This window comes from Pezoporus flaviventris, unplaced genomic scaffold (genome assembly GCF_033815535.1).
Source record: "Pezoporus flaviventris isolate CSIRO_AGI_PZ_B2104156 unplaced genomic scaffold, CSIRO_AGI_Pfla_v1 ptg000071l, whole genome shotgun sequence".
Classification (NCBI taxonomy): Eukaryota; Metazoa; Chordata; class Aves; order Psittaciformes; family Psittacidae; genus Pezoporus; species Pezoporus flaviventris.
In genome coordinates this window covers 2,024,300-2,159,395 of record NW_026892619.1, presented here as the reverse complement: position 1 = coordinate 2,159,395, position 135,096 = coordinate 2,024,300, and the positions used below count along the sequence as shown (strand labels likewise).

Sequence of the window (135,096 nt, the reverse complement as noted above, 5' to 3'; positions counted from 1 at the left end):
AACACTTTGCAGGAGGGGATGTGTGCTCTCTGGGAGCCGGCATTCCCCTGTGTGACCGAGCTGGGGCTGTTCAGCAGGGAGAGGTGAAGCTGTGCGGAGCTTCCAGTGTGTGAAGGGGGCTACAAGGATGCTGGAGAGGGGCTCTGCATCAGGGGCTGTAGGGGTAGGACAAGGGGTGATGGGTTCAGACTGAAACAGGGGGAGTTCAGGTTGGAGATAAGGAAGTTCTTTACTGTGAGGGTGCTGAGGCGCTGGCACAGGGTGCCCAGAGAAGTGAATGCCCCATTCCTGGCAGTGTTCAAGGCCGTGCTGGGTGACACGGTCTAGTGTGAGGTGTCCCTGCCCATGGCAGTGGGGTGGAACTGGATGATCTCCAGGTCCTTTCCAACCCAAACCATTCCATGATTCTGTAAGTCCTCAGGGTCCCTTCTCCTGGGAGCATGGGCTGCTCCATTCACTCACCTCCCCTCCCTGGCAGTGGGATGCGTGGTGGAATGACACCATCAGTCTCACATCCGTGAGCAGGAGATGCCCAATCAGAGCATCCTTTATCCGTGTGTTCCTCCCCAAAAAGCAGAGCTGGGCTATGGCGCTGTGCTTCTCCCAATGAGAGTTAATACCCAGGTCTTTTCACACGCTCTTCTTCTCTCCATCTGTCTGTCTCTCTCCCTGTCCATGCTTTGGTGCATCAGGACCACTGAACAAGTGAAATTTCTCTGTTTTCTGTTGTAAGTACTCTCTTCTCTATTGCTTTCCTCTTCTCCTTGGCTGGTTTTTGTCCTCATTCTCTGGGTGGGTGCTGGCCCCACACGTCTCCACGGCATGCAGGCTCCTTGTGCCCTTTGTCTCATGCTCCGCGCTCTCTGGTCCATGTCCTGCAGCTCTTGGGGTGGCTCGGCCCGGTGAGGTGAGGATGCTGTGCTTGCTCCCGCAGCATGCGGCCCGCAATGCCTTTAGAGCGTTCAAGCCCTCAGACCCAGTGCGTTGGCTAACGGAGGGGAGCAGCTCTGTGTGCAGCCTGGATGGGTAGTCCTGAAGATGAGGGCATCTCCTACCCCATCCCAAAGCCACCTCTATAGAGGGGTAGGGGAAAGCATCATCCGGGAGGTGATGGAGTCAGTGCCTATCTCCTCTGGCTCTGGGACATTGAAGTGGTCCCAAAGGAGCTTTGCCCTCGCAGCCAGCTCCAAACAGGGCTCCTTTGAGCTCTTTGGTGCCTGCCAGAGCCCTCAGAGCATCCCTGCTGTGTCCAAGGCTGGGATGGAGCCCGGCTGCAGGGCCCTGCGTGGGTTGGAAAGCTCGGCTCGAGCACAGCAGCTCCAATCACTGCCCTGCAGCCTGCAGTGCTGCAGCGTGGCTCTGCTGTACCCCTGGCACAGTGGGACCCCAGTGAAATACCCCCTGCCCCTGCTGTGCCCCCAGGGCTTGCAGCTCCCATCCCATAGGATGGGCACACAGCAGGGACCTGCCTCACCGCCATGGGGGATGCTCAGCGTTGTCAGTCGTCCCCTCCCAGGCCCTCTGGGCTCTGCTGTGGTGCAAGGGAGAATGCTGGGCTCAGCTCCCATCTTCTGTCATCATCCCAATGCCCTTCTTGTGTGCTCAGTGCTGCTGCCATATGCACGACCAGCATTGGAGCCGGGCTCCAGCGCTGACATCTGTGTCTTGGCCAAGACCCCATCTGCCTTTCCACTGGCTCACAGTGGGTGTCTGTGTTCACCACGGGCCCTGCAGCACGATTGGGGCTGCCTGTGCCCCAGGCATTGCAGGGCATCATGGGCTGCCTGCTCCCCATTGCCCCATCCCCTTGAATTCCAGTTATCTTGGTGCTGGGGGGGGGATCATTTGGCGCACGTGTGTGATGGGATGGGGAGTGAAGTGGGTGGGAGAGATGCTTTATAGCAAGGAATGGCTCAATGCAATCCTGCTTGAGCCTCTGCCCGTGTCCCTGTGGCAGAGATCCCTCCGCAGTGGGATGCCACACGAGCTGTATCCAGCTTGGCCAGTATCTGCCTTCTGGGGGTTTGGATATGGGAGATGGTGGACATGGAGCGAGAGGGCGGTGAGATGCAGGATTGCTCCTGCTGGGACCATCCCTGTGCTGCCCCCAGCTGATTCAGGATGCTGATGCCCGGCGGGTCGGGATGTGGCTGTGCTGATGGACTCTGGAATGGCACGCCTTGAGGAGCATGGGATGAAGAGCCAGGGAGAGCTTCCTCACTGGAGAGTATCCAGCCACCCAAGAGCAACCTGAGCTCAACCTTCTCCTGTCTGCAAGGCTCTTTTCCCTTTGCATCTGCTGGAGGGAGCATCCGAGGTGCAGCAGTTGCCCTGCAAGCAAAGCAGAGCTCGAACCAGCAATCCGGCCGTGTGGGTCCAACTTGCCCATGGAGATATCCCAGGCAAACCTCCAGGGAATGGGCACGGGACAGCCTGGAGAAGCTTCCATCCCGCAGGAGATCCGTGCGCCCTTTGGGATGCATCCCGCCGGATGAGGGTGCGGCGAGGGGCATCTCTGTGGCAATGGCCTCTCGCGTTGTCAGCATCTCCCCTTCAGCAGGAATAAACTCCTCAGAGACAAACCCCGTTGCTCTGTAGTCCTGTCTTTTGTTCACTTGCTCCTCTGTCCGCCCCAGAGCTTGCTCTGCCTCCGTGTCTCACTGGTGAGTGCGGTGCTGCCGGGTGCAAACGCTGCTGCTGGGGCTGCTTCCCCCTGCTCGGCTCTCACTCGCGGTCCCTGCCTATGCCTGAGCTGCTGCTTCTCTCCCTGCAGGAGCGGCTGCAAGGTGAAGCCATACGAGGCACAGCCCCTGGTCCTGGATGCTGGCGCTCAGGTAGGTGGGATCCCACCAGGGATGCTCGGTGGAGGGCATGGGGAGAGGTGGGGGGTCAGGGTGGGGTATCCCTGAAAGCAGTCAATGTGAGAGCATCTTCCCTATGGGAAGGGGTGGCAGGAGGGCGCTGCTTTGGTGCTCAGCCCTGTCCCTGGCCAGGCTAGGTCCCTGTGGTTCATTGAGGTCTGTGTGCGTGCGGGAGCAGCCCTGTCCCCAGCACAGCTCTGCGGTTGGGTTAATGGGGTTTTGTGTGTTCATCGCTTCTGCCCCCAGCCCCACGCGTTTCCTGCTGCCAAACCCCACTGAGGAGCTGCTGGGTTGCAGCTTGGTGGTGGATGCGAAGCTTCCCTTTGCTTCCCATGCCAGCCGGCTGCCTGATCCCCGTGGATTAGCTCAGTCCTGCTTAACCGCGTGCCTTGGTCCTGCAGGATGAAGCAGCGCTGATCCCAGAAATCCCAGATATTGCCAATCGGGATGGACGAGCCACTGATGAGGAGAAGCTGGCCTGCACCACGGCACAGAAACCTGGGCTGGAGAAGAAGCCTGAGCCCGAAGATGACCTCGAGTACTTTGAGTGCTCCAACGTCCCTGTGCCGGCCGGGAAGCACGGCACGGAGCCAGGTAAGGAGCATCCCTGTATCCTCTGGGATGTGCTGTGTATGGAGCTCTGGCCATGAATTGATGCTGTTGAGGCAGCTTCTATTCACGCTGCCAGGGCTCAAGGCCCTATAATGAAACCTCCGTTGCTTATGGCACCATTTCCATCATGGAAAACCAGCGGCACAGGCTTGTGTTGACTTTGATGCTGTCAGTACAGCACATCCCCATGGTGCTGAGGTGGTTACAGGGTGCCCTGCTCGAAGCTGAGCTCCCAGCACGAGGTCAGTGATTGATGGAGATCTCAGCATCACTGCAGACCTCTGCTGATGCTCCTGCTGGCCCTTTGCTGTCAGTCTCGTATGGAATTAGCCTCGCTGACCACCCCATTACAGCAGAATTAGAGCCAGGTGTCAGAACAAGACATTTAATCAATAGCAAAGCTAAAGGTGCAAGAGGAGGGGGGGTCTGCAGCTCTGCCCTGTGCCCATTCATCATTGCCCCTGGATGCTGTGCAGGCTGCAGGCTCTGGGGAGGGGAAATGGGGAGAAAGAGCAGGAAATCAGCTCTGTTTCCTCCTTCCCTTCATGCTTTTCTCTGCCTGACCAGTGCTGGCTGCAGCTGAGGTCCATAAATCACCTCCTGCTCTATGCCAGAGGGCAGGTTGCAGACAGGAGGGGTTTATCTCCTCTCTGATGCTGTTAAGAATAGCTGGGGCCATGTGGCAGCTCCTTTGGGCCCAGTTGGTGTGGGCTGAGGTTTGTGCTATGCGGAGTGGCCCAAGCAGCTGGGCTTCAGCCCAGGGATGCATCCTGCAGCGTTCCCGTGCAACTCCAATCCTGCTCTGGGCACCACAGGGCTGAGCTGCCACCAGAGGGAAGTGTTGGTTTCCACTCCAGGGTTTGAGGCTGGCAGGGTGCGGGATGCATCCAGGCTGCAAGGGCACGAGCATGGGGCAAAGAAGCCTTTTGGGAAGGGATGCTCGGAGGATGCTGATGCCCTTCTGCATCCCAGCAAATCCTTATGTGCAGCGGGGTCTTGGTCACAAGGGGTTAAAACCTTGTGTTTCATTGTCTTTAGGCCCTGAAAAGGAGATCTCCAAGCAGGTGGAAAAGGACATCTTCCCTGTGAGTGCCTCTTGCTTCCTCTTTGCTCCCTATGGGGAGGCTGGGGGCTGCGGGAGGGTGACCCCATTGTGCCTATGTTGCGCCACCCAAACCTCTCTGAACTGGGTTTCTTTGGGAGCTAAAGTCCATGCAAAGCCCACACAGGGGCTTGGTAAAGCCAGGGGTGATGTCCCACAGGCTGGCATAGGATGGCTCCTTCCGGATGGGCACTGCGGGAGGGAGATGCTGGGAATGATGGGGATCCAGGGCTGCCCCATGGATGCTCAACAAGAGCAAGCACACTGTGTGTGGAGCGGCTGCAGGACAGGGAGAGGGCAGAGGAGGTCCCAAGGAAGGGATGAGCTGCAGGACATGGTCTATGCCTCACATTGAGGTGTTCATGAGCGTTGTAAGGGGCACCCCCAAGGGGCCATTGGGTGACCCCAAGACCCTCGGCTGCAGGGAACCCTGTGCCGGCTCATCCAACCCTGGGCAAAGCTGCTCGGGTGCAAGCAGATGACAATGAGATTACCAACATCAGCAAAAGGAGCTCCTCTGAGACAGATTGACCCACGCTAAGCCCCACAAGGACAAAGCGAAGCCGGGGCTCGGGGCTGGGCAGGCTCTGAGCCGCCAGCATCCCAGAGCCGCTGTGTGGGGCTCCCATGGGATGGGTTGGGGCTCTTGGGTGATGCTGCCAACACCACCCAGGGCTGGGCTGTCTGGACCCAAATGTGCTTGAGCCTGAGCTGCAGTGAAGGAGGAGGGGAGGGAGGGAAGTGCTTTAGTGCTCTGGTTTCCAAAACAGAGCCCAGGCACGGAGCCTCCTCCAAAGCTCTTCTCTATTTATGGCCTGGCAGCCGGTTCCCAAGGAGATGCCTGCACGGGGCTGTCATTTAGAGGGATACAAGGAGGAACAGGCGGTGGTGTCAGCCCTTGCTTGGAAGGAATGCTCTTCTGGAGGCTGCAGCACCCCCAAGGGAAGGGATGGGGCAGCATCCAGGCGGGATTCAGCCTCACAGCGCTGAGCTCATCCCTAGTTTGGTCCCCTGGTGAGGAGGAGCTGGGCTGTGGTTTGGGGAGCAGTGAGGAATGGGGGTACGAGCACCTCAGCTCTTGTAAAAGCACCTATAATAGAAACAGGAGGGTGATGGAGCCCTGTGGGAGCATCTCCCAGGCTGGGGCACGGTGGGATGAGCAGGGCTGCCCATTGGGAAGGGCTGGCTCAGCTGGAGCTGTGCTCTGCAGGGAAGTGATGCCTGTTTCCCCCTTGTGCATTTGGGGTGATCAGTGAGGCCCTGCTGCTGCTGGCAGCAGTTTGGATGCATCAGCTGCATCCACGTCTCCATCTGATGGAGGTGATGGAGAAGGGGGACCTGGTCCCTCACCTGTGGCTCCCGTTTAAACCAGCCATGGGGAAAGTGAAGGGATGTCAGATGTGAGCACAGCTCTGCTTCCGAAATGAGCCCTTCCTGGGTCTCTCCTTTGGGATGATGCTTCCCTGGGTGTCCCATGGCGCAGCCCCAGCTCCCAGCAGGAGACTGGGCATAAAGTGCAATAAATCCCCCCTACGGGCTCTGCCTGGTGCTGGCTCTGGGCTGTCGGCGTGTGCAGGATGTTCAGCGCCTGCACAGAGGCTGGTGCAGGGGGGGGAGCATCCCAAATGGGAGGTGAAAGCCCTGCAGCATCCCGAATGGCTGCTCCCCGCAGGGCAATCCCGGGCTGTGCTCCATGGACAAGTCCCCCTCAGCCACCACCAGGAGCGAGAGTCCCTTGGCCAGCATCTGCCTCAGTGAATGCGAGAAGACGGCCGTGCTCACGCTCATCCGAGAGGAGGTAACGTGGGGACCGGGGCCGTATCCTGCCCGCGTGCACCCCTTGAGCATCACAGCACTGGGGAAGCACCCAGAGCCCGTCCCAAGGCTCCTGTGTCTGCTGCAACCTAGATAATCACAAAGGAGATCGAGGCAAGCGAGTGGAAGAAGAAGTACGAAGAGAGCCGCCAGGAAGTGCTGGAGATGCGGTAGGACCCTTCCCATTGGGATGTGATGGGGTTCCTCGGGGTGGGATGGGTTAGGAGATGCGCTCGTGCTATGGTTTGCTGCTGGGTTCTTAGTCGCAGGCTCAAAATCCCATTCACTGCCAGGGGCATCACCAGGGCCCTGCAGCCTTGCTTGGGCTGTTTGAGGTGTGGGGAAGGAGCAACAGGGCTATAGGTGCGTGCCTGCCTCTTCCCTGGGTTATCCTTCTCCCTTCCTCCTAGGAAAATCGTGGCTGAGTATGAGAAGACCATTGCCCAGATGATAGGTAAGGTGCCATCCCCCGGTAGGGTGCACGGAGCAATGAGGTAGCTGCCAGCCCCACTCAATCCCTGTGTTCCCTTCCTGCTTATTCTCCATCCCAGAGGACGAGCAGAGGACGAACATGACGTCCCAGAAGAACCTGCAGCAGCTCACCCTGGAGAAGGAGCAGGCGCTGGCGGACCTGAACTCGGTGGAGAGGTCCCTATCGGATCTCTTTAGGAGATACGAGAACCTGAAGGGCGTCCTGGAAGGCTTCAAGAAGGTCCTTCCCTCCGTTCCCCCTTTCTCCCTGCATGTAGAGGTCCCATAGCGTCGCCCTCACTTTGTCCCCTGCTCTTTTCCCTTCCCAGAATGAAGAAGCTCTGAAGAAGTGTGCTCAAGATTATTTAACCCGGGTCAAGCAGGAGGAGCAGCGGTACCAAGCCCTGAAAGTCCATGCGGAGGAGAAGCTGGACAAGTAAGGACATGCATGGGATTGATGGGTGCTGAGACCTCGTGGTGGGAGCTTATTGATGTGAAAAGCTGCCTTTCACAACCTCGGGCTCGAGTGGTTTTAAATGGCTGTGAGTGAAGGCAGCACGGATCCCTCCATGGATTCTCCGATCCCTGCTTAGGTTTCCTAATGGAGAAACTGAGGTTTATGGTGGATTTGCAGCCACTTAACCAGCTCTCCGTGCTCCAAGAGGGCTCGTGTCTGTGTTGTGCTCGACACGCAGCAGCCCTGAGTGAAGCGAGTGAGGACCTGGTTGAGCTTCACCCCGGTCCATGGAGGTTTTCCATATGGGAAAACCAGCCCTGATGTACGCGGGCACGCAGGAGCCGGGCTCTGGGATGCTTTGTCTCAGTGACCATTGTCCCCTTGTGTCCGAACCCATCACAGAGCCAACGAGGAGATCGCCCAAGTGCGGGCCAAGGCCAAGGCAGAGAGCACGGCGCTGCACGCGGGGCTGCGCAAGGAGCAGATGAAGGTTGAGTCCTTGGAGAGAGCCCTGCAACAGAAGGTAACACCGCGTTCCCTTTGCTGCCCTGAGCATCCTCTTGGTGCTGGAGGCATCCTTTGGGCTTTGGGCCTAGAGAGTGCTCTGTGGGGTTGGGGTTTGGGGGTATTTCTTCACTTGCTTGCTTGGTTCGTGTCTTGGGATTGGGTTCGGTCGTTGAGATGTACAACTGCATCCTCTCCGTGGAGGGCGTTGAGCTCTGCAGGGGTGTAAGCACGGCTTTGGGCAGTGCTGTGGTCAATTCAGATTGGGTTTGGTTGTTGAGATGTACAACTGCATCCTCTCCATGGAGGGTGTTGAGGTCTGCATGGGTGTAAGCACGGCTTTGGGCAGTGCTGGGGTCAATTCAGATTGGGTTTGGTTGTTGAGATGTACAACTGCATCCTCTCCATGGAGGGCATTGAGCTCTGCATGGGTGTAAGCACAGCCATGGGCAGTGCTGTGGTTGCCAGTTCAGTCTGGCTTCAGTTTGGCTGTCAGAGCCACCAGCGCACCCATGGCAGCACCGGGATGTGTTTGGGGTGAGGATGGGTGAGCTCGGGCTCCCCACAGCCCCTGGATGCCGCACAGAGGAGGTTGGGCAGGAGCATCAGCGGTACCCATAGGGGTGTTATCTCCCATCCACGCCACCACAGGGGCTCTTCATGATCCGTTTTCCTTCCAGAACCAGGAGATTGAGGAGCTGACCAAGATCTGCGATGAGCTGATAGCGAAGCTGGGCAAGACGGACTGAGTCCCACCACCCCTCGCCCAGCACTCTGCACTTGGCCGCTTTCCTCCTAACGTGCAGCACTTTGCCTTACCCCAGGACCCCGGCACAGAGCACAGCATCCTGCTGCCTGCTCCCTGCATCCCAGGGCTCCGGGACCACGATCCCTGCAGTCAGGCTGCGTGTCCCTCTGCGCCGATGCCACCTCTCAAGTGGGAGGTGGGATCCCCCCCCCCTACCCCAGACCCTGTGTCCTTTGTCTGGGTCTGGTTGTGCCCCTACACACTCTTGTCACTTACTGTCCCCTCCTGCTCCAGGTTGACCCTATGAGGCCCTGCCATGGGATGTGGGTGATGCCGATGCCGGAGCCGCTGGTCCTTGCACTAGGGAGGGTGCATGGCTGGGGAGAGGCAGCAAAGGGGAGCCTTTATGTTTGGGGCCACCAGTGTGATCCTTTGGCCAAAGCAGCCTCCCATAGGTTGATTGGTTTTGGGAGAGGTGCTGGGGTTCAGGGAGCTGGTCCCAGTCTCTGGTCCGTGGGTGGAAGGCAGCCCAGAGCATCCTCATCCCTGGCTGTGCCAATGGAACCCAATGTCTCTGCATTCGTGCACTTTATTAGCATTTATGAGCACTGAGGCTCTCTGCTCACTTCTTCCAGGCAGGCACGGTCCTGTTACACATCTCCTTCCCTTGGGAGCACGGATACAGCCGCTTCACCTGCAGTAACTTGAGTCCTCTTAAAGCAGAGCCCTGCCAAGGGGAGGGCAGGAGGCTCCTGCACCGGGAGGTGTTGGAGACATGGGGAGATGCTGGTTCTGCAGAGCTGGGGCTGGTCCATTTGCCTGCCCCACGGTCAGTGCCCTTCACATTGCTAAAGCCAAGCCCCGTGCCCTTGGCTCCCCACGCCACAGCCGCGCTAGCATGGATGTTACAGGAGGAAATTGCTTCATGATCCTGCTGGCTTCAGGCTCTTTCCCCATCAGTGCAGAACAGAGCAGCCCTGCCCGGCTCTTTGCTGCTCTCAGAAATGCCCTTGCAGCACTGAATGTGACGGGAACCAAACAAAAGGCAGCCTTGACAGGCACAGGCAGGTCCGGGCAGCAGGGAAGTACCCTTTGGAATCTATGGATGCAGCCCAACATCTGCTTTTCCACGCAGGCAAGGTGCCCGCTCCGCCTCCGAGGCCATGGCCATGGCCATGCCAACCACTGAGGTTGCCTTTGGATGGGCTGGGAAGCGGGGGGCTCCTCAAGATCTGGGGTTCCATGGGGGGCTGTGGGTCAGTGCAGAAGGCGGATGGATGGGATCAGGCAATAGCTGCAGTGGTAAAGGGAGGACTCTATCGCCTTGAGCGGGGAGTCGTAAAGCATCACGTAAGGGAAGTATTTGCTCTTTGGACTGTTTCCTACCCAGCCTATTGAAGACTTTCACAAACCTTTTTGCTGCTACCTTTTTGTAAGAGAATTGAGCTGGCTTCCTTCTATTTTCTAACCCCAGTGGTGTGCATGCAGTGTTTAACCCAGAGCCATGCACTTGGTTATATTTCAGTAGCTATATGATGTATAGAGAGAGTTTATCACGCACTTAAGCAGACGAAGATGCCAGCAGCCTGCCCTAGCACGCAGAGTCCGGGCCTGTTCCCTGTGCTCCCAGTTATCCCAGTGACCGGGGTGGGGAAGCTGATGGCTGACACCATCCATGGCTTTGTGCTGAATGTTTGCCCCTTTGCACAGCAAGGAAACCCCCCTTTTCTGCTCTTTCCCCCCCTCTTTCCCCTCCCCACACATCCATGGGCTGGCAGGAAAGCCTCTGGCAGACGATGGGCAAGGCTGATTCCTGTTTGGGAAGTCAAAGTGCCAGCCTCAGCCCACTGGAGCATCACTGCCCTTCCCTCTGTATATCATCAGCATTAGGGGTATGCAGACTACAGCACTGCTCTCCCACTCCAGAACAGCATTCCCGCCTGGATGCATGACCCTTTGGACCTCCTGGGGGTCTGTGCAGGTGAATTGACCCCCTTGAGACCAGGAATTACTTAGGGAGCTGGGTTTTGCCCTTTGCAGGAGCATCCTCCCCATCTGCTTCCCAGAGCCTCTCCCGGTCCCACTCGCTGCCTCTGTCACCCCAGTGCTGCTGCATCCCTGCGCCTGTCAGCATGCACTTCCAGTCTGGGCGAAAGAAGATTCCTAAGGAATGATTTATTAACTATAATATGGTTATAGTTACATATATATATATAAGTATATGTATAATGGTTATAGTTCTATATAATAGGAGGCGTGTGTTTGTAGCTGCAAGCAGGCAGGACTGTTGCATCCCGGGTGCTGCTCTTAGGAGCCAGCTGTGGATGGGGCTGGCTTAGCCCTGGAGCTATCATCCCATTTGGATGCCACGTTCCGGTCAGGATGCATCCCGGTTAGGGGAGCACTGCGGGTACCCGTGTTTGGGGTCCCAGCATCGTGGTGTTTGTCATCATCTGCTTGCAGTAGAGGTGAAATCCCTGCATCCAGCGAAGTGCCGATGAGGAACTGCCCTGACGTTAGATGGCTCCCCCCAAGGCAGGCGCTTCCCTGCACTGACCCCAATCGCTTCCCACCACGTGTGTAAGTGCCATGGCCATCGGTTTTATATGTCCACTGAGTTCCCTTTTCTATGTCAGGTAAATATTTGTAAGAGTTATACTCACACAGATTATTCTAACGATTACTAATATATTTTTGTTGCCATGTTTCATTGCCTGAATAAAACCCGTGTTTATCACTCTTGAAACCCTTCCTGCTGTGTGCAAGGATGGAGAAGCTGGGTTTAGGTTGAACACGTTAGGCAGAGGGACTCTGCTTCATCCCCACGCTCCCCCTGATAACCTTCATGGCCATGGGGAAATCCTCTGCTGGGATGGAGACTGCCTCGCGCAGCCCAAGTGAAGCGGGGACGGCTCCTCTGGGCTCTCCAGATGTGTCCAGAGCATCTCCAGATGTTCTCTTTGGAGTGTTCATGCCCAGCTTGGCTGCTGCAAACGGCAGGAGATGGCTTATTCTGTATGGCCACGGTCTGTGAAAGGCACCGGTGTTGGAGATGGAGCCGGTCCCCAAAGCAGAGCCCAGCCTGGCGAGCGCGGGGAGATCCAACCACCTCCAGTGCTCTGCCCATGCCCTTGGCATCCGTGTCCCGTCCTCCCCGGCTAAGATGGCATTAGGCAGGGGCTGCAGTAAGTGCGTTATCCCCAGCCCGGTGATCCGATAGCCCAAGCAGATTAGCTCTAAGACCTTAAGACAAAACAGACGCTGAGCACCCTGCGCCTCGCACAGCCGGGATGTCCGCCCTGAAGACCCTCCTGGCCCTGGCCCTTGTCACATCCTTGGCTGGGTACAGTAAGTGTCCTGCGGCCCAAGGCAGTGCTGGGGTTGGGGTTGGGGGGGGGAATCGCTGTAGAAACACTGCTCTTCTGCTTGCTGGGTGCCCCCATCCCTGCAGAGAACCGGCATTCCAGGGGGATGTTGGTACCCAAAAGAGCATCCTGCTTTTCACATTGCCAGCCAAGGCTGTGGGGCTTCCTGGTCTCCATCTCTGGTGGGCCAAGGAGGTACCCGAGCCAAGGAGCAGCAGCTTCTGCTGTTGCTGGACCAAAATGCGGCTCCTCAAAGGTGGAACCACAAAGAGGCATCTCAAAGGGCAGGAGGGCGGCGATGCTGCTTGAGCTGTGCCATGAGCAATGTCGGGATGGTTGGGACACGAAAAGATGAACCATGACGGTGTTTTGGGCTACGAGCGATGCCGCTGGGGAAGCCAGGGGTCAATAATGTGAGTTAACGGCATCTGAAATCCCTGTTTTCCATGGGTTTTCCCAAGGGATGGAGGTGGGAGCTCCGGCCTCCCGCAAGCCCCTCTTGCCACGAGAGGGCTCTGCTCAGCCAGCAAAGCGCGGCCAGGTTTGACTCAGCCTCAGCGGGAATATCCATCAAAACCAGGAATTCCTCGTTTCAGGCAGGAGCAGGATCTTCAGATCTAGGGCTGGGGGCGGCTTTGCCTGCAGGAATTTAACGCTTATGTTATTGAAAGTGATTAAATGACACCATTAAATGATACCATTGCTTCCACGGCTCCACTGGTTCCTAAACGGAGCAGGGACCTCTTCCTGCTGTGTGCTTCCCTCTCCTAAAGGATCCAAGAGCTCTCACCCCTGTCATCAGCTCTGGCTCACACAGCACTGCAAGCCCAGGGGCCGGCTATTGTCTAACACGCCTGGGGCTTCCTTTGAGGAGCATCCAGAGATGGGTCGGATACGGGGGCTCCGGGATGCCGCTGCTGCTGCTCTCACTCCTCATCCTCCTCTTCCTCCTCCCCATCTTCACGCAGCTCAAGCGCTGAGATGCCACAGATGTGTCGCATCCAACGAGAACGACTGCAACAAGCAGGGCTCCCACAGCTGCCCCCAGTACGCTGATGCCTGCTCCACAATCACTGCGCCCAGTAAGTGCCTGGGCGGGTTGGGGAAGGACCAGAGGGCAAAGAGAAGCAGGGGACGGGGGGGAGCCTGTTTCCTCTTGTCCCAGTGAAGCAGGGATGAGCCATTTGTGTTTCCCAAGTTTTTAGTCCTCAGGAGCATCCTTTTGGTCCGAGGGGACTCACAGCCCCTTGCTGGTGTGAGGAAAGTCCTTTGTGGGACGCTGCTCCCATTCAGAACAGCGTTCCATTTGTTTTCCATGTGGGAACAGACAGGGACTGTTCCCAACCCCAGCCTCCCTCCTTGGGTTCACTCCACAGCCTGGGCTATTCCTACTCTCACACATACCAGGTCCCTATTTCACATCAGGGCTGCGTGACCATGAGCAGGGTGACCACAGGGGCATCCCTTGGCCACCGGACCACTCCTCGGCTCCCCCAGCAGTGCTATGGGTGCTTTGATTCCACATCACTATTGCAACGGTGCTGGGATGCAGCTCTTCCTTCCCTTCCCTGCCCCAGCACAACAGTTAGGGTCGGAAAGGGATATAAGACCACGCAGCAGGGAGGATGCATGGCAGTGCCTGAACCCTGTGCTCCTCTCCTTGCAGACAGCATCATCAAGTCGTGCTCCTACAAAGCCTTCTGTGACCAGGCTCGTGCTGGCGGCTCCAGCGGGGCCACCCTGCGCTGCTGCTTCAGTGATGACTGCAATGGGCAGCGGGGCTCCAAGAATGGGGCCGGGAGCCCCTCTAAGCCCCGCCATGGGCTGCTGGTGGCTGCGCTGGCTGGGATGCTGCTGCTGAGCTGGGTGTGAGCGGCCGCGATGGGGTAGCTGCTTGTTGCCATAGCCTAGGGCCACGGGTCGGGGTTTGGAGTGTGTGAAGGATGGAGAGGCTGAGCTGCCATCGCACCAATAAAAGCTGCAGTTGAAAACCGTGTTTGCAGCCCCTTTGCTCCTCATTTACAGGGATCAGGGAACGGGGTGGGTTGGAAGGGACCTTAAAGCTCATCCAGTTCCACGCCTTCCATTAAGATTGCTCCAAGCCCCATCCGACCCGGCCACAAAGGGATCAAAGTGACACCCCCAGGGAGATCTTCATTCTCTCTTTTCAGCAGGCTTTGCCTCCAAACCCCTCCTGGGTGTGCTCCACAGCTGCCCATCATCATTACCTCCTAAAGTGAGCCCATATAGAAGCCCTCTTGCAGCCCAGAGCCCTCCTAGGGCTGGTCTAATGCAGGCAAAGGGGCCTGGCATGGGAGGAATTGCAGTTTAAGGAGAAGAAAGGCAGTGCTGGTTGGGGTATGGAGGAGGTGAAGCGCTGGGGAGGGTGCAGGATGCTGGGGATTCCCACTGGGATAAGAACAAAGCTCCCAGTGCTCACAGAGAGTAAAGGAGAATGGTGAAAGTGAGGGGACGAGACTGAGGAGGAAAGGAAAGGGGACGATGAAGGGGAAGGATGGAGCATGGAGAGGAGGGCAGGGATGTGAGTGCAAGGAATGCAGCTCAGTGCGAGCAGCAAAGCGCCGCCTGGAAGCCCAGCCAACCTGTGGGAGTTTCCCTTAGTCATAAGACGAGCAAAAAGGGAACAGGTACTGAAACCGAGCAGGGGCAAGTCCGAACAGAGGAGCAGGGATCCGGCACGCTCAGCTCCAACCACGGAGCTCCCTGCTGCGGGATGCTGCCGGGACAGAGCCCTGGGTGAGTGCTTGCTGCAGGGTGGGAAGCCCTGGAGAGCACGGCTATGGAGCCCTGTGAGGGTTAACCCCAAGCAGGAGGGATAACACAAGAGGGGAGGGTAAAGCTGCTCTGTGCCTGCTTCTTCCCCTGGGAGCATGAGGGATGCTGGTGGGATCCGAAGGTTGTGGTGTAGAGGCATGCCCTGCTCCAGGAATGCCCTATGTGTGCTAATGGGGTGTCCCTGTGAGTTCAAGGGGGTTCTTGCACCCCTCTACAGGTTACAGCAGCAAAACCCATTGGGAAAGGTGGGAGGCGAATGGAAAGGCTCCTGGGATGAAGGAGGAGCTGCAGTGTGACTAGCTGCCGTGTGACTGCGTAGGACACGGTGCTGCTGCAGCCCTGGTGCCAGTCACAAGGGCTGCGAGAGATGCCCTGGTATAAAAATACCCTGTGGAACAGTTTAGCAGGCAGGGATGAGGAAGGGGGAGACAGGGCAAGGCTGGGGAGCTCATTCCAGTGTGGAATGCCGGGAGCAGCAGGAACGGGAAGAGGAAGATGCGCTCGGGGTGGGTGATGTGATCTGCTCTAAGTATGACCCAGGTGCTGTGGCCTGTGCTTCCTTAGCGGGTGGTTCTTCATGCTTCAGGTTTTGCTTCCCTTATAGCACCTTCAAAAGCTCTATAGGAGCTCACGCTCCAGCCCCACCAATGTGTGCAGCTGGGTGAGGATGGGCTTTAGGGTATGCATGGGGAGTGCAAGGAACAATGCCCAGCTGCATTGAGGGGTGATCTTTCCCTTAGGAGGTATGCGGGGGGCAAGGCCAAATCCTGCCATCACACACAGCAAAGGAGCATCCAGGCTGGAGCCACCCTGGGTGTCTCGGCTCGGGTTATGTGTGATCCCATTGGGGCTCTTTGGGAGGAGATGCAGAGGGAGCTCAGGGCTGCTTTCCTCCTGATGTAACGGATAAATGATGCCGTTTGGGCTGGGCTGAGGGATTGATGCGGCTCTGCCAGCATCCCGCTGGGAAAAATAACCCCTGTGAACAATCAGAGCTACAGAATGGAAGGGACCTTAAAGCTCATCCAGCTCCAACCCCTGCCACGGGCAGGGACACCTTCCACTAGAGCAGCTTGCTGTCTGCAGCACCATGATTGGTTTCACCCATGCTAGGAGATAGTGCTTTGGGGCCAGATGCAGCTCCAAAGAGAAATCTGGGCCCTTCCTGTGCATGTAAGGGGGGTTTCCTCCTCCCCAAATCCACCCTGAGCTCCAGCAGCAAGCGATGCTCCTGCAGGGCCCCACATTGAGCTGCTCATCCCCATGCAGTGTGCACTGAGAGCCTCTCACAACAGAGCCCTTGTGTCTGTGATGGGCAGGAGGCTGCTCTCTGCTGTGGTTTCATTGCCACGGGCCAGGAGCAGTCACACAGGCATGAACACACATGGTGCCGGCAGCAGCGGTTGGGCAATCTCGTGTGCCATGAGAGGGGAGGGAGGAAAGCTCTGCTCTAAAAGTGACCCAGGCCATAGGAAATGCTGGGGGTTGAGGCAATGCGTTGACAGGAGGTGATGTGCAGCGAGTGCTGAATGCTCATGGGAGAAAACAACCTTCAAATGCATGGAATCTGGTCTTGACATGGAAGGAGAGACCCCCTGATGTGTCAGCAGCGAGGGGCACAGAGCTGGGTGCTGGGGTCGCTTGTATTGCATGGAGAGGAGCAAAGCTGGTGACAGTCTCTAGATGGGGACTCTGCAGAGCTGGTACCCGGAGGGGCATCACTAACGCTCTGTGACTGCATCACCCCATCGGGACCTTTGGGGTGTGGGTGATGGAATTAGATGGTTGACTGACAATGATGGAACTGGATGAGCTTGAAGGTCCCTTCCAACCCCATTCACTCTATGAAAACTGGTGATGATCGCCCCCAGCCCATGGCACATGCTCCCCTGCCCCTATTACCCCAAACGCTGCTGTGTTTGATGTCCATAACATAGTGGCGTTTGTAAACCCATAACGATGCCCCAGAGGCTTTGGAAGCCCCGGGGCTCCGTGTCACGGTGAGGACCGACTCAGCCAGGACCCCAGCGCTGCTCCTGCATGGGAATGCACTCGATGCTGCTCGCTGGGCTGGATCCTGCCCTCAAGGGCTCGGCCGGGAGCGCATCCCGGTGCGGAGCAGGAGGCGTTTGGAGAGCGTTGATTTACGGAGCGATTTTCGGTCGGGTGTGTGGGGGATTTGTATGAAAGGAGAGGGGGACGACGGGGACCCGAACCCAGGGCCGGGCTGACCCCATCCCCGCTCCGCAGCGGGTACCGGGGCCGGGGAGGGCTCGGACCGAGCCGGTGGCTCCCCAGGTGCGGTGAGGGGCGGACGGGACGCGGGCGCGGAGCCGCCCCGCGCCCCGCACTCACATCCGGGGCCGGGTTTGCTCATGGCAGACGTAATTAACCCGGAAAGAAGCGGCGCCGGGAGCCACCCTCCGCCGCCCGGCCCCTCAGCGCAGGGAGCCGCGGGGTGAGTGCGGGCTCCCTCCCGTCCCCAGCGGCGGGGGCCCGGTGCGGCCCCATCCGCACCACAAGGGGCTTCCGAAGGGTTCGGTGCCCGACGGCGGCGGGAGCGGGCGGGGATGCGGCCCCGCGTCGGGCTGGTCCATGGGTGCGGGGATGCGGTCCCGGCGCTGGATGCATCCCGGTTGTCGTGGCTGGGGGACGACGGGGACACCTCCGAGGTGCTTTGGTGGCGTGGAGGATGGCAAGAGCGGGAGGTGGCGAGTTTGGGAGCGGGGTCCTTGCGGGTGCTGCGCCCGCTGATCCCCGCTTTGGGTCGGCAGCAAGCACAGGGAGGATGCGGGAGCTGCAGTTGTTGGGAGCGCGTTCCCCGGGCTGTGTCTCTGTGGTGGGATGAGGAAGCGCATCCCGGCTGCTCCCAGCTTGCCTTCAACAGGTTCGTTACTTGGTTTTAAGGCTGGAGTCGGTGGCTGGGCTCTCTGCCTGCACCGTCTGGCTGTGTCAGCCGCCGGATAGACGTCGGCAGGGCGAGCTCTTTGCAAGACCAGGTAAAAGGAAGTTGTGGTGCAACCGCTGCGGCTCGCAGGCATCGCCCTGCACGGCTGGGGCCGGCTTGGAGCTGTGTGTGGGGCAGCCAGAAGCCCCCATGTAACGGGCGGGGGGGAATCCTGCACAGGTCTGGGAGAGGAGGAGGAGGAGGATGCTTGCAGGTGCTGTGGATGAGGTGCTCAGGAGATGCCTCTGGCATCTCAATGTCAGGTCTCCGGTTCCATTGCTGCTGCAGGGTGTCCCTGGGTCGTGCTCCCATGGCTGTGCTGGGAATGCCGGGAGCAGGGGGTGATGGAGGGGGGGAAGCTTCCTGGAAAGTCTGGCTGTGTGGCTGCACACGAGGTCTTTGAGCCAGCTGGGAAGCCCTTCCCTGTATCTCGGGAGGAGGGTATTTCTGCCATAAGCCTTCTTCCACAGCCTTATTTCTCCCGTCATTCCATTAACAGAGCCTGAAAAGGGTTGTGCTTTTTGGTGGGACAAAGCTGGGAAGTCAGAATTGCTTCCGAGTCCTGCAAGATCCCATTGAATCAGGCATGGACATCATCCATAAATCACTGCTGCCGGTGCAGTGTCCATCATGTGTCACAGGGGATGAAGCTGGTTCATGGGCTGACCTGTTGGGAAAGGGAAGAGGGGAAGGTTGGGACAGTCAGGAGGTGTCCTATGGATCCAGCACTGCTGCCCCAAGGGGCTGGGGACTCCTCGCTCTTCCTTATCCCTCTCAATAGCAGGAATCCCTGGATTCTTATTAGCAGCAGGAAGAGAGAATTTGAGGCATTGGGGAATCTGCTTCTGCGAACTCCCACCCCAAATAATCCCCCCAAAAAGCAGTGAAATGGGAAGTGCCCCCATAACCCTTTGCATCGGGACAAACGGGTTGCTTCGGAGCAGTCTCCTCCACTGCAGCAGCACCATTTCCCTCTTTGCAAAGCCCTGATACCCATCTCTGTCAGGCGGGTGATCAAGGCTGATCCTGCCACCAGGTTGCCTTGTTTGCTGCCACCTCTACCTTCGAGCTGCACCGCAGCTCTTGCACAACGCTCGCCTCTCAGGGCCCCTCTCCACTGCAGCTCAAGAACGCTATTTCCTCCTTTTTCTGCATGACATCTTCTATTTGTGCAGCTTCTGCTCTGGGCACCTGCACGAGCCCCCCCTCTTCTATCAGAGACACCACGCTGGGGTTGGCTCGCTCTTGGTCACCGCTGCCTCCATCCCCACCATGGTGATGGTGCAGAGACCCCATTCCTAGGCAGCCCTATGGCAGGATGCTGTGCCCAGGGGCTCCTGTCCCATGGCTGGGCAGCACTGGTGCACAGAGCCGGTGGCACAGCCCCATGGCGATGGGGCATTGTTTTGCTGCTCACTCAGCATCCCGGCTGCATGGATTTGCTGCCCGGAGCTGCAGATTGCTCCCCATTTCCTGGGCTCTCTCTGGCACTGCATCCACTGGGATTCCGTTATGATTCCCAGGGACCTGGGGTCTCACATCCAACCCTTTGTGGCTGCTTTGTGGGGTGCCCCACGCTGCCGAGCAATCGGAGGGCAGCTCGGTGGGATGCGGACATTGCTGTGATGGGGCTGCAACTTGTCATTGCCCCGGCACATCACAGCAGCTGTGGTGCTGGGATCGAGTCCATCTGCACCTCCCGGTATTCCCAAGGCCTGGAGCTCCTGGCTGGGCTCTTCTGGTCCTGCTCCATGCCCTGGGGCCGGAACGCTGCACCCTCCTTGTCACACTGGGTGACGCTTGTGCTTGGCAGCGTCCCCATGGAGCAGCGTGCAGCGGTAGCAGTTTGGCTTTGCTTCCCGTGTGTTAATCCAGGAGGATGGGGAGAGGCAACCGGAGGTTTGGGCAAGGCTGGGAAGTGGGACCTGCAATGGGATGTGAGGCAGAGGAGGGAAACCCCAGCTCCTCCTTTGAGCCTCGTGTGGGGCTGGGGACTGATGCTCATTTCTATGGGGTTCTGGAGATGCCTCGGTTTTCAGCAAGGGCAGGCAAGTAAGGATAACCCTTGGCAGGTTATCCCTGCCCTCTCCCTCTTGTTAGCTTGGCTGCATCCATCTCATTGCATCAATACCAATTGGGATGGCTCCCTATGGAGCAGAGCACCCACCTCTCGCTGTCCCTGCTCCGCAGGGTGATGTGAGAAGGAGCCCGGAATGCCGTACCTGGACCGGCAGAACCGTATCTGCGGCTTCCTGGACATTGAAGAGAATGAGACCTGTGGCAAGTTCCTGCGCAGGTATTTCATCCTGGACACCCAGGCCAACTGCCTCCTGTGGTACATGGACAACCCCCAGGTACGCACCCGTGCTGCTCCCAGCTCCGCATCCGTGCGTGCTGTGCTTACAAGAAAGGATGCTGTGGTCACAAGAAAGAGAAGGGGTTTTCCTCGTCACCTATGGAAGCGCTGTCGTGCTGCAGGCATCGGACTGGGAGCTGGGTGCTTGGTGGGGATGGAATCAGTGCTTGTTGTGCCCAGCATCTGGAGCTGCCCCAGTGCTTGCCAGGGCTGGCAGCAGCGTTCCTGAGGAGCATCGCGCCGTGGGTTGCTCACTAAAGGGAAGGGGAGATGCCTGCAGGGATGCTGATGGGTAGCCCGCACCCTTGTACCTTCTCCCTGTCATTTAACTCCTGTTGCCTTGCAGAACCTGGCTGTCGGCGCGGGAGCTGTCGGCTCCCTGCAGCTCACCTACATCTCCAAGGTAATGTCCCTGTTGTCCCTGTATCCGTGCGGCTATCCCGGGAGAGGCAGCGGCTCGTCCTGCTCCTGCGATGGGAGCCTGAGTGCTAAAGGGCAGCATCCTGAAGGATGAGTTCCTTTGGGAAGCTCTTTGAGTGTCTTAATGGCATTATCCAGCTTCCACGGGGAGGCAGGTAAAGTGCAATAGGTAAGAACCTATTGGTGACTGAGATGCAGGGATGCGGGCTCAGCTCCCTCCGGAGCCGGATGGAGCATGGGGCAGATCTCCCTGCTCCTGCTGAATCATGCCCTATAAATTAAGCACAGATGAAGCAACGCCAGAGCTGAACCTTCCCCGTTTGGCTCACAAATTCCATACGTTTTGGGCTAAATGGAAGTTGCTGCAGGACAAGGTTTCGGGCACAAACTCGAGGCTGGGTTGTGCTTTAGCTGCCTCAGCTCCTCATTGCACTTCCCCTGGCTCCATGCTCATTGCTGGGGGAATGGGAAGCGTGGCCTGGCTTGGAGCTCGGGGAGCAGCGGCTTCCTCTCCATCCCAGGGATGGGGATGGAAGCACCTGGCTCTCCCATCACGTTCCATCACCTTTAGTGTTTTCCTCCCTGTGCTCTGCTGCAGGTCAGCATCGCCACCCCGAAACAGAAGCCCAAAACCCCGTTCTGCTTTGGTGAGTGAGGGGACCCCGGTGGGTGCTGTGTTATGGGTGCCCCCCCCCCCTCCGGAGCCCTCCCTATGCCCATGGGACCTGCCAGCAATGGTCAGGAAGGGAGGGGGATGCTCCCGTTTGGTCCTGTCACTGTGACCCCCCTGTTCAGTGGGGGAGGCAGGACCCTGAGGGTCCCCCCTTTGCGGTGGTTCCCTGCCTCTGCTGTGCTTCCCAACCCCTTCCATGTGCCCCATGTGCAGTACAGGGTTCTTCTCCTTTCTAATGCCTGCATAAGCTCCTGTTCTTGTTGGTGCATGGGACTGGGGTGTTGTATCCCATCCAACCCTGCGCTGCGTGTATGAGCCGTGAACCTGGGTTTAAAGTACCAGCAACGACAGCACAAGCACCTACTTGTCCCAAGGGAACGGCGTTGCCTTTGCAACACTTCCCCACAAGGGATATAGCCCGAGATGAAGAGTTCCATGCGAGAGCTTGGGACTGATACCTGCAAATGGGAACGGAGCTGGGAGGAGCTCTTTGATTCGCTGTTTGTTGTGTTTAATGATGCAAAGCTCTGGATTCCCTGGCTCCTCTCTCCGTAGTTATCAACGCCTTATCCCAGCGCTACTTCCTGCAAGCCAGTGACCAGCAGGACCTGCAGGACTGGGTGGAGGCTCTGAACAGGGCCAGTAAGATCACGGTGCGTTGGGTTCTGCTCCAGCTGATGCTGCTGGCTCCTGCCTTGATGGGCCCCTGGGTCAGAGCCTGCTGCGGTAACAGCCTCAAGCTGCACCAGGGCAGGGTTAGGTTCTAGGATCCTCATTGTGACCCCCTCTCAAACAGGGGATGTTCCCCCCGCCCCATCCCTAGGGATCCTCCTGGTTGGGGTTTACTTTGCTGCTGCTTGCTCCTGTATTCAGCCTCCCTGCTCAGCTGCTGGGGCAGGGGACAGTGGCTTGTTCCATGGGGAAGGTCCTGCTGGAGCCATCCCCATCCCACCTGCTCCAGGGCCGTTTCCCTCCTGTTGGAGGGATTGTAACCCACTCCAAGGGCATCTTCCTTGCGCTCCACTCGTTTATTTACTCCATTTTCACTCTTTCTGGGTCACGGGAGGTTGTGATGAGCTGCAGCCAATGCCCTGCGCTGCCCGGGCATCACGGTGCCTGCATCCACGCAAGCTCGTCCTCAATCTCCTCTCGTTTACTGCTGTGTTCATAGAACCATGAATTCATGGTCACTGACCCGGTACCAGCGCTCCTCAGCCACCCGCTGCTCCTGGCGATGGGGATCCCATTCCCATGCAGCAGGAGCAGCCCCATCCGAGTGTGATGCTCGGCTGTAGACACTGGGGTATGGAGGGGTTGTTCCTGGGGAAAGATTGGGGTGCTGCAGGCATCTGTGTGACTGCAGTTAGCAGTATTGCCGTGCTTAATGCTAGCAGGGGTTTATGAGACCATGCACTGAAGCGTGGCTTGTAAACTGTAAGGAAAAATCATGGCAAACAATTGAGGATCAGGCCCTATCCTAAACTTCTTTCTTAGTTTAAAATCACTGCGGTGCAGTCGCAGTGGGGAAACCAACGTGCAAGAGCAGACCTGGCTTCTCTTTGCTTCTTTGGTCCTCAAATAACATTAAATGCCACAACCTCAGCACCAAGCTGAGTGCATGGGCTCAGGAAACACAGGATTCAGTGTGTGAACCCCCTGCAGGCGCTGCAGCTCAGCCAGGCTGTAATTAGAGCAGGGCAATTAAAGGAGCAAGTGTCCCACAAAGGCGTTGAGCTGCGCTCATGTGAGGTGATGCTCCCTGGTTCTCACACCTCATCTCCCATCTTTGCCTCCTGCCGACCACACCTGCCCTAATTGGGGTGGCTTGTTCATGGAGTGGGTTTTACTGCTTCACTGGGGAGGATGGAGGTGATGGTCACAGCGGCGCCTTTCACCCCTTTCCTTCTCCAATAGGTGCCAAAGGGTGGTAGCATCCCAGCGGCCACAGAGATCAGGAAGCCTCCTGTGGTGCCGCAGGCGCAGGAGAGGAAGCCGCAGGTCGCCTACAAAACTGAGATCATCGGGGGGGTGGTGGTCCACACCCCCATCTCCATCAACCAGGTGAGCAGCCAGGATCCCCATCCCAGGGCTGAAATCCCTGCGGTGCCAGCGCCCTGCTTTGGTCTCTCTGTTCTCTGTGCTTTAAGAGCCCGATTCCTAAGGGAATGAGCATCAAAGGATGCTGGAGAGGGGCTCTTCATCAGGGACTGGAGTGATGGGACAAGGGGTGATGGGTTCAGACTGAAACAGGGGAAGTTCAGGTTGGAGATAAGGATATAAGCTCTTCCCTGTTACAGGCACTGGCACAAGGTGCCCAGAGAAGCTATGAATGCTCCATCCCTGACAGTGTTCAAGGCCAGATTGGGTGACATGGTCTAGTGTGAGGCGTCCCTGCCCATGGCAGGGGGTTGGAACGGGGTGATCTCAAGGTCCTTTCCAACCCAAACCTTTCCGTGATGCTGGTTTGGGCTCTTGGTTTGCACTTGCATTTCTGGCAGCCAGCTTGGTGCCTGCAAACCCTTCGCCACTGCTCAGGGCTGTATAAATAGCTGCACTTAGCACCCTTTGTCCCGCTCTGAAGCGGGAGGAGATGAGGAGGTGTGAGGAGGAGGAGGCTCCAAATCATCCTGACCCATCCACATCCCCCATCGAGGCACCTGGGGCAGAGGGACCCCGAAGCCAAAGGGACTGATCCATCCCTTGTGTGTCCCCTTCCCTTCATGGCTGTCGGTGTCTCCCACCTTTAAAGGGGCACCCATCTGGCTCCAGGTCTCGCTTCAGCTCTTATCAGCACTAAAAATAGAGCAGAGGAGGAGGTGGTGGCTGTGGTTTTCTGCTGTCGGCAGACGGTTGGCAGCAGCTCTGGGACTTTTCCTCTTTGTCTCTGTGGGTTAAAGCTGCTCTTTCCTCCTGCCTTGACTCTGCTGCCTCCACAGCAGCTCCAGCTCCATCCTCACACAATTCCTCTCTTTCCCAAGGGGTCATCACTGCTGGACCCACCAGCAGCATCCCTCCATCCTGGGTGTAACCATCCCCATTGCACCAGATCTGCCTTTGGACACGTGCTTTATCTCAACCATCCTCTGCACTGCCAAAGGGAAAGGGAGGGCACTACCAGGGACAGCATGGAGGAGCCAGGGGTGATGTTGAGAGCAGGATCTGGCCCTTGGCATGTGCTGGGGGTGAGCCCGGGGATGGGTGCTGGGCACATGGCCATGTGTCCCTCTGCACAGACAGCTTGCAGGTAGAGGAAGGTCAGGTTTTCTGCCTGAACTCCAGCCATCCCAGGCTCTTCTGGGAGGATTTGGCTGTGGAATTGTGGAGAGTTCATGGCTTTCCTGAGTGTATTCCCATGATACATCCCCTTGTCTGGCTGGAAAGCATCCCTGCTTTCTAACCTGGATTTGTCCAGCTCCAGCTTCCTTTGCTCTGCCTCCCATTGTGGGATGAAGGAGCTCCTTGTGCCTTGTATCCCCTAGAAGGTCTGTGCTGCAGTGGCTTGACCTCTCAGTGTGGGATAAGCCGGGTAGCGAAGGGATATCCTTTAACCCCACTGCTGCAAGGGGTTTTCTGCAGCCCTCAAATCACTTCTCTTATCACCTTTCCAACTTCTTCACGTTGCTTTTAACACGTGGGCACCAAAAGGGTGAGCAGCCCTCTGGGCAGCAAGCAGCCTGCATGCAGCGAGACATCAGCTCTGCTTCATCACCCAGGCATTGCAACCAGCCCATGGCTCAGCGCTCGCTGCTGCTCTTCCCTCCATCCTAGCAGGGACCCCCCCCTATCCCTGCTGTCCCCATTGACTGTGTGCTCTGTTCCAGAACGGGGGGGACGCAGGGGACGGCGGTGATGTGGCCACGCACCCACTGCTGCGGCGCTCGCAGAGCTACGTCCCCCCCTCGGCCACCAAGGCACCGGCAGGGCCCCCCCCGCTCAAGAGTGGCTACTGCGTGAAGCAGGGGAACGTGGTGAGTGCTGGGGTGCAGCTCGAGGCGGGGGCTCTGGGCTTCCTGCATCCCTTTAGGCTGGGGATGCTGCGGGGATGCTGCGGGGATGCTCTGGGGATGCTGCGGGGATGCTGCGGGGATGCTCTGGGGATGCTGCGGGGATGCTCTGGGGATGCTGCGGGGATGCTGCGGGGATGCTGCGGGGATGCTGCGGGGATGCTCTGGGGATGCTGCGGGGATGCTGCGGGGATGCTCTGGGGATGCTGCAGGGATGCTCTGGGGATGCTGCGGGGATGCTGCGGGGATGCTGCAGGGATGCTCTGGGGATGCTGCGGGGATGCTCTGGGGATGCTGCGGGGATGCTGCGGGGATGCTCTGGGGATGCTGCGGGGATGCTGCGGGGATGCTCTGGGGATGCTGCGGGGATGCTCTGGGGATGCTGCGGGGATGCTGCGGGGATGCTGCGGGGATGCTGCGGGGATGCTCTGGGGATGCTGCAGGGATGCTCTGGGGATGCTGCGGGGATGCTGCGGGGATGCTGCAGGGATGCTCTGGGGATGCTGCGGGGATGCTCTGGGGATGCTGCGGGGATGCTCTGGGGATGCTGCGGGGATGCTCTGGGGATGCTGCGGGGATGCTCTGGGGATGCTGCGGGGATGCTCTGGGGATGCTGCGGGGATGCTCCGGGGATGCTGCGGGGATGCTCTGGGGATGCTGCGGGGATGCTGCAGGGATGCTCTGGGGATGCTCCGGGGATGCTGCGGGGATGCTCTGGGGATGCTGCAGGGATGCTCTGGGGATGCTGCGGGGATGCTGCAGGGATGCTCTGGGGATGCTGCAGGGATGCTCTGGGGATGCTGCGGGGATGCTTCGGGGGTGCTGCGGGGATGCTGCGGGGATGTTGCGGGGATGCTCCGGATGCAGGAGCAGGCGGTGTGGAGCTCAGCACTGAGCGGTTTCCTCCTCTTTTATCCAGAGGAAGAGCTGGAAGCGCCGTTACTTCGTTCTGGATGAGTTTTCCATCAGTTACTACAAGTGTGAGCAGGTGAGCAGCCCGGGATGCTCCGCAGGGGCACGTCCCAGGCCAGCCAAGCCCATCAGCATCTCCTCTTGCCTCCGCAGGACAAGGAGCCCTTGCGTTCCATTCTCCTGAAGGATGTTTGCAAGACCCATGAGTGCCTGGTCAAGTCTGGGTAATGCTCTTTGTGTTGCCCTGCTGGAGCCCTGGGTCTGGAGGGGGGGGTTACCTGCAGGCAGCAGAAGTTGGGGTGTGTGTGTAGCTGAAGGTCTGTGGGGAGCTGGAGTCTTCCCAAAACCCCACTGAGATCCAAGGTTTCCCCTTGGATAAACCCAATCACTTTCCATCCACAATGGTTTCTGGGCAGTGATTGTCTCTTTCTGTCCCTAGCGACCTCCTGATGCGAGACAACCTCTTTGAAATTATCACAACCTCCAGGACCTTCTACATCCAGGTGAGCACCAGGGCAGTTGTGTCTCTGGGCATTAAGCTTTGCTCTCCCCAGCCTGTGCTGCTGCAGAGGGGCCATTCCCCAGCAGCCTCTTACCCCCAAACACCAGATGAGGCTGTGGCATCTTCACCCAGAGCTGCGTGGTTTCACTTCTCCCCTTGGGCTTATTTATACCAGCAGCGATTTGTGTGAGCAGGAAAAGCAGAGCCCAGCACAGGGAGATCCAACGAGCAGGTTTTGCCCACTCTCTTGCATTGCTGGAGGCAGCAGCACGCTGGGGATGCTGCGTGCTCGGTACCCAAAGAGCAGCCGATGTGCGATGCTGTGGATGCAGGTGCCCGTGTGCACGGGGCTCATGGCAGACACAGACCCAGTTGGTAACACCCCAGTTCTTGTCCCTTAACTGCTTTATCTATTCCTGATATGAAAATGCTGTGATGTGGAGAGTGGCCCTTGTTCTACAGGGGAAGATGGGGTGTTGTGGTGATGTTTAAGCTTGGATACATCTAGGGGTCCATGTGGTGGGGATCAGGCCCGGTGGCACTGGGGGCTTGCAGGGAGGCAAAGCCTCACTGGGGCTGGTGTGTTTTGCAGGCAGACAGCCCTGAGGACATGCACAGCTGGATCCGAGCTATCACAGGGGCAGTCCAGGCGCTGAAAACCCACCCCAGGGTAGGTCACATCCCTTCTGCTTCATGTGCAGTGCCAAATGAGGATCATGCCAATGTAGGAGACACTTACTTAGTGGATGGTGCTAGTGCTCGGGTACCCGCTTCCAGGAGGAGATCCCTGCCCTCTCTGTGTTCATTTCCTTGGAAAAGTGAAAATCTCCCATTGAACAGGACTGGCACAATCCCTGCTCTGCACTGAGGCACAAGCAAGACCCCGACTGATGGCAAAAAGCTGTTTTAGTTCAAACTCCCAGCTTGCTTAGGGCTATGTTATCCCCTTTCAATGTGTAAAGGGCCTGGTGCTGGTCCCCAAACAGCTCCCTGCACCGCACGCACAAACCCACCTGTGTCCTTGCAGGAGATGTCCTTCATGCGATCCACATCCATGGGGAGACCCGGGGGCTCCTCATCCCAATCCCAGCAGAGGCCGGTGGCGGAGGAGAGGAGGGCGCTGTGCCGGGCCCCCGCCAGCTCCTCCTGGCAGCCCTGGACACCGGTGCCGGGGAAGCAGGCGGAGGTGCTCCGGGACTCGCTCTTCACACCGGTCCTCCCGGAGCGCGATGCCGGAGCCGCGCCGGGCACCCGCGTGCGGCACAAGTCGGAGCCGCAGCAGCTCAAGGAGAAGCCCTTTGCCTTCGACCTGGATGATGAAAGCATCCGGACCTCCGACGTGTGAGCGGGGCCATCCCCTCCCCGCCTGCTTGGGGGGGGGGGGGGGGTGTCGGGGGTGTGCAGCGTGCCCTCAGGATGCTCCATGTGTGCGCTCAGGACCGAGCTCGCTCCCATCCTCTCAGCGGGGTGAAGTGGCCCCATCCCTCCATCACTTGCGATGCAGGATCCGGCTGGACCCCGCATCCCAGCACCCTGGGGAGCCGGGTCCTGCCTGCTCCCCACCCAGTGCCTCCGTGTTTCAGAAGCTGCCTCCGTGCTGGTCCCCAGCATGGCCTGAATGAGAGGGGGCATCTTCTGCATGCTCATATTCTCCCTCCAAAGCCAAGTGTAAGGAAGCATCAGGAGGTCTCGGAGGGGGTAAGGGGAGCGTGGCCTTTCTTGTGTTTGGGGCAAAACCTGTTTTTCATCCCCTTTTGTGCTGCTCATCCTTCCCTGGGCAGCTGGGCAGAGCTGCCTGTGCAAGGACAATTGCAGCTTCCCCAGGAGAACAGCTCTGCGTGCTCTGGTGCATCAACATCCTTGTTGGTTTTTAATGATGTCCTTTGATACCTGTGGCCACTGTTAAAAACCCCAGCCCTGGCTCAGCTCCTCCAAGAGGCTTGTTGGTACCTCTGGAGCAGCGGTGGCTCTGGGGATGCTCAGGGATGGGGTTGGTTTTGCTCTGGGCACCCTTGCCTGGGGGGTGAAGTGCTTTGAGCAAACAGCGATGAAACAGGAGTGTTTAATGGCATGAGCAGAAGTCTTCTGCTCAACGTGAACTTGTCATCTCCATACCCAAACCAGCTCCTGTAGCAGGTGTGATAAATAGAGTGTAGATTCAGGTATTCCCTGGGTAGTGAGATTGTTATCCTCATCCTGAAATGCGTGTGCAGTCCTTGGGTACCAGTGAGGACGCAGCTCCCCATCCCTGCTGTCAGCATCAGGTTGTGTTGGTGTGACCTGAGGCCCTCAGTGCCACGGGTTAGTGGTGGGGTGATGATCTTGGTGATGTCCTTGCACTGTGGAAAGCAGCACGGGCAGGGGTGGGAAAGCTTTCCCCTTTTGTTTTCCTTTCTTTTTCCTTGTCACAACATGTTCTCAGCTCATAGATCCAGTGTGTCCCTGCCCTTCCCAGGGCTCCAGCTCAGCCTGGGATGGGGCAAAGCTTTAGCAATTGAGCTCTAAGGAGCCTGACTGAGCTTAGCAAGTTTAAAACTGCATCTGCCTGCATCAGGGGGGCTGCTTCAGCAGGCAGCCTGGGGGGGTGGCAGTGATAGGACCCCCCTGAGGTCAGGAGTACACTCAGGGGGGTGCGTGGAGATGCTGGAGAACACTGAAACTATGAAACCAAGCAGGAATCAATGCAAACGGTACAGGGTGAGTGTTTGTTATTTAATTGTAGAACCCTAGATGATGCTCTTCCTTCTTTTGGCTTTATTTGCATGAGTGTTTGAGATTTTTAGGCTGGCTTGGCTCCTGACGTGGTGTTTCAGGAATGGTTTAGGGATTGGGTCAATCACTGTCGCAGCACTCGGCGCTAGTGCTCTGGCCTCGTTTCTGGATGCACCAAATGCAGAGGGATGGGGTTTACTTCGTGCCAGGCTTCAAACCCGTGCAGTACCAAGTGTTGGTGTTGCCTGATAATTGCAAAGATTCCCGGGGCCTGGGATGGGAAAGCAGCAGCTTGTTGCACAATTAGGGTTAATTATCCAGGAGGAGAAACTACCAGAGGCTCCAGTGCTGTTGCAACATCCCTGTTTCTCATTCCCACCCTCCCCACATCCCCAGGACTATGTGAAGTCTCAATTTGAGATGAACGTGTCCAAAGCCGAGCCAGGCTCCAGCCTCATTGTAACATGGGTGGTGTTACAGGGAGGAATTTCTCTCCCATCCCAAAGGACCAAGCAAGTGCAGATGGACCTCGATGGAGCTTTGTGGTGATGTCTGAAGCAAAACTGCTGTCCCCATCTCTGGGTGTGCCTCCTGCTTTCCTAGGGATGCGTGCAAGGTTTGAGGTGTCTGGTGTGGGAAGAGGGGTGTGAAGATGGGTTTGCTCTTTGCTATGGGAACGCCAGGGTGGTTTCAGCTGTGGATTCAAGTGCTCTTAGTGCCATGGGCCTCGCGTGAGCGATGCTGCATGGTGCCGGTACCCACCTCCCATCCCTCACCTGTAACTCCTGCAGGAGATTGAACTCCCCTTTTTTTTTCCCCTGTGTTTTTTAATAAAGAAGGAAATCCCAGTTGCTTTTCCAGGCTGTTTGCATTGTGTCTGTTGGGTGCTGTTTGCCAGGAGGGGTGAGCACCAGCTTCAGTAGGGAAAGCACCGAGGGGAGGCCAAAGGGGCATCGCGTCTGCTGCTGTTAAAGAGGTTTTGATCTCGTTTCTCACTGCTAGAAAATGAGGGGACAGAGACTAATCCCATCCCTTGCTCTCCACTGTGGTCCACAGCAGCCTCGTGTACCAGAGGAACGTGATGTCCTGCTGTTGGCTGGCAGCTGCTGGGCTGAGGATGTGGGGGATGCTCATAACAATGGGCTTTTGCACATGGGATTGTTGGGATTTCTCTCCCTGGCTCACTGTAGAATTCTTCCCCCACCATGGGCTTTTCAGCACTGTTGTTCCAGTGGCCTGAGGAATGTGGAAGCTTCCCAATGGAGCCTCCCCCCCGCAACCCCACACTGCCCTGAGACCTATTGAAAGCTGCCAAATGCAGATTACTCGTGACCTAAATGGGATCTGATCCCCATTCCCTAAAGAGGAGGCGTTGCTGCAAGAAACCACAAACCAAAACTGGAACGGGCAGAATTCCCAGCCCTGCTGCAGCTCCGTTGGAGGCAGCAACAGGAGTAACAGAGGCAGAAATGAGACAATGGGAGGGTGCTCAGTTTGCAGAACCATGTGAGAACAGCACACGTGCATCTGCCGAGGTTTACATCAAACGGGTCAGGATTTGTGCACGTATGGATTTTGTGTGTGGTTCTGGCTGTGACTTAACTGCAGCTTCCTCTTCCTGTTCTTAGTCAGCTCAGTAGCTTTTAGCCTGCATCTGGTGGGGCTTCTTCCTCTTTTGGCTGTCAGGCTGCTTGAAGCTCCCGCTCCTTTTGGTACCAGCACCCTGTGCAGTGGGGTGGAGCTGGAAGGAGCACACAGATGGGAGCTCCAGCCCTTCCCTGCAGCTCTGAGTGGAAACGAGCCCTCACTCCTTTGCCTAAGGAGGCAAAGCTGGGATTTAACAGGTTTGTAAAACACAAATGGTCACCACTGCAGGGTCATGGGATTTAAAGACCACGAGGCAGGGGAGGAGGAGGTCGTTTAAATAAGCCCTGTACCACTCTGCAGTGGTCACAGTGTCCCGTGGCTGATGTTTCTATAGCATGAGCACGGAGTTACATCAACAGAAGCAAGCGTTGCTTTTGAGAAGCCTGGCTAGTGACTGTGATGGCTGCACCGTGGTTTTGCTTGCCTGCAAGAGAGCACAAAGTGATTCTCCTGCTCAATCTAACCCAGGAAACATGAGTTTAAACCGGTAATGTAGAACTCACCCCTTCAGCAGAGCCTCTAGAACATCGTGTTACTCAACTTGAAGGGTTTGCAAAGCCCAGGACCACAACCCTACACACCAGTGGCTGTGCCTCTGGGTGGCTGGATGGACTCTGCCAAGACTGAAGGGACGTGGCCTCCGCTCCTTCCAGGTTTTATTAAGGATTTGTTTGACCACCTTCAGATCCAGATTACTTCAAACAAGCAAAACAAGATCCTGAGCAAATCCGTGTCCAAGGTTTGTACATTAAGAGGAGTAATTGCTCTGCACGTCACGATACAGCTTTGGTGTGAGGCCAGCGTCTGTCCTGATGCAGTGGGGTCCATCTCCAGCCCCCAGGAGCCACCGCCGGGGGCCGCACAGCTCTCTCAATACACCGTGCACCAGTTGCTGCCGTCGCTGGGCATCAGCCCGCCGGTGATGAGCAGAATCAGATCCACGAACCACCAGATCCCCAGCCCGCCCAGGGTCAGCAGCTTCCCCACGGCGGTCCCGGTGTGGCCGAGGCAGAACCGATCCACTCCGAAGCAGCCCAGGAAGAAGGAGTAGAGCAGAGTGGTGATGAAGTAGTGGCCAGTGTACCTGCAACGGGAGCTCGTTGCTTACCGCGGGGCTCCCTCCGGCGGGGGGCCGGCAGCGGTGCAGCCGTTGGGGTTGGGGGGGGAACAAGGGGAACCGGAGATGGGAGGGGGTACACGGGGCGGGGAGGGGGGACGACACCGCATCCTACTTGACGCAGGGCCGGCTGCCCCGCAGGAAGCTCCTTGGCTCGGCGCACTCGATGCCGTCCAGCGCCCTGCACTGCACCCGCGTGTGGTCCACCTCGCCGTAGGCCTGCCCGCCGAACTGCGGCAGCAACGGGCGCTCAGCTCGGGGCCTTCCTCCCTTCCTTCCTTCCTCCCTCCCTCCCTCCCGCCGCCCTTCACCTTCACGCAGCCGTGGCCCAGCTCCTGCTGCGCCGTCGCGTTGCCGCCGTGGTCCACCGGCTCCTCGCACTCCACGAACTCCTCGGGGCTGCGGGGAAGGCGGCCGGTGAGGAGGAGGAGGAGGAGGAAGGAGAAGAGGCCGCTTCCCCCCCCCCGCCTCATCCCATCCCGGTGCTCACAGGTAGGTGCACAGCACCAGCGGCGCCTGCGGGTCGGTGTAGGCCCACGAAGGCGGTGCGGGCGGGTCGGGCTCGGTGCCGTTGTGCGGGAGCCCCCGGGAGGCTCCGTGCAGCAGCAGGAGGTTACCGAGCAGCAGCAGGGCCTGCCCGCACAGCAGCGCGTACCCCACGGGCCCGCCGCGCCGCGGCGCCATGGCGGCGCCCGCTGCTAGGAAACGCTGCCTCGGCACCCCGCGCCGCCGCCGCCGTGATGGCCAATGGGAGCACGCCGTTTCGCACAGTGGGCGGGGAATAGGCGCTCGGAGCCAATCAGCGAGAAGGAGGAAGAAGCTGCTAGAGAGGGTCGGCGGTGAGATAAGGAGGAAGTGAGCTTTAAGCGAGGAGGTGATTGGCTGCTTGGGAGCGACGGACAGCCTATAAGCGAAGGCGGGGGGCGTGTCCGCGGGACTGGCGGGGACCGGCGAGGGGTGTCCCGTTCCCGTTCCCGTTCCCGTTCCCGTTCCCGTTCCCGTTCCCGTTCCCGTTCCCGTTCCCGTTCCCGTTCCCGTTCCCGTTCCCGTTCCCGTTCCCGTTCCCGTTCCCGTTCCCGTTCCCGTTCCCCCCGCCCCTGTCCCCCCGCTCCGTGGGAGTTGCTGGGGCGCGGGTCGGAGCGGCCGAGTGCCGGTGCTGGCGGAGCGAGGCTCCGCTGTTGCCCCGTGCTGCCAGTCCCGGTACTCGCGGTTCTTCGCCTGCATTAGGGCTCACACCGTGTTCTCCTTCCCTTTACCCGGGAGAGCCGCTGCCTGCCCCGGGAAGGCCTCGTCGCAGCGCTCCCGTGTGGTGCCTGTTACGGGCACTGGGTTCATCCGAGCGGGTAGCGCTCACCGGGGGTACCGAGAGTTGTTTCTCGGTATTAACGCAAACACCCCCCTCGTGCCTGGGGCTGGAGGCTTCGGCTCGTTCGCTGCGGTGAACGAGGCCGCCGGGTGGGGGAGCTGCTGGAGCTGGGTTGTGTCCCGGTGCCTGGGGCTGCGCCTTCGTTAGCGATTGAGAGGCGGCCGAGTGGCTTTGGGAAGAGCTTAACGGCTGCGGTAAGGAAATAGGAGCCAAGGCAGGAGCAGGGCACGGGCTGGAGGAGGCTCCGAGCCAGGGGCGGGGAAACAGCTTCGGTCCCCTTGAGCTCCTTTGGAAACAAATGGGAATCACTCCCTTGAGCAAAATTCCTGTTGATGGGAAGACAGGGAATGGTTTCCAGGATTGCCCAGACCATCTCCCTGCCCCGAGGAGGAGCTAAACCAGCTTGGATGGGCAGGGAGCAGGTTGGTTCTATCGCAGCTGCTTTCCTCCTTGTACAAATCCATTGGCATGGGGGGACCCCCTTGTCTTGGCTATTTGTTGTGCCTGGAGAGTTGTGAGTGAGGAGAAGGGCACGCTCTGCTCTTTAAAAGCAGGCTGAGGTCTGTTCTTGACCCTTTACATCTGGACAAGCTGTAGATCCTGGGTGCTACATCCAATACAGGATCCAACTGGAGGATCTAAGAACTGGGATCCTGTTCTTGACCCTCTACATTTGGACAAGCTGTAGATCCTAGGAACCACATCCAGTACAGGGTCTACGAGCTGGGATCCTGTTCTTAGCCCTCTGCATCTGGACAAGCTGTAGATCCTAGGGGCTATATCCAATACAGGATCCAACTGGAGGATCTAAGAACTGGGATCCTGTCCTTGACCCTCTACATCCGGACAAGCTGCTGCCTGTTTCCAGCAGTCTTCCTCTGCCTCATTTTCTCCTCCCTCCTTTAATCCCTCTCCCTCGGTGCCTTGTGATCGCTACACTGGAAATGCCAAGCGCGGTTCTGGACAGGTACGTGGCGCTCAGCTGGAAGCCAGGCGCGTCACTTGATAAGAATGTGTTTGGGGAAGTGCCATTGCCTGGCTTTGGAGGTGCTGCGGTGCTCCCAGTGCCAGCTGGGCCCTTCCATATCGGTGTCAGTGAGGTCCCGACTGCACCCAAACCCCTTCCTCTGTCTTATTTATGGTGCTTGTCAGCAAACCCCATACACGTGGTAGGCGGAGAGGATGCAGCTTGGGGTTGGAGGGGGAACGTGACCCTTGGCTGTTTAAAACCACCCTTCCCCAGCGCAGTTGGAGCCCAGCATCCCCTGGGGAAGGGAGCGGAGCAAATCACCCCGTGCTTCCAATGCAACGTCGGGTTTGGAGGGGGGAAAGGCTAAAGAGAGAGGCGTTGTGTGCCGGGTTGTTGCTGGGAGGTGTTCTTTAGTTTAAATGAGTTTTCAGCGGTCGGTGTGGGATATGTGGGTTATTTACCTTCAGCAGTGGGAGGTTAAGGGTGGGTTTCCGCAGGCTCCATCCCTTGGGAGCCGTCCTTAGCCCGGGCCCCCCCGGGGCCCGCTGCGCTTGGGCTCGGCCACCGCCGCAGCCCCTTCCCCGGGCGGAGCGGCCCCGCCCCGGGGCGGTGCGGCGCAGGCCCCGGCCCGGCTCCATAAGGCCGCGGGCCGCCGGCCGGACCCAGCGCCCCAGCCGGGGGTGTGTGGGGACGGGACGGAGGGCGGCGATGCGGACTCGGAGCTCCATGGCTCGGACCTGGGCCCCGGTGGCTCGGAGCTGCCTTTGCCTCCTGCTGCTGGCCGCGCCCGGGCAGCCGGCCCGTGAGGGTGAGTGCGGCGGGGCCTGCTCCGACACCTCCCGGCCTCCCCTCGGCCCGGCCGCGCTGGCCTTCGGGCCTCTCCTTCTCCCCGCCGAGGGGATCCGGTTGCCCCCGGCTCTTCCTCGGGGCTGGTAGCGGGGGGTCCGGAGGGGGATCCCTCCCCGCTTCAGTCCTGCGCGGGTGTCCGGAGGGCTGCGGTGCTGTGGTGCGGGTCGGAGGGGTGAGAGAGAGGGGGCAGAGAGGCCCCATGGACGTGGGTCTGCCCCGGCCTGGGTCGTTGTGGAGCCGGTGGGGCAGTGAAGGGACAGCCGGCTGTCTCCCTGTGGGCTCTTAAGTTGGTGCTGTGCTGTGTGTATGGGCTGTTGATGTATTGAAAGCGTTCCGTTTAGGGGCTTTGCTGGTGCCAAAGCTGATGTTATAAGCAGAAATGTCTCCTCTGGTTGTTTTTCCCCCTCCTGAAGGGATGCGTTAAACTTGTGTGCTCATCATTAATGCATAGTTTTAGATCAGGCATCCTAAGGAAGGGATCTCTGAATCCGTCGCTGATGCTTTATGCTGAGCAACGGTGCTCTTGCGGTGGGCATCCCTCCCATGCTGCTGGAGCAGGACAGCGCGTTGGGACCTGCTTTGATGGAGCTCCGAGGAGGGAAGACTTCAGTGACCCGTCTGCAGCATGCTGGATGCTCGTGCCGCTTTGGTCAGCGTTGTGAGGGGTAATGTTCTAGTTCCTACCTGTGGGTGGAAGGAAATGCAGGTCCCTGAGGATGGGCAGTGTTTCTGCTGCCTTTGGAAGTCTCTGACCCAGCTAATTCCACAGTGAAATCCCTTTGTCTCAGGTCTCAGCATGAAGGAGAAGGGGAGAAATGAGTTGCCTGGCTCAGTTTATGCAGGAACTTCCAGCTTTCGGGTTGGCATGGGAGTGCTTGGGACTCTCCTCAATAAACAGGGATATGAGACAGAAATGGGGTGTTCCCCACAACTATTAATGGAGAATTCCTGAATGAACATAATCACCCAGGGATGTGTAGCTGCAAGGGATTTGTGTGGTGGAGATCTCCTTTGTGTCATTTGGCTGCATAAAGTCATCCAGAAACCACCTGGCATTGCCCTAGCTAAAGGCTGTGGCTTTGCTGCTCATCTCTTCCTTGCCGTTGGGTACCACACAGCCCCGGGATGGCCTCGCTGTGCTTAAGGGATTTCTTAGTGTCTGTACCCTTGGTTTCAGTGTTTGATTCCTTGGTTCAGATCATGAGGAGCCCAGCTCTGCTTCATCCGACCTGGGATGCTCATTGTTGTGGTTGTTCCCTCCAAGTGAAGACTAAAGAGAGGGGAGCTGATGCTGCCCCTTGTAGTGCTCTGCTTTCCAGAGGGAGTTGTAGTTTTGGCTTGTCTTGGTCGTTCTCGTTTCTCAGGCTAAAATGAATGATGAGAAAAAAGAAGCTGATTTGCTCCGTTCCGTGGCTGGGTTTGGGTTGTGTGCTTTCCTTTGGTGGCTGAAGAGCAGCGTTCCCATAACCTCTGCTGTGTGATCCCAGCTGAGACCCCCACAGCCCAGGGGATGCGGAGGAAGTGAGTGGGCTCTGAGGGCAAGGGGCTGCTCTCCATGGGCCAGGCTGTCACGGGTGTGAGATCCACTGGCCTGGGGGGGGAGATGAATTGTCTTGCACCACAGAGGGTAATGTGGCTTTGCTCTGTGTCTCCATGAAGAAGGTTCCGAGGTGGTGAGGGTGCTGTGACCCACCAGAGAGCAGGAGCCATAGCTGTCATTGTGGAACAGGAGTAGCTGTTGTCTCACAGACACATTAGGCTGCCTTTAGAAGGGGCAGAAGGAATAGAGTCTAGACAGGAAACTCTGACAGCATGGGTCAGGATTCCAGCAGGAGGGAGGTAAGGATTTTCTAGGCAATATTGCTGTGGAAGAGCACAGTATCCTCATCAACCAAGAGAAACTGCACAAACTGCTCTTAGCTGTAACGTTAAACCAGTATTCCAGGTGAGCAGTAAATCGGAATAGGTGAATTTGCTTCTCTTGCTGTGACAGTTGCTCACCTTTTCCTACCTTCAGAAAGGCCCTGTGACACGAGGAGACCCTCTTGATCTGAAGCCTGAACCAGTCCCAGCCATGTGGGCACACGAGAGAAGGATGTGACGGAAGGATGTGGCTTTGGAAGGACTGGTACAAAGTGTTCTGCTGATTAATTGTCTAAGGGTGAAATAATTGCAAGAGGGTGAAAACTGGGGTGTAGGAGCCTCTTAGGAGAGGAAATGAGAGTTAGAGTAGGTTAAACAACAAGTGAATCAGCCCTGCTGTCTGCCAGGGAAGAAAGATTAACCTGGGGAAATGCATGAGCGCACAGCGCACATGAACCGTGGTGCTGGTGAGGTCTCCCTGGGCTGCCCTGTCCTGGTTTGGATCCCCCTTTCGGTCTAACTGGGAAGTAGACCCCAATGTGAATGTCAAAGAAATGGGTTCCATAAGGAAATCCCAAGCACTGGTTTTTACTTAAAGCACCAGGGAAATCCATTGGACATCAGGATACTTGTTGGAGATCCTGGGACCCAAGGGTGGCTGTGTAAAGCCTTTGGCAGCTCTTCCAGTGAGCAGCCTGCTGCCTAAGTGTCAAATGACTGGTGAGCTGACCTCAGCTATTAATTGTAATTGATTATAACAGTGGTTAATTTAATGAGTTTGTGTATTTAATGCTTCAGCAACGTGCATCTTTGACTCAGATGCATGTGGCTAATGAGAGGTTAAAAGCACTGCTGCTCACTGGTAGGTGAATTGGGGCAGCATCAGAGCGTTTGCTTGTTGTACAGGGTGATGCTCTCCATCATCAGCTGTGGGGGATCCAATGGGGTAGTCAGAGCACAGGTGGAGCTGCACAAGCACTGCCTTGTCTCCATGAATCCAACCCTGCTCCATGTGGGAAGGGCTTTTTGCCCTTCTGCAGCTGAGCCAATGATCTGCCGAGGTGTATGGAGATGGGAGATGCAGCTTGACCTCTGCTGCATGTAGACCTTACCTGATGGAGTGAATCCTGTAGCAGCTTATCTCAGCATCGGGAGAGCTGGAATGGCCTTGACATGTTCCAATGGTTTTCAAGCTCCTGCACGCCACAGAACGTGCACCCAATTCCTGCTGTGGATTTGGGGCGGGGAAGGGAAGATGAGTCAGATCTTCCCAGTTGCCTCCAATACTTGGCAATTAAAGTCAGTCTTTAATGGGACAAGATAAATATAGTGGTTGTAATTGTGTTTTTCTCCTTGGAAGTACAGTCTCCAGTATTGTTAGACCCAAGGAATGAATGATAAGAAGCACATTCGTGGTGAGGATGTGAAATGCAGCTCAGATCAGCTTTGGCCAGTGGCAGGAAGTGCCCAAGTACAACAAGTCCTGCAGAATCTGTTGCAGACTGCTGTGTTTGAGGACCATGCTTATGGTATTGCAGTGAAGCTTTTCCAAAGAGGTGAAAAAGAAGCTACAAAAAACTGTATAGGAGAAGAGAATGTGAGCATCTTCAAACATCTTAGGTGGACAACAGCTGAGTATCCATCCAGGTTGGCTTTTTGCTGTCACTTCTGCCTTTCCTTAACTGCTGTGAATTAAACCACCTCTACTTTGGCCTGAAATATCCAGGTGAATTCCTATGGATAATAACTGTCCTGCCTGGCAGGTAGCATTGTTAACAGGGATGTGGTTGTAGGAACGCATCTGCTGATGCCTTCGTATCACGCTGGAGCCCAGCGTTTCCCTACAGTGCTGTGGTAGCTGCAAACAGCCTTGTCCTGGTGGGAATTTCGCCTATGCTAATTGGGTCAGGCTGAGTGTGTCTCAGTTCCCAGGGTGAGGGAAGGTCTGAATGTGTCAGCCACTGACAGGAGCATTGGGTGCGAGCTGGGACTGGGCTGCTGGCTTAGGGCCTTATCTCCACGTGTGTGTTTCTTGGTAGGAGAAAGGCCTGTCTCTTCCTAACCAGCCTTTGTGGGGGGGGGGGGAAGCTTTAGGAGCAGGGTTGTCTTTTGCATGTTCTCATTTCTGCTTTGTTGCACTTGTCCCTTTCATTGGATTTCCTATTAACGAGCCCAGTGCCCTCTTTGAGGGCTGCTGGTGATGCGTGAAACATTGTGTGGGGCAGACAGCGTGGAAAGTGAGGGCTGGTGCGTGTTGATCCTGGTGCTGGTGTCCTGGGGGTGCTGTGCTTCCAGCCTGCAAGAACCCCACAGAACAAACCCCTTTGTGCATCAGGGGCTGGGGATCAGTTTGATCATGTTCTGGAACACGAGGGGAGGAAGGATGCCAGAAGAGGGAAGAGGTCTGGCAGTTAAAAGCAGAGCTCTTTGCAGTTAAGTTTGAACTTGTAACATGTGGCTGCTCCTCTCCTGTTAGTTTCGTTGGGAAGCGAGGTGGTGCCTTCCTAGCCTTATGTTTTAGCTTGTAATAGAATCATAGAATAGTTAGGGTTGGAAAGGACCTTAAGATCATCAAGTTCTAACCCCCTGCCATGGGCAGGGACACCTCACACTAACCCATATCACCCAAGGCCTCGTCCAGCCTGGTCTTGACCACTGCCAGGGATGGAGCATTCACAACCTCCCTGGGCAACCCATTCCAGTGCCTCACCACCCTAACAGGAAGAAAAATAGAAAGTGCTTTCTAATAGGAAGCACTTTGTTCATCAAGACCAACACACCCTCCTCCTCCTCCGAATTGGGCCCACAATGAAGGGCACAATTCCCTACACGCTGGGGGCAGTGCAGGGAAGGAAAGAAAGCAGCAAACAGGGGCTATTCCGTGGTTGAAAGCTGCACTCTTGGTGCTGTTCCTCCAGGAGGAAGCCTTGCAGTGTTGCACCCTTCCCAGAAATCCCTCCCAGTCCTGCTCATTCCATGGGATGATTCACTCCTTTGTCTCATGCTTCCAAGCTGCTTTTTTTTGGGAAGCACGCTGCTTTCCGAGCACCTCCACGGAGCCACCCCTGCTTCTGCAGCCTGTGTGCCGAGAGCCTCCGCGATTCCAGCGTCGCATCCCTGCTCACAAAGGTGCTTCTTGCTGGGAGCAAGCACGGAGCAGCGCCGTGCAGCATCTCCAGGCTGGCTACGAGTGGAACGGGTCATTGGAAGTGACAAATGTCGAGGGGCCGTTTGCTGAGTCTGGTGGTTCATCCAGGGAAGGAAGCAGCCCTTCCCACCGTGATTTTCAGGCCAAGGAGGTGTTGCCATGGGCTTTCTGTAGCCTCTGACCTGTTTTCAGGAAGTTTATCTCGGTTTTAATACCTTTTTCTTCCCAGCAATCACTGTAATTAATGAAGCTTCTGCAGCCATAGTGCTGTGTTACCCCTGAGAAACAACCCAGCTCTGCCTGTGTCTGTGTGGCAAAACTGCTGCGTTCAAAGCAGGCGCCCTGCAATGCATCCGTGATCTCCAAATGGATGTGTGTGTGATGGGAGAGGACTTGAGAGCCATCTGACTGCTTGGGGGATATCAGTGGGGAGGTGGCTGGTTTTACTGATGCAGTATCTCAGTGCATCAGCATCTCCGAGAGCTTTTGGAGGCTCTCAGAAGCTCAGTGCCCTCTCACCAACCCCTAATGCATGGTGCTTGTTTCTGGAGGCTGACAAGGAGGATAACTGTTCCCTTCCCCCTCCCTCCAGGTCAGAAGCTCAGGCTGCTGTGATGAGCTCACTGATTCCATCGCCAGGAGCTATTAAAACCATTGCTCTCAATCCCGCCTGCAATATCTGAACCGAGCTCCTGCTTCCCAGGAAGCCAGGCAGTGGCCGTTGATGGGAAAAGTCATTGACATGTGCAGTTTATTATGGGTTACACATTGAGACAGCTTCTTGCAGAAACTGCTGCCTTATAAAGGAAACTTGGACCAAACTTGTGTTTGCTTCGGAGCATCTCTCTGGTGGTGCACACGCAAGGCTGCGTGCGTCTCGCTTGTTTTAGTAAGGTCCTGAAGAGCTCTCTAAGAACATAATGAGTAGCACTGGCCTCGTGTCAGGCTTTGGCTGTGATGGACAAGGGTGGGATGCTGAGCCGGGCTTTGGGCTGGATCCAGAGGGGCTGGTGTGGGGCTGGTTCTGCAGCTTCCCAGCACAGGATGCGTGGTTTGACAGCGTCTTTCTGTGTGTCCTTGAGCAAGCTCTCTGTGCTGACCTGCTTTGGTAAATGCTCTGATTCCTGCTGATGGCAAGCGATGGTGGGTGCTAGGGGCACTTGGAATGTCCTGGAATGTGAAGCTTTCACTTTGAAAAGTGAATTTACAAGGCAATCCGAGCATCCTTTGCTCTGAGGTTTGCCCTGTGAGCATCAAGGTCTGTGGCTTTTTCTGTTTGGGTCTGAATCCCAGATTGGTTTGTCTTGAAAGGACCTTAAAGCTCATCCAGCTCCAACCCCCTGCCACAGGCAGGGACACCTTCCACTACAGCAGCTTGCTGCAAGCCCCATCCAACCTGGCCTTGAACACTGCCAGAGAGGGGGCAGCCACAGCTTCTCTGGTCATTTTCTTCCTTGTGCCTTGCCCTCCTTGTTTCTGCAGCCAGCTTTTCCCTTCTGCTTTCCAGGTTTCCAGCAGGTTTCTCTGTTGTCTTCCTATGAAGTTGTAATCCCGCAGAGGTTAGGAAGAGAACGGCGAGAGGCTTTCAACATCTCCTCTGTACAGGTACCTTAAAAATGCCTTCAGTTTAGCATCAACATCTTCATGTCCCCCCCCCAAAACTGACCTGAATTCTCACAAAACCCTGTTGGGCTCATCTAGCAGCAAACAAGTCTCCATCCTTACAAAAGGACACGTCAGGACCCTGGTTGCTGTGTGCAGCTTTTGGCTAATGCAAGGCTGTGGGGGTCCTGGCTCGCTGCAGACGTTCAGTAATAGAACTGTGTTGTCCTTTTCCAGCTGTAACTAAGAGGTTTTTCTATGGAAGTCTTAAAAACAAGGAGTGAGAAAACCACAAAGCTATTTTGGAACAGCTTCTTCCTTCATGTGACTTTTCCCCAGTTACACAGGAAGGGATGCCAGGTTCCGGAGGTAGGGATAATAACAAAATAGGTTTCAGGCTTACCCACATGTGGCTTTTCCTTGTCTGGGTGCAACTAACTCAGTACCTCCAGTCCTAGTGTATGGTCCTTTTGTGTGCTGGATATCAGGGGAGACAAGGGACGAGCACTGTGGTGACAGCAGGAGCCAGGGATTTATAATGATGTCTCTTCCTTGCACCTTTTTCTCCGTGGAAGCCCACTTCAAATGGGAGACCTGAACCTGTGACTTGTGCACATTCTTGAGTGGGATATTTGAAAGGAGTCTCTATAACCCTGAATTTAGTAGCTGCATCTCCAGCAACTGCAGCCGTATCTAAGATCAGCGGCACAGCCTGGTCCTGAGCTACAGAAGGTGCTGTGAATGCTGTGGTAGTGGTAATGGAGCTCACAGGGTGTTTTCTGCCAAGCTTTTTCTGATCTCAAAGGCCATTTTCCTCATTAACATGAGTGAAATGCAACTGTTGTTTTCTACACAGGACAAGGTGTCCTATGCTGTTGAGATAGAGGGCAAAGAATGCACGATTCATCTAGAAAAGAACAAGTAAGTGACGAGTTTCTTTTCTGTAGGTATTAAACTCCATCTGTGTGTCTGTGTTTGAAGGTGGCAGATAGCATGCCCTGACCCTTGAGGCTCTTTGAGGAGTACAGTTCCACACCAGCTCTGTGAAAGCAGATTGAGTCCCACAGCCTCGGCTGTCAGCCAGGAGCTGTGTGGAACTCCTGAGCCCTGGTGATCCCCTTTGCTGGAGGAAGCTGCCTTTTGCTCAGAGGGAGCTGGGGAATGGGGGGGATTGACTCTCTCAATTCACATCTAAAGAGAAACAAACGGAGCTGGATTGCAAGTCAATATTTTCACTTTCTGATGGGGTTTGTTTATTGTTTCAGGGCTCTCTTTTTTCCTGTCTCAGTAGCACACGGGTACTACATGAGGAAGCTGACTGTATCGAGGCCACAATACCCATAACTCGCAGACAATCTAGATGTTGTCTGCCTTGAGTTTAGTTTACTAGGGCTACTTGCAGCACTGGCAAGTTAGAATCATAGGATCATAGAATAGTTAGGGTTGGGAAGGACCTTAAGATTATCCAGTTCCACCCCCCCTGCCATGGGCAGGGACACCTCACACTAAACCATCTCCTCCAAGGCTTCATCCATCCTGACCTTGGACACCACCAGGGATGGAGCATTCACAACCTTCCTGGGCAACCCATTCCAGTGCCTCACCACCCTAACAGGAAAGAACTTCTTCCTTATATCCAATCAATCTAAGTTCCCTTTTATCAAGCTCTTAAAGAGTTCTGTCTTCCAACTGTCAAAAGACACAGAAGTGTTTTCACTGCACAAGCCCCTGGGGATCTGCAGCTGCCACTTGCCAAGCCCCTGACCTCAGAGACATGGGAATTCAGCGGGTTCACCACTACAGAGCAGCACTCTTCATCGTGGGAGACTTCCCCAATGCACTTCCTTCCAGAGCTGGGCAGGAGAAGTCAGACACAGGAAGCTGAGGGCTGTGAATATTTCTTTTCCTGTATGAAATTAGCACGGTTTAATGGGTTTTGGTGCTTGTTTTGCATAGCTGGAGTCAGGTGGTTGATTGGATTTCATTAACGGTTCCAGCATTCTGATAGCTTGGATTTTGCTGTGGAAATTCCCATTTTCTTTGTTAATTTTGGAAGGGTTTCCTTATTTAACTGCTATTTGGGATGCTTTTGATTAGGATCATCTTGCTAGAGTCATTTCATGCAATTCCTCCAGTATTCCTTCTCCCCTTTCCTTACAGAGAACTGCTGCCCAAAGATTTCACTGTTTATACCTATAACAAGGAGGGAAAGTTGCAATCTGAGCACCCAGATGTCCAGGTAGGGTTTCTTTCTGTTTATACCCTTACCGAAGGTGACTTGAACACTGAGCACCAACCTGGAGTCGTGTATTACAAAATGAGAGATGTTTTCCTTGCCTTCCCATGTAGGATCACTGCCATTATCAGGGATACGTGGAGGGGAGCCTGGATTCTGTGGTCGCTCTCAGCACTTGCTCGGGGCTCAGGTAGTGGAACTCCTCTTTTGTACCTTGGCTGCCATGTGAGTCTTGTATTTGCTGAGCCTTGAAACAAAGGTCTCGCTCTGTTTTGAGCTGGGGTTCAGCAGTGGGTGCCTTTGGGCAGCTTCTCTGCCCCAACACCATTTCAGTTGTTATTTGCAATGCCATTGAATAAGTTGGTTGATGCAGTTGAATCAGTTGCTCTGTGACACAAAGTTGGCTTGTTCTGATTTGTGTAGATGATCACTTCAAAGAGCTGTGCACAGTGCAGAACTGGAGAGTGGAACACCAGTGTGTTCCCATTTGACTGCTCTCAGGCCTGCAATGAAGCCCACTGGTTTACCAGGACTGAGATACATGCCATTAGATACCAAAGAATAACTGTTCCTATGTTTTACTGTAAGAATCTGGGTGAATAACCTCTGTGCTTAACAAGGGATTTCTCATCCACTGTTACATTTTAGGGGCTTGGTGATGATGGGGAACATCACCTATGGGATTGAGCCCATGGAGTCCTCTTCTGGCTCTAAACATATTTTATATCGCTTGGATAACGTGAAGAAAGAGCCCACAATGTGTGGAGTAACTGCTGAAGACCACGCCAGTGAGCACAGGGAGGAAGATCACCATCCCAGCATGACTCAGCTGCTGCGAGTAAGTGCTGCACTGTTTTCTCCACAGTAATGAGTGTTCACCTCAGAGTATGGAAGCTGCTTATGGGATTTCCTGGGGCTTAGCACATACCTAAAGGCTTCTGATTGAGGCCTTCCTACGCTGCTGGGAAACTCAGTTGCTTCAACAAAGCAGTGGCAGTTCCTTTCTCCATCTGCCTACAGCAGCGAGAGGCGAGTGGCTGCTTGCATTATTCACAGGCAGAGCTTTGCGGGGCTTTTAAGGGCAGGAACACTGCCCTCATTGGAGAGGCTCATTAACAAAGTATTGCATCAGGAGCCAGGAGAATATTATGGTGTTTATTCCATTCTCCTAACCATCAGGAGACCGGTTTGGTGTGGAGGTCCCTGTGTTGTTTAAAGCCTGCCTGCACAGGAACGTGGTTGTGGTAGAAGGTTGAGTATGAAAACCATCAGGTTTCACTTCAAGGTTGTGGGCATTTGCTTGTTAGTGTCTTTCAGCTCCTTTCTTACAAAGAAACCTGTGTGGAAAGGAAAAAGATCCCTTCCTTTTGAGACAGGAAGTCTTTGTGCTGCTAAAGTTGAAGGTGAAACACTTACAGAGAAACTGTCATTGCGTTGGCTTCCACCTCGTGGCTCTGGTTACAGTCTTGGCACACTGTGCTCTGGGTGTGCCTCGAGCCACCCTCTGGATCACGTGAAGTTTGATGATGTCAGGGTTATGTTTTTGGTTTGCACTTGAATTACTAACACTGCAGCTCTTGCAAACTCTTCTCCCCAGACAAAGAGAGCAGTCCTGCATCAAACCAGATACGTGGAGCTCTTCATAGTTGTGGATAAAGAAAAGGTAAAGCTCATGTGTTGTTCCCCCTCCCTTCTTCCCAAGGGCTGGCTTGAGAGTCCCTCAGTCTTCATTACTGCCAAATGGATTGTGGAAAGACACACTGTAGTGCATGTGCATAACCTTGGCTAACCTAAATCTGAGTATCAGCGTGCTCCCTGCAGTAGTCTTCAGGCAAAGAGTGAACTGTCAGACATGGAGAGTTTCTATCAGCAAGGAATTTCGGAGTGTAAGGAAAGCACATGGCAACTCCTGCCTTCTCTTCAATATTGAGATGTTGAGCGATAGCACTGAAGATGCTGCTGTCTTGATTAGCATAGACGCACAGAATAGTTAGGGTTGGAAAGGACCTTAAGGTTATCCAGTTCTGACCCCCTGCTATGGGCAGGGACACTGCACACTAAGCCATGTTGCCCAAGGCTCTGCCCAGCCTGGCCTTAAACACTGCCAGAGATGGAACATGGAACACTCACTTCTTTGGGCAACCTGTGCCAGCACCTCACCACCCTTGACAGGACGTTTGAGCAAGGCCAGGGTGGTTTTCATGTTAACTAGTCTTTAAATGCTTTGTTCCATTCCGACTTCTGTCTTTATCTCTTCTCTTCATGACCAAGTTTCTTTGTCTTGCAGTTTGAAGATTTTGGGAAGAGTGAAACAGAAGTAAGAGAACACATGGTGCAACTGGCAAACTTCCTTGACAGTGTAAGTTAAAGCTGGGTTAAGTGATGCTGTGCATGGTAGCCCTGCACTTCTGCTTCCTTCTGTCAGCTTTGACCTTAGAGTGTTCTGATACTGCTTTGGTGAGGATGAAAGAGGGGGTTTTGTCAAGCCAGGAGCTAGAGCTGTTCCCTCAGCTGTGATGTTGGAGCCTGAGAGCACTCGGCCTGAGTGTGGTGCTAAAGGAGCACCACAGTGGAAACCCAAGCCTGGTGTTCCAAGCCTGGTGTTCCAAACCAGCAAACCCAAGCCTGGTGTTCCAAACCAGCAAACCCAAGCCTGGTGTTCCAAACCAGCAAACCCAAGCCTGGTGTTCCAAACCAGCAAACCCAACCAGAAGCAGCCGATTCTTGCAGTAAGCGATAGAACACCAGACACTGCTCTTACATGAAAGTCTTCAGGCACATTTCCCCTTGTCTTCCTTCCCCAGATGTACATCATGCTCAACATCCGTGTGGTACTGGTGGGTTTAGAGATCTGGAAGTACGAGAACATCATCAGCACAGATGGAGGAGCTGGTGATGTGCTGGCAAACTTTGTCCAGTGGCGAGAGAAGAACCTTGTTTTGCGCCGGAGACATGACAGTGCCCAGTTTGTCCTGTGAGTGGCAGTTCCTTCCCTCTCGCTCCCAAGAAGCTCCTTCTCTTCCTGCCTGCTCAGCTATACTGTGCTAGCAAAAGTAGCTGCTGTATTTCAGCAGAGAATCAGTGCAATCTGCTGTGGTTTGGCTACTTGGTGGAACTTCCCACATCAGTGTAAGTGCTTTTCAGAAGGCTTCTGTGGTCCTTGAATTCAATGTCCTCCCTGAGAGTTATCTTTTTTGCTTGTCCCACGTGGCCTGCAACGTTGTGTTTTGCATTGTATAAAGCTTCCACTCAGATAATCCTTTATCAGGTTGTACACTGGTTCGACTTGTCATCTAGGGCTGCTTCCACTTGAAAATGGGCAGAAACCTGATGCAGGGCGTTGCATTTTAATGGAGAGAAGGTTGTTTCTGCAGCTGGTACCCAGAAGCTGGCTGCATGGTTTGAGCTTTGACACGAGCATTGATCTGTCTGTACTGCCTTAAGCTAGCACAGGGCTTCCTATCCTGCCCTCTCTGCCCTTCCAGGACGTGTGCCCCTGTGCACTTCCTGCTCTGTAGATAGCATGGCCTTTCGGAAGTCACTGCTCAAAGCAGGCAGAGGGAAGATGCTCCCCCCTGTGTAGAAACAAGGGAGTAACGAAGTTGAAAAGGAAAGGAATCAGTGGAGTTTGGCAGTAATAGAAAGGCAGGGAACAGCCAAGGAAAACAAACGATTTTAAGGGTGGACCATTCAGCTCTTCATATTTAGAGGGAAGATGCCAACTTTCTACGCAAACTTTTGTCTGGAATCAAAAGCATAAAGAGCCATGAAGCTGAACTGGCGCATTAATGCTCCTTTTCCCTCCCCATTTCTGCAGGAAGAAGGGGTTTGGTGGCACAGCTGGAATGGCCTATGTGGGAACAGTGTGCTCCAAGAGCCACGCAGGAGGCATTAACGTGGTGAGATATCTGTAGTGATATGTGAATGTAATCATGATAAGAGTTTTGCACTCCAGAGTCTTTAATAGCAAAGCTGAAGTGGTTACTGGGGGGTTTTGTGTAGTCCTCAGCTGTTTCTGGCGCTTTCCTGTTATCTTTTGCATCCTTTGCTCAGCTTCCCTCCTCAGTGTGCAGCACTCATGAATGCAGGACAGGGCTTCTCTGCTGATGCAGACAGAATGGCACAAGTGTCTTTTTTGGCACGTAAGAAATCTCAGTACAAGCTGCCCGCTCATTTCCTTCCGCTTTGCTGTTGTGCAGTTTGGAAGGATCAGTATACAGATGTTTGCCTCAATTATGGCTCATGAGCTGGGACATAACCTGGGGATGAACCACGACGATGAACGCGTCTGTCACTGCGGAGCAAGCAGTTGCATCATGAGCTCTGGAGCATCGTAAGTACCTGATGGAAACACCCTTTCCCATGTGCTTAGTTCTTGCAGGCTGCTTTTGCCTTCAAAGTACTCTCGCAAAGAGTCATGTTGTGCTTGCAGCTCATGGGGAAAGCCAGTGTTACCCTTGTCCTACAGAGTAAGGGAGCACTTATGGGTTGGCTCAGTGTAGAGATAAGTGCATGTGCCCTGTTGCAGGGGATCGAGGAACTTCAGCAGCTGCAGTGCAGAAGACTTTGAGAAGCTGACTCTCAACAAAGGTGGAAGCTGCCTGCTCAACGTTCCCAAGCCTGATGAAACCTACAGTGTCCCGTACTGTGGGAACAAGCTGGTGGATGCTGGGGAGGAGTGTGACTGTGGTTCACCAAAGGTTGGTAACCTGTGCCTCCTACAGATGCTGCCAGCGCTCCCCTTGCTGGAGAGGGGCTCTGTGTGGTGGAGGATGAGGTTTCCTGATGCTCAGTACACTTCTGTTCTTAGGAATGTGAAAGTGACCCTTGCTGCGAGCCGGGCACTTGCAGGCTCCGATCCGGTGCTGCGTGTGCTTATGGTGACTGCTGTAAGAACTGCCAGGTGAGAGGCTCAGCCGTGTTCCTGGGAAGTGTTCAGTGCTTGGGAAGAGGAGAGCATTGGCCTCACTGGGGCATCTGAGAGGGAACTGTTGTGTGGATGCATAGCACCAAGCTGAGTTTTCTGTTTCCTGATGCCGTTTCCTCTTCCTCCTTTCTCTTTAGCTCCTTCCTGGAGGAACCGAGTGTCGGGCGAGTAGCAACGAGTGTGACCTCCCAGAGTACTGCAATGGCACGTCCCAGTTCTGCCAGCCAGACTTCACTGTGCAGAACGGGCACCCGTGCCACAACGAGGAAGCCTATTGCTACAACGGGGTCTGCCAGTACTATGATGCACAGTGCCAGGATATCTTTGGCTCCAGTAAGGAAGAACGCAGTGTTACAGGAGATATAGCTAAAAGAATACACTAAGTTTATTTAAACTCTACTTGTTTTCCTTGAAGACCAGCTGGCTTTGGCAAAGGGTTTGAAATAGTCGCATTTATGGCTTAGTCTTCATACATGATTCCTTTGTTAGGTTTAATGCCGTGCTGGTGATTCAAGTAGTGATTTTCTTGCTCTAATCCCTCCTAGTGCAGTGTATAGGGCTGTAAAGAAGGCAGTACCTAAATTTGATATTTTGCTGAAGAAATATCAAATGGTACAATTGACTCAATGTTAAGTGACTGTCTGTCTCTTGGAGTCTTATAGTGCTGACATTTTCACCTCTTTATTGCCTTCATCAGGTTCTTAAGCTGTCTGCTGTGTGGAAATCACATGTAGCAGCATAATTACTTTGGGTAAAAGAGACATGATGATAGGAGCTGTTCCTGTCCCTGTGTAACTTGGTTCCTCTCTCTGCTTGCAGAAGCCAAAGCAGCCCCCAACATCTGTTTTGCTGAAGTGAACTCCAAGGGTGACAGATTTGGCAACTGTGGTTTCCATGGTCATGACTACAAGAAATGTTCCAGCTGGTGAGTTGAGCCCAGTGCACCACCAAGTTCCTCACTGCATCACTGAGAACCCTTATTTGGGTGCTGCAGTATCAGTTTGAGGTGTTCTAGCAGGTGCACTGGGGAGAGATGTGTTACCCCATCATCTAACCTTGCTGACATATGTGCATCGATCTGAAACCACAGTGAGAGAGCTCAGATGTGCTTTAACCCTCATTTCTGAAGCTGTTTTTAGCACTTGAGAGCCTCCACACTTTGGCTTTGCTCACCTCTGGTTTAAATTGTCTGTCCTTGACTCTTGCACATAGGAGTTGGAGTGAGTTTGAATGTGTGCTCTCTTTGCTCTGTAGCTGGGTTTGAAGCTTTTGGGCTCATGCTGTGGTTTCCCATGTGTGTTCTGTAGCCTCAGGGGATCCATGCATCAGATGTGGGGCTCCACATCTCCTGTCACTGATTGTTCTTGCCCAAAGCTGTTCATGTACAGAGAAGGGATCTTTAATGTAAAGACCCCAACAGCAAGAAGGGATAAACCCATCCTCCTGCAGCCCTGAAAGGAGGCCCAGCTCAGTTGTGTTTGGCCTCGATGTGATTTTCAAGTAGTGTCTTCCAGTAGGAAGGAAACATCATCTCAAATGCTTGATGCTCTTTCTCTAGGCTCAGATTGAAGTGTTACTGCAGTATTGCTGTGTTGATGTTGTAGGAATGCCATGTGTGGGAAGCTGCAATGTGAAAACGTGAAGACCATGCCTGTGTTTGGAATCAAGCCTGCCATTATCCAGACTCCCATTCGAGACACCACGTGCTGGGGTGTAGATTTCCAGCTAGGCTCCGATGTCCCGGACCCAGGAATGGTGAATGAAGGCACCAAATGTGGGAATGGGAAGGTAAATGAACAATGAAAAAGTGGTTTCTCACTGTAGTCATTCAGGGGGGTTCATGTGAATGCAGTTTTCAGCTGTGTTGGTTTGGGAGTATTTCTGGCCCTTTAACTTCTTGATGCCTGGACTCGATGCAAAGCTGAGTGAGCCCCTCACTTCCCAGCACTGCACTGTGTGTGCATGGGGAATGGAATGAGCAGAAATGGAGTCTGAGAGCCAAAGTCTTTGCTCTGTGAGAGGGAAGAGCAAGTGCACACAAATGCCTTCAGGAGGACTTGCAATTAAAATCCGACTGCGCTGAAAAGCCTTGAGGCTTAGCCCCAGCACAGGAATGTGCATTCCACATCTCCTCACTGAGCACAACTTAATTGCTGTTCCTTTACATTCAGGCCAGAGACAAAAGGCCCCAGTGGCAGTTCAGACCCCATGCTGAGAAGCCTTTTGTAGTACAGGGCTGTTGGTGGAGTTGGGTTTTAGCAGGGAGTCGCCTGAGGCTGAGCACAGGGTGGCTGATGGAGCACGGAGGGGAGGATGAGGGGCAGGTCAGTGAGATGCTGCCTTGCATCATCTGTGCACACAGATCTGCAGACACTTCCAGTGTGTGAGTGCCTCTGTTCTCAACTACGACTGTGATGTGGAGAAGCAGTGCCATGGACATGGAGTAAGTAGAGCAAGAGCCTCTGTGCCTGCTGGAATCCACTGGTGAAGGATAAAGCCTGTGGCTTTTCCTGTCACTGGGCCTCCCCATGAGGGTCTCTGACTTGTTTGTTGCAAGAACACGAGGTTCTTGATCAATAGTGTCCATATCCTGGTCTTTTTTGGCCCTTGGAAGTCTTGCCTTTCTCTCTTTAAGGCTGTAACTGATGTGAGAGAAAGTAATAGTGATGGTGCATGCAGGGGTTCTTGAGGGTGGGTTTTGCTGTAAAAAGCTGCTTTTTGGTACTGTTTGTGGCAAAAGTGCCTTTTAACAGCAAAAGTTGGACCAAACTGGGGTAAGCTGAGCAAGGTTTTAAATGGTGGGTGGGAACTCAAGTGTTCTGGTTTGTTTCCCTATAAAACACTCTATAAAATGTCCCTGGGGGAGAGAACCTGTAACAGTAATGAAAAAGCCTGTGACAAAAGCTCTTCAGATGGCATTTTTTTGCCAGGCAAGAATTCCCAGTTCCAGTGTTACGACTGTGACTTGGAACTCTGCCTCTCTCCACCAAAAGAACACAAAAAGGGAAAGCCAAGGTCTTTAAGCCGTGGGGATATAGCTCATCCTCCCCAATGCAGTCATGTGCAAGCCTGAGATGTCTGGCCAAGGGGCTCTGTGGAATTGATGTGGGTTAACGTTCTCCGGCCTGAGCGGTGTGGGATGGGTAGAGCAGATGGTCGTGGGTCCTGCATGCTCTTTAACCAGGTGGAAAGTGGGCTTCCTCCATAGCCTTACTGTGGTGTTTGTGCTGTTTGAATGCAGGTGTGCAATAACAACAGGAACTGTCACTGTGAACCAGGCTGGGCCCCTCCTTACTGCGACGTGACAGGCTACGGCGGGAGCGTGGACAGTGGGCCGCCCTACAGTGGCAAGTCAAGGTCGTGGCTGCTCTGGGGCCGTGGCCCTGCCTGCTGTGGGGCTGAGCACAGGGCTCCCCACGGCTCCAGAGCGATGCCTCGGTGGTTGGCTCTTCCCTGGGTGTCATCTGCAAACAATTCTAGTTGAGGTGGTGGGCTCAAGGGCTTGCGCTTCTCCTCTGGGATGCTGGGGATGCGGAAAGGAACCGGGCTGGTTTCATTGCCCCCCAGGTGATTTCAGACACATTGGAACCAAGATCCTCTTGGACTTCCCTGTTTCCAAGCAGGAAATTGTAGCCCTTTCCATTCAAAAGTTGAGATTTAGCTGGGGATATGGGTTCAAATGCATGGGTTTGACTCTGCATCTCCATAAGGATGCGCTGCTTCTAGCAGTGGTGGCAGAGATGAGTAGCTGTCCTGTTCTGGTCCCTGCATGTGCACTCATCTGGCAGAGGTGGGCTGGGGCAACACTGGTTGGGAAGCCACTGTTTTATTAGTGTTTGTTACTTGAGTGCAGACAGCATGCTTACAACATGTAGTAAATACATACAGAGTCCCTGCCCCAACCAACTTAAGGTATTGAAGAGAGGTGGAGGGAAAGGATGCTGTGGTGGTGCAGTAACAGGCTGGAGAATCACAGTGGAGCAAGGACAGATGCCTCAAGACAACAAAAGGGCAGGGTCTTTTAGTACAGCTTTGTTAAGAACCTGAGTTCTTTGCCTACGGCAAGCAATGGTAGGAGAAGAGGAAGATTTAGGATCAGCCCAAAAGGCAGAAGTTCTCTTTCAGTTGAGCTCGTAAGGTCTTCGCAGTAATGTAGTGGAAGAAAAATGAGGTATTGATCTAGTAATTCAATGTGCTGGTCTAGCCCAGGGTAGTAGAGCATGTACAGTTCTTTCACCTCTGACCAGGTGTGAGGAGATAATCAGGAACTAATACATTTGGGCATAGATCTTGCAGTCTTCTTCGAGTCTTTAGCTTTTGCTTCTATGACAAATGGAAGTTGGAGCACAAATGGGACCAAATGCAGCTACAGCGGGCCCAGCTACGATGCCGTGTAATTCTTTATTCCTCTGTCGTTTTGTCCCCTTCCCACAAAGACTCCTCGCTGAGGAACGGGCTCCTGGTGTTTTTCTTCCTGGTCCTCCCACTCCTTGTAGCTGCTGCCCTGGCGTTTGTGAAACGAGACAGGCTGAAGCGGTGGTGTCGAGGAGCGATGTCGCACTGCCACGCGTACGTGCATCTCCCTCTTCCCTTCTCCTCTGCCCTTTTGCAGTAGTCCGTGGGCACTTGTTCCAGGCATGTTCTAGTCCTGAGATGTCAGGCATCAGTTGATGCCTGTAGCTTGCCCCGGGCAGTGACAGAAAAGATCAATTCATCTTAAATTGAGGGAGCAGAGAACTTTCTTTGTACCTTTAAGTTATGTTGGTGATGGGCTTTGTATTTTTGGGTCCTATCTTTAATAGAAAGCGGGCAAATGACTCTGTCATGATCCTAAACAGAGAAAGGGCTATGTTGTTCCTCAGATTTGCTGCAAGTATCTTCCTGACATCTGATACGTGCTGACATGATATAAACCCATCCAGCAGGTTCGCTGTGCTTGGCTCCGTGGCCCGCAGAGTCATTCTGTCAGGGTTACATGCTCACACACTCTACATTGGTTGGGTTTTAGGTCACGGCCATCACCACCTCCTAGGACAGAAGCTGAGCCAAGAGGCCACCACCATCACCACCGAGGCTTGTCGCACGGCATGCCCTATGCACCGAGGGGTGCCCCTATGGTAGGAACAATCTCCTCTTTGTTACTCTCCCCCCCCATAGGAAGTGTCTTAAATGTCCCTTAACTGATGGAACAAGTGTTGCAATTCCCTACGTGCAGGTTTGTGAATGTTCTTGTGTTTTCTTCATAGGCTATGGAGCCAAACACCTTTCCTGTCCCATCTTACCCAGTTAACCAGCACCCTCAGCAGGCTTACCACCAGTCTTACTACCCACCTCTGCAGTACCAGGCCCCACAGCCACAGAAGCTGCCGACAAGGTTGGCTGAGTTATTGCACATAACTACTGCTGTTTGCACTGATGTGTATATACTGTCATTGTCTTCATCTCTATAAGCACTGGGGTGTTTCATCACGTGCTGTACACACACAGGACTGACCTTTTATTGCAAGAAGCTTCTCCTTCATTTCACACTGTGGAGCTACAGTGCTATTACCCCTAGCATTCATTTCACACCCTGTCACAGCTACATTTTGATTAACAGGATTCAGAATGCTTTTGTGGGGCCAGATTAGCCCCGTGTACAGGGGCATAAAACACCTCTCAAAATACCTGATTTAAAAAGAGATCACTCAGGAATCTGTCGTTCTGCTGATGGGGGAGTGCTGTTGCTCAGTACAGGATCATTGCTCAGGAACTTTGAACAGAAAGTTTTCCTTTCCTTTTCATTTTACTTCTAAGATGTAATGCCTGTGCTGGAAACCATGCGTGTCCAGAAAGGGCAGGGGATGGAGCTTGTGTTGGGGGGAAACTTGTGGGGTCTTTGGGAAGAATGCTGTGTTAACACACTGGGTTCCCTGGGGATTTTGGGCCCATTTGAGATGGGGCTTCAGCTGGAAGCTGAGGTTGTGGCCATGCAGTGCAGGCAGGGGATGAGTGATGGGGCAGCCACTGGGGCTCACCATGGCTCCTGTGTCCTCTTGCAGGCCACCACCTCCGCAGCAGCAGCAGTGTGCACCTCAGGGACCGCCTCCATCACAGCACAGGTGTTTACCTCAGGGACAGTACTTCCCTTCTCGACCCGCACCTTTGCCTCCCAAATAGCTTTTGGCTTCTGTGGGGCCTTGACGTGAGCTGACCTGGTCACTGAGAGCTGAGATTGCAGTTAACCCTTCGGCCATGGAAGTGGCCCTCGAGCCTTCCTGCTGCGGCCCGGGATGAGGCGGACGAGATACAGCACGGAGGAATGTACCACTTTAAATACCTCTACCAAAGCTCCAGGGACTGACAACACCGAACCCCCATTCCCAGCTTTGGGAACGGCACCGGGCTGGAAGCTTGGGCACTGCTGGAGTTCAGCCCTTGGGAGTTGCTTTGGGTTGCCCAGGATGCGCCCGGATGCTGGAGCGGTGTGGGATGTGCAGTGAGGAGCTGAAGTGACCCCGTTACCCTGCTCGAAGCAAGGAGATCAGGCCAGTTAACTGAAAATCACACTGCAAGGACTGGAGGACATTATCCACTTACACAACCACGGCACAGGGGGAATAAGGTGTCAGCCTCCTCTTTCAGAGGAAGATAAATACATTGTGCACACGTTTATGCATGTATATATGTGTATTGATGTGTAATAATGCACTTAAATCCTTCCATGCCGACTGACACTAAGCTGTGCTGTAGGAGCTTAATGGTTTAAGATGAGGAATGATGAGTTGCTAAATGAGAATCATGTACTAATGTCCACTAACACCACCGTACTGAGGTAGTGAAAATCAAGGTACGAAAAGGCATGGCCCCATTTTGGTTGGAGGAGGTGGGGTGCTCTCAGCTTTGACTTTGGATCTGAAGAGTGCAGCCTTGAGCCCTTGCTGTGCTGGTGAGGAGAGATCAGGTCAGGGTGATGCTGCTGTGCATGGGTCACAACTGGACCCAGGTGCCCAAACTTGCTAGAACTAAGTACTGAAAAGAGCTCAGCTTTTTCCCTTCCTGCTGGCCACTGAGTGCAAACTCGGTCTGTAAAATGCCCCCTAATATTGCCAAAAATGAAACCTTTTTTCTCTGTATATACATCCATGTATACAATAACAATGTGTATATAGTGTTTGCAGTAATAAAATACTTGAACTCCTGTGGTTTCCCATAAACATAGACTAAGGTTTATAACGATATTGAAATCTGTAAACCATTACCTAGGCTAGCACCAGATGTATCCCTGGGGGTCCTCTGTTTGTTCCATGTAATCACTTCCCACTCTTCTGCTGTGTCCTGCTCCCTGGGGGCTGTCTGTCCAAACCGCCTTCACCATGGGCACGGGAGAGGGAATCCAGGATGGAGAGAGATGTATGGACTGTATCTGAAGCTGCCTCCACTGCAACTGTGCTGAAAACGGTGCCTTTTAACCCATGAAGAGTTTTTATCCTGGCCGCAGGGTGATGGCCAAGGCAAGGAACCGGCTCCGGTGGGATGGGATGCTGCTGCTGACTCCTGTTGTGTAACGCGTGTGCCTGTCCCCTGCGCATCCCGGTACCCAAGGGCTGCTCCCGACCCGCGTTGTAAGCAACAAAGAGCAATAAAGACGCCGGGTTTTGTACAAGGCGCTCCCTCGCCTCCGCCTCTGCTTTCCGGGCTGGGCGGGGACGAACGGCCGCGGGGCAGCCGTTACCGGCGGCGATGGAGCCGCACCGGGCGCTGCTGCTGCTGCTCCTGGGGCCGCTGCGTGAGTCCGGGGCCGCCCCTCCGCGGCTGATGCTGGCTCCGGGATGGGTTCAGCACCTCCAGGGTCTCTCTTCCCCCTCCCCTCCAGGCTCCCAGGTCCTGTCCCCGGTCACGGTGCCGCTGCGGCTGCCCCCCAACGCGACCGAGGCACGTTGGTGAGGGGTCTCCAGCTGCAGGGGTTGGGGTGCTGCAGATGTGCTGGCAGCTGGAACGAGGGGGGATAGACCCATCCTTGCTCCTTAATGGGGCAATGAGCTGCTTGTGCTTGCCCTGGGTGCTCCCAGGTGCCCTCGGCACACACTAATTCTCCCTTTCTCTGCCCTCCTGCACGCCAAGGATGCAGTGTCCTACGTCCTCAGCATCGAGGGGAGGCCGTACACCATCCGCCTGCACCCGCAGTGAGTTGGCCCTGACGCCGCTGATGGCGAGGAGCTCAAGGAGCCAGGTAAGGGATGTTACTGTAGGTGCTTCCCTTTTGATGCCTTCCTTTTGTAGTGACTTTTTATCTGAGGATTTCAAGATCTTCGTGTCGAATGAGGTGGGAGCTGCGCTCGCTGATTCGATCCGGTTCAAGGTAACTTTGGGATGCTTTGGGGATTTCGGACCATAAGTGATGCATCTCGGAGCCGTGTCCACTCCGTGTTAGGTGATGGGTGATGGGATTGTCCTCTATCCTGCCCTAGGGAAGCTGCTACTACCGGGGCTACATCGACGGCTTCCCCAGCTCAGCAGTGACCCTCAGCACGTGCTCAGGGCTCAGGTAAGGAGGCACCGCACCGGTACCCAGGGATGCTGCAGCACCCGGGTGTCAGCATCCGGCGCTGTCCCCTGGCAGGGGCTTGCTGCAGTTCGACAACGTCAGCTACGGCATCGAGCCCCTGGGCTATTCCCCTGCGTTCGAGCACCTTGTGTACCGCGTGAGGGACGGGCAGGCCGCGGGTTCCCTCGTCGCCAGCAGCCGCCCCGAGGCAGGGCCCGATGGGCTGACGGCGATGGAGGCGTCGAGGCGAGCACAGGGACGTGAGGAAGTGAGCTCCGAGCGCCGGTTGTCGCCGTGCTGCTGCTGTCCCCGTCACACAAAGGGGGTTTTATCCCATGGGGAGCTTTGTTGGGTGCTGCCTGGGTGGACAGGGATGAGGGGGGATGTTTAGAAGCACCAGTGACCGGGTGTCACCGGGGTTGTTGCCTGATGAGAAGCATCACCAAGGTAAAACGGCTTTGAAAACAGTCAGAAATGGCAACGTTAGAACAGCTTCTGCCCTTGGGCTCGTTTGAAGGCATCAAAGAGTTGCTTTTGAACTGGCACTTGAGTAGTGGGGCAAACCTTGGGCACATGGTGACTATAGGGTGTAGGAATAAGCAGCATTGGAGGCTCTTTTCCTTTCCAGCCACTATCAGCTGCAGCCCAATCTCCCAAATACCTGCAGGCGTACGTCGTTTTGGACAAGGCTTTGGTAAGCCTGGGCTACTCGTTTTGCCCTTGTGTTTGCCTGATTTTGAGCACAAAATGATGCCATTCCCCACCTTTTACATGTTTCTTTTCCCTTTGAAAACGGTTGCATACTGTGGATTTCTAGGGAAGGAAGAGTGAAATCCGTGTTTTACATTTACACGATGGGATGTTGGCAATCATCGTTCCAGTGATGAACGATGCCTGCTCTCATGTGCCCTTGGGTTATCTTTCAGTATGACCACATGGGTTCGGACACGAAGGCAGCGACGCAGATGGTAATCCAGGTCTTCAATTTGGTCAACAGTGTAAGTTTGGAAGCCCTTAGTAAGGTGATGGAGGGGCTGGTGTTGGTAAGGGCCACCTGAGTGCTTTGGTTTGAGATGGCACCCAGTGGCTGACAATAGCAATGGGTGATTGAATGGGTGTTGAGCTCTCAAGGAGAGGGACCCGAGCAGGCGGGTGCTGTGCTTGCAGGTGTTTCATGCTCTCAATGTCACCATCGTGCTGGCCTCCCTGGAGCTGTGGACACAGGACAATAAAGTCTCGACAGCAGGGGAAGCAGAGGACCTTCTGCAGCGCTTTATGCAGTGGGCAAAGACCCACCTCGCCCTGCAGCCATATGACACCGCTTACCTCTTGGTGTAAGAGAGAGGTTTTGGTACTCGTTAAAGGTTACTTGGTGGGGATCGGTTAAACCACCATGGGTTAACTGCAGATATTCCTATGAAAAATGGGGGTTTAAGATGCGTTTCTCACATATTTCCTAATTCCTTTATATCCTGGCAGTATTTCTCTCAAGTCCAGCCGGGCTTTCAGTGCTAATGTGGTGGATGTCATTGTGCCCATGGCTCCTGGCCAGGGCACGGTGCAGCCCTGGTCTCTGGGGACACCAGAGCATCCCAGGGACTCAAGCCATACAAACCCAGGACCCCCAAATTACCCCCAGTGCTGGGGTCTCCCTGTGTTTCAGGTACAGGGACCAAGCAGCGTTCATGGGCACCACAGCTCCGGGGAAGGCGTGTCAGAGAGATGCTGCTGGCATCGTGGCCGTGGTACGGTGCTGCCTGTCCCCCCCTGAGCCATGGGGATGGGTGGCAGCACCCACAGCCGGAGCAGGGATCCGACGGGAAGGATGCGCAGGGAAGATGCTGCAGCCCCGCTCTCTCCTCCTTTAGTACCATGAGGCCACAACGCTGGAGTCCTTCTCTGTCCTCCTGGCTCAGCTGCTGGGGCGCAGCCTGGGCATCGGTTATGATGAGTCCCCGCAGTGCCACTGCCCCGGGCACGTCTGCATCATGAGCCCCAAGGCGCTGTGAGTTGGTGGTTGGGTACCAGGATGGAGGTTTGGAGGCTGGCAATAGATGCGTTGTCATAGGGATGAATGATTGCTCTGGTTTAGACACTTCAGTGGGGTAAAAGCCTTCAGCACCTGCAGCATCAGGGACTTCGAGGCCTTCCTGAGGCACGGGGGAGGCACGTGCCTGTTCAGCAGACCCCTCCTGACCGGTCCAGCCTCCCAGAGAGCTGCCACCTGCGGCAATGGCATCGTGGAGCCCAGCGAGCAGTGCGACTGCGGGGCGGCCCAGGTGGGGGACCAGGGCTGGATGTGGGCATTGGTTCCGTGTCTGATCCCCGGAGCTGGAGCCAGCCCAAGGTGCATTATGTGGGGTTTGAGATGGTCTCTCACCAATAAGAACAATGTGGGGTTCGTGGTGCCCCCACAGGACTGCTTGAAGGACAAATGCTGTACTGCAGGGTGTCAGTTCAAGCCGGGAGTGAAGTGTTCCTCTGGATCGTGTTGTAACGGCTGTCAGGTAAAGCAGAGCTTTATTTATTGGAGGAATCGTGTCCCCACCATGAAGGATGGAGACAAAGCTTGTGCTGTGCACAGAGGTTCCAGCAGGAACATCACTGGGGATGCTCTTAGGGCAGTGTGCGACCTGAGTGCCTCAGAGGGCATCCTGAGAGCACTGTGTGGGCTGTGATGGGGGGACCCCCCTGGTGCCTGTGTGCGGACGAAGGCTCCTTCCTGCCTCCTCCTCGTCCTCAGTTCAAGCGCAAGCACTGGCAGTGCCGCCCCGCCGCCGATGAGCAGTGTGACCTGGCCGAGTTCTGCACCGGGGCCTCGGCCTCCTGCCCCCCCGACCTGTACGTGCAGGACGGGCACGGCTGCGAGCAGGGCACCGGTTACTGCTACAAGGGCCGCTGCCAGTCCCCGGACCTGCAGTGCCAGCACATCTATGGGAAAGGTAACGGATGCTCTGGTTGCATCGGGGCTGCCGTGGGGTGGGGGCTCGGTTTGTGCCTTTGCTCTTCAATGCACTGGAGGAGAGGAAGGATGCAGCTTTAGGAGAGCGTTGCAAGCTCAGCTCTGTCTCTGGTTGATAGGGGCTTCGTTAGCGGGTGGTTCTCCGGGTTCTTCAGAGGTAACAATGAAAGCAATAGCATCAAATGCACGTTGTTATCCGTGAGCAAGCTTAATCAGTAACTGCCCTCCTGTTTGCTAATACCTGGGGCTGGCGCCTCAGGGACTGGTACTGTGTTTGCTCCAGTTAGCCAAGAGCATCCCTGCACTGCTGGGAGCAGCACGAATAGCAAAGGGGTGGTTGGGTACCCTAAGAGCTCCCTTTGGGTTCATTTAAATGTGAGTGAATCTTACTGCTAAACTTGTAGGTTCAAGGAATGCTCCCGTGGCTTGTTACGAGGAACTCAACAGCCAGCAGGACAGGTTTGGCCACTGCGGCTTGCAGCCCAGCCAAGGCTTTAAGTCCTGCTCTTGGAGGTAGGCCTGGGGAAGGGCACCTTTAATCAGGGCTTTCCAAGGCAGGAAAGCATCCAGGCTCCAGCTGATAGGAAGATCTGCCATGCCATAAGTGGGTGCGTGTCCTTGTTAGCAGGACCGTGTCTCTCCTTGGCTCCCAGGTTGACTTCCCAGTCCCGCTCATCCTTTCTCATGCCGCTTTGCATCGCGCTCCGTAACGTTTCTAGGGCAGCGCTGCACGCGTGCGTGAGGTTCACAGCCCCTGCACATGGATTTTGTAGGGATCTGAGGTGTGGGAAGCTCATCTGCACGTACCCGCACGGGAAACCCTTCCCGACGGACGTGGCTGCCGTCGCCTACGTCCACGTGCGCGGGCAATTGTGTGTGTCTCTGAATTACCTGCATGCAGGAGCGAGGCTGGATCCCACCCTGGTTCCGCCAGGAACAAAGTGTGGCTCTGGGAAGGTGAGAAAGGGTTTTGTAACCCCCTAAAGCGATGGGACACGGGCTGGGTGCTGTGATGGCAAAGCCAGGAGCTGTTGTGGTGTTTCTAGGTGTGCATAAACAACACTTGCCAGCCACATTCGGTCCTGGGCTACGACTGCGATAGCAAAGTGAAGTGCCACGGCCACGGAGTAAGAGAATGCGGTGGTTGGTTTGGTGGATGGAAGGGGGGAAAAGAAGGAAGCTGGAATGAAGGGAGAAAGAATTGAGGGCAGCGGAGCGGGGGGAGATGCAGGTGTTGGGTGGTTGGGGTGGGTTTTGCAGGAGGATGATGTGTGATGCTTGCACGGTGTCTCAGAGTCACACGATCCTGCACTTCCGAGTGTGTTCCTTGCACGATTCCCTTCCGAAATGACCTCGGAATGCTGCTAAGCGCCCATGGCCTTGTCCCAGCCATGGGGCAGAGGCTGATGGTGGCCGGGGCAGGAGGGTCCCTTGCATGGATTCATCGCTCAGCACCCATCCCCTGGCTTTCCAGGTGTGCAATAACAAGGGGCAGTGCCACTGCCACCCCGGCTGGAAGCCCCCGGATTGCCTGCAGAGGGGATCCCGCTTGGGGGGCAGCACCCACAGCGGCCTCCCGCCGCCCGATGGGGGTCAGTACCGAGGGGAGGTGATGGGCGCCGGGCCGGGGTGGAGGAGGAGGGCGCTGGTCCCATTCTGCTGCCCCACCAGGTCTGTCCCTGGCGCGGGTGATGGAGGATGTGACAACGGCATGGCCGGTGCTGGGCTCCTGCCTCCTCCTGCTCCTCCTGGCCGGGGCCATCTGCCTCGTGATCCGGTGGTGGGCGCTGGGCTTGTGCGGACCACGGCCCCCGAGCACCCATAGGTGAGATGCCAGGAGGGGATGGGGCACGGTGCTGCCCCGGGGCGGGGGGGGGGGGGGGGGGGGTGAGGTGATCCCTGCGGCTGGGTGATTCCCTCGGGAGCTGTGGATATGAGGAGGTTCCCCCGGGGCTGAGGGGACCCGGGGATGGGGAGACCCCAGGGATGAAGGGATCCGGGGATGGGGGAACCCCAGGGATGAAGGAATCCGGGGCAGAGGGGATACGGGGATTGGGGGGGGGGGGGGGGGGGCAGGGATGAAGGGATCCGGGGATGGGGGGACCCCAGGGATGAAGGGATCCGGGGATGGGGGGACCCCAGGGATGAAGGGATCCGGGGATGGGGAGACCCCAGGGATGAAGGGATCCGGGGATGGGGGGACCCCAGGGATGAAGGGATCCGGGGATGGGGAGACCCCAGGGATGAAGGGATCCGGGGATGGGGGGACCCCAGGGATGAAGGGATCCGGGGATGGGGAGACCCCAGGGATGAAGGGATCCGGGGATGGGGAGACCCCAGGGATGAAGGGATCCGGGGATGGGGGAGACCCCAGGGATGAAGGGATCCGGGGATGGGGGAACCCCAGGGATGAAGGGATCCGGGGATGGGGAGACCCCAGGGATGAAGGGATCCGGGGATGGGGGAACCCCAGGGATGAAGGGATCCGGGGCTGAGGCGCTGCCCCGCACCTCCCAGCAGCGCCGTCACGGCGGGGAGCAGCGAGGTCTCGGAGTGGAGCTCGGTGATGGGGCCGGACACGGACACGGACACGGAGCCGAGCACGGGCTCCAACCGCGGGCGTTAATAAAGGCGTTGGGCGGAGCCGCGCGTCCGCGCTGTGTGTGGGGCGGGAGGGGGGGGGCCCTTTGGGGCCGTTACCGGTAACCGGGGCGCGATGGGAGCCGCGATGGTGACCGCGCTGCGTGAGTGAGAGCCCCGCAGCCCCGGGACACCCCCGCCTCGGGGCCCCAGCGGATGGGGTCGCTCCCCCATCGCGGTGCCCGGCTCGGGAGGAGCCGCGGACACGGGTTTGATCCCTGCTCCTTGACAAGCGTTGGAGCCCGCTGGGGCCGCAGGCGATGCCCAGCTCCCTTGGGCTGGTCGGGTGTTGCTGGGGGCTGCATGGGGATGGTGACCCCGGGGATGGAGCTGGTGGTGTGGTCCCTTCCCAACGGGACGTGCCTTGTGTGGCTGTGGGTGGGAGGGGGTGATTGGCATCTCTGCGCCCCATTCCGTTTCCTGGTGCAAGGTGGGCTTCATCTCACCCAGGGCTCATGTTCCTGGGCTCTGGTCCAGCGCTAGGCACGCACAGAGCTGTGTTTTACCCATGCAAGTGCCTAGGTGCTGCAGGATGAAGGGTGGCTGGATGATAGCAGGGTAGAAACTAGAGTTGGAAGAACCTCTGCAGGTAGCAACTGCATCTGTCCACGGGCTCTAAAGGCGTCTGTGCAGGTATATGCAGTCCTGACATGGTGACGACCATCTGGGGTTGTAGCTAGGGAAACCAATTCTTTCCCTAGGGTCACAAATGCTGCTGCACATCACAGTTCCCCAGAAGCTGCTTTCAGAAAGAGCTGGAGAGACGGTACTGAAGCAATCATAGAGTAGAATCATAGCATGGTTTGGGTTGGGAAGGACCTTAAGATCATCCAGTTCCAACCCCGCTGCCATGGGCAGGGACACCTCACACTAAACCATCTCACCCAAGGCTCTGTCCAACCTGGCCTCGAACACCACCAGGGATGGAGCATTCACAACCTCCGTGGGCAACCCATTCCAGTGCCTCAGCACCCTCACAAAGAACTTCCTTCTTAGATCCAATCTAAACTTCCCCTGTTTCAGTTTGAACCCGTTACCCCTTGTCCTATCACTACAGTCCCTAACGAAGAGTCCCCCCCAGCATCCCTATAGCTCCAAGCTCCTTGGAGCTCTTGTGCTCACCCCTTGTGTTTGCAGCTGCCCTCAGTGCCTTTCCACAGCCAATTCCTCCTTTCTCTGCTCTCCTGCACACCAAGGATGCAGTGTCCTATGTCCTCAAGATAGAGGGGAGGCCGTACACCATCCACCTGCAGCCGCAGTGAGTTGGTCCTGGTGCTGCCCCATCCAGCCACTGCTGCTGGTAACGGGGTCCGGCTCTGCCAGGGCATCACCTACAGCTACGGGACCCTCAGTGACCTCTCTGAGCTCTGGATTAGAGCATCGCAGAGCGTTTTCCGAGGGTTTCATTGCTTTTCTGCTCTAGATTCTTTTTATCGGATGATTTCAGGATTTACACGTACAATGAGAAGGGATCTCTGCGCTCCGCCTCCCCCCCTGTCAAGGTAACAGCGACCTGCTCGGTGCTGCCTTGTGCCCAGGGTGCTGCCCCTCACCATGTTTTTCCTTCCTAAGCACAGCATGAGGATAAACCAGGTTCTCCTTGCGTGGTCAGAGTCATGGTTGGGAAGGGGTTTGGAGGCACTGAGATTGTTTGGTTTAAAGGTGGTGATGCTGACCATGGCTACCCTTCCTGGTGGGGAGGGGACCATGAGAAGAGCCAGCATCGGGTCTTATTGTGCGGGTGCCACATCCCCACACTAGGACTGATCCTTAATTCCTTGAGAGATTGTCCATACAACCCTTGATGGGGCTGCCTTGCAGAAGGGGCTCCTTGTGCTTTATCCTGCCCTAGGGAAGCTGCTACTACCGGGGCTACATCGACGGCTTCCCCAGCTCAGCAGTGACCCTCAGCACGTGCTCAGGGCTCAGGTAAGGAGGCACCGCACCGGTACCCAGGGATGCTGCAGCACCCGGGTGTCAGCATCCGGCGCTGTCCCCTGGCAGGGGCTTGCTGCAGTTCGACAACGTCAGCTACGGCATCGAGCCCCTGGGCTATTCCCCTGCGTTCGAGCACCTTGTGTACCGCGTGAGGGACGGGCAGGCCGCGGGTTCCCTCGTCGCCAGCAGCCGCCCCGAGGCAGGGCCCGATGGGCTGACGGCGATGGAGGCGTCGAGGCGAGCACAGGGACGTGAGGAAGTGAGCTCCGAGCGCCGGTTGTCGCCGTGCTGCTGCTGTCCCCGTCGCACAAAGGGGGTTTTATCCCGTGGGGAGCTTTGTTGGGTGCTGCCTGGGTGGACAGGGATGAGGGGGGATGTTTAGAAGCACCAGTGACCGGGTGTCACCGGGGTTGTTGCCTGATGAGAAGCATCACCAAGGTAAAACGGCTTTGAAAACAGTCAGAAATGGCAACGTTAGAACAGCTTCTGCCCTTGGGCTCGTTTGAAGGCATCAAAGAGTTGCTTTTGAACTGGCACTTGAGTAGTGGGGCAAACCTTGGGCACATGGTGACTATAGGGTGTAGGAATAAGCAGCATTGGAGGCTCTTTTCCTTTCCAGCCACTATCAGCTGCAGCCCAATCTCCCAAATACCTGCAGGCGTACGTCGTTTTGGACAAGGCTTTGGTAAGCCTGGGCTACTCGTTTTGCCCTTGTGTTTGCCTGATTTTGAGCACAAAATGATGCCATTCCCCACCTTTTGCATGTTTCTTTTCCCTTTGAAAACGGTTGCATACTGTGGATTTCTAGGGAAGGAAGAGTGAAATCCGTGTTTTACATTTACACGATGGGATGTTGGCAATCATCGTTCCAGTGATGAACGATGCCTGCTCTCATGTGCCCTTGGGTTATCTTTCAGTATGACCACATGGGTTCGGACATGAAGGCAGCGACGCAGATGGTAATCCAGGTCTTCAATCTGGTCAACAGTGTAAGTTTGGAAGCCCTTAGTAAGGTGATGGAGGGGCTGGTGTTGGTAAGGGCCACCTGAGTGCTTTGGTTTGAGGAGATGGCACCCAGTGGCTGACAATAGCAATGGGTGATTGAATGGGTGTTGAGCTCTCAAGGAGAGGGACCCGAGCAGGCGGGTGCTGTGCTTGCAGGTGTTTCATGCTCTCAATGTCACCATCGTGCTGGCCTCCCTGGAGCTGTGGACACAGGACAATAAAGTCTCGACAGCAGGGGAAGCAGAGGACCTTCTGCAGCGCTTTATGCAGTGGGCAAAGACCCACCTCGCCCTGCAGCCGTACGACACCGCTTACCTCTTGGTGTAAGAGAGAGGTTTTGGTACTCGTTAAAGGTTACTTGGTGGGGATCGGTTAAACCACCATGGGTTAACTGCAGATATTCCTATGAAAAATGGGGGTTTAAGATGCGTTTCTCACATATTTCCTAATTCCTTTATATCCTGGCAGTATTTCTCTCAAGTCCAGCCGGGCTTTCAGTGCTAATGTGGTGGATGTCATTGTGCCCATGGCTCCTGGCCAGGGCACGGTGCAGCCCTGGTCTCTGGGGACACCAGAGCATCCCAGGGACTCAAGCCATACAAACCCAGGACCCCCAAATTACCCCCAGTGCTGGGGTCTCCCTGTGTTTCAGGTACAGGGACCAAGCAGCGTTCATGGGCACCACAGCTCCGGGGAAGGCGTGTCAGAGAGATGCTGCTGGCATCGTGGCCGTGGTACGGTACTGCCTGTCCCCCCCTGAGCCATGGGGATGGGTGGCAGCACCCACAGCCGGAGCTGGGATCCGACGGGAAGGATGCGCAGGGAAGATGCTGCAGCCCCGCTCTCTCCTCCTTTAGTACCAGGAGGCCACAACGCTGGAGTCCTTCTCTGTCCTCCTGGCTCAGCTGCTGGGGCGCAGCCTGGGCATCGGTTATGATGAGTCCCCGCAGTGCCACTGCCCCGGGCACGTCTGCATCATGAGCCCCAAGGCGCTGTGAGTTGGTGGTTGGGTACCAGGATGGAGGTTTGGAGGCTGGCAATAGATGCGTTGTCATAGGGATGAATGATTGCTCTGGTTTAGACACTTCAGTGGGGTAAAAGCCTTCAGCACCTGCAGCATCAGGGACTTCGAGGCCTTCCTGAGGCACGGGGGAGGCACGTGCCTGTTCAGCAGACCCCTCCTGACCGGTCCAGCCTCCCAGAGAGCTGCCACCTGCGGCAATGGCATCGTGGAGCCCAGCGAGCAGTGCGACTGCGGGGCGGCCCAGGTGGGGGACCAGGGCTGGATGTGGGCATTGGTTCCGTGTCTGATCCCCGGAGCTGGAGCCAGCCCAAGGTGCATTATGTGGGGTTTGAGATGGTCTCTCACCAATAAGAACAATGTGGGGTTCGTGGTGCCCCCACAGGACTGCTTGAAGGACAAATGCTGTACTGCAGGGTGTCAGTTCAAGCCGGGAGTGAAGTGTTCCTCTGGATCGTGTTGTAACGGCTGTCAGGTAAAGCAGAGCTTTATTTATTGGAGGAATCGTGTCCCCACCATGAAGGATGGAGACAAAGCTTGTGCTGTGCACAGAGGTTCCAGCAGGAACATCACTGGGGATGCCCTTAGGGCAGTGTGCGACCTGAGTGCCTCAGAGGGCATCCTGAGAGCACTGTGTGGGCTGTGATGGGGGGACCCCCCTGGTGCCTGTGTGCGGACGAAGGCTCCTTCCTGCCTCCTCCTCGTCCTCAGTTCAAGCGCAAGCACTGGCAGTGCCGCCCCGCCGCCGATGAGCAGTGTGACCTGGCCGAGTTCTGCACCGGGGCCTCGGCCTCCTGCCCCCCCGACCTGTACGTGCAGGACGGGCACGGCTGCGAGCAGGGCACCGGTTACTGCTACAAGGGCCGCTGCCAGTCCCCGGACCTGCAGTGCCAGCACATCTATGGGAAAGGTAACGGATGCTCTGGTTGCATCGGGGCTGCCGTGGGGTGTGTGTATGTGGGGGGGGGCTCGGTTTGTGCCTTTGCCCTTCAATGCACTGGAGGGGAGGAAGGATGCAGCTTTAGGAGAGCGTTGCAAGCTCAGCTCTGTCTCTGGTTGATAGGGGCTTCGTTAGCGGGTGGTTCTCCGGGTTCTTCAGAGGTGACAATGAAAGCAATAGCATCAAATGCACGTTGTTATCCGTGAGCAAGCTTAATCAGTAACTGCCCTCCTGTTTGCTAATACCTGGGGCTGGCACCTCAGGGACTGGTACTGTGTTTGCTCCAGTTAGCCAAGAGCATCCCTGCTCTGCTGGGAGCAGCACGAATAGCAAAGGGGTGGTTGGGTACCCTAAGAGCTCCCTTTGGGTTCATTTAAATGTGAGTGAATCTTACTGCTAAACTTGTAGGTTCAAGGAATGCTCCCGTGGCTTGTTACGAGGAACTCAACAGCCAGCAGGACAGGTTTGGCCACTGCGGCTTGCAGCCCAGCCAAGGCTTTAAGTCCTGCTCTTGGAGGTAGGCCTGGGGAAGGGCACCTTTAATCAGGGCTTTCCAAGGCAGGAAAGCATCCAGGCTCCAGCTGATAGGAAGATCTGCGATGCCATAAGTGGGTGCGTGTCCTTGTTAGCAGGACCGTGTCTCTCTTTGGCTCCCAGGTTGACTTCCCAGTCCCGCTCATCCTTTCTCATGCCGCTTTGCATCGCGCTCCGTAACGTTTCTAGGGCAGCGCTGCACGCGTGCGTGAGGTTCACAGCCCCTGCACATGGATTTTGTAGGGATCTGAGGTGTGGGAAGCTCATCTGCACGTACCCGCACGGGAAACCCTTCCCGACGGACGTGGCTGCCGTCGCCTACGTCCACGTGCGCGGGCAATTGTGTGTGTCTCTGAATTACCTGCATGCAGGAGCGAGGCTGGATCCCACCCTGGTTCCGCCAGGAACAAAGTGTGGCTCTGGGAAGGTGAGAAAGGGTTTTGTAACCCCCTAAAGCGATGGGACACGGGCTGGGTGCTGTGATGGCAAAGCCAGGAGCTGTTGTGGTGTTTCTAGGTGTGCATAAACAACACTTGCCAGCCACATTCGGTCCTGGGCTACGACTGCGATAGCAAAGTGAAGTGCCATGGCCACGGAGTAAGAGAATGCGGTGGTTGGTTTGGTGGATGGAAGGGGGGAAAAGAAGGAAGCTGGAATGAAGGGAGAAAGAATTGAGGGCAGCGGAGCGGGGGGAGATGCAGGTGTTGGGTGGTTGGGGTGGGTTTTGCAGGAGGATGATGTGTGATGCTTGCACGGTGTCTCAGAGTCACACGATCCTGCACTTCCGAGTGTGTTCCTTGCACGATTCCCTTCCGAAATGACCTCGGAATGCTGCTAAGCGCCCATGGCCTTGTCCCAGCCATGGGGCAGAGGCTGATGGTGGCCGGGGCAGGAGGGTCCCTTGCATGGATTCATCGCTCAGCACCCATCCCCTGGCTTTCCAGGTGTGCAATAACAAGGGGCAGTGCCACTGCCACCCCGGCTGGAAGCCCCCGGATTGCCTGCAGCGGGGATCCCGCTTGGGGGGCAGCACCCACAGCGGCCTCCCGCCGCCCGATGGGGGTCAGTACCGAGGGGAGGTGATGGGCGCCGGGCCGGGGTGGAGGAGGAGGGCGCTGGTCCCATTCTGCTGCCCCACCAGGTCTGTCCCTGGCGCGGGTGATGGAGGATGTGACAACGGCATGGCCGGTGCTGGGCTCCTGCCTCCTCCTGCTCCTCCTGGCCGGGGCCATCTGCCTCGTGATCCGGTGGTGGGCGCTGGGCTTGTGCGGACCACGGCCCCCGAGCACCCATAGGTGAGATGCCAGGAGGGGATGGGGCACGGTGCTGCCCCGGGGGGGGGGGGGGTGAGGTGATCCCTGCGGCTGGGTGATTCCCTCGGGAGCTGTGGATATGAGGAGGTTCCCCCGGGGCTGAGGGGACCCGGGGATGGGGAGACCCCAGGGATGAGGGGACCCGGGGATGGGGAGACCCCAGGGATGAAGGGATCCGGGGATGGGGGGACCCCAGGGATGAAGGAATCCGGGGATGGGGGAACCCCAGGGATGAAGGGATCCGGGGATGGGGGAACCCCAGGGATGAAGGGATCCGGGAATGGGGGAACCCCAGGGATGAAGGGATCCGGGGATGGGGGGACCCCAGGGATGAAGGGGTCCGGGGCTGAGGCGCTGCCCCGCACCTCCCAGCAGCGCCGTCACGGCGGGGAGCAGCGAGGTCTCGGAGTGGAGCTCGGTGATGGGGCCGGACACGGACACGGACACGGAGCCGAGCGCGGGCTCCAACCGCGGGCGTTAATAAAGGCGTTGGGCGGAGCCGCGCGTCCGCGCTGTGTGTGGGGCGGGAGGGGGGGGGCCCTTTGGGGCCGTTACCGGTAACCGGGGCGCGATGGGAGCCGCGATGGTGACCGCGCTGCGTGAGTGAGAGCCCCGCAGCCCCGGGACACCCCCGCCTCGGGGCCCCAGCGGATGGGGTCGTTCCCCCATCGCGGTGCCCGGCTCGGGAGGAGCCGCGGACACGGGTTTGATCCCTGCTCCTTGACAAGCGTTGGAGCCCGCTGGGGCCGCAGGCGATGCCCAGCTCCCTTGGGCTGGTCGGGTGTTGCTGGGGGCTGCATGGGGATGGTGACCCCGGGGATGGAGCTGGTGGTGTGGTCCCTTCCCAACGGGACGTGCCTTGTGTGGCTGTGGGTGGGAGGGGGTGATTGGCATCTCTGCGCCCCATTCCGTTTCCTGGTGCAAGGTGGGCTTCATCTCACCCAGGGCTCATGTTCCTGGGCTCTGGTCCAGCGCTAGGCACGCACAGAGCTGTGTTTTACCCATGCAAGTGCCTAGGTGCTGCAGGATGAAGGGTGGCTGGATGATAGCAGGGTAGAAACTAGAGTTGGAAGAACCTCTGCAGGTAGCAACTGCATCTGTCCACGGGCTCTAAAGGCGTCTGTGCAGGTATATGCAGTCCTGACATGGTGACGACCATCTGGGGTTGTAGCTAGGGAAACCAATTCTTTCCCTAGGGTCACAAATGCTGCTGCACATCACAGTTCCCCAGAAGCTGCTTTCAGAAAGAGCTGGAGAGACGGTACTGAAGCAATCATAGAGTAGAATCATAGCATGGTTTGGGTTGGGAAGGAACTTAAGATCATCCAGTTCCAACCCCGCTGCCATGGGCAGGGACACCTCACACTAAACCATCTCACCCAAGGCTCTGTCCAACCTGGCCTCGAACACCACCAGGGATGGAGCATTCACAACCTCCCTGGGCAACCCATTCCAGTGCCTCACCACCCTCACAAAGAACTTCCTTCTTAGATCCAATCTAAACTTCCCCTGTTTCAGTTTGAACCCGTTACCCCTTGTCCTATCACTACGGTCCCTAACGAAGAGTCCCCCCCCAGCATCCCTATAGCTCCAAGCTCCTTGGAGCTCTTGTGCTCACCCCTTGTGTTTGCAGCTGCCCTCAGTGCCTTTCCACAGCCAATTCCTCCTTTCTCTGCTCTCCTGCACACCAAGGATGCAGTGTCCTATGTCCTCAAGATAGAGGGGAGGCCGTACACCATCCACCTGCAGCCGCAGTGAGTTGGTCCTGGTGCTGCCCCATCCAGCCACTGCTACTGGTAACGGGGTCCGGCTCTGCCAGGGCATCACCTACAGCTACGGGACCCTCAGTGACCTCTCTGAGCTCTGGATTAGAGCATTGCAGAGCGTTTTCAGAGGGTTTCATTGCTTTTCTGCTCTAGATTCTTTTTATCGGATGATTTCAGGATTTACACGTACAATGAGAAGGGATCTCTGCGCTCCGCCTCCCCCCCTGTCAAGGTAACAGCGACCTGCTCGGTGCTGCCTTGTGCCCAGGGTGCTGCCCCTCACCATGTTTTTCCTTCCTAAGCACAGCATGAGGATAAACCAGGTTCTCCTTGCGTGGTCAGAGTCATGGTTGGGAAGGGGTTTGGAGGCACTGAGATTGTTTGGTTTAAAGGTGGTGATGCTGACCATGGCCACCCTTCCTGGTGGGGAGGGGACCATGAGAAGAGCCAGCATCGGGTCTTATTGTGCGGGTGCCACATCCCCACACTAGGACTGATCCTTAATTCCTTGAGAGATTGTCCATACAACCCTTGATGGGGCTGCCTTGCAGAAGGGGCTCCTTGTGCTTTATCCTGCCCTAGGGAAGCTGCTACTACCGGGGCTACATCGACGGCTTCCCCAGCTCAGCAGTGACCCTCAGCACGTGCTCAGGGCTCAGGTAAGGAGGCACCGCACCGGTACCCAGGGATGCTGCAGCACCCGGGTGTCAGCATCCGGCGCTGTCCCCTGGCAGGGGCTTGCTGCAGTTCGACAACGTCAGCTACGGCATCGAGCCCCTGGGCTATTCCCCTGCGTTCGAGCACCTTGTGTACCGCGTGAGGGACGGGCAGGCCGCGGGTTCCCTCGTCGCCAGCAGCCGCCCCGAGGCAGGGCCCGATGGGCTGACGGCGATGGAGGCGTCGAGGCGAGCACAGGGACGTGAGGAAGTGAGCTCCGAGCGCCGGTTGTCGCCGTGCTGCTGCTGTCCCCGTCGCACAAAGGGGGTTTTATCCCGTGGGGAGCTTTGTTGGGTGCTGCCTGGGTGGACAGGGATGAGGGGGGATGCTTGTGCCGGGTGTTGCGTGGGTCATTACCCATGTAGTGCCTAATGAGAGGTGTCCCCAAGGGCTACAAGGTTTGCTGATGGGTTTGTAAAAGGGGGGTATTTCTCCCTCCGGTTTGCAGATGGTTGGCAGCGATGTGCTGGCTGCTTCAGCCATGGGATTCATGGGAGCATCCCAGGGCTCACCTTAGCCCAGAGCCAATGCCGTTAGCAAAAGCCTTTAGCTTTGTCCCGAGTGTTAGTGCGTGGCTTTTGCTGTCTGTTCTGATGATAGCATCAGCAGATGGCAGTGCCTTCGGGAGGGTTTAGTGTCTCAGAGGAGCCAGCATTCCTTATGCCTCCTGACTGAGCTGGTGCAATGAATGATTAACAGTGAAGAATCCTGTTTTCCAGCCCAGGCACGAGAGGAAGCTCGCGCTGCACCTCATTTTGGAGAGGGCTTTGGTAAGTCTGGGTCAGTCGGTTCCTGTCCTGTGTTTGCTTTCTTCCCCTGGCTCGAGCTGTGATAAATCAGTGCTAAATCCCCGTGGCTGTCCCCATGGTCCTGCCCGGCCTGTGGCCACGTTTCAGTGTGCAGAAACCCCTCTGATGAAGATAACCCCAACGTGCTTCTGCATGACAAATAACCTACAACCAACCTCGTGTCCTGTTTCAGTACGACTACCTGGGTGCAGACGACTATGCTGTGGTCCAGAAGATGATTCAGGTCGCCAGCCTGCTCAGCATTGTAAGTTTTGTGTGATTTGGATGTACTGAGATGCAAAATGCGATGGTTCCTTTCAGCACACTGATATCCATCACACTGATGGGTGGGATTGGGCTGATTTTGGAGAAGATAACAACTAAATGTGCTTTCTGGTGCTACCAGCTCTCAGCTTTTGACTCTTCGGGTTAGGCTGGCCGAGGTTCAGGTTTGCCTAGGGCTCATCCGGGCTGGGGTAGGAGCTGTGGAGGGGGTTTTGCCCCTCTCTGGTGCTGTAAAGCAGTGCCTCAACCCCCCAGATTAGACACTGTCCCATGGTCCATGCTCCCCAAGGGGTATTCATGCTCATCGGCAGGAGCCGGCAGCCTCCGCTGCTCCTTTCCATCTGCCTCTTAGGGAGTGATTTGGGCTTTTCCTTGCTTGTGTAATACACAGCATAGGCATCTGCGTGAGCGTTTGAAATCCAAGGGGCTAGAGTGTCTCCTCCTGGAAACAGGCAAAAATGCAGGCAAGAAGCATGTGTATTCTGTGTGTGTATTCAGGATCCCTGCTCGTGTTGAGGTTGTCTTTATTAGATCCCGCTCACTGAACTGAATTTGGGGTTTCCCTTTCGGACACGCTTCCATGTCCATTTCCTGCATCATTTCCATCACACGCACACACACACAGAGCAGCAGATCAGTTGCCAACTGCTCCCGTCTGCTTGCCTGAAGGAGCAACCATTCAAGCAGCGCCTGAAACGGAGCATACGGGAAGCAGCCACTTCTCTCGTTGAACTTGCAGATGTTCAGGTCCCTCAATCTGACAGTCAGCCTGTCCTCCGTGGAGGTCTGGATGGATAACAGCATGCTGAAGACAACAGGGAACGCCCAAGAAGTGCTGATGCAGCTGCTGCAGTGGAAGAAGAGCAGCCACGTCCTGCAGCCCCCTGAAGTGCCCTATCTGCTGCTGTAAGAACCTGTTGTCATTGTTTAAGGGCAGCTAGCAACCTGCTGAACGCCCGTGCTTGTGAACAGCACACATTGCTTTGAATGGGACGCCTCTTGTATAAACTAAGAGGCTTTGCAAGCATCAAGCTGGGCAGGACCATTGGCCCTCCCTGTGGACGTGCCTGTGTTTCAGGTACAGGGACCAAGCAGCGTTTGTGGGCACAACAGCTCCAGGAAAAGCGTGTCAGAGAGATGCTGCCGGCATCGTGGCCGTGGTACGGTGCTGCCCATCCCTACCAGCCCCATGTCCCTGAGCCATAGGGATGGACGGGAGCATCCGCAGCCGGAGCTGGGATCCGACGGGAAGGATGCGCAGGGAAGATGCTGCAGCCCCGCTCTCTCCTCCTCTAGTTCCAGAAGGGTGTAACGCTGGAGTCCTTCTCTGTCCTCCTGGCTCAGCTGCTGGGGCGCAGCCTGGGCATCGGCTATGATGAGTCCCCGCAGTGCCGCTGCCCCGGGCACATGTGCATCATGAGCCCCAAGGCGCTGTGAGTTGGTGGCTGGGGATGCTCCCATCATAGGTGTCTTGGGTGTGTTTTGCTTAGGCAAGATCCATTCCTGCTCTGAGTTTAGCAAGAGACCTGAAAGGCACCCAGGGTACCGCTGCGCCTCGTGCCCGCATCTGAGCGGCACAGAGATGTGGAGCGAGCGAGCAGGGGTGGCTGTGTTAACACACAGACGGATACCGTTCATTTCAGGAGTTTCAATGGGGCAAAAGCCTTCAGCAGCTGCAGCATCAGGGACTTTCAGACCTTCCTGAAGCAGAACAGGGACTGCCCGGTCATGAGGCAAGCTCAGCCCCAGCCTTCCCACCATCAGGCTTCATGCGGCAACGGCGTGGTGGAGGCTGGCGAGCAGTGCGACTGTGGGTCGATGGAGGTGGGTGCTGAGAGCGGGTGTAAGCTGGGCTCAGGGGGTGGATAAAGCATTTCTAAGGTAAGGCACACAAGGGCGGCGTTCCCACTTGGCCCCACTGAGGGATCTGTGTGCTGGGAGGATGGGGTCAGGGCAAGCGGTCCCCCGGCCCATAGGGAAATGATTCCTGATGTGTTTGCAGGACTGTGCCTTAGACAAATGCTGTACTCCCCAGTGTCTCCTCAAGCCAGGAGTGCAGTGCTCCTCGGGATTATGCTGTCAAAATTGCCAGGTGAGTTGTGCCCAGCGTTATCAGAAGTTAATCCCATGTTTCAACCTTGGAACAAGCGGATTCTATAGGAGCACTGCCAACCAGCCCTCTGGTTTTGCTGGGATGGGTATGTCCAAAAACCTTAATGATATTTGTGCTGCATTTTGTCTCATTTGGATCATGCTGTAATGGCTGTCAGGTAAAGCAGAGCTTTATTTATTGGAGGAATCGTGTCCCCACCATGAAGGATGGAGACAAAGCTTGTGCTGTGCACAGAGGTTCCAGCAGGAACATCACTGGGGATGCCCTTAGGGCAGTGTGCGACCTGAGTGCCTCAGAGAGCATCCTGAGAGCACTGTGTGGGCTGTGATGGGGGGACCCCCCTGGTGCCTGTGTGCGGACGAAGGCTCCTTCCTGCCTCCTCCTCGTCCTCAGTTCAAGCGCAAGCACTGGCAGTGCCGCCCCGCCGCCGATGAGCAGTGTGACCTGGCCGAGTTCTGCACCGGGGCCTCGGCCTCCTGCCCCCCCGACCTGTACGTGCAGGACGGGCACGGCTGCGAGCAGGGCACCGGTTACTGCTACAAGGGCCGCTGCCAGTCCCCGGACCTGCAGTGCCAGCACATCTATGGGAAAGGTAATGGATGCTCTGGCATCACTGGTGCTAACAGTGAGCTCCAGGGAGGAAGGATCCAAGCAGGATGGATGAAATAAGGGAATGTGGGCACTGCTGGAGCGTGCGGTGTAGGGAAGGGCAAGGGGGGGACCATGGGAAAGGAATGGGCCATCCAAAGGGGGGGGTTTCAGGCTGAACGTGGAGGCAACAGAGCTATCCTGGTCTGTAATCAGCTTTACTTCTATACTTTCAGGTGCCAAGAATGCTCCTTTGGCCTGTTATGAAGAAGTCAACAGCCATCAGGACAGGTTTGGGCACTGTGGCAACCACCCGATGGATGGCTACCAGCCCTGCTCCTGGCCGTAGGTCGCAAGGGGATGCAGGGAGTTGAACCGGGGACATACAGCTAATCTGTGCTTCCTTTTACTGCCCATGCAAAGCAACAACCTGTGAGGAGGTTGCCTTTGCAGTGTTAGCTCTGGGTGTTCCATAGGGAAACGGTGGGGGAGAGAAACCAGGGGCAAGCACAGCACAGACCTAATGGTGCTGCAGTTAATGCTCTGGTTCACAGGATGGCTCCTCCCCTGCTGTCACAGATGGAGCTCTTGCAGAGCATCACATCCATGGGGTTTTATGTTGTGTAAATCCCCCTCCCCGCTTTGTGCCCCTCGACATTCCCAGCACTGGGATCAATCAGATGCTGTGTCCTAATTCGTTGCGCTGATTGCCTTAGGAATCTGGGATGTGGAAAGTTGGTGTGCGTGTACCCGAATCGTCTTCCCTTCACAAAGATGAAGGGGGCCATCATTTATGCTCATGTGCAAGAGCATCTCTGCGTGTCTTTCGACTTTATGAATGGGCCCACAAAGTTTGATCCCCTCATGGTGAAGGAAGGAACAAAATGTGGCCCTGGAAAGGTGAGAAATCCTATGGGATCTTCTGGAAATGGCACAGAATTAGTGGTAGAAATAGCTTCATTTCACAGTGTGGGTTAAAGGTGCTCTCACTTAGAGTTCCAGTAATCACTGCCCGTGCTATTGCCCTTTGCTCGTTCTTTAGGGCTCAGAATGCTTCTTAGGTTCATGGCAAACAATGGTGAAGGGATGTAAAGGGGCCCAGCAGGGTTTTTCTCCATTTGGTCCTGCAGGTTTGTTTGAATGGCACTTGCCAACCACATTCAGTGCTGAACTACGACTGCAACGTGCAGGAGAAATGCCACGGGCACGGGGTAAGTCACAGCAGCGCCGTTACCTTGGTGGTGTCCAGTTGATGCTGCTGAAGAGGAATCAGTGGTTCTGGTAAAACGGCCCTTGGGGCTCGTCTGTGAATGGGCCAGAGCTGTGCTTTGGGTTGCTGTGGGAGGAATGAACTGAGATTGCCTGAATTCCTTTGCATCCCTAGTGAAAAACAAAGGGGATAAAGGAGTGTGGGGTCTTTGCTTGTGTAGATTAACAGAAAACTGGGAGGGGAGGGGGAAAGCAAGAGTATTTAGGGAGGATTTAATGGTACATCATGGAAATGGTGATGGAAAGGATGAGTGTAGCTGTGCAGGGCAGGGTGCTGTGTCTGGAGCAGGATGCACGCTGAGTGCCGCAGTCCTGCAGCAGTGAATCAGGCTCTTCAGGCTGTGCAAGGAGGGATGCTTTCTGGCCCCCCTGGTGCATGCAGGTGTGCAACAACAACAGGAACTGCCACTGCCATCGGGGCTGGAGCCCCCCCGACTGCGAGACCATAGGACCCTTTGTGGGCGGCAGCATCGACAACCCGTGGGAGGCCGGTGGGTGCCCCATGGTTTTCCTGGGTGCAACAGCAGCTCCTATGACCCCACAAACTGTGGAGCTGAGCCCGTGGCATCACCCGCTGCTGCACCTTTGCTTTGCTCCCCAGTTGGAAGTGTCCAAAGCTCTGCCCTGCTGATATACGGGCTGCTGCTGGGCTTCGGCATCCTCCTCTCCCTCCTCTGCAGCATCGTTGCGGTTGTGAGGTGGAGGCGGCAGAACGGGTTCTTTACGAGGAGGCGGTCGCGAACCCAGGGGTGAGTTGGTGGTGAAGCGAAACAAAACCTCCCGATGCCAAGCGGGCATCTGTGTGCGGGAGCCAGGGAAACAGGTTTTCCTGTTGGGAATTCCCGGGGGAAAAGGGAAGAGGGAAGGAGAAGCTGCAGCGCGCGGGGAAAACGGAGAGCCGGGGGCTCGCGAGTGTGATGGGGAAGGGGAAAGGGAAAGGCACCGGGAGCGGGGCTGAGACCGGGTGTCCCCGCAGCCCCGACGACGGCCGGAACACGGAGACGGAGTCGAACACGGACGCGGAGGAGAGCCCGGAACCGGAGCCGGAGCCGGGCGGGGCGGCAGAGGCGGGCGCGGGGCCCCCCCGCAGTCGTTAATAAAGGCGTTGGGCTCAGCCGCGTGTCCGCGCTGTGTGCGGGGGGGACCGGCGGGGCCGTTACCGGCCGTCGGGGCGATGCGGGCAGCGCCGGGGCTGTGGCTGTGGCTGTGGCTGGGGCTGGGGCTGGGGTCGGTGGCTGCGGGAGGTGCCCCGCAGGTAGGTGCGGAGCCCCGGGCCCCGTCCCGTCAGTCCCCGTCCCCCCCCCTCCCCGTACCTTGGCCCCGCTGGTCCCTAACGCTGCTCTCCCCGCGGGCAGCGCTCCCGCAGCTTCATCATCCCCATCGAGGGCACCCCGCGCACCGTGCGGCTGCGGCAGCAGTGAGTGGGGCACAGCGGGACCCGGACCCTCCGTAATCCCCCCCCCCCACACACACACAATGGGGCCGTGGGGAGGGCTCTGTCCCGCACGGTGCCCGCTGCAGGGGCCGCGTCTCTGTTGTTTGCACAGAGCGTTTCTGGCAGAGGATTTCCGTGTCTACAGCGATGGCCAAGGAGGGCTCACAGAGCCGGAACCGGCACACGTGGAGGTAACGATGTGCCCTGTGCTCTGTGCACCCCGTGCCTCTGAATGGGGTGGCTGCAGCAGAGGGGGCTCCCCCTGCTCTGCCCCACCGCGGTGCCAGAGAATCATGGAATGGGTTGGGTTGGAAGAGACCTTAAAGCTCATCCAGTTCCAAGCTGCTTCCGCTAGAGCAGCTTGATCCAAGCCCTATCCAGCCTGGCCTTGAGCACTGCCAGGGACGAGGCAGCCCGTTCCCTGGGAGCACAGGTAACACTGCCAGAGGTGCTCAAACTCCCATGGTCGGTGCCGTGTGGCTGGGGAAGGTGGGTTCCCAGAGGTGTTGTGCATCCTTTCCCTATGGGATCGGGGACCATGGCGTTACCCAGGTCTCTGGGGAGAGGGCACCGAGCCATTGATGTGGCTTTGCTGCTTCCAGCGGGATTGCTTCTATGAAGGCGACATCAAGGGTTTCCCTATTTCCCTCGTGGCACTCAGCACCTGCTCCGGCCTGAGGTAAAGCCATTGCTGTTCCATAGGGATGTTGGTGTCATCACTCAGTGGTGGCAGAGCCATTCCTGCCACTCTGCTCCTTTGCTTTCCAGCGGGATCCTGCAGCTCGCCAATGCCAGCTACGGGATCAAGCCTCTGGAAGCTGCAGCCCGGAATCAGCATCTCTTGTACCCGGTGTGGAATGAAAACGCAGAGGCTCAGCTGTTGGCAGAGAAGAGTTCCCTTGTCTGGCCCAAGGAGGTGCCACCGGAGCCAGAGGATGCAGTAGCAGTGAGTGGGATGTTGTGGGATGTTGCTGTGGACATGTGAAATGTGCAGCTGAAGGATGCTCTTTGTGCTATAACGTGCTGTTCCTGAGTGTATTCAGTGCAGCAGATGCTGAAGGGCTTTGTAACTTGTCTGTGCTAAGGATAAGGCCTCTGCTTGTGCTGGGAGGGAGCTGTGAGGGTGGCCCGATGCTGGGTGAGCAGATTGAAGGTTTATTTGCCTCCAGTGGTTGTATGGCACCAGGAGGACATGGGGCTGTGGGGATACAGAGCGGTTGGGAATGATAAGGAATCCCTGCTTGCTTCTGCTCTGTTGTGAGCGGCCTTTTCCAGCCTTTCCGTGATGCTCCTTTGCTGTAAGCACTGATGGAACCTGGTTGAGGATATCATGTTGTGCATGATGGAAGGACAGCACCTTGGCATGCTCGGGGCTGCTTGTCTGACAGCTCCAATCGGCCGTGAAGTGCAGGACCTGACCGTGGACTACGAACCGCAGCAGCTCTGCACTAACTCGTGCATGGGGGATGTTGTGCGTGTTTCGGTTTGTTATTTGATCTCCCTATAGGATAAGGAAGCTGCCAGCAGGCCCCCTCTGTACCTGGAAATGCACATCGTTTTGGACAAGGCTCTGGTAAGCAACAGGAGCTAACTCCCTTGGGATGACCAGGACTACACGTGGCAGGGACCACAGCCCCGCACCGATGCCCTGATGTGCTCTTGTGTTTGCCACCTTTCAGTATGACTACATGGGAGCAGACAAGGATGTTGTGGTGGCCAAGATAGCGCAGCTTTTCAGCTACGTGAACAGTGTAAGCTGCTTTCGGTCACATCTTGAGCGTGTGTGGGATGTGTGGTGGTGGTGTGGGCAATGACAAGGCTCCATACGTAGAGCAAACGGTGCTGTGGCTCAGCAGGGCTCTATGGACCAGCCGTGGTGTCTGTCTGCCTCCCTCCAGATGTTTGCTCCCCTCAATGTGACCGTGGTGCTGTCTTCCCTGGAGTTCTGGGTTGAAAAGAACAGAATCCCAACCACAGGGGACGCCGAGGAGCTGCTGCAGAGCTTTCTGCAGTGGAAAAATGAGCATCGCGTGTCGTGGCTGCAGGATGCAATGTTCCTATTTGTGTAAGAGAAGGATGGCTGTGGGAGCGTGGGTCAAAAGGGAAGGCAGGTGCTGTTACACCATGCGTCAGACTGACTCTGGTCCATTCCCCAGCTACAGGGAGCAGTCCCGTTCTGTGGGTGCATCTTCTGCAAGGAAGCTGTGCCTCAAACCCCATGCTGGAGGCGTTGCCTTGGTACGGTACCTCTGCCTGTGTGCCCCATAACCTCCCATCCCTATAGGTGATGCGATGGTGCCGCAGCATCTAAGCCCCTGGCTAAGGACCCTGCTCCGGGTGGGAGCAGAGCTGCGCAGCCGAGGTGCCGGGGCACAGGACCCCTCACACTTTCCCACCCCACAGCTCTGTGGGGCTGAACCCGGTCCCTGTCCCCGCAGTACCGCAGGGCTATGACACTGGAGGCGTTTGCAGTCGCCGTGGCCCAGCTGCTGGGGCTCAGCTTGGGGATGGAGCTGGAGGAGCCTGGGAGCTGTCAATGCGCAGGAGCCGCCTGCATCATGCAGCCCAACTCGGTGTAAGGCTGCCCCTGGGCACACGACGGAGGGGTTGGTGTGGTACCCGAGTGATGCCACCCAAGGGGGCAGAGCAGGGGATGCATCCATGAGCAGGGGCAGAGGGCACGGGCTGCCCCCGTGTTACTGATGTCTTCTCAGAGCGTGGTACCACAGCCCTGTCCTCACCTGCAGGCACTTGCCTGGTGTGAAAGCCTTCAGCACCTGCAGCAGAAGAGACTTCCAGCGTTTCCTCGCCGCTGGGGAAGGGCAGTGCCTGCTGAAGAAGCCAGCCACGGATGTAGCCTATAAAGCTCCCAAATGCGGGAACAAAGTGGTGGAGCCGGGAGAGGCTTGCGACTGCGGTACAGCAGAGGTGAGCTGCGGAGCGTTGGTACAGCGGGACAGAGCCGAGCCATGTGGGAATTGCTCCTGCATCCTCCAGCCCTCTCTGCAGGCTTTATGAGACCCTGAGGCCACGCAGACACTCGGCTGCGGTGGCTGCCGTGTCTCAAGTCTGTCCTAGAGGGCTTGTGCGGTGTTGGTGATGGATGGATGGAGCCTGTGAGTGTTGTAAGGATGGGCAATACGGACTTGCTGTGGGAGCATGGGTGGCTGGTGGCAGCCAGCATGGGGACCCTGGGTACCACCGTCCACAGCAGAGCCTGGGAGATGGGAAAGGCCACGCTTAATCCCGTATCCTTGGGAGAAGCGGAACCTTCCCTGACTGTCCCCACCTCCAGGAATGCAGGCGTGACCCGTGCTGCACCATTGGCTGCAAGCTGAGGCGAGGGGTGCAGTGCCTGACGGGACCGTGCTGCCAGAAGTGCCGGGTGAGCCGTGGGATGGGATGGGAACGGTGCATTCCTATGGGATAACGCATCGCTTGCTTCCACATATCCCCCTGCGTTGGCCATCCCAGCCAGGCAGCCCAGGCTGGTGACTCCGTTGTGGTTCTCCTCTCACCCCTTTTTCAGTTTAGGAGGCAAGGCGCAGTTTGTAGGCGCAGCTCCGAGGATGAGTGTGAATTGAAGGAATATTGCAACGGCACCTCTGCGCAGTGCTCGCCAGACCTCTGGGTCATGGACGGGCATCCCTGCAGCAGGAACACCGCCTTCTGCTACCGGGGGGTCTGCCAGACGGCCGACAAGCAGTGCCAGAGGATCTTCGGCTCAGGTAAGGGTGATGGGTTCCGGGAGGGGGAAACCCTGGCATCCCAACCTATGTGTGTGTGTGAAACGGGATGGGTGGTGTGGAGGAAAGGGAGGAAACCTGCTGGGCTATGTGCCCATCAGTGTGCTGTCAGGGCATGGGGTAGCCTGGGGTGTTTATAAGGTGTAGGTGAGAGCAGAGACCTCATGGGAGGTGATCCAAGCTGGAGCATCCCACCATGGCGGGTTGGAGGGACCGGGCTGGGTCTGATGCCGATGGCCCCGGGCATCACTGAGGATGGGTAGCGTGTGGAGATGCCCATTCCCAAGGTGGAGAGAGGCTGTGGGGCAGACACTGAGTGTTGTTCTGTGTTTGCAGTGGCCAGGAATGGGCCCTTGGCTTGCTATGAAGAAATTAACAGCCAGATGGACAGAATGGGGCACTGCGGCTCCAACCAACGCGGTTACCAGCGGTGCGCATGGAAGTAAGTGCTGCAGCGGGGTCTGCCATGGAGCAGGAGAGGTGGGATCCCAAAAGGTGCGGGGGAAATGCAGCTGAGCAGTGAATGAGTCCGTGTGGAGCTGGGAGGGGAGATGCTTCCCAGGCCTGTGTGAAGGTAAGGGTGCCATGTCCACGTGCTGGGAACAGGGAGCTTGGGGTCCGTGCTCCCAGTGGGGATGGCAACAGAGCTGCGATGGAAGGCTGAAGGTGGCTGTGGCCAAGTGCTTTGCTTGCAGGGATCTCCAATGTGGGAAGCTCGTGTGTGAATATTCGAGCTCCAGGCCCTTCACCAAGGAGAAGGCTGCGGTGATGTACGCTCTGGTGCAGAACAAGCTGTGTGTAACGTTGGACTACATGAAGCCTCCCACGGAGAGGGACCCCATGCTGGTGAACGATGGCACCGTCTGTGGTGACCGCAAGGTAAGCGATGCCTTGATGGCAGCAGCTCCTTTGGGAGAGGAAGGGCTTGTAGAAAGCATTGCAGTGGTAATGGCATCAGGACCACGAGGGCAGTGGCTTTTCTTCAGCTCCATCCCAAATGAGTGAGGATGGATGCATGGGAACCCCTTCAGATGGGGTCCATCACGAAGCCTGGCGCTCCCTTGTGAGCTCCCTGATGGAGCTGGGTGTGTAACTTAGCCAGGGCTGCCTGTGTGCTTGTGCTATAGATCTGCCTGAGCCAGAAGTGCGTGTCTGTCGCTGTCCTCAACTACAGCTGTGGGATGAAGTGCCACAATCACGGCGTAAGTCACGGATGTGCTGGGGACATGGCTTTGCTAAAGCAGCCACTGGGTCCTCTCAGTGGGGAAGAGCAGCAGAGGTGAGGTTGGTGGTGGAAGTGCCGGAGCATCTCTCAAGGCTGCTCAAGTGCCACCAGCAGAGCCCTGTGCCCAGTGTCTGGTGGGTGAGGATGTGCGGGCATCACCCTCTGCATGGGGTGATAGATCCCATCCCTCCCCGTCCATCACACAGGTCTGCAATAACCTAGGGGCCTGTCATTGCTACCCAGGCTGGAAACCACCAACCTGCTGGGAGAGAGCAGGGGCAATGAGCGTGAGTGGCAGCGGTCCCACCGAGCAGGGTGAGTGGTGAAGGCAGCAGGGCGAAGGTTTTCATGGGAAGAGAGAGATGATGGATTCCTGTTCTGGTAGTGGCTTGCCAGAGCCACTGGGGCTGGCTAGGCACATGCCTGGGTCCCATATTGTGTCCCTGGATGAGCTCAAGGAGGTTGTTTTGTTTCCTTGTGCCTCGATGGAGCAGATGAGGAGAGCGTGGGCTCCATGAAGATGTGTCTGTTTCTCATCTTCTGCTTCTTTCTGCCCATCACCCTGGCGCTCCTCCTCCTGTTGCTAAAGAGAAGCGGCCCAAGTTGCTGTCGCACCACGGAGGTGTTGGAGGATGACAAGTGAGTCTGTGCTCTGCACCAAAGGGTGTTGGGGTGACGGTGTGTAGGTGGCTGTAGGCAGCAGGAAAGCTGGAGCCTGGACAAGGACTCTCACTGTGCAGCACACCCAAGGTGGGAAGAGGTATTTAACCTCTTAGATGCAGCACTTGGGGACCTGGTTAGTGGTAGACTTGGCAGTGCTGTGTTACTGGTTGGACACAACGTCCCCGTGGCTCGTGGTGGGCCTGGCCCCCAAATGAGCTCCATGTGGGCCCATGTGGCTGGAGGTGGGTGCTGACCATAACGGTGCTTCCTCTCCAGCCTCAGGTTTCAGGACTCGGTCCACGGAGAGCAGGGCACGAGGGATGTTGCAGTGCAGCACGACGGAGGGAGATGCATGTGGCATCAGTCTTGGCAGCCACGTAACCGCATCCTGGACAGTCACCACTGTAAGCGGGTGTAGTGTGTCCGGTTGTTGTGGTTTTGGTTGTTCAACAAAAGCTGTTCCCAATCAACGAGGAGTTGTGTGGTTCCTGAGCTTCACTATGTACCAGAACAATGCCTGCATTGGGACCCTTCCAACCCATGGCATCTCCATCCCTTCCCACCCATCCATGCTGTCTCCATCCCTTCCCACCCATCCATGGTGTCTCCATCCCTTCCCACCCATCCATGGCGTCTCCATCCCTTCCCACCCATCCATGGCGTCTCCATCCCTTCCCACCCATCCATGGTATCTCCATCCCTTCCCACCCATCCATGGTGTCTCCATCCCTTCCTACCCATCCATGGTGTCTCCATCCCTTCCCACCCATCCATGGTGTCTCCATCCCTTCCCACCCATCCATGCTGTCTCCATTCCTTCCCACCCATCCGTGGTATCTCCATCCCTTCCCACCCATCCATGGTGTCTCCATTCCTTCCCACCCATCCATGGTATCTCCATCCCTTCCCACCCATCCATGGTGTCTCCATCCCTTCCCACCCATCCATGGAACCTCCAGCCCCAGCATGGGAAGCATTCAGTGCAGGCACCACTCCCGGTGCTCGTTTTCCCCCAGGAAGCCCCTGTTTGGGCAGGCCCTGCTCACAGCATCCTACCAAGCCCCCCTTGCATGGGGGGGGACCCACCAGGGTGCCCCAGTGACCCCCGACTGCAGGGCCCCTGCCTGGCGCCGACCCACAGGAAGAGCCTGGGGCGGATGCACCGGTCCCTGCCATGGGGCAGGCTCCTTCCCGCTGGCGTGGGGCCGGGTGGAGGAGGAAGCCTGAGTCATCGGAGCAGGAAATCCCCTCTCTCGTCCCTTCCCTGCAGCCACAGCCCCTGGACAAGCACCCCATAGCCCTCACCATCACGCTGGGATGTGTGGGGTCGGGATGCCCACAGCACGGCACCGGTGTGCCATTGACCACTGGCAATTAAAAGCATCGTTACGGACTTTGATGGGGATTTGATGACAAATTTGATGCCAACTCAGCTCCTGTTCAGGTCAAAATGCCGATAAACCCTTGAGTGGCAAGAAATGTGGATTAGGGAGTTTCAGTCCTTGCTACACAGGGCTTTGGATGTGTAGCATCCACCCCATCAATTTATTTTGGCTATGCCAGGCATAGTGTTATTGTGAGCATCAGCATCAGGGTGAGGGTACAGGGAGGGCCTCCTGTATCACTCCTGTGGTGCTTGGTACCCGGGCATGTCACGTACCTGACAGGAGCTATGGCAGGTCCCAGAGCCACCAACCCAGGTCTGCCCTGCTCTGCCATGCCTAGTGCTGTGTTGGCTGTGGGTCTGTGCTGCACTGGTGCTGAGTGGATGGTCTCTGCGTCTTGCCTGGTTCCTGCACACAGGACATAAGTTTGGCATTGCCAGGACGCGGGGGTACAATGCAGCATCCCTGAGCACCCCAGGTCACCTCGATGCAGCCTCCCATGAGAGCCTGGAGCATCCCTGCAGCTCCAAGGGGAGGTGCTGGGGAGAGCCAGCTCCCATCCCCGAGCCTTCCCCATAGGTGGATGCCCACGGGGCTGGAGATCAGTGTTTGCTCTATGACAGCCCCTTATCAGCAACCTTTAACCGTGTTTGCTCGGCCCCTCCGGCCATTGGGCTCTGGCTCCCTCCGGGACAAGGAGCGCTGGCTCAGCACATACCGGGAGTGCGGCAGGCACCAGGAGCCAGGTCGCATCCTGACCCTGCAGTGATGGAGCCCGGCGACGGCTCGGAGGAGCCCCCATTGCCTCTGGCACTGGCGAGGTTTCAGCTCTCCGAGGAATACGGTTCCCTGCTTCCCGAGCCTCTGGTAGGACGCGGCCCAGGAGCAGAGGGGTTGGTGGTGGCTGTCGGGTTGGGTTTCAGTTTGATGCTACTTTAACCCACTTGATAAACAGCAGTGGGGAAGGCACGGTTTCATAGGGTATCTACAAGGGATTAGCAAGAGGCACAGGGGAGAGGAGAAGGGGCTTTGCAACCCACTCTGGCCTTGGCTTCCAGGGTGAAGAGAGTGCTCAGCCCCCAGGGAAAGCCCTTTTCCAGCACGTTTTCCGTGCTGAAAGCGGTGCCATTCATCACCGGGTTTACTTCACAGCAGGGAGCGCTCAGGGACAGGCAGACGCTTGTTTATCATCCCTTAACCGCGATCACAAGGGCTGCTGTTACAAGCGGGGGAAGCAGACACAAGCCATTAACTGCAATGGCTGAGGCTGGATGGATGCTGGGGGGTGGATGCAGGCGCACGGTGCATTAAGTGTCCTCCTTCTCCCCTCTTTACCAAGACAGAGCTGCCGGCACCCTACGGTCCATGGATGGAGATTGCCCACGACCTGCCTCAGCTGATCACGAGCCATGGGCTCCGCTCACGAGTTCACCAGGTACCTTTATCCTTCCCATCCCTGAAGCTCTCCCAAGCCTTGCTCTGACACAGCAGTATCCGCACTGCAAAAGCGCATGGAAAAGCAAAGCCGTGTCCTTAGCAAGGGCACAGCCAGACAAGGACTAATGCCACCCAAGAGCAATGCATCAGCATTGATGGTGGATCCCTGGGCTCATCCCAGCTGAGGAGCACAAGGCTTTATGGTCCATGGTCCAGCTGGACCCATGCAAAAGGAGAAGGATGCCTTCATAAGTGAAATGCTGTGATTTATTGTCCGTGTTCGCAGACCAGCAGTAGGGAATCAATAGCATCCTGGGCAAGGGAGGTGGGATGGAAGCTGGATGGATTGGCACTAGCAGGGTCTGTCCTTGGCAGATGCCACAGTTGAGCACCCGGCACCTCCATGGGCGCAAGGAGCTGCACTTGGCACATCTGGTGCTCAGCTTCATCACCATGGGCTACCTCTGGCAGGAGGGCGAGGAGGGCACCGTGAAGGTAAAAACATCGTGGAGCAAGTTCACCTCCTCCTTGGGGTCTGGAGGCAGCTCCCCTGGGACTCATCCTATGGGAGCAAAGCCCCTTTCCTGAGCGTGACCCCATAGACTGGCACCATTCACCTGACAGTGACTTCTTCTTCTCCTGTGTTTTATGCCCTTCAGGTCCTGCCCCAAAACCTTGCTGTCCCCTTCTGGGAGGTCTCACAGGCTCTGGGCCTCCCTCCCATCCTCAGCCACGCAGACATTGTGTTGGCCAACTGGAGGAGGAAGAACCCCAATGGGTAAAGAGACAGCAGTGATGACTCTGAGCAGGGCCCATCCAGCACAATGGATCCCAAACTATTCCTGTTCCATCAGACCCCAATGAAACCCACCACTGTGGGGCCTGCCTTGGACCAATGAGCCCCTCTGTGCTCCCCCCCCCAGAACACAGCCCATTGCTGATTCTAACATCTCTCTTTCTCTCTCCTTCCCTTGTATGTCTGCTGGCAATAACAAAAATGCCTTCAGGCCTCTGGAAATCGAGTAAGTATTTAAGATGCTTATTTATTTTCAGGTGGTATTAGTTTTGTTTGGCTTGGCTTGGCTCTCCAGCACTGCAGGGCTCTCTTCTCTCTTGATGTATGAGCACAACAAAACCAGCTCAGCCTCATTGGCACGCAAATGCTACTGCAACAACAGCAAAGTGCCATGGCTGCGGCTGAGCCTCGCTGTCCTGGGCCAGCCTCATAGCCCAGTGAGTGCATGGAGAGGGTCCTGCATCCCTTAGAACCACAGCAGCCCCTTTCCTCTTGGGCTCTGGGCCAGCTCTGCCCTGCCCAGGGTGCAGGCAAGAGGCTCTGTGGCTGGGGAAGGTTTGGTTCCAAGGCTCAGTGGGTTTTGGGGTGTGCAGGGAACCCCTGAGAAGCATCTTCCTGATTCCCCCCATCCTTGGCTGCTGCAGCAACCTGGACACCATCATTGCATTGCCTGGGGGAGAGAGCCTGAGAGGCTTCATCCTCGTCACCCTCCTGGTTGAGAAGGCGGCTGTGCCAGGGTTTAAGGTAGAGCATCATTGTCCCTTTGATGGGGGTACCATCCCCTGCACCCTTGCTCGTGGGCTGTGGGCATGGGCAGAGCTGGTATCGGGTACCCAGAGCCGCTGTGCTCTGACATCCCGGCCCCTCATCACGTTGTGTTCTCCTTTCTCTGCTCCCCAAGGCAATTGTGGAGGCTGTTCGTGCTGTGCTGCAGCTGGATGAGGAGACCCTGCACAGAGCACTGCAGGAGATGGCAGGGGCCATCCGGGACATGAGCAAGGCTTTGAAACGGATGCATGGTAACAGCATCGTTGGGTGGAGGGCAGCTCGTGTCCCACAGTGAGGTGGGACCCATCAGCTGATGGATTGGAGCTAGTGCTTGGTCCATAAAGCATCTCTGGAGGGATGGAGCGGGAAGAGGTAGGAAGAACCTGGTGCAGCTCAGTGATCCCAGTGTGATGCACAGGCCCTGAGCACCCAAACTGCTCCAGGGTAAAAGTGTGGGGTGTTTTGGGGCTCCAAGCACTGATGCTGTGCTGCACACTGCGGTACCCAAGGAGCCAGGGTACCCAGCCACCAAGGGCACCAGCACCACGCCAGGTCCTTCTCTGAGCACAGATTCAGTTCACCTTGGCTGTGACAGGAGGGACACGGCCACACGGGAACCACTGGTGCATGGGGAACGAATGGCCTTTTGCTTGCACTAACATCTATGACCTGGTTCCCTCCTAGACCATGTGGATCCAGCAGTGTTCTACTCCGTGATCCGCATCTTTCTCTCTGGGTAAGTAAAACAACCCCCCACAAACACTAGGAAAGATCATTTGGGCAAGGCAGAACCATGACTGTGAGCCTGAAGCTGTGTGTTTGTCATCCCTCCTCTTCCCTGCGGGGCTGCGAGCATCCTTCCCGAGGGGTTTCTATTCTTATTTCTCTTCAGCATATCTCAGCATTCCTAAATCAAAAGGCTCCATGCATCCGGCTTAGGTTTCTCTCATATTTTATCCCAGCTGACCTTGTCTTGATGGCCATCGGCCTGGAACAACATGCCTTTTAAATTCCCTTCTGCTTAGAAGAGCTTCCCACTAGTAAAGATTACTATAAATACAGCCCGGGGAGAGCTAAAAATACGCTGGTATTTGATAATGAATCTATTTTCTCTGCAGTTTGGGCCAAACCTGCTCCAGCACTCACACAGCCCTAGCAGCCAGCACCGAAAGCCTCATGAAACGGGTGCATTCTTCAGAAGGTCAAGAGATATTTTTGTGCCAGGCACGTTATCTCTGTGAAATCAGAACTCCCCCTTTCCATCCGTGAGCAAGCGCTGGTCCATGCACGGAGCTGGGTGCAAGGGCTGCGGGTTGATGCGTGCACCGGTCTCTGGGCTTGCTGAGGATGAGCAGCTTGAGGAGAGGGAGGGAGCCACGCTACAGGCTGGTTCTCTGCTGTCTTTAAGGGCACTGTCTCAGCAGTAACGAGGAATAACCCCAAAGGGGGTCAGGGGAGCGTTTTGGGTGACTCCGCCGCAGGGACAACCGGCTTCTCCCAATGGCCACTGGGATCTCAAGGCGTTAATGTCAAGTGCCATTATTGCCCCTCTGCTCCTGCACACCCAGCTCTGCACATGGGTCAAAGCCATGCGTGGCATCCCATAGAACAATCCCTAGCTCCTACTCGAGGGATAATTGAGGATTCCTCCCTATGCCCATGACCTTATGGTGCACCTCAGTAGCGTTTGCTTCCCAAGTGCATCTCCCATTTGAGGACGAGGCTGAGCGAGGAGGAAGAGGAGATCCATGGCTGGGTTAGGAAGGTTCTGTTCCATGTTACCAGCTCAGGGTCTCTGCTTGCAGCCCCTCCATCCCATTCTCTGCTCCCTGCCTCACTGCTGTGTCTTCCTGCTCAGCTGGAAGGATAACCCGGCCATGCCGGATGGGCTGATATACGAAGGGGTATCCGATGAGCCCATGGAGTACTCAGGAGGGAGCGCGGCGCAGAGCACCATCCTTCACGCCTTTGATGAGCTCCTGGGCATTCGCCACAGCGACGAGAGCGGTAAGACACCCACTTCTCCTTTTTCCTAAGGGAATAAAGGGTGAGGGAAGAACCAAGGCAGAGCGATTCCCATCTCGCCCTCGCATTGCCTGGCTCTGCCCAGTTTGTTAGGGAGGAAGCCTATAACCGAGGCTCTGGCAGCACTTCCTTGCTGCTATAAATTCCCAGCTGGCCCAGCCTCTGCTTTCTGTGTGTCAGCTTTATACTGAGGTTATAGACGGGTACCGAGACGAGGGAGCAGAGCATCCTCAGCTCACCCGTTCACACCTCATCGCTTTAGTCCATCCCATAGGATACGTTTATCAGAAGTTAGCAAACCCATTCTAACAGCAAAAAACGAACCCCCAAACAACCCAAACCCAAAGGCTGAGAGCAAGGCCTAAACTCTACCTTTTAGGCTTAAAACCAACTTCAATGGAGCGTTGGCCTAATATGGGTCTTCTTTCTCAAGTAGTTGGCCATGCAGGCTGGGGGCTGAGTGTCAGGGTGCTTCAACCCACTGATTCCTCCCTTTGCCGGTGCCTTGCAGCCGCCTTCCTGCACAGGATGAGGGGCTACATGCCCCCGCCACACAGAGCCTTCGTGGAGGAGATCCACCGCGCCCCATCCCTGAAGCAGCGGGTGCTCTCCTCCGGGGACACGCGGCTCCACGCGGCTTTCAACCAGTGCGTGTCCGCGCTGGCGGACTTCAGGTCCCACCACATCGCCATCGTCACCAAGTACATCAGCATCGCGGCGGCCAAGGCCAAGGCCAAGGCTGGGCGGGCAGAGCAGGGCACCGAGGCTGGCTCCTCCACAGGGAAGCCCCCGTCCGCACTGGAGGCCAAAGGGACCGGTGGGTCCCACATCTTCAGCTTCCTGAAGAGCATCAGGGACACGACGAGGGAAGGGATGATAAGTGCCTGACTTGCCATGGGGTTTGCACTGTGCAGGAGGCCACACCTCTGCAGCACCTGAGCCACAAGTCCAACCACAGGGACCTTCACCCAAACCTCCTCCAGCAGCACCCTTCCTGCTTGTGCACGTCTGGGACGTGTGGAACATGCTCTGGGTTGTTGAGGGAGGAAAGCACCGCTGTTGGGGACCCCCAGAAGGCACGCAGTGAGTGCAGCATCCTTCCAGGGCACCGCGATGGGCACAGCATCCTTCCACAGCACTGCGATGGGCACAGCATCCTTCCAGGGCACCGCGATGGGCACAGCATCCTTCCACAGCACTGCAATGGGCAGAGCATCCTTCCAGGGCACTGCAATGGGCACAGCACCAGGATGGGTGCAGCATCCTTCCATGGCACCAGAATAGGCACAGCATCCTTCTACAGCACCACGATGGGCACAGCATCTTTCCATGGCAATGGCACGGGCACAGCATCCTTCCACAGCACTGCAATGGGCAGAGCATCCTTCCAGGGCAAAGCAATGGGCACAGCACCGGGATGGGCGCAGCATCCTTCCACGGCACCAGGATGGGCGCAGCATCCTTCCATGGCACCAGGATGGGCACAGCATCTTTCCACAGCACCATGATGGGCACAGCATCCTTCCATGGCACCAGGATGGGCACAGCATCCTTCCACAGCACCATGATGGGCACAGCATCTTTCCATGGCAATGGCACGGGCACAGCATCCTTCCACAGCACCGGGATGGCACAACACCCATCCATGGCAATGGCATGGGCACAGCATCCCTTCAATGCACCAGGATCAGCACAACACCCCCCCCACAGCACCGGGAAGAGCCGTGTCCATCCAAGCCCTGCTTGCTGCACCGCACCAGGCTCTCTCCCCCCCCGGAACCCTTGGGGTTACACGGACTAATAAATAAAGCAGCGCTTCCCCCCCGCCCCGAGCCGTGCTGCGGGCCCCGTGTCTGTCGCCAAGCCGCGGCCCATCGCGACATCCCAGCGCTTCCCCATCGCGAGGTGGCGGCAGAAACCCGCTTTTGGCTGTGCCGCAGCCGGGATGCTGGAGCAAGGTTTGGGGAACGGGGTGGGGGGGGTTAGGGCAGATCAAACAGCGCACCCGTCGGGGTTTATGGGGGGCTGAGGGGCCTCCCGCTGCCTTTGGCACCCAAACACGGCTCCTCTCCCCCCACCAACCGGCCGTGGCATTGCGACACCCGGACGTGATGCTGTTGGGGTCCCAAAAGACGGGGGCAGCCTCAAGGCATTCAGTTCCCATCGACCCTTTCAGCCTGATCGCGATAGATGGGGCCGGTAACGACAAGCGGTGCCGTCTGCATCCCGGCCGCTGGATGGGAGCCGGGGTTTCACCGTCACTTGTGTCTGCACAAGGCAGTTCTGTCTGTTCCCGGTTCGAACAAGAGGCAGAGACCTTGCGTAGCTGCTGCGTCTGCTGCGGGAGCGCAGGGAGGTGCTGCTGCCAAACGCAGCTCCCCAGCCACGGGGGTGATGCTGAAGTCCCTCAAGCCCTGCAATATTTGGGTGCTCACAGGCTTTGCTTTCTTACATCCCGACGAGGAGCAGCGGGTTGTGGCAGGGGACATGGGGACACATGGTTTTCCCCAAGGGAATAAACCACCCGTAGTCCTCACTAGGTATCTGCAGCAGACCAACACCAGCCTGCTGCCTAATAGAGGGGCTCATGGAGACACCATGAAGCCAGAGCAGCAAAACCTCACGGCGCTGGGATGGTTGGGCAGGTCTGTTCCAAGAACAGGGTTAAATCCTTTCCTATAATGCCAGGTGCCCTTTATAGTGTGAGCACTCCCCCAGATGCCTTGGAAGCGGCATGTTGAGGGAAACAAAGCCATATGCCACCGTGTTTTGCCTGCCTGGGTTTTGCTGGCGCGGCTGCCGGAGACTGGGTTTCACACCCAATCAGTGCCGAGGTGCAAAAATAGCTTTGGCAGTGCCAAAAGAGAGTCAAGGTCCTTTGAAATGAGACTTTGTTCCCATAAGGGCAACAAAAAGCTCGGCTCGAAGCATTGAAGCTCCCTTGTGAATTCTAGTCCGTGCCCTCTTTAGAGGTCCAGGCTTTAAGCTGGGGCTTAGGAGATGGTATCTTCAGTAAAAGACCTATGGGAAGGTGGCAGCACCTTTAAATCTCAGCCCGGCAGCCCTCATTGTGCTCATATCTTCATTTCTGACCAGCTGCTGCATGTTTGATGTGGGGAATATTTCATTCCGATGCTTGGCTTGGTCTGTTACATTTCAGCTTGGAAGGGAAAAGGGAAGGAGAAACTGCTCCAGCTAAATGGAAACCACCCCTGGGGCTCGCAGGGCCCTTCCCCTGCCCAGCCCAGCACAATCACAGCGATGCTCCAGCTCTGGGGCAAGCAAGGTGCCCCAAAAGCTGCCCAGCCCATGGTGGTCCCAGGTTGGGAACCTACACAACAAGGGCTCGCCCCGTCTGAGCTCCCTTTCCCAAATGCTTTGTTAGGGACAGCACATGCGTCGATCACATTCAGCTCCTTTAAAATCAGGTTCCAGGAGGATCCTGCGGCACTCCCGCACTAGACAGGGATGCACAGGGATGCACAGGGATGCACAGACCCTTCCTGCAGGATGGGGCAGCTTTGCTTTCTCTCTGTCCCCAAATCACTGCCATCTCCTATTGCTCACAGGACACAGAGAGCTAAGGTCTCGGGTGCTTCATGATTGCTTTTAGGTCATTTAAGCCTGTGCCTAAAAAGGCCACAACAGCAAGACCCCTGCAATGGGATGAGCCCATTTCTGCCCCTCTTCACTAACGTGGGTGCTTTTACAGCAAGGAGAAACCAGCAAAAGGACAGAACCCCCCCCTCTCCGAGCACAGCAGGCAGGGAACTGATGCAAGACCAAGCGGGATGTCACAACCCTCGGCCCCAACAGCAGCCACAGAGCCACCCACAAGGAAACTCTCTTATCACTGCAAACAGAGGCCGGGCCCTGCAGCGCTGATGTCCACGTTTCCATTGTGAAGCTGCAGCTCGGGAGCCGCCCTGGGGACACGCTCCAAGCTCTTGACTCCTTGTTACCCCTTTTATTAAGGGGAGATTCCCCTGTGGGGTCTGCGAGCGGGACAAATCAGTGCTTGCAGTTCCTAAGATGCCATCCCGGCCGCGGCTCCGCTCCCCAGGACATCGCTCAGCCCAGACTCCTGCTTCCACTTTTGTCCCCGTGGCTGTTTGGGATGGAACGAGAACACAAACATTTGGATTCCAGACACTTCCCAACCCCGACCTTATTTATCATACTTGGCTCGGCTCCTGGAACCAGGGCCAGAAGAGGCCCTGCACAATTTATGTTATTTAACAGGCTGTGCATAGATCAATCTTGCTCTTCCCCTCCAGCCATGGGTTTCCCTCTGTGGTTTGCTGCACACTCATTATGTCCGTCAATATCCAAGTAATTAAAATCCCCCATTATCAGGGTCCTGGCTGCCTTATGAGCTCCTCATAAGCTATAAAACCTTTGATCATCAACCTTCCTTAAGTGCCCGGGAGGTCTGGAGCCTCATCTCAGCATCCCCTGGCTGCTGTTACATCCCTGAAGGTCCCACTGAAGCTGCCGCCTGCCATTCCGCTCCTCGCCTTCCCATCCTGTGCCAGGATTGCTCATTTTTATTCCCATCTTTCTCTGTCTGCTGGCAACCGCCAGCTCCTGCCTTGCTCACAAGGCTGGGACCTGCTGCATTCCTGGGGTGTCACATCCCAGATTGAACCCCATTGGCACGCCCGCGATGGATGCGTACCCGCGGTGACAGCATCCTTACAGGTGTGTCTCCAAGTTGGGTCTCCTCTCCTGCCCAGCTGGGCCACACGTCTCAAAGCAAGGTATTAATAACAGCCAAGTCTGCTTTGCAGTTCCCCCTTGGGAGGGATGGGAGGGCACAGAAAATACATCACCTTCTGGTGCTGCCCGAGACCCGATGCTGTATCAGGTCCATGCCCTGAGCACTGTATCTCTGACCACAGCCTGGCTTTATCTCTGCCTGGGGAATTACTCACCTTGGCAGGACTGACTGCAGTCTAGATATGATTAAAGGACATGACTCAAGCCCCGAAGTGCTAATTACAGCACAGAAGGAGGAGGAGGAGAGGAGCTGCTAAATTACACCTAATATGGAAAATGAATTGGGAACAGATTGAAAAGCCATCGCTGCGGGGATGCTGAACCCGGGGCTGTCCCAGCCTGGGGACACACCAGATGCAGCACCCTGGAGCAGCCACAGGCCTCCTCCCATCCTTGTTCTGCACTTGGCATCATGCTGCTCTCCTTGCTGTCACTCCATTCTGCATCCTCTTCGCCCCAGCACCCCTGGGACCCGCCACCCACATCCCAACAGCAGCCTGTGAGCAAGCCTCGGAGGAGCCTGGCTATGGAAGATGGGTTGGTTTCTGCTCCCTGGGGGACCTCTGGGTTTCTGCTGTGCTTTAGCATCCCAGCCTCACCACAGCAGCAACCTCTGCCCATCTGCTGAGGGCTCTGCTGCATCCATGCAGGCTGCAGTCGCACTCCCCTCACCTCCCCTCGCTGAGCCCTGTGCCTGCACTGCACCAATGTGATGATGCTGGGGTGAAGTGACAGCAGGGACATGCCCGGGGCTGTCACACACGCTTGGCTCCATCTCCCAGCACCTCCCATTTCTGCCTGCTAAAAGGGCTAAACCAGCCCAAAGCCGGTGCCAGGCAAACTCTGCTCCTACTCTCCCATGGAAATGGGAAACGGGATCGCGTTCAAGGGAAACACCCCATGGGGAGGATGCCCAGAGGCTGCTTTGGGCAAAGGGCTTTATTTCAAGCCCTGATGATGATTTCCAGCCAGTGCTGATACACCATTGCCCTCATGGGTTCAATTCCCCCTTTGGCCTGCAGTGAAGCAGGGGAGATGCAGGGTCTCTGCGTGCCTGTGGCCAAGCAGCTCTTGGGCTGGTGACATCCAGAGGGGAGGTACCAAAGCCCACAGACTTCACTGGGGCCAGGGCTGTCTCTTTCTGGGTGTACTTGGACGCAGCACAGCAGGTTCCTGGTTTATGAGGATGCTTTGGAGCAATCTGAATAATGAATACAGTGAAGAAAGTGCATTATTGTGAAATAGAGGTTTTCCCATTGCCTGCATGTGTAATACGTGCATCAGGAACAACGGGTGCTGGCTGGGGGGCAGTAAACCAACATTGCCTCCCTTTAGCTCACCTCTCACTCCAGCTCCATCGGGTTTCATAGCATCCCAGCCTGGTTTGGGTTGGAAAGGACCTTCAAGCTCATCCTGTTCCAACCCCTGCCACTAGAGCAGGGTGCTCCAAGCCCTGATCACTGCCAGGGATGGAGCATTTGAGGGCTCAGTGGGGGGGTGCCATCAGAGCAGGGATCACTGGTGCCACACATCCACCCCAGTGCCTGTTTGCAGAGTTACTCACTGCACTGGAGGCTGCTGCACCGGGCAAACAAGGACAAACACCCCCCTCGGCAATGGGGCAGGGGCAGGAGCCCTGGGCGATGCCTCAAGGGCTCTGTCAAACCCATTCCTTAGGGAAAGAGAAAGGGATTCAAAGGCAAGGCCCCGCTATTATTGCAGTAAGAGGCTGCCTCACGCTGGGCTCTGCTGCTAAATATATTTCGTGTTTACTGTAGGCAAGAGCAGTGGGAAGCCTTCCGAAACGGCACTGGGGTTGCTCCAATTCTTTTCAGCAATCAATCCCGCCCGGCTTGAGCCGTTTTTATCCTGACACGAATGGAAACTATTCCCCTGGTCTCATTTCTACTGATGAAAGACATTTCCTCAACAGAGAGGAGCCCCACCGCCCAGGGAAGTCATCCCCAAGGGAAAGCATTCCGAGGGGATGCGGGGCACAGCTCGCAGTGGGGTGCCCCGCAGGCAGACGGGGCCAGTCAGGACACGGCCCCATGGGGTCAGGAGCCCCATAACAAGGCTGTTATCATGCTTTTGCTTCCCGATGAATTTGTTGAACAAGAGACTTGGAATTTACCCTCATGCTGGCCAAAGGCAGCAAGGCTGGAGGCTGCTGTTGCTGGATGCAGGCAGTGATTTGTCGGTGGGGATGAGGCCCTGGAGCAACGGGGATGGTGGTGCATGGATAAGGGGTGCTGGTGAGCACAAGGGTGAGGGCTCAGGTCCCTCCTCTCCTCTCTTCATCAGCTGTTGCTGTGATGAGAGGGGCCTGTGGAGGGGCAGGTTTTGGGGTCAAATCGGCTGGATTTCGTTTAGTTTCCCCATCAGTTTTCCCTAAACAGCAGTTGGGAAACGCTCCTTCCATGAACCTCCTCGGGGCCGGAACTGACTCAGCTTTGTGCACGAGGAGGGCTCTGGAGACAGCTCAGCAGCTCCGTAACTTAATGTCACACTCGTCACTGTTTACTGACTGACAGACAACCCATTTCGTTTGCATTTGTGCCTCACGTCAGCATGGCGTGCCCAGAGCTCCCTCTGCATCCCTGCTGCATCCCTGCAGCACCCCTGCAGCATCCCTACTGCATCCCCGCTTCATCCCTGCAGCATCCTTGCTGCATCCCCACTTCATCCCTGAGGCATCTCTTCTGCATCCCCACTTCATCCCTGCAGCATCCCCACTTCATCCCTGCTACATCCCTACAGCACCCCTGCAGCATCCCTACTGCATCCCCACTTCATCCCTGAGGCATCCTTTCTGCATCCCCATTTCATCCCTGCAGCATCCCTACTGCAACCCTACTGCATCCCTGCTTCACCCCTGCTACATCCCCACAGCACCCCTGCAGCATCCCTACTGCATCCCTGCCGCATCCCTGCAGCATCCCTGCTGCATGAAGCTGCCTGAAGCAACAGCCACTCATGGGGTCAGCAGCACCATTCAAGCAGCACTTTGGCATTTCAAGAGCAGCAGTGACCACCGCCGTGCACAATAACACCCAAACCTTGAAACCTGGAACCTCCTTTCCCCCTTTTCCCTGTGCGCTGCAGGGACAGGACCTGCTGCTCCCCAAAACACAGGGCATTGCTCAGCTCTTCCTCATTGGTGTCTTCTTGGAGCAAAAGGGAGCAGCTCGGAGCAATCCAGGCTCCCAAGTGCATTCAGACCAGCAGCCCACAGCCCACACTAGGGCTGTTTTACCCAGTGTTCTCCATCTAAATGCTCCTTTCATGCACGTGGTGCTGCAGCACGCCAGTGTGCTGGTGAGGCCATGGAATGCCCTGTCACACAGGAAGACTGAGGATGCCATTTGTCTTTCAGGGCTCCTTATGTAAGACAGCAAAGAGGGATAGGGGACACGGCTGGAAGCGGCATCAGGGCTACCCACCACCTCTAAACCACCTCATGCACTGACTGGGGGATCCGTGTGCTGATCCAGCCAACGCTGATGCTGGGAAGCAGTGACTTGGAAGAACCGGAGAAGGGAACAGCCTCAGACTGAGCACAACCTACATGAAGAAGTGTATCTAAAAGGACAGATAAGACCCAATACATGGCTAGGAGGCTTTATCACCCCAGGCTGAAAGGGTGGTTGGTACCAGTGCTGGCTACTGCTTCACTCCAGTCTCGGACAGACCTCCTGAGGGGCAGATTTCTCTCTTCAGGCTGGAATAAAGACAAATCTGATTTACTTCTCCCAGGCAAATGCCAACTTCTTCAACAACACGGCTGGTTTCTAGCTCAAAACCCAGCCTCTGATGGATCAGAGCTGATGCTCTCGTCCTGATGCTCTGGCAACAGACACTGCTTGTACCATTTGCTGCTCAGCCAGGTTTCTTCCCAAGGGGCTGCAAAGCACTTTTACCATACCCGCCTGCATCCACACAGCAGCATCTCTCTCCCCTGTCTTCCCCTCCTACACAGAGCCCTTATAAACTGACAGTTCTAAACCGGTCCTTTTCTGTTTGAGCCGCCTGCATAAATAACCCCATGCAGACAGGGCGAAGCATCATAAACCAGCGCTGACACTTGACAGGGATTCAAGGGCACATCTCGAGAACAAAGGCAAGGCTCCCTTGTAAACAAGGCATCAGTCACTTAGATTGCATCAATTAGGCAATGTGATTGCTGGAAGCATCTAGAAGGCATCACTGCAAGAGCTAAACATGGTCCTCGGGGGCTTCCCACACTGCGGCCGTATGGAGGTCTGTGTCCTGGGGTGCTCTCATGGATACAGGGATCATGGGAGCTGCCCTGGCTCTGCCTGGCACCGGCCTCGGCTGGGCTGGTGATGCCAGCCTGGTGCCCCAAGGTGCCAGCCTCGCCTCTGTGCTGAGATAGGGTTTACAGCCCTGTTATTGCTCCCTGGAGCGGGAGCTGACGTGTGCTGGGCACAGCCACCACAGGCAGGAGGACAGAAACCTGCGTAACCCCACCAACACTCACAGCAGCCCTGGAACAGCCCCTGATGGGCTCCAGCAGCCGCAGTGGTCACAGACCCATGCAATGACCATGCAGCACAACTCCCGTCCCCTCCAAGAGCAGCAGAACACATCAGCCCCTGCTGCACAACACTGGAGGGGTCTGCAGCAAGGTCTCAGCAAAACCAGCCCTAAAATCCCCTATGGAGTCCCCATCCCTGTGATTCTGATGCTGATGCTGCTATGGGCAGGGACCTGCAGAGGGTTTGGGTTGGGGTGATAGGAGGAGGATGGCAGAAAGTGCTTTTCTAGCAGGCACAATGCAAGAGCTGCCGGGCCACAGGGGAGGGTGATGGGAGGCAAATGCCATCTGTTTTCTCCAAGGAGCTCCTTTGTTGGTGGAGGAGTGAAGTACGAGGCCGATAACGCCGCAGTTTCAGGCTAAGCTCGCACCTGATTCACCTCAGGGCTGAGTTCCTGATCAACCTCCACTGGGTGTTTCCCTCAGCTCCCAGTCGCAGCTGGTTTCTCCCAGTGCTACTCAGCTGCATAACCCCAAAGCCTGACCCAAACCTGCTCCCAAAGCCACGCTGCTCCTCCACAAGACACCAGCCCCAGCCTTGCACCCCGTTGCCAAGCCCAGAATCTCCTCTGCACCGTCACAGCCCTCACCAGGTAGGGCAGGTTGGCAGCTTAACACCCCCTTAGATCCCTTCGTTGCCTGGCTGCTGCCCATTGCCACCACTCTACCTCCAGCCTGGCTGTGGCAGCATCCCACTCCCAGCATTGCATCTCACACATCTGGCTTCCAGCACTGCCATGCCATCTTGCACATCTGGTTTCCAGCATTGCCATGCCATCTCACACAGCTGGCTTCCAGCACTGCCATGCCATCTCACACATCTGGCTTCCAGCATTGCCATGCCATCTCACACATCTGGCTTCCAGCATTGCCATGCCATCTCACACATCTGGCTTCCAGCATTGCCATGCCATCTCACACATCTGGCTTCCAGCATTGCCATGCCATCTCACACATCTGGCTTCCAGCATTGCCGTGTCGTCTCACACATCTGGCTTCCAGCATTGCCATGTCGTCTCACACATCTGGCTTCCAGCATTGCCGTGTCGTCTCACACATCTGGCTTCCAGCACTGCCATGCTATCTCGCACATCTGGCTTCCAGCATTGCCATGCCGTCTCGCACATCTGGCTTCCAGCATTGCCATGCCATCTCACACAGCTGTCTTCCAGCATTGCCATGCCATCTCACACAGCTGGCTTCCAGCATTTCCATGCCATCTCACACATCTGGCTTCCAGCACTGCCATGCCATCTTGCACATCTGGTTTCCAGCATTGCCATGCCATCTCGCACATCTGGCTTCCAGCATTGCCATGCCATCTCACACACCTGGCTCCTGGCATTGCCATGCCATCCCACACATCTGGCTCCTGGCATTGCCATGCCATCTCACACAGCTGGCTTCCAGCATTGCCATGCCATCTCACACAGCTGGCTTCCAGCATTGCCATGCCATCTCACACATCTGGCTTCCATCATTGCCATGCCATCTCACACATCTGGCTCCTGGCATTGCTGTGCCATCTCACACACCTGGCTCCTGGCATTGCCATGCTATCTCACACAGCTGGCTTCCAGCATTGCCATGCCATCTCACACATCTGGCTTCCAGCACTGCCATGCCATCTTGCACATCTGGTTTCCAGCATTGCCATGCCATCTCGCACATCTGGCTTCCAGCATTGCCATGCCATCTCACACATCTGGCTCCTGGCATTGCCATGCCATCTCACACATCTGGCTCCTGGCATTGCCATGCCATCTCACACATCTGGCTCTGGAGATACAACCCTGGGCTGCAGCCATGTCTCTGGAGCACTGGGGGCACCCAGGCCCCCCCAGAACAGAGCAGTCCAAAGCACACATCCTGCCTGCCACCCCTGCACAGCAGAGGAAGCGGCTCAGCAGAGATTAGAGCCTTAATGAGGGGGGCACTGGAGCATGGGACGTGTGTCTGGTACTGTCGCCCGTGGGCTGGGCTGTGACAATGGCCTGAGCCAGCGCCGCGTCCCAGCCCCAAGGCAGGATTTCCCGTGAGCCCGTCCCCTCGGCAGCAGACAATGCGGTGTCTGACAAGGGGAGACGGCTCTGCCTTCGCCCTGCTCTGGCGAGGGGGACTTGGGGGACTTCAGGAAGATCCAACAGGAAATTCAGCACAGAAAGAAAGGGTGGTTCGCGCTCGGGAGTCTAAACTTTCCTCGCCGCGCTCAGTCTTGCTGACACAGGAGGAAGATGCTGGAGCCAGGCTATTAAAGTACTTTCCCTTGTAGCAGGGCACGGGGGGCTGGTCTGCAGACCGGTTTCATGCCAGAAGTCAACGTGTCCTCAGTCCAGCTTTGCTCAGTGCACGGCTTCTTTAAAAGGCTTCTGCCTCTTCAAAGTGCCAGAAGTTTCTGTTTCTCCGGAGGCATGATTTACTTACTGTAACTGGCTATTCATTATGTCCTGCACTGCATTATTAACTTGGTGATCGTGCATTTAGCAGAGAATTTATGAGAAATGAGGAGACATCCATTATCAGTAACACCACAAACTTTATTCTTATATGGTGTCCGTGCAGAGCGCGATGCTCGGCTCCTGCAGGGCTCACCCATGGGCCCTGGGCAGCCTTGGCGCAGTCAGCTCAAGCCAGCCCAACCTGCACCCCTGCATTGACACCACGAAAAGCTGTTATTCCGTGCATGGCACCAGTTTGTTGGAGCAGCTGGGCTGCTGCTGGTTTATCCCTTATGTCATGGATGCACGGGTTAGGGTGAAGGAGATGAGCATGGGATGGAGGGAGCCCGATGGAGAGTGTGGCTATCAGGAGGTGCAAAAGATGCTCTTGCTCGCAGGAGGCCGCAGCACAGATTTATGCTGTGCAGAACACACCTGATAGAACAATGCCTGTCTTAGCATTGCCAGCATCTCATTTAGTTTTCATAGGTAGGATAAAGAACAGTATTCAATAGACACGGTGTACACTCTTTTTCCCTATTAGAAACTTTCCCGACGGAATTTAAGCAGCTGAATCATGTCTTCTGTTGTCTGGTTTTTAGGCAGGATCCTAAATCCACATGAGCAGGATGGTCTGAGAAATGCCTTTACCTTCCAGCAGCTGAGCTGCAGCAGAGCTGCCATTAAATCACATCCCCCTGTACAGCACATCCCCAGTGGGGACCATGGACAAGCCACAGGGAGCACACACGTGGCTGAGTTAAGCTCTGGGGTTGTGTAAGCAAAGGGCACAGCTTCCTGCCATGATGTTGGGGACGAGCGCTCCCAGATGCGCTGTTAAACAACCAACAACCACAGAAAAGCAAACCAGAACCCAGGTGGGGTCTGTGCAGACAGAGGCACAGGACACACAGTGGGCAGGATGGGGAGCTGGGGCCAGCACTGCCATTGGCATGACCTGGGTGTGCATCACAGGCTCCTGGGCATTTCAGAGCTAAAGAGCTAAACCATCATATATATATATATATATATATAAGCAGTAATTTAACTTCTTTTCCTGTTCCAAACCCTTCCAAAGACTCAGTTTTAGGCTCTTTCACACACAGATGGGTATGTCTCTCTTAGCACCTATGCTCTCCTAGGGAACTGCTGTACCTCCTGATGCCAACGTGGTGTTACAAGCCCTGCAGGCTTAGGCAGGCTAGTGAAAGGAAAGCTATGTAAAACATGCCCCAGCAAAATGCAAAGACGTCCCGAATGACCTTCTTTGGAGTGATTTTGGACAGCTACATGAATGCAGACTATGCTCTCTGCAAGAGTTTGCTGGAAAGGCAGTGCCTGCCCCGGACTTCCCTCCACCTCCTGCTCTCAGGAATGGGGGCTTCCAAAAGCCCCTCACATGGTGTTTGTACCTGGTGGGGACCCTGCTTTACCTTCCCCTCTCCCATAACGGTGCAGTCGGGGTCCTGCAGCCCATAGCTCTGAGCCAGAGATGCCTCCAGGTCTATTTAACCCCACTTTGCATCACCAGCACGGCACAGGCACCATCCTCCCTGAATCTTCCCCCCAGCGACTGCAAGCTCTGACTGAGACCCTGAGGCTTGGCTTAGCCTATAACCTATCACAAGGGCTTCAGCTTCAAAGCCTGGAGCGCTCCAAACCCATCACATCACGAGAGGCAGAGCGCAGTTAGGGATGGGGCTGAGCTGCTCTGCGGAGACGGTGCGGGTAGGAATTAATCCTCCCGTTAATGTGTGAAATGGAGCAATTGCGTTTCTCAAAGCAATTATGCACTAATAGCAGGAGAGCGGTGATAGAAATCGCATCTTCTCTGAAGTTTTGCTCCGTTCCAACACATGAATAATTCCTCCTGGGCTTTACTGGAAGAGCAGCATTAAAAGAGCGATATAAACAAAAATTACTGGAAAAAACCCAGATGAGGGATGCTTCATCTCTCAGTCAGAGCTGAGCACAACTAAATTTACACAAAGTGGGCACAGAAGCTTGAAGGGGCAAAGGCATTTGTCACTGCTCAGCACGAGATGAGCTCACGACAACGCGCGTGCTTCATCTTGGCAGCTTTCTGATGTCTTCCTCCCAAAGCGTCGGCTTTCGACTCGGTTTCCATGGCAGATCCTTTCCTGAGCTCGTGTCTTCCACAAACGTGGCTAATTTATGCTCTCAGCCGTGCCTCCCTCCGCAAATACCTGCAGAAGGATCCCATGTGCAGTGGGAGCAGTGGGAAGCAGGCGCGTGTTAACGTGCCTCAGCTCCGGGTTGCAACCAGGGGAAACAAAGAAGGACTGGTTTTCTGCAGCCGCAGCAGCACGACTGATCTTAGAATCATCGAATCATGGAACGGGCTGGGTTGGAAAGGAGCTTGAGAGCATCCAGTTCCACCCCCTTGCCATGGGCAGGGATGCGTCGCACTAGACCGTGCCACCCAAGGCTCTGTCCAGCCTGGTCTTGAACACTGCCAGGGATGGAGCATTTAAGTAAAGAATTGCCTTATCTCCAACCTGAACTTCCCCTGTTTCAGTCTGAACCCATCACCTCTTATCCCAACCGGTCCTTGATGAAGAGTCCCTCTCCAGCATCCTTGTAGCCCCCTTCAGACACTGGAATGCTGGTATGAAGGTCATCTTCTGGCATTATTTTTTGCCCTAAATACTCAGAAATGGCATTATCTGCCCAGCAAAGTAAAGTACATCCAGCATTTCTGCAGCCATGCAGGCCTTCCCTTCCCGCAGTGCTCCAGGCAGCACTTTGCAGCAGAGGACCACAATCCTTCCTTCCTACTACTCTCCCTTATATTTCAGGTTAACCATAAGGCTCTTTCCCAGAGCCACATCGAAACGATCCCATTTTCCGGGTGGATTTACAACTGCAAACAGCAACTGATGTGTAATCCACACAAATTCGGCAAGACTACAGCAAACTGAGAGGCTTTTAAGTCTTTCTGGCAGGAGGAGAATCGCAGGGGATTGCAATGGGGTTGTTTATACACTAAAGCACGTAACAGGCAGCACAAACAGAAGGAATTCCACCAACCGGGTGATGCTACATGGGGTCTGCTCATCACTGCGGTCAGAGATCACCCCACAGCTCCCTGTATAGAAGGGAACCCCCTGGGCTGTGGGGACAGAGGCTATTTCTGGAGTTCCTCGCTGAGGATGAGTAACAGGGTCACCACCACCATCAATAAACAAGCAGCCGGTTTCCAAACAGTGCTTCTGCAGCATCCGGCTGCTTTTAAGCCATCAACCAGAATACACTTATCCCCAGATCCCTGCCTTCAAGTGGCTTTTGAGCCCACTGCTCTTTTGGGCCAGATTTAGTTGTGCCCGGTGGTACCACACTCCTAAGCCCAGCAGGCGCTGCACAGTCAGAGCCAGCCCAGTCCACATCATCACTGAGAGGGCATCATGGAGATCCTGGGTTGGAAGGGACCCATAGGGACCATCAAGTCCAACCCCTAAAACTAATCCATATTAAGAGTGAGACCTCCCAGCCTGAGAGCTTGGCACTGGGCAAGGGAGGTGTGGGGAGCACTAACTCTATGGGAGCAGAGGAACTGCATGGGTGGGCTGGAAACTGAAGACAACGGATACCCAAGGCAGGAGCAGGACTTGGTGCAGAGATTTACCCCAGTGAGAGCATGGCCATGTGGGGTGTAACATCCCTGGAAGCCACCTCAGAGGACATTATGGATCCGCTGCCTCCAATACACCCTTTGCCAACTAGAAGATACAGGACTGAACAGGAGCTGCATCATCTGGGAAGCAGCAGAAAGCATCCCGTGCCTGGGCCTAAGCAGGTTTTGTTCTGCTGTGTAGACAGAGACACAGACAAGCGTTCATCTGCATGCACTGGCTCGCAGCTATCACCTCCTGTTAGCGCTGCAAGAGCTTTAACTGTTTATGATGTACCCTGCAGGCAGCGCAGCAAAGGGCCGGGAGCAGAGTGTGTTCTGAAGGAGTCCCTCGGTCTGAAGCCGCACAAACCCTGCTCAAAGGAAAACCATTCCCATTGCAGAACGCTCCAGGAGTGTTTTCCCTTCGGCTGCGGGACAGCGGCGAGTTGGCAATTCAACTGTTAAACTCGCCTATGACCAGGCGGTGTTGACATCAGCGTGAGCTCATCGCTGTAACTTGAGCCTCGGGCTTTCTCCTCCTGCCTGCCTTTAAATACAGGTCCTGGGAGCCAGCACGGCTCGCATCGACCCAGCGACCCAACCGGGAGCAAACCCGGCTGCACCGCACGTAGATGAAAGCGAAGAGAAGCCACAGAGCCGCAGCCATGTCCACATCCCTGCGCGTGAGCCCCTCGGTGCACGGGTACCGCTTCGACACAGCCCTGCGCAAGAAAGCCGTGGCCAACATCTTCGAGAGCGTCAACCAAGAGTCCCTGCAGAAACTCTTCAGGAATTCCGGGGACAAGAAGGCGGAGGAAAGAGCCAAAATCATCCTCGCCACCGACCAGGACTTGGAGGAGAAAACGAGAGCGCTAATGGCGCTAAAGCAGAGGAGGAAAGACAAGCTGCTCCAGTTCCTGACGCTTCGGAAGTACTCCATTAAAGTCCACTGAGCAGAAATGGAGGAGAACGCTTCAGGACGGGACTGTTTGTGAGCTCCCATCACGCACGCAAGCTGCTGCGGGACAGGGGATGTGACAGCAGGGCTGCAGCCACCGCGCACGCAGCAGCAGCAGCAGCGGTGGCTCCAAAGGGATGGCAGCGGCCGTGGGGCACTGCATGGTCCCACACGAGGGTCCCGACCCATCCCGCGTGCCTGGGTGCGACTCGAGACCTTCCCATGGGCTCGGTGTTTCCCAGCCTTTGCCTTTCCAGACTGGTTTCCTTAAAGGCTGAGCCCTGGCAGGGCTGGGATGGAGACTCTGGAGACCCATCAGCTGCTGATCATGGATCACCCAGTGCACTGGATGGGTGCAGCAGGGAACGCTCTAAACACACTGCGCATCTGATCCTTCTCTTTCTCCAGCAGTAGAAATGTTTGCACAGAAGCAATAATAATGACATGGTTTCCCTGAATTTACTGTGAAGCTCCTTAATATTTTGTTCACTTCCCATTAACACCAAGAACCTAAATAGCATAACTACAGTTCTTATGTGTGTAGATTACAGTATCTGTTAGGCGAGTGCTTCATGGTAATGTTTTGTGACACCGTTATTATATTGACTATAATTTATTGCTTACAGCAATGTGAAATGTAATAAATTAAGAAGTAAATCTCAACTCGCTTGTCTGAAATGCTCAATTCTGCTGGAGGAGTGGGGTTTATATGGTTTTTGGTCAGTTCATACGGAGCAGACAACATGCACATCTCCTTGACTCCCCAAAGGCTGCTCTCTGAGCCTGCAGCCCCCCCCCCCCAGCATCAGTGAATACCAGGTGCAGCTCCATCAGCAGCACCACAGTCTGCCCCATGGTCCCATGAAAGACCCCACCAAATTTAGCTATAGATTTCCTTTCCCCTGTGTAACCTACGACAATGCCATCCATTGCAATAGCGTAACAGGAGGATCAGGTTAGAGAACAAGCAGTCCTGAGCCACAGTGAGAGCTCCTCCGGGCTCTTGGTGTTCCTGCAGCACAGACTGAGAGCTCAGACTTGGCTCCAAAGGAACAGAAGTGAGTTACGAAAGCTTGGCAGCAGAGCTGGACTCGGTTTTCCTGCAGATTATGCCATACTATCCTGATAGACTAGGTTGAAAATACTTAAAAATAGCCAAGACTGGTTATTTATAAGCATGTCCTTTAATAACCCACTGGGTTAGAATAAAACATTCCCATGACTCTGCTCACAGCAACACAGATCAAACAATTCAGAAGAACGAGAGACCAGCCCTTAGGAATAACTCCAAATCACCTGGAAGTCAGGGGGACTGGAAGTAATCCTTTAATAGCATGGATAAATGCCATTACCTATAGCATGGGGAGGGATACCCCAGCATCCCTGAAAGCATGAGGCTGGGGAATGCAACCCACATTAGCTCTAGAGACCTCTGTGGGCATGGCTCCTGGGATGATAAGAGCTTGGATCACACCTGGTTTGGGATGGACATTTCTGGAAGCGCTTCCAAAGGCTTTCCAGAAGTGTCCTTGCTCGGGGGAATCTGCTCCAGTGTGGGATTTGCTCCAGTTTTCTGGCATCCAACCTGTCCCATGCGGCATCCTCAGTGACACAAACTGCCTCAAACGGGCTATTCCCAAAAAAGGCCAAACGAGCCTCCGTGCAGCAGCCCCAGGCATTCAGGATGCAGCGTTGTTCCTCCTGCTCTGCCAGGTTTTCCCATCGGAGCCGTTTCCTGTGTGACAAACACCCAAAATAGAACCCAGCAGGGTGATGCAGCCACCGAATCCATCTCCCTCTGGGCTGTGTTACAGGTGGGATCCCAACAAGCCTGCTGCAAGCGGATGCTCTCAGAACATCCTCCATGGGTACCAAATTAGCTTTGTGCTGTCTCACTGCATCCCACATCCCTGGCTCTGCTGCTGGGGTTTTGCTCATCCCATCGCCTGCCCTGGACCGTGGAGCTTTCCACAGGGAGAGCCTCCCAGTTTGGGGAGAGGGGCTGACAATGGGACACACACAAGGATGCTGGTGCTGCAGGACATGGGCAGAGTCACTGCTGGGGCCTTCTCCGTATAGAAAATGAATCTAAAAGGAAGCTTGCAGCAGGCTGAAAGCAGCCCCGATGGAAGCACGTCCTACGATCACCCAGACATTCCTGCTCCCAAGCATTTGCATAGCATGATTGATAAGATCCTGTGACTTTAGAGTCCCTCTTGTCTCATTACATTGAAATCATTATTCCAAGTGGCATCCCTGATGAATAAAGGCCACTTACAAAAAAAAAGATGTTTCTGGGATTTTTACAGTGGAAAAGGGCAGTTTTCCTTGTGTTTGGCACGTTTGTGTTGTGGGAACCATGCAATGGTTCAGGAGAAATCACAATTAATTGCTATAAATTGCTGTCAGTGAGGTACAGGCACCCAACCATCACCCATCACAGGTCCCTTTGCTGCTGCTCTCCGGGGCTGCACAACGGGTGGCTCCGAGCACCGGGCCCCGGCGTCACAGTGCTCACCGCATCCCGGAGCGATGCTCCGCTGTGTGATCCTGACACGATCCATGCGGGAGAGGCGCAGGTCACCCGGTGGGGCTGGGCCTTTCCGGAGCCCAGCATTCCCGGGACAGCCCATTGTCAGCTTCACCACCAACAAACGGAGGAAAAAGGCTGTTCAAGGAATTTCCTCCCTTCAGGAGCCGGGCGTTTCCATTAATTCTTCTCCATGAGTCAAACTGGCTGTACTGGGTGTCCCTGTGTCCCGGCATCCTGAGGAACGTGCGTCCGAATAGCTAATTTTATCTCACTTCTCTAATGCTCTGCCATCAGCAGGAGCACCGTAGAGACAGTGGTTGCTCACCCCCAGCTTGCAGGACCTGGGGAGAACCTAAGCAAGCCAAGACATAAACCAAGCAGAAGGGGGTCAGTTAGAGCGGGCAGTGCAGAGGTCCCGCAATCTGTGCTCCCCATTAAACACCCGTCTCCATCTCTCCAAAAAGCCACATCCTGCTGATGGGAAGATGGGGCTGGAACAAATCCAGGGTCCCACTGTTCAGGAGGAGATGGGGATGCTCCCCAGTGCTGTGACCTCACGGTGAAATCAAACACAGACAGCAAGAGCAGAGTCCAGAGCAGAGCCGGGGCAGCCCTCACATGGCTGTGTTCGTGTGCTAAGGGACAGGGTGCTCCAGTCAGCGGCAACACCTCCCGGGCAAGTTTCCCTTCCACACCATTGAGCAATGGGGCAAGTTAAAAATTGACTGTTCAGCTGAACCATGGAGCTGTTTCACCCCCCAGCTACAGGCTTGCCTTTGCAAACAGGCGCTCAGCACCATGGGTGCACCCTGGATACTGCTGCATGAGCACAAGCATCCTGGTGTTAAAAGGGATGTAAGAGGCATATTTCATCTGGGGCTGCACAAGGGAAACCTCTGCTATGAGCTGTGTTAAATGGGAGTGAAGAGCCATAAAGCGGTGAGATTTATGTGTGGCTTTCATAGAATAGATCTGGTTTGGGGTTTCAAAGCAGGGATGCCTCACATGCAGCAGAACGATGCCACAGTGTGACTTTGCAGTGATGGACAGGGCTATTCATGAGAAGAAAAGCCTCCAAAACACCGTAGCCAACAGGAGATGGCACAGTTGCCATATATCTGTGCTAAAACCCAGAATCACACCACACAGCCCAGAAAAACCCCTACGCCAAGCTGGTACCTGGGGCTCAGTGTGACGATGCTCTGCTGTGGCACTCAGCAGAGTCACCCCTACCCAGCACTAAATACTTGCAAGTAAGGAAGTCAGGAAGAAGCCACCACTTGCAAGGGATGCCAAGGCACCGTGACACTTCCAAGGCATCAAAACTGAAGTGCCACCTCTTACAGCGCCTCTGTGATGCTCATCTGCATCCCTGCTCAACACAGGGGCCCTCCAGAGGGGTTCGGAGCAGGAGGGATGTCTGGGAGGCAGCTGTGGGCTCCCTCGCATGCCAGGAGGGTTTTATGGTGTGTCAGGGAAGTGAATCAGAGCTGAGCCAGCGGCTGCGGCTCCTCCGGGCCCACGCACAGGGAGCATCATCGGTAACTGGGAAACAGTTGGGACTCAGCATCCTCCTCCGTGGAAAACCCGCTTCCTGGGAATGACCGAGCAGAGCCCAGGGCCAGGGGTGCCACTGAGTCACCGGTTCCCAAAACACCCAGCTGGAAACTGCGCTGGTCCTGCCGAGCGCTGCCTGCTTCCTGCCTCCTTCCCATGGGATCCTGCTGCCGGACCCCAGGGCCAGGACCCCATCGCTCCGTGGGGAAGATATTCCCCATAGGAAAGCTGTGTGGGTGCATGGAAGGGGCTGAGAGGATGCGGCACTGAAGCTTTACAGGGGGAATGGGGGGTCTGAGAGGTGCTGGGGCACCCACCCAAGGCAAAGCCCTTTGCAGGACCAGGATGGGGCTCGGTGGGCTCAGTGGCCAGTCTGTCCCGCTCCCAGATGTGTCCCATGTGCCTGGGGTAGCAGAGATGCACCCAGCCCTTGCCCGCTCCATTCCTGCTGCTCTCCCCCAGCATCAGAGAACAATCCCAGCCTTTTAAACATCCATGTGGAACAAAACGTGCATTTCCATTGTTTTTGTCATGTAAAGGTGCTTTTAAGCCTCAAGGAAGCTGGCAACACCTGGCAAGGCAAACATCCCACAGTACCTTGACACAGCTTTCCTCACCTCTGTAGTTTCTGCTTTGACACCGAAAGGGAATAGAAAATGTCAAATTAAGCTCTCCAGACCATTGGAATTCGCCTGCCATCTGGAATGGTAAACCGGTTCTGATCCAGACGTGGATTTTCCTTCCCCTCTCTCTTGATCTGTAAAGAATGAGACACAATTCACCCTTTCACAAGCGGGTCTCGGGGCCACCAGACCCTTTACCTCTGCCAGGCTTTTGGGGGGCTGTGATTGACTCCCCATACCCTGTCCTAGGGACGTTTCCTGAGCCCATTTGCAGAGTGACAGCACGGAGGGGTCAAGGACAAAACTACAGCTCAAAGGCACATCAGTATCTTGACCGAGTGGAGTGCATGGAAAACATCCAGGCAGCTTGAAGGCTTTTGTGCAGGGGGAAAAACCTTGAGTATATTCTGCAGAAAGCCCTGCCAAACGTGCGCTGGTTTTATCCTGATCCCAACAATAAATAAGCCTGTTCCTAAATACTGCGTGACTTCGCTGCAATAAAAAGTATGCAGAAATGCTTTATGACGGTGGAGAGGCATTTGTCAAAGTCAAGGACCAGGTTTTCCCTGGTTAGCTGGCCAAAACTGCTTTGCCTTGCCAAGGAAAGTGAATAAAACATTATCTGCCTCCCCAAGCCAATTACCTGCTGGTGAGATAGAGACAAACACCAATGGCCTGTGTTACCTTGAGCCAACTCCCCCAGGCACTTGCAGACAGAACAAGCCCATTATCTCTTGCTGCAGCATCCTGGCCCGCTCCCTGTTTCACTGTTTGTTGCTGGTTCCACCCAGCAACAGCCATTCCCAGCCACAGGACCTGCATTTAATGGACCTGTTCACTAAACCCAAGCCTCTTACGTTGTCCTCCCCCTTGTATTTTCCTTACAGCAGCTCCCATGAGTCATACCTTCAGCCAGATGCCACGTCCTGCTGAGCCAAGAAGAGCAAGCAACGCAATGGGGGGTGAATCTCAAGACCATGCTGCTTTTTGGGTGCATGGCAAAGGCAGGAGCCTGGCTGGTGTGTGATGGGATTGAGGGGCTGCGCCGTGCTGGATCTCTGCAGTAGGTTTATAGCAGTTAATCCCTGCCTGTGCCCCCCTTAGACCCCGGCCTCACCACGTGGGGAGGGTTCCAAGCACGTCCCCTTGCTCCGGGGAGTGCTTGGGTTATAAAGCTCTACACGCCTGATTGCAGAGCTTATAGTTTGCCATAAGTAAATAAATTAGGCTTAATTTAATATTTGATTGTAAGATTTACTGTTGTGCTCCTTACAGCTTCTCAGGTGGGTGCCCTCTAATTGAGCCAAATGAAGAGCCCCATTAAGTCCATGCAGGGGCTGCGGCGGGCAGCACCGGCTCGGGAATCCTTCCACCACCTCCTGCCTGATCCCAGTGTCTGGAGTGGGGGACAAGGAAGCTGGCATTAAGGAGAGGGGGGGAATTATTGCTCTTTGCTGTGATTAATGCACCCGCCCCATAGGAGGGCAGAGTCCAGAGGCACCTTACAGGAACCTGTGTTATCTTGGCACAAACCCCCAGGGCTATCCAAGGGCGGCTGTTACAGACTGAGATTTGCTTTGCTGTTCCTTCTGAGAACATTTCATTTTGAAATCATTTAAACTCTCTTTTCTAAGATACTAAAGTTAAGCACTTGAACCAGGGTCCTAATGGAGTTTAATAGCTTCCCGGTGCTGGATCACATCGCAGACCTGCAGAGGCTGGCTCATGGGATGGGTTTAATCCCCCTTCTGCTTTCAGCCGGGCAGGTTTTGCTTACTGCAGAATCCAAATGTCATCCTTTTGTGTACTATTCCAGAGCAGCTCCCTAATGGCATTAATCTCTGTTGCAAAACGTTGTGTAACCACCGTGTCTGGGTCCTTCAGCCCCAGTTCAAGCACAGGCCTTTAAACCAGCTTCTCAAAGTCCACAGGTATCGATGCCAAGGAAAAGCTCATAAAACCATTCCAATGTTGGCCTTGTTTTCCCAGAGTTTGGCCAGCTCGGCTTATTGAGTCCCAAATGCTCCCCATGTCACTTGAAGCCAATGCTCAGTTTAACCTTGATGGGCTGCAGCCCATCCTCCTTCTCCCACATGTGGGTCCCGGGGCTCCGCTGTTCTCCCCATGTGATGGATATGGGACATAATCCCATGGGCACAGAACTACCCCATTTAAATGAACCAAACAAGCCTTCTTGGGAGACAATGCCCTCCTGCTGCTGCTGACCGAGCTTAGGCTGAGCAAACCCAAGTTATCTTCAGCTGAGGCAAACACCAGTGAGTGCGTGCTGGCCTGGACTCACCCTTACACACCCCTCACACAGGCAAAGTCCCATTAAGCTGAGCAGGAATTCGGGTTAAACATCACCTGGGGGCTGCGAGCTGCAGAGCCACCTTTTCATATCGTTTATGCCATGCATTGGAGCCAGGCTGAGAGAGACGTGTGTTCAGCTGAGGAAGAGAAGGCTCCAAGGACACCTTCGAGCAGCTCCAGTGCCTAAAGGGGCTACAGGAAACCTGGAGAGGGGTTTTGGGCAAGGGATGGAGGGACAGGGCAAGGGGAATGGCTTGAACCTGATAGAAGGGAGACTGAGGTTAGACACTGGGAAGAACTCCCCTATGAGGGGGGTGAGACACGGGCACAGGCATTGAGGGAGTGTCCCAGGTGCCCTGCAGTACACTTTGGTCATGGAAAGGTCCTGGAAAGAGCTGCTCCTAAATCCCATCGGCTTCCCAGACCCTTCAGAGGAAACGGCTCTGTCTGAAGTGGGCACTTCATGGAGTGTTCGCCTTTTGAGACCCAAACCCCCATGTAGGGGGGTAAATCCTGGTTGGAAAACGACTGTTTTCCCATGGATTCACACCCCTAAGGCAGCCCAGGGAGCTTGCAGAGGAGAGGGAGAGGACGAGAGGAAGGCGCGTTGACTTCAGGCCGCATGTGTATCCTGCATCCTGTGGCCAGGAGTCGAGGATTCCCCCCTTCCCTCCTGTTAAAGCGCTTGGATTTTCCAACAAAACCAAGCTGGAAGCAGCCTTTTCCCATCTCACTGCGGTGCCGCCCTCCTGTGGCCGGAGAACGGCTCCGGTTGGAATAAACCAGCTTCCAAACCGGCTGGGACGCAAGCGGGTACCCAAACCTACGGTTACAGCCTTGCCTTTGGGATGGCGATGCTGAATGCTGCAGCGCAGCATCGGAAGCCGCAGCAGCTCGGGACTAACACCAGGAAGATGCTTTACAAGCCTCTAACTTCATCAAAAAGCATACCTGTATTAGCACTGACCATTGACACACCAAGCCGTTGTAACTCCATATATAAGCCAGATAACACCAAAGTAAGATGGGCACAACGAGCCTCAACACACTTACAGGTCCCACTCATTCCCACCAAGGGCTATGGGCTCTTTAAAGCCAAAAGGTTTCCAGGATTTGGGATAAATGCTTCAGCCCAGTGACTCACCAGCTCCCACCACGTGTTCCAGGTTTCCTACATGTGCTATGGCAAAGGCAAATGCAACACATTTCTGTTGGGTGTTTCATACCATAACCCTTTGCTGAAGCAACTCCAGGTGCTGAAGAGGTGGGAATGTCGCAGATAAAGCACCACAGGCACAGACAGGGGCTTTGGAACATCATCTGGCCACATCAGATGCTTTGTAAAGGACTGGCAAGATGCAGGTACAAACACTTGGACATTGATCCAAGGTGGTGGCACCGGTGAGGTGAAGGTGATGGAGCACACATGGATCCCAGCATAGGGAGAGCAGCAGCAGAGGAACAGGGAGCCCTTTGGTGTACCTGGGACCCAAAACTGCTGCCAACAGCCTCTTGGGACCAAACCCCACGTTTCACCCACTCATCTCCTCCGCATCTTGCATAGGAGCCAAATAAAGCTCTGGCAAAGCGGGTGGCTGACGTGGCCGGTGACGCAGGTGGGATGTTCAGTGTATTGTGAATGCAAAACCCCAAAATATGTAGGAAAACGCTCCATCAACGATCAACAGCCCAGCACAGGAGCTCTCCCTTTGCATTCTTAGGGTAGGAGACACAGGTCCTTTCTTTCCTCATAACCCTTTACTACAGTTTCTGAAACACAATCATATCAATGCGACTGTATATCAGCAACACACCTCGAAAGGCAGTGACAGCGTCCCGGTGCCCTTTGACAGCCTCACCCTGTTGCTTTACCTCACCTTTTTGCTGTTACCTTCGGTGTTAGATCAGAGTTTGCAGTCACCCGGAGCTGGTACCATTCTGTTACTTCTCCTACCTGCTTCCACCTTAGAAACAGCATCCATCAGAGCAGCCAGCGTGAAAACTGGGAAGCCAAACGTAAGGTAGCACAGCATCCAGTGTGAACCAGAGAGAGCAATGATCAATTGACAGCAGCAAGTTAACCCACAGCTCTGGAAGGAGAGAACAAGCTACATTCAGTACATACTGCCCTGGTCCATTGGGGCCTCCCAGCCATGTGCCATGGCGGTACCTGATGCGCAGCATGGTCACTCCTCACTAAGTGCTCCATTAGCTCCCCAGGATAAAGGCCTGTTGGCTCCTGCACTGCTGGGAGCAACAGAAATCATGGAACCACTCCCCAGGAATGTGAACTTTATGAGCATTATAAACTGCAAGGGACCCACGTTGCATCAACAAAGCCCTGCGCAGATCCGGAATTAAAGGCACCCTTGATTCACTTAAAGGGACATGTCAAAGCCTCCCTTAATTGTGATAAATCCCATGCTTTCATCTGGGAAGGTGACATTTCATGGCAAATAAGCCCAAGAAATTGAGTGGAACGAGGAAGAGCTTCCTGTTTTGTAAGTGATTTCCTATAATGAACAAAGCTCAGCGTGACAACAGTAGGCTGCATGTCTGGTGCTCAGCTTTTTCAGGTCTTTGTTGATCCCAGGCAGGCAGATGGAATTCATCACAAGAAGCTAATCAGGGACACTGAGACCTCGTCGCGTTTACAGGGAGAAAGCCTCCGTTTGGGAATCATTAGAAACCTGCCTCTCGCAAGCATATTGCCGGCAAGTTTACAGTCCATTTCCCAGCCAAACCATCCTGCTCAGGCTGGAGGAGCCCCAGGGGAGAGCGATGGGAGTGGAGCGCAGCGCTTGGCTCACCTGGGTCTGTCCCTCCTTCTCCCAGCATTCCAGCGGTCGGGAGCAGTCACTCCTCACGACCTGGGGAGAGGAGAAGCAATGATTCCCCAAGCCAGCCCATTTACTCCAATGCTGCTTCCAATTCATCCTGCGCACAGCACAGCCTCTGCCCCACCGCTGCTCCGCTGGGATGAGCAGAGCCGCCCGTGCCATGGGGCTGCCTTCGGAAGAGCCTTTATTGAGCTCTGGTAGGTGGAATTGCAAACGGGGAAGCGCTGAGCCAGCCCTCGGGTCTCCCTCCCAGCCACAGCGCAATTCCAGCTCCAAGTGCCAAAAGAAGGAGCAACTCCATCAGCCAAGCCGGGAGGAAGGGCAGCTCCCGTTCCCGCACGGCACAGCCACCTCCCTTCCTTCCCCGTGGCCGTACCTGTGCCAACCAGGCAACAACCCATTCCCATGGCTTGCTGCAGCTCCTGGGCTTCCCGTTTTAGCCGAGAAAGAGGTGCAGCTCGGATGCAGCTATGAATTCCCCTGCTTTATGCTCTTCCAGGACCCCATCCCTCGTGGTTTATCCAGAGAGAGGAAAACAAGCTCCCCCCCATTACGCTTCGCCGTTCTCCTGATGCCTTCATCATCCCTGATGCGGTACCCATCCAATGTTGTCTTGTACCGAAAGCCGTTCCTGTCAAATTGAGTTAAAAGGAAGCAGTGGAAAACCGAAAGCTCCACATCTAATCCTGCCCCTTGGAAAATCGGCAGAGAAACAGAATTTCGTAGTCTTTCACATTAAATCAGATCCTGGCCTCTCTGCTGATGAGTTAATCCAGCGCCGAGTGGAATGGCTCTGCTCAACCATGACCAGGTTTGGGCACGTTCAATCCAGTTCAGAGCTGCTGCTTTTAATTGTGCTCTCACCCCGTTTCTTTTAATTCCCTAATGTGGCTCAACACTTCCCCATTCAGAAGCCATCAGAAGGTGGCCAAGGACCCACGGGTGGCTCATGGTGTCTGTGTGGGTTTTGGGTGCCCTTTCCCTCCCCAGCCTCCTGCAGCACCCATCACGGCAGCAGATCCCGCACCGGTTTGGGATCTGTTTTGTCACAGCCAGTAAAGCCCTGAGCCCATCACACACCTCGGTTCATCCCAATCCCAAGCCCTATCCCCCTCTCTGGAGCTGGATGTGGAGGACACCGGAGCTTTCTGACCATCTGCCCCCAGGTGGAGCTGGACTACGTGGGTTGATGGGGACCTCAAGGCTGAGCTGGGGTTGTGCCCTAGAGAGAGCTGTTAAAAGAAGCTATCAGTGAAGGAGGCATTCACTGCACTGATCTCCCTCCTCCCTGGCCAGTTTTAACCATTTTCTCCCCCCCAAAAAAAAAATCCACATAAAAATAAATATTATCATAACAAAAAGAAAAGTAAAATCTTTGCCCAATCCCGGAGGAAAATCGGAGCAGTTTCAACACTTCAGGAATTGGGTTTGTTCCCTGTGACAGTGCAAATTAAACCCTTTATTGTTCTTCCTTTAAAAGGATGAGTATGGTCACAACCCACACTTGAGCATCACACAGCCTGGGTACAAACTGATTCACCCATCACATGGGAAGCCAGACTCAAGTCCTGCTCTGCCTCACGACTGGCTTTTTCTGTGCTTCACCCCAAAGCCCAGCCTGAACTTAAGAAAGTTTCAGAGATCTACCCGTGCAAAAGGGTTATTTTTAACCTTTTTAACCTCATTTTTACATCCTTTTAGACAACAGTTGCCTCTTGCAAAGCAGAAATGAGATCATTCCCTCAAAGAAAAACCCCCGACGAGGCTAAACATAAATGAGGTTCATTCTGAGGAGCTTTTCTGGTATCAAGAGAAATGATCTTAGCACAATATGGTGTTTTGGTTCAGTTTCTGTTTTGTTTTCCTAATTTACAATGTGTTTTAGCATCTATGCAAAATACCCCTCAGGCTGCCAATGGCAACAGGACCCAGAGCAGTGATTGAACATAAGAGACCACGTTCTCCTACACCACACATCCAAACTCTCCCATTTGTGCTGCGAGCTCATTAAACCACTTTAAGCTAAGTCCAGAGTTTGTGATGGAGATGTCCCTCCATTGCACACCAGCAGATTGCTGCTGTCACGTACTGGTACCTACCTGCTCCCTGCTGGTGCTGCAGAGCCCTTGCCCTTCCTGGGTGCCCTCAAGGAGGAAGAGGAGGAGGATGCTTCCCCTGGGAAGCATCACCCTGTGGTTACACAGAGACATTTGGCTTATGAGGAGAGTGACATCCATCAAGTCAAGCTGCATAATGTCAGCAGGGACATACAAATACCACCAGAGTGGACACATGCTGCTATTGTAAAGAATTAGCAACCCATCATAATAACGAATCGAAAGCAAAGGCTGAACAGAAAGCAGGCAATAATTCCTTGCCAAGCATTGCAGCTGTAAGAGCACAATGGGAACGGAGCTGCTGGGGGGAGAAGCCTGACTCCAATGAATCACGGCAGGAGGGGATGGAAAGCTGCTCCTTTGACCTAAGCCTAAGCTTTTCTTGGGCAGGGAAAACAGTTTGCATTGCTGCTCCTCCCGCAATCCCGATGGATGCTCGTGGGGCAGACGAGGAATTCATCACTCCTCTCCAGGCGGGCGGTGATGGATTGTCAGTGGAGCTGCGGAATTTCCCCAGACCCAATAAGAAATCAATCTCCTGGAAACGTTTCAGGCTATCTGGAAAACACAAGGTCCTCCGGTGCACGCCTTCACCTGCAATCATCTGGGCTGCAGCAGTTTAATTTGTTTCCTTTAAAGAGACTCAAGGGAACCATAAGAGGCAGTTTCCAGGATTCAAAGGAGACGGCAGAATTTGATCTCTTTCCATGGCCTTGTGTATAATTACTGGGAAGAGGGAGGGAGGCAATAGAGATCCAAAGGCTCAGAGAGGTTGAAAGAAGTTATTCAAAGCCAGCAGACAGAAAACCCACCTCTGCGGGGGTTTGGGGAGGGTGCAGGAACTAAGCAGGGCCGGTAACAGCATCTTGCCAACTCCAGTTGTTGGGATGTGCTCCCTGGGATTGGTGCGTGGACCTGGGAAGGAGGAGCCATCACTGCCTTCAAACTGACATGAGGAAGCTGGAGGTTCGACTCCATATGCATTTCATTCCTTCCATCCCTCTCCCATCCCCACTGGCAGAGGGCTGGGTACCAGGCAGTGCGGATGCAGGGAGCAGTGTGTGATGCTCTATACTGTGTGCTGCAGCACAGCCCTGGGACAGGGACTCTTCTGAAAAGCAAAGATGCTCAAGCAAGACCACAAAGGGGTCATGAGGCACCTTGTAGCTTAACCCCTGACAGTAAGATAATAATCAAAGCTCTTCATCAGTTCCTTGGAGAAACAAGTCTGCCCACAGTGACCAAAGGCAAAACATCCAGCCAAGGGGGCTGCTGCTCCTGGAGCTGCTTTGGATGGTGTAACTACAGCACTTACCCACCTTGGGACACTTCCCATACTCCAAAGCACCTTGTTTCTCTTGTCCTACAACAGCACCTTGCCCCAGGTATGACCTTCAGCACCACCAGTGGCTGAGAAGCCGTTCCAGGCTCTTGGCAATACCGAGCTCATCCATCTTTCACGGCTCTGGATTTTAACAGCCCAAGTGGCTCCTCAGCACTGCCACGTTCAGAGAATTTCTTACATGTCATCTAATTTTACTGCTATTCTATTTCATTTGCTACCTTACCTTAATCAATTTTTAACACACTTTCGGTTTGCATTTCCCTCTCTTTTCATCTTCGTCTGTTCCTGATATTTTATTTTCCCAATAAACTACGCAATTTAATGGCCCTAATCCCAAGCCTCCTCGTTAGAGCATGGATGTGGAGGCTGCAGAAAGAAATCCCAATTTAAATCCATCAGTCAAACATAATTTAATCTATCATCTTCTTTATATCTAAAACTGCTCCATGGGAAGGAAACTGGGATTCCATTTATCTTTAAACCACCCATCTTTACAGCTTGCTTTTCTTACACATGGCCTATTAGAAAATGACAACGTTATGCAGGCTTTGGACAGCAAAAAGCCACAAGTCTTTGGGTCCAGAGGTAACCACATGGGATTTAAGAGCCTAAGGACATATCCACAGCTCCAGCTTCTTCACCCCAATTCAGTAGTGGATGATGCTCACCTTTACCATCAGCGCAGCATCTGGAGATCCACCTATGGCAGCAGCAGCAGCAGCAACGCATCTCACTTACAGCTGCATCAGTAATTGAATTACCCTCCAGCTCTGGGCCCACAGGAGAAGCAGTATCAGGCAGAACAGTGTTCAACAAGACTGGCTGCACACGATGCGAGCTCTGGAAATCAATCCCTGTAAGACAGAGCAGCTAATTACTGCACAAGCACACAATGCACGTCTCAATCCCGGCTCCCGAGTCCCCAGGGGTTATAGACATGGAAAGGGTGGTTGGAGAACCGTGGCTCAACAGGCTGCTGTGAGCTTCCAGCACTGCCCAGGCACTTTGTTTTAGCACTTTAATCTGATCTACGTGTTCCCAATTTCACCAGGATCACAGGAGATCCATTAAGGGAAGCAGGCTGCAGCATCTCCATGCCCAGCAGTAACAGTGAAGATGCTCAGTGCAGCCAGGATGTGTCAGCATGCCGATGCATCCCTGCTGCATCCCGCTGCGGGTCCAACAGCTCCGAGTGCAGAGGGGTGGGCAGGGAGGAGCAGGCTTGGGAAGATGGACCCGGAGAGCACAGCCTTTGGGAAGCGAGCTGGGTGTACCAGAGCTGCCCCGCATCCACATCCATCTCCCAGGGGAGCCCGGGGTATCTCCGGGTTACTCAGGTTTCAAGCAGGAGACTCGCTCAGCTGGATGGCTTTGGACCGGTCTGTGTCACAACCTCTGCAAACAGATCCTCCCATCTTCTTCTATGGGTGGGATCAGAGGTTGGGAAGAAGGCTCACAGCATGGGAAGAAACCATTACCCTGGAGCATCGAGTACTGAGTGCTTGTACTCCACCTGTGAGAGCTGTGTCATGGAGATGTCATTCTACATGAGAAATTAAGGACTTCCATGAAAGTTTCACCAGGAGCCGGATGCTGAGGGTGAGGGCTCCTTGCTATGGAAGCCCAGAGAACTCACTGCGTCTTCACCTGAGCTGGAGCATTCCAAAACCATGACCCTCAGTCCCCTGCTGGCTGCAGTCACAGCCTGACATCAAGGCACAGCAGCCAGTTAGCAGCTGACCATGGTTCATTCTGGCCCTTATTACATCCCGCAGCAATTAGCCAAGGGGAAAAGGGCCTCATCACATCCTCATCTCAGCCCTATGTACTCTGGAGCGCTTAGGGAGATGGAACCTGGAGGAAGGTACCTTCTGAATGCTGAATAAACCCACTGCAGATGCCTGCTGATGCTCACAAGCACAGCATGAGGCAACAGCTACTCAGCCCTGCTGGGTTTTAACCCTCAGGAGACAACTTTTGACCAACCTGAGCCAATGAGGGTGATGTGTATGTGCCCAGAGAGGATGTGCAAAAGAGGTTTTTACAGGGCCCAAACCATCCGGGCACCCTGAGAGCACCATATTGCAGAACAAGGTGCTGCTCCTGGTCCCAAGCTGAGCCTTCATCCCCAAAGATGGGAAACTGGAATCTCCCACCTCCAGGCTTTTTACTATCAGATTGTCCATGTGAGCATGAGCAGGGACCCCTGTCCTGTGCTGTCTCCTGCTCCCCAGTAGTAAGCTGCACCTCCAGGGCCTTTTATGCAGCTTGCTGGGCACCGGAGCATCACTTGCAGCGAGGTGAGGAGCACCACAGCAGCCCTCAAACATGTAATGGATGTGAGGTCCTTCCCCTCTGCTCCACCTCGAAGTGAAAGCATAAATCTGATGTCCATGCTCTAGTTTTCTGCAATAATATCTTCGCCATAAATATCTCCTAAATAGTCCCAACCTCAAACACAGTGCTAATAATAGCACTCTTTATGGTTATTAGACAAGTGAAATGTCCCTGGACTGAGCAATTACCTTCCAATATCAGTTGAGAACTGGCTGGGAGTGGAAATCAGTTTCTTCCTCCCCAGGTACAAATCCATAATGAGGATTTATTTCTGAGGCGGTGGGAATGAGGTAATCCCGCTGCTTCCTGAGGTGAGATAAGGAGAGGGGAAAAAAAGCCCTCAAGAAATGAAGTGGTACAAGTTAATACTGGAGCATCTGTAAAAGCAAATGATGTGCTTGAGGAAGGGGCAGGAGGTCAATGGCATAGAAAAGCTTTAAATAATCAGAGGGGAAAATGAGTGGTGTGCCTAATGCTGCAGGGTCCCTCACACAGCTCTGTACCAGTGGGTCCTGCATGTCTCCATGATGGATTCCGAGACCTTGGCTTTGTGATGCGGCTGCTTGATGTGAAGTGATTGAGCAGCAAATGGCCCCAAACCTCCCCACACTGAGCAGGCTGGGGTTTAATATGGGCTTTGAACAGAGACTGCAAACCCCTCCCTGTGTCCAGCATCCAGGGGAGAATTCCAGCAGGGAATTCACCCCTCAGGACAGCAAGAACCATGGGACTTCAGCCCAATGGAAAGCTTTGGTTTCCAGCAGCTCTATCCTGCTCTCTGTGTCTTCTAGAATCAAAGAATGGGACACAACAACTCCTGACCATGCAGATGATGCTGCTGCTTTCTTTCCCATGCTGTTCCATCTCACTCCCATGAGATGAGGGATTACCAGTAGCAAATACGTGTTCAGCAGAGAAAAGGAGACATCCACTTTTAGACCTGGAATAGGCAGCTACTTCTTCTGAATATTCGACAATGTTAGGACAGTTCCTATCAGTCTCTCACCTATTCTCCATTGCTCTAATATCCATCAAAAATAAATCAAATCCTTAAATCACCTGCGGGAGTGCTGAGAAGTGATTTGCTGCCATCCCAGCGCTGCTGGGTGACAAACACTCAGGACAGACGGACACTGAGCAATGTCAGATTTGTTTCAGTAAACTCGTTATTATAATAATCCTCCTGCCTTAAAACACATCAAACCTCCCTAAAATGAAGAAATATCATCTGGGAAACAAAACTGCTGCCTGGTTCCGCAGCAAAGCCGCAGCGTATCCGTAAACCTGCCCTGTGCAAACGGAGTCATTTGAGGAAGAGCACAGATTGGGATAAAGGTGTTTATGGGATGCAAAGGAGGGAAAAGGCTCTTGGGATTTGTGCTCTGCTTTTGCTGAGCAGCTTCGTTTCCTGCAGAGCCCTGCACTAGGCAGGAGAGGGATGGGTTGATGCTACGGAAAATGAAGTCCTGCGCAGCAGTCAATAGGAAATAATGGGCATCAACGACACAGCTGGAACTGCTGACTTGATGGGATATTATAAGTCTCTAGTCTAGGGGTCTTCCTCCTCCATGCACTGAGGGAAATGCCAGAGCTTTTACAGCTCATATGTTTCAGTGTTTTATTTCCAACTGGCCATTTGACAAAGTGGTCCTCGGAGTCTCCCAGAGCCTCACGAAGGTACCAGAATTGATGGGAGATGGACACAAGCTATTTGTTCTCTAACGCAGGGACCAGTTTGCCATAACGCTCAGAAATTGCCACTGGAAACAAGGTTCTTTCCCTTCTGCTTCAATCCCATTCACAGCAGCAGGCTCCTGCCAAGTGATTTAGGAAGAGCCTCACAGCACGGTGCTAAAAGACCGGGTCACCTAAAAGCAAATGGCCCATTGAGGAGTACCCTGGGTTTTGTTGCAGCTGGGGAACAGCATCGTGTGTGAGCAGTGACCTGGCCTAGCAAGGAAGGGCCCTGGGCAAGGCAACAGCAGACACATCCCCTCCAACCAGATGAGAACATCCCATTGAACAGAGTAAACCCCACTGAGCTCACCTTTGTGTGTTCCTTGCAGTCTTTCATCTGCATCTTCCTTTAACCCAGCCACCATCTCAAGCGCTGAAAGCAGAAATGCAGCCTTCTTCCATGGCATCTTCCCTATGGTAAATCTAATTAAATAGCCATTAAAATGTCTGTTAGCTCAATTATGTCAAGGTGACCTAGAGCTCCTGCTAAATGTTAATAACAGCATTCCCCACTAACTGGCATTCAGCAGGGAACAGGCAGTACTGTTTCTACCCATGTAGCCTTTAGATGAATATGGTTATTAAAGTGCTCTGCATATGACAGAGTCCCAAATAGATGTGTATCTAATGTCCTGGCAGCTAAAGCATTTTGGGTGCCCCCCCCCCAACACTCCAGCCATGTCGAGCAGAGCACCAGGGGCAGGAAGGGATGCAGGCATGGACAAGCAGCATCTCTAAAGCCCTGGCCAGAGAAAGGAGAGGAGAGAGGTCAGACCTTCATCTGCAAACAGCAGGAGCTGGTTCCCAGCCTCATGGCAGCTGATGGGAGTCTCCATGGGGCAGGCTCATGGAGCAGCTCGGTCCCTCCTCCTGCAGACAAGAAGGCTCGTTGTTTCCCAGTCAAAGAGAACACCCATGGATATCCTTAAATCCCTAAACCTCAGCTTGGATCAAGATCTGGAATACTTTCTGTGATGTGAAAAGCCTAAAAACGGTGGGAGGCCAACGAGCAAGTAGAGGCTGCAAAGGGGTGGGAGGCCAAAAAGTGGGAATGATGAGGGACACCTCCCATAGGAAGACAACGTGAGAGCATTAGGGCTGTTCAGCCTGGAGAAGAGAAGCTGCGTGGAGACCTCAGAACAGCTTCCAGTGTCTAAAGGGGGCTACAAGGATGCTGGAGAGGGGCTCTTCTCCAGAGATGAGACAAGGGGTGATGAGACAAGGGGTGATGGGTTCAGACTGAAACAGGGGGAGTTCAGGCTGGAGATAAGGAAGAAGTTCTTTATGTGAGGGTGCTGAGACGCTGGCACAGGGTGCCCAGAGAAGTGAATGCTCCATCCCTGGCAGCTTTCAAGGCCTTGGATGCCATGGTCTAGCGTGAGGCGTCCCTGCCTATGTCAGGGGGTTGGAACTGGCTGATCTTCAGGTCCTTTCCAACCCAAACCATTGGCTTGATCTCCAGTCTCAGAAGCTCACATACTTCATGCTCATGTTTGCAAAACTCTGCAGACCGATTTCCACATCGCTCTCCAGAACCAGACGTGCTAATGGCCAGCAAAGAAACATCTTTTTCGGAAGCAGGCAATTTATCCTGTGAAGGTTAATGATAGCAAAATGCTAATGATGGCACTGATAACTGAGAACACTGTCTCTCCACTACTGCAGGTTTTTATCATGCGCCCTAAGAAGCATCATTATGCTAAAGAAAATCTTCCCCATGCACTATATCAAAGTCGGGCAGATCTGCATCTAGAAAATTACTCCCTTTGGTTGTTACCTTATGCTTGACTTTACCGGTTTATGCCACAGTAAATATCCCACCAAGCTGCTGCCTCGCTCCCCCCTCGCACATCAGAGGCACGAGTCGGACACTTGGGCTACATGACTGCATAAACCTCCCGCATCAATAGCAACTGCATTAATGTACCATCATTCCCAATGACTCAGTGACATCAGACTGAAACAGGGAGGTTGTGGAGGCTCAGGGGGATACTTATCATCTCCAAACCCTCCCCAGGAGCTGGTGCCTCATTCCCACTCCTGGTTGTAACCCACACGACACCAAGCGAGTACACAGCCCCCCTCCCATCGCTGGTGATGCCCATACGTGACATGGAGAGCTTCTGTTCCTTGGGCTTCGGCAACGTTTCTGAAGCCGAATGTGCCTTTTCCAGTGCCCTTTTCACTTCCCCTTTATCATCTCTCCAAAACAGGTTTGTTAGGGCAGTCTGAGTGGTCAAATATCAAGCTCTGTGCTCAGCACAGGATACGATGAATGCGCTTGAACAAAAGCACCAATTTAGCAGTAATTCGCGGATAAGCACTGCATAGTCCTTTTGAGCCTTTGGTGCAGCTTGGCAAGAGCCCTTCCCAATGTCAGTGGTGTCTCTAGAGGATTAAATGTGCAATCCAGCATCAGGCAGGTCAGGGTTGAAGCTTCTGCCTGTCAAGAGCAGTGCAGGCACCGACCTGGAGCAGCAGCAGCTTCTCTGCGCCTGTTGCTCTGTGATTTCATCCGGTTGCTCAGAATCTGTGCTCGTTCTCACATCGCTGTTGTTGTGCATTGGTTTGAACTCCTGCTGGAAGCCATGCCGGGGTGTTAACCCTTCAGCTGTTAAGATGCGAGGATGGAAGGCACAGTAAAACTAACTCAATAACATCCAAGAGCTTCAGCACTGCAGTAAACTGCGAGGAGCCGCTCTTCAAGCATCGCCGCGAGGGGTACATAGCCCCTGATTTTTCCTGTGATGGCTGGTACCCAGGGGATGCTCCTGGACAAAGACCACGCATCACCAAGTCCAGGTCCTGAGCAAGAAGCGGGGAGGGAAGGGGATGATTCACAAAGCGCAGCACAGGGTGCACACAGTGCCCGGGTGTGAGCTTGTCACAAGCTGGGCACAGAGTGGCTTTCACTGCCTGAACTCAGCAGAGGATGGCCCAGGCTACCCCGACCTGCTCCCATCAAGCTGCTTTGCCACAAACACTTAGAGGAACGAGAACAAGAGAAAGAGAAGGGGTAAGATGCAGAGGGTTGCTGTTGGAAGGGACGTATGTGATACAAATGAGCAATTCCATGCGGAAATCTACTGAATTTCACAGGGGGTAATGAATTAAATGAAGTGGAAAGCATGGCATGAACCGGAGATTTGCTGTAGTGACTAATGCAATTAACCCCTATTGAAATAATTAAGCCTCCTTATTCAGGCTGCGAGGCACCAGTCAGACCCCACTGACGGCTCCTCTCGGTGATGGGCTCCAGCTCCCCTCCGCTCCAATGCGGATCCAGCTGGAGACAAGGGCAGCTCCTGGTACATCCAACACCCCTTTTCCAAGCCCTGTCTCAGCAGGATGCTGCTCTACAGCTCTGCTGGCGGCGCAGAGGGAATAAACGGCATGGGTTTAGGAATAAAAGGCCATGGTCACAAATATCCCACAGGATGCTCTCAGCTTGACCTGCCTCCCCATAAACTGTCACATTTCCCTTCCTCCGAAGGATTGCTTTATGCCAGTCACTGAAGCAGGGGTTTGCTGTCTCTAGTGATTCATTTACTTTATTGGCTGCAGTGCCTTTGCATGGTTTACTGCCACTACCAGAATGGCTTTTCTTTTAGGTTATACATAAATGTTTGACTTTCCCAAACGGGCACCAAGGAGAAGCAGAACTCGGCAGCGCTGCATCCTCGCAGGACCACAGCAGTGAAACCCAACCTCTTAAAGCATCCTTCATCCCTCCTGTGAGCCGTGGAGAGGCAGAGGAAGGGGCCAGGTCATGAAGAGTCACCACTTTTGTGCCTGAAACACAAGGCTGTTACTGCCCATTCCTACCTCCTGTTACACTCAGGTAGTGCTCCCGATGGAGAACAGAACGGGATGCAGAGCCCTGCAGCTACTTCTCGATGCAGGAATTACTTCATTGCATTAGTGCTTCTACATTAGCTGGCACTGCAGTAACAGCAAAACATAGAACAGTTGATAACAAATGGGGTTTACTGTTTTTTCTTGCTCTATTGGTCCTCTAATCTTTGTTTCATTGTCTGCATGAAGGGTTTTATTCTCCCTCTCTGCATGTGCATGCCTTGGTGGGATCCATTGCATCTGCCTGGCTGCTGAGTTTATGTTCCCCTGCTAAAGCTTGGCTGGTGATGGAAAACGCCGACTCCTTCCCCTCCCCATTCACTGCTCAATGCCTATCATGGAGAAAAAGCATCAGATTTAGATTGACTTTTTTCCCTGTCCTAAAAAAAAAAAAGCTATAAACCACTGTCATTGTCAAAGCGCTGCTCTCTCTGATAAGCCACATTTTCCCTCTAGAGCAATTATTTTGAACGCTGCTATTAGATTGACTGCAAAACCCCAACAGCATCACACAGGGCACCCGTGGTACTGACACACCAGGTTCCTTCACTGCTCCTGAGGAGCATCACCCTGCTGCGCATCCCATCAGCCTGCATCCTGCTGCTTATCAGGACAGCAGGAAGGCGGTGAGATTTGTAGCGTTTGGTGGGAAAACTGACACTTGCAATGGGTCCCCTGCTCCCCATTTGTGCTGAAGGTAAAGAATAGAAAGCACCTCAGGTGCTTGACTGGCTTTGAAGGCAACAAAAGAGCTTCAATGCTCCCTGCATCACTGATGTACAAGGCAATGGCACAGTGGAGCACTACAGCAAAGCAGGGACAAGGTGACTGGATGCTGTGTCCCGCTTCCCACCTGCTTTTAGGGATTTACAGGCCCAAGCTGGGAGCAGCAGCGCAGGGGATGAAGGATTTACTTCCAAGGTGAGGGGCAGAGCCAATGCCCAACACCACCTCTGCAGTGTTAAGGGGTACTGTACCAAGGCTGGGTAAGCACATCACTGCCGGGGCCAGCTGAGTGCTGCTGAATTAATGTTAAAGGCAGGCATAAATTCTAATTCACTGCAATCCTTGTCAACTGCACTGAGCAAGGCAGCTGCTCTTTAAGTTTGATTATAGCTGTATTACTACCGAAGATAATTGGGGGCTGTGTCATTAGTCTTACATCAAATACAGCGTGTGTTTCCCTTTCAGCCGTGTTTGCTTTCCCTTCACAATGGAATAAATCAAGTTCACAGTGATGCTCAGCAACTGTTGTAGGAAGGTGAGCATTCAATCGAGCAAAAGAAAGAGAAGGAAAGACCACAACCGGGGGGGAAATGAGCTCTGTTAGACAGCAGCACTGTCTGACCCTCCCTTTCTTGCTCTGCTTTCAGCCACTTTCCCAATTATACCGGGAGCTCTTAGGGAGAAACACCCCCAGCAGTGCCCTGCTGCGGATGGAGCCATGAAACAACGCTTTCCAACTGGTACTTGTTTGCTCCCTGCGCCCTGGCAGGAGCCCAGGCTCTTCTCTCGCACGCTGTGACTCTTTCTATCTTGCAGAGATTTATTTCAGTCCATTTCCTGCTCCAGTCTGCAGCCCTGTGATAAAGCATCGCCCAGTCTGTACAGGCTCGATTTTATTCTCCCTGCATCGCCTTGTGTACTGAGGTGCCACCTTTTTCAATGAGAATTCTTTAGGCTAAGGGCTTCGACGGCTTCTTATTTGAACCGCGCTGCTAGCAGGGTAATTGTAAGGGGTATAAAGTCCTAATGCCAGCAGCAAAGAGCTTCAATACTTTTAGAGAGCCACCCACTTAAACCCCATGCATCATCCGGGATGCGATGCCTTCCTGTGGCTGCCAGCCTTAGCTGGAGTGGTTTGCACAGCGCTCACCATGGCAGGGATGGCTGGGACAAGAGTTTGGCAGGGAAAAAGACGACGTGGGTGAGGTTTGCACTCCCGCTCCTCCCTTCTGCATCAAGGTGCCGTGTCCTGGCCGAAGCAAACAGGGAGCGAACCCATGAAAACCATTTGGGTCTCAACAGGTTCCTTTTCCCAGCTTATCTCTGGCTGCAGAGCCGCATGTATAACCAGCTGAGGCTGCTAAAGTCTTTGGTAGTGATAACCTAAATCTGTTATCTTTGGCATCTAGTACTTCGCCCTCTAAGGGTGCTATTACTCGCGTAAACAGCAGCGAGAGGTTTGTAAGAGCAAGGGATAAATCCCAGATTTGGAGGCAGTAAAACGCAGCCGGGCTAAAAGGGGTTGCAAGGGAAGTTTATAATCGAGATCTGCAGCACTAGGGAGGTGATTTGCATTTAATCGGGACAAGAAAATATAACTGAATTTAGTACAACCGTTCTCCTGAGGCGCAGCTCGTAAACTAGCGCTTTATCTTTGCCTCCGAGCTGAGCCCGACTGCTGTGACAGAGGCTGATTAGGGCACATTAGCATTCACAGAGCTTAAGTGAGGAATTAGCACATCCTCAGGAGCCATTGTGGGATGGACGGTCCATCACAAGGACCACTCCCGTTGGCATCAGTGGTGCTTGGGGTATTCAGAGGGCTCAATCTGCTCAGCGCAGTGGATGCGGAGGGACCCGGGATGGGATTTCTCCATCCAAGAGAAGTTGTCCTTTCAGCCCCATGCAGACATTCGGGTTTAGGTTTGTGCTATGAACAACTGCGTACACACGGAAGGGGAGCATCGGGATGCTCCAAGACAGCGGCACACACTGTGCTGACAGGGGCTGGGGGCTCCTGGGCAAGCACCCACCCCAATGATCACAAAGGTACAGTACATGCTCCAGCTTAAACCTGAATTTAGAGCAGCGGTTCATTCATCAATTTATATTCTGGTCAAGCCCCATAACAATGATGCTGGAGACATTTAATGAATGCAAGTGAACACAGCTCTTCCTGGTATAATTTGCTTCTCCCTGCCTCACACACCTATCATTTTCCTGCGGTTTGTTAACAGTAAGTATTCACATAACTCATTTCTGTACGGACAAAACGGTGTTAGTAATGTTTTGTTTCCCTTCATGCATGTGTCAGGCACTTGCTGAACACCAACTTGACTACGTAGATGCTATCCCGAGGTGGAAAGCAGCATTTCACAGCAAACAAAGCGCAGTGCTGGCATACTTAGAATAACTTTGCAGCATTAAGCCCTATCAATTGCATATAAACAATGAAGAAGCAAGATGCCGGTTGACGATTAGAAAGGAATAATCCCCAGTTCCTGCTCTAGGATAGATCTGCCACATGGCTCTTTGCTTGTGAAGCCCCAGCAGGATCCAGATGGGATCTGTGCTCCTAACTGGGAAAGGAGCATCTTCCTGGCATTAGGCATAACAGGATAATACTCCAAACGTCTCTTTGCCTCTAACTGGTGCTTTGGTTTAAGATCTTTTCTGCAACCCTTTCCCACTTAGGCCAGACACAAGCCCTGCTGGTAATCCCATGTGCTCAGTAGGTGATGCACAGTGCTGGAATCATTTATGTCTAACAACCCCTTTTTTGTGCTCAGGACAGCACGATAAGTGCTGTGAATATATATGATGAACAACAGACTGGGAGCCCACGGTGGGAAGCCACTTAGAAATGAGAGGAGGAGCTATGCTGCCTCTTAAATGAAGACATCACATCTCTGATACCACTACTTTGCAGGCTAAAATGCGGATCCCCATGTAGACCTTTAAGGTTTTCTTTCAGATCTTAAAGGAAAGGATGCTCCCAACTTTAGATGACAATTGCATTTACCACACATTTACCTAGGCAGTTTCCTAGGTGAGTTTTTAAAGCATTCAGCTCTGAAGTAGTTTCCTTGGAAGGGTTTCAGTGCACGGTATCTTTTTCATACCCCTGTTATTTGGTATTTACTTCTCCAGCAGCTCCATGGAGCACTGAGGCTCTAAGATGGGAGCTGACAACACACACAAGCAATCTTTTCATCTCAGTAAGCCAGTAACTAAAGAAATGATGTGAAATCCAGGAGGAGGAGCCTGGACCAGCAGGATGGAAGGGATGTTATCTTCCTGACTGAAGGCTTCCCCACAGCTGGAGCCTGGTGGCATTTGGTGCTATTTCTCATCTACTCAAACACGGCTTTTTGAACGCTGTGAACTTTAAGTCGGAAAGGATGCCTAATAAACGTTAGGGAAACGTGCAAAAAGCAGCATATTACAAGGAGATAAAACCCATACATTGGCGATTAACAGCACTGTTTCATTGATGTGCCCAGGAAGGCAATAGGGCGTTTGTTTCAGGCTGTATTGCCTCGTACCTTGTTTTCTGCTGGTTGAGTAGCCAAGTCACGCTTTATAAATGTACTTAATAGGCTGGTGCGGTTTATCACCTCCTGCAGTTGTGCTTTCACCTGCACCAGTCTCTCGCAGACTGCATTAGCGTAGCTCTGCTATACCTATACATCCAGATAGCTTCTTAAGGGCTGCCCCAGGAGAAAGGAGGGCAGAGGAGGGATCATCCTGGGCACCCTCAGAAGCAGTTATACTGGTGATGGCTTGAATCTTACGGCTATAAAAGCTCTCGAAAGTTGCCCTTAAACCTTTTCATAACTAAATGGAATTAGGAAAAGGCTGTGTTAATGCAAGGGGCTGACATTTAGCTTGGAGCAGTAACGAGCTTGGACGGCTGCTCCTCCTGCACAATTAAGGAGGCACCAGGGCTGATGGGCAGGTCCCCCCCATCAGAAAGGGCACAGCCTGGAAAGCATCCCCAGCATGTGACTGTGCCATCACCCGGCTGTCACCGTGATGTCCCTTCATCCCTAAGAGAGTGAGATTCCCATCTGCTCCCTGGGCACCGCACCAGCCTTCGCCTTGTGCGCAATGCTCGTTACCAGCATGGACCGATAAGCATAATTAGGGCTGGGAAAGCACCAAGGTATTACGAGCGACCCCTTATCAAGTGAGTACAATTCTTAAACCTTTCAGGCGGGCAATTGCAAGGAATTGGCAATTAACTTGGTCTAAAGGTGTCAGAACCTGACCAGCCAGCACTGCACCTCCATGTGCAGGATGCTCTGGGAGCCATCAGGAGCAAACCCTCCTGAGACCAGGCTGGGACATGCCCATTGGAAATGCACGTCCTGGCCTCCTCTCACACAAAGCACAAGCGGGGAAGACAAGTGATGGGCACGACACTTGTCTCCCTGTTTTGTGCCTTGTCCGTAGCCCAGAGACATCTCTCCAGGGGATAAACTCATTTGCAAGCAGATGACAGTGATGGGAGACAGACAGGGATGCAAGAGCCCGCTCTGCAGAAGCACTGTGACTGAAGAGCAATTAAAGCAGTGGGAAACCTGCTGCTGATGCCAGTGACAGAATCAAGTGATGAACAGTTTTGATCCTCTCCATTTAAGAGCACCACAGACAAATTTGTTTTCCTGGTTTAAAGTATATTGACTTCAGCAAATACACTAGTCCCATTAGTAACCTATAAAGGGGCTAAATTCAGTTAAACAGAAGGTAAAGAGGGCTCAGGCAGCGCTATGGAAAGGCTGACTGGTATTTTCCATTCTATGTGTGCCCAGATGCTGCTCACCCCTGCTGCTGAGCCTCCATATGCCAAGAAAGATGCTAAGCAAGCAGGATCACTCATTTTAGTCCCTGACAGACCCACAGAGTCCCGAGTCCCACGAGAAACTTCCCCACTCCACCTCATATATAGTGCTGCGCAAGGGTTTGATGCAGTAACTGGAATGGATGTGCTTTAAAGCACTTGCTGAGCTTTTATTCCTCAATTATTTAGGTGTATCTCCCCTTTTCACGCTTTTCCTATGGGAATCCACGTTATTCTGGCAGAGCATCCTTACTTCCCATAGAGACAAACAGCCAGAGTCAGCACAGGAGAGCACACTGTTGCTTGGATCAATCACTAATGGGTGCAGACCCCCTTACAGAGCAATTTGGTGCAGTTGCTCCAAGGTTACCAAGCCTATGATGCTACCAGCAACACGGACACATAGCCCCTTCTTACATGGGAGAAGCACGCCATGCAGTGTAAATCCAGGAGGTGTGTGAGAATGGAGGAGCTCAGGGTATCGATTTCAACATGATGAGAAAATGAAGAGGGATGATGCGCTTCGTCCTATTGATTCTAACTATCAGTGATAAGGGCAGGTCCTCCATGCAGCTGCCTGCCCCCATTGCAGGAAGGCACAAGCAGTGACTAACCAGCCTGTCTCGAAGCAGACCGTTCCATTGCTTTTTGCTCACAGAGCATTACTCCATTGCCAGTCAGGAGCAAATTCACCCCAGGACAAGGGACCACGTTAATGGTCCTCGTAGCTGGGGTTTACCAGCAACAGAGCAGTGAATACCCTCCAAATCTATGACTATAATGATTTGGCAATGAATATGGGAGCTGCCAGAGCTGCCCAAGGAGGGGAATCTCTCAGCTTTAACTGAAATCCTTTTACCATCTCGAAAACAATGCAAGTCACTCTAAAGGGTAACTTCTAAGCTTACACGAGCAGCGAATAAACCCTTTGCTGAAGTGGTGAGAGCACATTTGCCTCTATAACCCTCAGTGCAGGAGGAAGCAGTTCCATGTGCACACGGAGCTGAGCACCACCAAACACCCTGTGAAAGGACG

General features: G+C 55.0%; 9 protein-coding genes across 16 annotated transcripts in view; 8 read left to right on the top strand and 1 right to left on the bottom strand.

Annotated features, from left to right (window-relative positions):
- The window catches only part of TACC1 (transforming acidic coiled-coil containing protein 1), a 15,389-nt gene extending 6,587 nt beyond the window's left edge, over positions 1–8,802 (top strand). For 2 of the 3 annotated variants that reach the window (XM_061472470.1, XM_061472471.1), the window contains 10 exons: positions 2,774–2,834; positions 3,263–3,455; positions 4,512–4,558; positions 6,248–6,373; positions 6,484–6,560; positions 6,801–6,844; positions 6,942–7,102; positions 7,191–7,297; positions 7,721–7,841; positions 8,503–8,802. In XM_061472470.1, the coding sequence (XP_061328454.1) occupies positions 2,774–2,834; positions 3,263–3,455; positions 4,512–4,558; positions 6,248–6,373; positions 6,484–6,560; positions 6,801–6,844; positions 6,942–7,102; positions 7,191–7,297; positions 7,721–7,841; positions 8,503–8,571 (1,006 nt within the window). In that variant the 3' untranslated portion in view covers positions 8,572–8,802. Of the gene's footprint in view, positions 1–692; positions 729–2,773; positions 2,835–3,262; positions 3,456–4,511; positions 4,559–6,247; positions 6,374–6,483; positions 6,561–6,800; positions 6,845–6,941; positions 7,103–7,190; positions 7,298–7,720; positions 7,842–8,502 lie in introns of all 3 variants that reach the window. The other variant, XM_061472469.1, reaches the window with a different exon arrangement.
- Positions 8,803–14,571: 5,769 nt separating this feature from the next.
- On the top strand, positions 14,572–27,898 carry PLEKHA2 (pleckstrin homology domain containing A2). 2 transcript variants are annotated; one of them, XM_061472498.1, is made up of 12 exons: positions 14,572–14,692; positions 19,869–20,032; positions 20,381–20,437; positions 21,053–21,101; positions 21,683–21,780; positions 23,042–23,188; positions 24,949–25,095; positions 26,051–26,119; positions 26,197–26,267; positions 26,483–26,546; positions 27,138–27,215; positions 27,573–27,898. In XM_061472498.1, the coding sequence occupies exons 2-12, from the start codon at positions 19,892–19,894 to the stop codon at positions 27,888–27,890; spliced, it is 1,239 nt and encodes a 412-aa protein (XP_061328482.1). In that variant the 5' UTR covers positions 14,572–14,692; positions 19,869–19,891; the 3' UTR covers positions 27,891–27,898. The 2 variants fall into 2 exon arrangements, with proteins under 2 accessions (XP_061328482.1, XP_061328483.1); XM_061472499.1 differs by lacking the exon at positions 14,572–14,692 and adding an exon at positions 17,660–17,730.
- Positions 27,899–31,542: 3,644 nt separating this feature from the next.
- Positions 31,543–32,742, bottom strand: TM2D2 (TM2 domain containing 2). Its single transcript, XM_061472511.1, has 4 exons — positions 32,512–32,742; positions 32,333–32,420; positions 32,137–32,252; positions 31,543–31,988 (listed from the first exon to the last, which is right to left on the bottom strand). The coding sequence occupies exons 1-4, from the start codon at positions 32,703–32,705 to the stop codon at positions 31,775–31,777; spliced, it is 612 nt and encodes a 203-aa protein (XP_061328495.1). The 5' UTR covers positions 32,706–32,742; the 3' UTR covers positions 31,543–31,774.
- A 2,308-nt stretch (positions 32,743–35,050) lies between these two features.
- On the top strand, positions 35,051–56,222 carry ADAM9 (ADAM metallopeptidase domain 9). 3 transcript variants are annotated; one of them, XR_009746771.1, is made up of 22 exons: positions 35,051–35,165; positions 41,725–41,822; positions 42,676–42,740; positions 43,980–44,058; positions 44,169–44,245; positions 44,704–44,893; positions 45,653–45,718; positions 46,343–46,414; positions 46,860–47,029; positions 47,873–47,954; positions 48,255–48,388; positions 48,584–48,755; positions 48,866–48,958; positions 49,120–49,315; positions 49,802–49,907; positions 50,587–50,770; positions 51,345–51,425; positions 52,224–52,339; positions 53,419–53,551; positions 53,991–54,099; positions 54,229–54,356; positions 54,582–54,903. XR_009746771.1 is itself a non-coding variant. In XM_061472464.1 (22 exons), exons 1-22 carry the CDS (start codon positions 35,066–35,068, stop codon positions 55,139–55,141), a joined length of 2,559 nt encoding a protein of 852 aa, XP_061328448.1. In that variant the 5' UTR covers positions 35,051–35,065; the 3' UTR covers positions 55,142–56,222. The 3 variants fall into 3 exon arrangements, 1 of the variants encoding a protein (XP_061328448.1); XM_061472464.1 differs by lacking the exon at positions 54,582–54,903 and adding an exon at positions 55,024–56,222 and having other exon boundaries at positions 52,224–52,329; XR_009746770.1 differs by lacking the exon at positions 54,582–54,903 and having other exon boundaries at positions 54,229–54,575.
- A 342-nt stretch (positions 56,223–56,564) lies between these two features.
- LOC133279101 (disintegrin and metalloproteinase domain-containing protein 18-like) lies at positions 56,565–70,360 on the top strand. Its single transcript, XM_061472515.1, has 20 exons — positions 56,565–56,750; positions 56,838–56,898; positions 57,082–57,147; positions 57,245–57,323; positions 64,964–65,040; positions 65,116–65,308; positions 65,669–65,734; positions 65,967–66,038; positions 66,211–66,377; positions 66,707–66,788; positions 66,912–67,048; positions 67,136–67,322; positions 67,461–67,550; positions 67,787–67,985; positions 68,424–68,532; positions 68,793–68,976; positions 69,066–69,146; positions 69,494–69,611; positions 69,691–69,844; positions 70,235–70,360. The coding sequence occupies exons 1-20, from the start codon at positions 56,705–56,707 to the stop codon at positions 70,341–70,343; spliced, it is 2,277 nt and encodes a 758-aa protein (XP_061328499.1). The 5' UTR covers positions 56,565–56,704; the 3' UTR covers positions 70,344–70,360.
- A 76-nt stretch (positions 70,361–70,436) lies between these two features.
- LOC133279081 (disintegrin and metalloproteinase domain-containing protein 32-like) lies at positions 70,437–78,584 on the top strand. 3 transcript variants are annotated; one of them, XM_061472465.1, is made up of 20 exons: positions 70,437–70,461; positions 71,059–71,123; positions 71,555–71,616; positions 71,782–71,860; positions 72,211–72,287; positions 72,363–72,555; positions 73,065–73,115; positions 73,327–73,398; positions 74,158–74,324; positions 74,497–74,578; positions 74,715–74,851; positions 75,062–75,242; positions 75,421–75,510; positions 75,925–76,123; positions 76,356–76,464; positions 76,836–77,019; positions 77,250–77,330; positions 77,771–77,879; positions 77,990–78,137; positions 78,365–78,583. In XM_061472465.1, exons 1-20 carry the CDS (start codon positions 70,446–70,448, stop codon positions 78,483–78,485), a joined length of 2,223 nt encoding a protein of 740 aa, XP_061328449.1. In that variant the 5' UTR covers positions 70,437–70,445; the 3' UTR covers positions 78,486–78,583. The 3 variants fall into 3 exon arrangements, with proteins under 3 accessions (XP_061328449.1, XP_061328450.1, XP_061328451.1); XM_061472466.1 differs by lacking the exon at positions 70,437–70,461 and adding an exon at positions 70,687–70,787 and having other exon boundaries at positions 78,365–78,584; XM_061472467.1 differs by lacking the exon at positions 70,437–70,461 and adding an exon at positions 70,807–70,946.
- A 280-nt stretch (positions 78,585–78,864) lies between these two features.
- Positions 78,865–84,927, top strand: LOC133279135 (disintegrin and metalloproteinase domain-containing protein 32-like). The gene is made up of 17 exons (XM_061472561.1): positions 78,865–79,014; positions 79,426–79,502; positions 79,592–79,769; positions 80,331–80,396; positions 80,503–80,574; positions 80,722–80,888; positions 80,980–81,061; positions 81,262–81,398; positions 81,571–81,751; positions 82,119–82,208; positions 82,353–82,551; positions 82,906–83,011; positions 83,265–83,448; positions 83,697–83,771; positions 84,001–84,109; positions 84,289–84,433; positions 84,734–84,927. The coding sequence occupies exons 1-17, from the start codon at positions 78,865–78,867 to the stop codon at positions 84,873–84,875; spliced, it is 2,160 nt and encodes a 719-aa protein (XP_061328545.1). The 3' UTR covers positions 84,876–84,927.
- Positions 84,928–86,402: 1,475 nt separating this feature from the next.
- LOC133279090 (indoleamine 2,3-dioxygenase 2-like) lies at positions 86,403–92,237 on the top strand. Its single transcript, XM_061472496.1, has 10 exons — positions 86,403–86,709; positions 87,182–87,277; positions 87,655–87,774; positions 87,939–88,057; positions 88,287–88,301; positions 88,720–88,819; positions 88,977–89,094; positions 89,528–89,579; positions 90,702–90,850; positions 91,380–92,237. Exons 1-10 carry the CDS (start codon positions 86,611–86,613, stop codon positions 91,754–91,756), a joined length of 1,245 nt encoding a protein of 414 aa, XP_061328480.1. The 5' UTR covers positions 86,403–86,610; the 3' UTR covers positions 91,757–92,237.
- Positions 92,238–106,838: 14,601 nt separating this feature from the next.
- On the top strand, positions 106,839–107,898 carry TCIM (transcriptional and immune response regulator). Its single transcript, XM_061472512.1, has one exon. The coding sequence runs from the start codon at positions 106,910–106,912 to the stop codon at positions 107,228–107,230; it is 321 nt and encodes a 106-aa protein (XP_061328496.1). The 5' UTR covers positions 106,839–106,909; the 3' UTR covers positions 107,231–107,898.
- Positions 107,899–135,096: the final 27,198 nt, after the last annotated feature.

Bases quoted from the DNA above. Each gene is read 5' to 3' on its own strand.
- TM2D2 (XM_061472511.1), bottom strand. From the start codon at position 32,705: ATGGCGCCGCGGCGCGGCGGGCCCGTGGGGTACGCGCTGCTGTGCGGG. The intron at 32,421-32,511 runs GTGAGCACCGGG...CCTTCCCCGCAG, and splicing joins CTGGTGCTGTGCACCTACCT to CCCCGAGGAGTTCGTGGAGT. The intron at 32,253-32,332 runs GTGAAGGGCGGC...TTGCTGCCGCAG, and splicing joins TGGGCCACGGCTGCGTGAAG to TTCGGCGGGCAGGCCTACGG.
- LOC133279135 (XM_061472561.1), top strand. From the start codon at position 78,865: ATGGGGCCGTGGGGAGGGCTCTGTCCCGCACGGTGCCCGCTGCAGGGG. The intron at 80,575-80,721 runs GTAAGCTGCTTT...GCCTCCCTCCAG, and splicing joins TTTTCAGCTACGTGAACAGT to ATGTTTGCTCCCCTCAATGT. The intron at 82,209-82,352 runs GTGAGCCGTGGG...CCCCTTTTTCAG, and splicing joins CGTGCTGCCAGAAGTGCCGG to TTTAGGAGGCAAGGCGCAGT.
- LOC133279090 (XM_061472496.1), top strand. From the start codon at position 86,611: ATGGAGCCCGGCGACGGCTCGGAGGAGCCCCCATTGCCTCTGGCACTG. The intron at 86,710-87,181 runs GTAGGACGCGGC...CTCTTTACCAAG, and splicing joins CCCTGCTTCCCGAGCCTCTG to ACAGAGCTGCCGGCACCCTA. The intron at 89,095-89,527 runs GTAACAGCATCG...GTTCCCTCCTAG, and splicing joins GGCTTTGAAACGGATGCATG to ACCATGTGGATCCAGCAGTG.
- LOC133279101 (XM_061472515.1), top strand. From the start codon at position 56,705: ATGGAGCCGCACCGGGCGCTGCTGCTGCTGCTCCTGGGGCCGCTGC. The intron at 57,324-64,963 runs GTAACTTTGGGA...ATCCTGCCCTAG, and splicing joins CTGATTCGATCCGGTTCAAG to GGAAGCTGCTACTACCGGGG. The intron at 66,378-66,706 runs GTAAGAGAGAGG...CCTGTGTTTCAG, and splicing joins GACACCGCTTACCTCTTGGT to GTACAGGGACCAAGCAGCGT.
- TCIM (XM_061472512.1), top strand. From the start codon at position 106,910: ATGAAAGCGAAGAGAAGCCACAGAGCCGCAGCCATGTCCACATCCCTG.
- LOC133279081 (XM_061472465.1), top strand. The intron at 71,617-71,781 runs GTGAGTTGGTCC...TTTCTGCTCTAG, and splicing joins ACCATCCACCTGCAGCCGCA to ATTCTTTTTATCGGATGATT. The intron at 74,579-74,714 runs GTACGGTGCTGC...CTCCTCCTCTAG, and splicing joins CTGCCGGCATCGTGGCCGTG to TTCCAGAAGGGTGTAACGCT.
- PLEKHA2 (XM_061472498.1), top strand. From the start codon at position 19,892: ATGCCGTACCTGGACCGGCAGAACCGTATCTGCGGCTTCCTGGACATT. The intron at 26,120-26,196 runs GTGAGCAGCCCG...TTGCCTCCGCAG, and splicing joins GTTACTACAAGTGTGAGCAG to GACAAGGAGCCCTTGCGTTC. The intron at 27,216-27,572 runs GTAGGTCACATC...GTGTCCTTGCAG, and splicing joins CGCTGAAAACCCACCCCAGG to GAGATGTCCTTCATGCGATC.
- ADAM9 (XM_061472464.1), top strand. From the start codon at position 35,066: ATGCGGACTCGGAGCTCCATGGCTCGGACCTGGGCCCCGGTGGCTCGG. The intron at 44,246-44,703 runs GTAGTGGAACTC...GTTACATTTTAG, and splicing joins AGCACTTGCTCGGGGCTCAG to GGGCTTGGTGATGATGGGGA. The intron at 48,756-48,865 runs GTTGGTAACCTG...TTCTGTTCTTAG, and splicing joins GTGACTGTGGTTCACCAAAG to GAATGTGAAAGTGACCCTTG.